The sequence below is a fragment of the Engystomops pustulosus genome, chromosome 8 (assembly GCF_040894005.1).
Source record: "Engystomops pustulosus chromosome 8, aEngPut4.maternal, whole genome shotgun sequence".
NCBI lineage: Eukaryota > Metazoa > Chordata > Amphibia > Anura > Leptodactylidae > Engystomops > Engystomops pustulosus.
This window is the reverse complement of record NC_092418.1, coordinates 18174184-18318362: the sequence shown is the minus strand read 5'-3', so window position 1 is coordinate 18318362 and position 144179 is coordinate 18174184. Positions and strand designations below refer to the sequence as shown.

The 144179-nt window shown below is 46.8% G+C and overlaps 5 protein-coding genes across 8 annotated transcripts; 2 read left to right on the top strand and 3 right to left on the bottom strand.

Moving 5' to 3' along the window:
- Positions 1 to 23960: 23960 nt before the first annotated feature.
- On the top strand, positions 23961 to 56926 carry MSLN (mesothelin). Its single transcript, XM_072119959.1, has 45 exons — positions 23961 to 23980; positions 29922 to 29985; positions 30495 to 30529; positions 30986 to 31007; positions 31297 to 31324; positions 33616 to 33670; positions 33755 to 33916; positions 35616 to 35800; positions 36629 to 36732; positions 36924 to 37039; positions 37208 to 37363; positions 37571 to 37776; positions 37876 to 37970; positions 38165 to 38280; positions 38807 to 38968; positions 39189 to 39394; positions 39477 to 39571; positions 39722 to 39837; positions 40340 to 40501; positions 40592 to 40797; positions 41725 to 41819; positions 42072 to 42187; positions 42334 to 42489; positions 42766 to 42971; positions 43058 to 43152; positions 45503 to 45615; positions 45910 to 46031; positions 46801 to 46954; positions 47357 to 47569; positions 47653 to 47814; positions 48087 to 48233; positions 48344 to 48393; positions 48477 to 48597; positions 48681 to 48766; positions 51128 to 51257; positions 51431 to 51621; positions 52317 to 52407; positions 52528 to 52639; positions 52965 to 53146; positions 53497 to 53643; positions 54094 to 54227; positions 54333 to 54466; positions 54552 to 54646; positions 55644 to 55827; positions 56151 to 56926. The coding sequence occupies exons 2-45, from the start codon at positions 29943 to 29945 to the stop codon at positions 56222 to 56224; spliced, it is 5580 nt and encodes a 1859-aa protein (XP_071976060.1). The 5' UTR covers positions 23961 to 23980; positions 29922 to 29942; the 3' UTR covers positions 56225 to 56926.
- A 1104-nt stretch (positions 56927 to 58030) lies between these two features.
- On the bottom strand, positions 58031 to 67001 carry RPUSD1 (RNA pseudouridine synthase domain containing 1). 3 transcript variants are annotated; one of them, XM_072119954.1, is made up of 6 exons: positions 66840 to 67001; positions 65909 to 66107; positions 65508 to 65631; positions 65330 to 65432; positions 64858 to 64959; positions 58031 to 60374 (listed from the first exon to the last, which is right to left on the bottom strand). In XM_072119954.1, the coding sequence occupies exons 2-6, from the start codon at positions 66088 to 66090 to the stop codon at positions 60007 to 60009; spliced, it is 879 nt and encodes a 292-aa protein (XP_071976055.1). In that variant the 5' UTR covers positions 66091 to 66107; positions 66840 to 67001; the 3' UTR covers positions 58031 to 60006. The 3 variants fall into 3 exon arrangements, with proteins under 3 accessions (XP_071976055.1, XP_071976054.1, XP_071976056.1); XM_072119953.1 differs by having other exon boundaries at positions 66856 to 67001; XM_072119955.1 differs by lacking the exon at positions 66840 to 67001 and adding an exon at positions 66809 to 66831.
- CHTF18 (chromosome transmission fidelity factor 18) lies at positions 66990 to 88502 on the top strand. Its single transcript, XM_072119952.1, has 22 exons — positions 66990 to 67125; positions 67432 to 67638; positions 68195 to 68336; positions 68721 to 68916; positions 69108 to 69206; positions 69480 to 69532; positions 69779 to 69926; positions 70004 to 70216; positions 70610 to 70707; positions 71039 to 71162; positions 71336 to 71478; positions 72667 to 72760; positions 72941 to 73039; positions 73422 to 73552; positions 74260 to 74428; positions 74574 to 74798; positions 78233 to 78382; positions 80769 to 80899; positions 84792 to 84936; positions 87374 to 87511; positions 87667 to 87724; positions 88251 to 88502. The coding sequence occupies exons 1-22, from the start codon at positions 67041 to 67043 to the stop codon at positions 88382 to 88384; spliced, it is 2982 nt and encodes a 993-aa protein (XP_071976053.1). The 5' UTR covers positions 66990 to 67040; the 3' UTR covers positions 88385 to 88502.
- A 1657-nt stretch (positions 88503 to 90159) lies between these two features.
- Positions 90160 to 97784, bottom strand: GNG13 (G protein subunit gamma 13). Of its 2 annotated transcripts, none has more exons than XM_072119950.1 (4): positions 97444 to 97784; positions 94275 to 94399; positions 94088 to 94201; positions 90160 to 90769 (listed from the first exon to the last, which is right to left on the bottom strand). In XM_072119950.1, the coding sequence occupies exons 3-4, from the start codon at positions 94183 to 94185 to the stop codon at positions 90664 to 90666; spliced, it is 204 nt and encodes a 67-aa protein (XP_071976051.1). In that variant the 5' UTR covers positions 94186 to 94201; positions 94275 to 94399; positions 97444 to 97784; the 3' UTR covers positions 90160 to 90663. The 2 variants fall into 2 exon arrangements, with proteins under 2 accessions (XP_071976051.1, XP_071976052.1); XM_072119951.1 differs by lacking the exon at positions 97444 to 97784 and adding an exon at positions 97087 to 97353.
- A 4050-nt stretch (positions 97785 to 101834) lies between these two features.
- On the bottom strand, positions 101835 to 115334 carry LOC140074780 (uncharacterized). The gene is made up of 19 exons (XM_072119949.1): positions 115179 to 115334; positions 113549 to 113672; positions 113374 to 113467; positions 113128 to 113278; positions 112589 to 112775; positions 111595 to 111720; positions 110432 to 110494; positions 109861 to 109983; positions 109234 to 109389; positions 108614 to 108667; positions 108316 to 108533; positions 107829 to 107905; positions 106741 to 106851; positions 106576 to 106656; positions 105727 to 105837; positions 105505 to 105626; positions 105293 to 105415; positions 102794 to 102836; positions 101835 to 102002 (listed from the first exon to the last, which is right to left on the bottom strand). Exons 1-19 carry the CDS (start codon positions 115324 to 115326, stop codon positions 101913 to 101915), a joined length of 2202 nt encoding a protein of 733 aa, XP_071976050.1. The 5' UTR covers positions 115327 to 115334; the 3' UTR covers positions 101835 to 101912.
- Between the last annotated feature and the right edge of the window lie 28845 nt (positions 115335 to 144179).

The following is a 144179-nucleotide window of genomic DNA, read 5'->3' as shown; positions in this document are numbered from 1 at the left end:
TGTCTGCTGCTGCTCTCCTGCTGTGACATGTGCTGTCTGCTGCTGCTCTCCTGCTCTGACATGCGCTGTCTGCTGCTGCTCTCCCGCTCTGACATGCGCTGTCTGCTGCTGCTCTCCCACTCTGACATGCGCTGTCTGCTGCTGCACTCCTGCTCTGACATGTGCTGTCTGCTGCTGCTCTCCCGCTCTGACATGCGCTGTCTGCTGCTGCTCTCCTGCTCTGACATGTGCTGTCTGCTGCTGCTATCCTGCTCTGGCATGTGCTGTCTGCTGCTGCTCTCCCACTCTGACATGCGCTGTCTGCTGCTGCTCTCCCACTCTGACATGCGCTGTCTGCTGCTGCTCTCCCGCTCTGACATGTGCTGTCTGCTGCTGCTCTCCTGCTGTGACATGTGCTGTCTGCTGCTGCTCTCCTGCTCTGACATGCGCTGTCTGCTGCTGCTCTCCCGCTCTGACATGCGCTGTCTGCTGCTGCTCTCCCACTCTGACATGCGCTGTCTGCTGCTGCACTCCTGCTGTGACATGCGCTGTCTGCTGCTGCTCTCCTGCTGTGACATGTGCTGTCTGCTGCTGCTCTCCTGCTCTGACACGCGCTGTCTGCTGCTGCTCTCCCGCTCTGACATGCGCTGTCTGCTGCTGCTATCCTGCTCTGGCATGTGCTGTCTGCTGCTGCTCTCCTGCTCTTACATGCGCTGTCTGCTGCTGTTCTCCTGCTGTGACATGTGCTGTCTGCTGCTGCTCATCCGCTCTGACATGCGCTGTCTGCTGCTGCACTCCTGCTTTGATATGTGCTGTCTGCTGCTGCTCTCCCGCTCTGACATGCGCTGTCTGCTGCTGCACTCCTGCTGTGACATGTGCTGTCTGCTGCTGCTCTCCTGCTCTGACATGCGCTGTCTGCTGCTGCTCTCCCGCTCTGACATGCGCTGTCTGCTGCTGCTCTCCTGCTCTGACATGTGCTGTCTGCTGCTGCTATCCTGCTCTGGCATGTGCTGTCTGCTGCTGCTCTCCCACTCTGACATGCGCTGTCTGCTGCTGCTCTCCCACTCTGACATGCACTGTCTGCTGCTGCTCTCCTGCTCTGACATGCGCTGTCTGCTGCTGCTCTCCCGCTCTGACATGTGCTGTCTGCTGCTGCTCTCCTGCTGTGACATGTGCTGTCTGCTGCTGCTCTCCTGCTCTGACATGTGCTGTCTGCTGCTGCTATCCTGCTCTGGCATGTGCTGTCTGCTGCTGCTCTCCCACTCTGACATGCGCTGTCTGCTGCTGCTCTCCCACTCTGACATGCGCTGTCTGCTGCTGCTCTCCTGCTCTGACATGCGCTGTCTGCTGCTGCTCTCCCGCTCTGACATGTGCTGTCTGCTGCTGCTCTCCTGCTCTGACATGTGCTGTCTGCTGCTGCTCTCCTGCTCTGACATGCGCTGTCTGCTGCTGCTCTCCCACTCTGACATGCGCTGTCTGCTGCTGCTCTCCCACTCTGACATGCGCTGTCTGCTGCTGCTCTCCTGCTGTGACATGTGCTGTCTGCTGCTGCTCTCCTGCTCTGACATGCGCTGTCTGCTGCTGCTCTCCCGCTCTGACATGCGCTGTCTGCTGCTGCTCTCCTGCTCTGACATGTGCTGTCTGCTGCTGCTATCCTGCTCTGGCATGTGCTGTCTGCTGCTGCTCTCCCACTCTGACATGCGCTGTCTGCTGCTGCTCTCCCACTCTGACATGCACTGTCTGCTGCTGCTCTCCTGCTCTGACATGCGCTGTCTGCTGCTGCTCTCCCGCTCTGACATGTGCTGTCTGCTGCTGCTCTCCTGCTGTGACATGTGCTGTCTGCTGCTGCTCTCCTGCTCTGACATGTGCTGTCTGCTGCTGCTATCCTGCTCTGGCATGTGCTGTCTGCTGCTGCTCTCCCACTCTGACATGCGCTGTCTGCTGCTGCTCTCCCACTCTGACATGCGCTGTCTGCTGCTGCTCTCCTGCTCTGACATGCGCTGTCTGCTGCTGCTCTCCCGCTCTGACATGTGCTGTCTGCTGCTGCTCTCCTGCTGTGACATGTGCTGTCTGCTGCTGCTCTCCTGCTCTGACATGCGCTGTCTGCTGCTGCTCTCCCACTCTGACATGCGCTGTCTGCTGCTGCTCTCCCACTCTGACATGCGCTGTCTGCTGCTGCTATCCTGCTCTGACATGTGCTGTCTGCTGCTGCTCTCCTGCTGTGACATGTGCTGTCTGCTGCTGCTCTCCTGCTGTGACATGTGCTGTCTGCTGCTGCTCTCCTGCTCTGACATGCGCTGTCTGCTGCTGCTCTCCCGCTCTGACATGCGCTGTCTGCTGCTGCTCTCCTGCTCTGACATGTGCTGTCTGCTGCTGCTATCCTGCTCTGGCATGTGCTGTCTGCTGCTGCTCTCCCACTCTGACATGTGCTGCCTGCTGCTGCTCTCCTGCTCTGACATGCTCTGTCTGCTGCTGCTCTCCTGCTCTGACATGCGCTGTCTGCTGCTGCTCTCCCGCTCTGACATGCGCTGTCTGCTGCTGCTCTCCTGCTCTGATATGTGCTGTCTGCTGCTGCTATCCTGCTCTGGCATGTGCTGTCTGCTGCTGCTCTCCTGCTCTGACATGCTCTGTCTGCTGCTCCTCTTCCACCCTGACATGTGCTGTCTGCTGCTGCTCTGAGATGCGCTGTCTGCTGCTGCTCTCTTGCTCTGACATGCGCTGTCTGCTGCTGCTCTCCTGCTCTGATATGAGTTGTCTGCTGCTGCTCTCCTGCTCTGACATGCGCTGTCTGCTGCTGCTCTCCTGCTCTGACATGCGCTGTCTGCTGCTGCTATCCTGCTCTGGCATGTGCTGTCTGCTGCTGCTCTCCCACTCTGACATGCGCTGTCTGCTGCTGCACTCCTGCTGTGACATGCGCTGTCTGCTGCTGCTCTCCTGCTGTGACATGTGCTGTCTGCTGCTGCTCTCCTGCTCTGACACGCGCTGTCTGCTGCTGCTCTCCTGCTCTGACATGCGCTGTCTGCTGCTGCTCTCCTGCTCTGGCATGTGCTGTCTGCTGCTGCTCTCCCGCTCTGACATGCACTGTCTGCTGCTGCACTCCTGCTGTGACATGTGCTGTCTGCTGCTGCTCTCCTGCTCTGACACGCGCTGTCTGCTGCTGTTCTCCTGCTGTGACATGTGCTGTCTGCTGCTGCTCTCCCACTCTGACATGTGCTGTCTGCTGCTGTTCTCCTGCTGTGACATGTGCTGTCTGCTGCTGCTCTCCCACTCTGACATGCACTGTCTGCTGCTGCACTCCTGCTGTGACATGTGCTGTCTGCTGCTGCTCTCCTGCTCTGACACGCGCTGTCTGCTGCTGCTCTCCCGCTCTGACATGTGCTGCCTGCTGCTGCTCTCCTGCTCTGACATGCTCTGTCTGCTGCTCCTCTTCCACCCTGACATGTGCTGTCTGCTGCTGCTCTGAGATGTGCTGTCTGCTGCTGCTCTCTTGCTCTGACATGCGCTGTCTGCTGCTGCTCTCCCGCTCTGACATGCGCTGTCTGCTGCTGCTATCCTGCTCTGGCATGCGCTGTCTGCTGCTGCTCTCCTGCTGTGACATGCGCTGTCTGCTGCTGCTCTCCTGCTGTGACATGCGCTGTCTGCTGCTGCTATCCTGCTCTGGCATGCGCTGTCTGCTGCTGCTCTCCTGCTCTGGCATGCGCTGTCTGCTGCTGCTCTCCCGCTCTGACATGCGCTGTCTGCTGCTGCTCTCCTGCTCTGACATGCGCTGTCTGCTGCTGCTCTCCCGCTCTGACATGTGCTGTCTGCTGCTGCTCTCCTGCTCTGACATGTGCTGTATGCTGCTGCTCTCCTGCTCTGACATGCGCTGTCTGCTGCTGCTCTCCTGCTGTGACATGTGCTGTCTGCTGCTCCTCTTCCACCCTGACATGCGCTGTCTGCTGCTGCTCTCCTGCTGTGACATGTGCTGTCTGCTGCTGCTCTCCTGCTCTGACATGTGCTGTCTGCTGCTGCTATCCTGCTCTGGCATGCGCTGTCTGCTGCTGCTCTCCTGCTGTGACATGTGCTGTCTGCTGCTCCTCTTCCACCCTGACATGCGCTGTCTGCTGCTGCTCTCCCGCTCTGACATGCGCTGTCTGCTGCTGCTCTCCTGCTCTGACATGTGCTGTCTGCTGCTGCTATCCTGCTCTGGCATGTGCTGTCTGCTGCTGCTCTCCCACTCTGACATGCGCTGTCTGCTGCTGCTCTCCCGCTCTGACATGCGCTGTCTGCTGCTGCTCTCCCGCTCTGACATGTTCTGTCTGCTGCTGCTCTCCTGCTCTTACATGCGCTGTCTGCTGCTGCTCTCCTGCTGTAACATGTGCTGTCTGCTGCTGCTCTCCCGCTCTGACATGCGCTGTCTGCTGCTGCTCTTCCACCCTGACATGCGCTGTCTGCTACTGCTCTCCTGCTCTGACATGTGCTGTCTGCTGCTGCTCTCCTGCTCTCACCGGCACAATTAATAGGGAGGGAATACTTGGACTGTGGCCCCCTTTATGGATGGGCCCCTGACTGGAGTCCCGCTATCCCCCCTGATGTTGGTTCTGTCCAGGCTTTTACCCACCTGCTCCTGAGGCTAATGTTCCAGCTGTTGTTCAGCTCCAGAGTTTCCCATTTCTTCTGCTTTCATTGAAGTGCTTCAAGTCTTAAAGGTACACTATAGAATATCTGCCATTACATATAAAAGTGCATAACATTGTACAAAATGAGTATAAATTGTACGATACAATCTAGGTGCAATATATCAAAGTCCAAACATAAAATAGAGGGTCCAAAACTTCAGCTTTGGAGATTACAGATGCAGAATGAAGTGATATACTCACATAGTAATAAGAGGTATGAACTCTGTGCAGATAATGGCCCCATTGCTACAGTATGTGCCATAGAGACAGCGCTGCTTCCTGATCTGCCCTGGTGTCTTCTGTAAAACTTTGACCATTCACTTTCCATTGTCTTTTAGGTTTCTTGAAGTGGATTGATGGTCTGGATACAATGTGCTACATCCCCTACCGGGGCCTAGCCTTTTCTTGGGGCCTGGAGACAGCCGGGGCTGGCGGTTGCGGCCTAGGCACGCTAATGTCACGGGGCTTGGTATGGGGGAACCGGAGGGCTGTCCTATAGCCGGGCAGGTCTCCAGCAGGGTGGTGTTGGCAAGAAATGATGAGGGAGAGGCTGCTATAGCGGTTCTCCCTGGGGCAACCCTTTGGGACCTGGAGTATGAGTCCCTGTGTGGTGGATAGGGTGCCTGTGATGGTGACAGCCGTAGTAGCAGGGACCAGACGGAGGCAGACGTTGAACACAAATAACTTACAGTTCTTTATTGGAACCGACAGGAACAGTAGCAACGTGCCTTGACAAATGGTAGAATGCTGGAGATGCAGTTGGAGGGAGCCACAGGAGTAGATCACCAGCCTGGATGCAAAGGGCAGGCTGGGAGGTAGCTGTGTCCAAGTAGGATGCTTCAGCTTGTCCTGGGTTGCTTCAGATATCACCCTTGAAGGTAGGATGACACCCCTTTCCTCTCACTAACTAACTCACTACACTCTTCAGGCAGGGAGCTGAGCTCTCCTGCTCTGGTCTGTCTTCCTGTCTAACTAGACTGGAACTGAGCTGTTCAGACTCCCTGGTCTGACTGAACTCTTCCACAGCTAACTGCACTCTAGAATTTTCCTGACCAGGGGTTTCATTACCCCACTGGTCAGGTGGTGGCTACTCCTCCAATTGCATCCCAGGTTACAGATACAAGGTATAACACATGTGATTGGTTGCTGGAATTGCATCACATAAAACTATTAACTCCTGCCTTACCAGGCAGGCTCTACCGCTGCAGTGTTCATCTGTGTTATGTAGTGACATGCTGTGGGGCTGATCAGACCCTACACAGGCTGCAAGCTACATGGTGGGACGTATTCGCAACAACCCCTCTGCCTTGCATCGGCAGGGGTGTTGCAAATGCAAGACAAGACAGAAAGACACAGGGGTCACATGGCCCTCGGCAACTTACATGAGGAGGCCTGGTGTACAGAGGACCAGCACCAGCAGCAGTCATGTGACTGAAGGTCCTTAGCCTGCTATGTGTGTGTATGGTATTATACCCATCCCTATCAGCATGTTATATGTATGTATGTATGGTGTTATACCCATCCCTATCAGCATGTTATATGTATGTATGTATGGTGTTATACCCATCCCTGTCAGCATGTTATGTGTATGTATGGTGTTATACCCATCCCTGTCAGCATGTTATGTGTGTGTATGGTGTTTTACCCACACCTGTCAGCATGTTATGTGTGTGTATGGTGTTTTACCCACCCCTGTCAGCATGTTATGTGTGTGTATGGTGTTATACCCATCCCTGTCAGCATGTTATGTGTATGTATGGTGTTGTACCCATCCCTGTCAGCATGTTATGTGTGTGTATGGTGTTGTACCCATCCCTGTCAGCATGTTATGTGTATGTATGGTGTTGTACCCATCCCTGTCAGCATGTCATGTGTGTGTATGGTGTTTTACCCACCCCTGTCAGCGTGTTATGTGTGTGTATGGTGTTGTACCCATCCCTCCTGAACTCCCATCATGTTAGCATTGATCGGTCACAGATTCCAGGATATGTAGTCAGAGTGTTATACTTAGCTGTATACAATATGTAAGCCTAAGAGAAATAACTTAAAGGTCACAGACCAGAATATGAGACTTAGGTTTTAACAACAGCTACAAATATTTCTCATCTTCCGTAATCTGCAACTTTTGTTTGTTTTGTGACTTATCCCACAATCATAAGTAGTCAGGTGATGTCACTAGGCTCCGCCTTCCTTAGAGCACGCTCGCCCTTAATACATTGGGCCACATATATGGTGCTGCGTCCTCCATCAACCACCAGATCTATTAGGAGTAGAATTGCGCCCTTTTCTGACCCTGTACGGGCGCGGAGTCTGCTCAAATAATAAACACCTACTAACCCGGAGCCGGATTGGCCCCTTTAATACCCCAAATATAGATAACCACACAGAAACCATTGCTTAACCATTCTCCATTGTGGGGTGACTCGGGGTCGGCCACAGCTTTATTGAAACCATTGAAAATGTAACCATTTCTTTGTTTGAATATATAGACACTTTTAACCATTCCACTTTACATAAGACCAGATAACACCCTGTATGCCTGCCATATGTAAGGGCATGTAGGGCAGTGTTACCCCTAAAAAACCGCCCGCTGTGACAAAAAATACACAGAACGATATATAAAGGGAGGGAGGGAGGGAAAACCGATGAAAAAGAGGCTGGGTCACTGCTACTCAGAGTATTTGAGCATGTGCTCACCTCCTGTACCGCCCACATTACTAGCCACACCCCCAGCACATCCCTCTGATGAATAAAGATGAGAGAGGGTAGAGCAGCCTCCAATTAAAGGGGCCACACATCTTTTATTGTATCCAGACTGTTAGCCACCTTTGAGCAGTCATTAGCCCAATGGCTATGCGCCTAGGGACTATCAACTATAGGCAGTGCACAGACACTGCATCCCTAGCCAGCCCCCTGCTTCGCCAGTTGAATGCAACAGTAAACAGTATGGATAGAAAAGTATACAAGTCATGGAGAAGAAAAGGACAAAATAAATGTAGAAAATTTACAAGAAGGGATTCCTCACACAGCATGGCCACAGTGAGTGCATCTTAAGGGCAGCATGGTGGCTGAGTGAGTAGCACTTCTGCCTTGCAGCACTGAGGTTCTGGGTTCAAATCCCAGGATCATTTAAGTGAAAAAACACAGTGAAGAACACAGTGAAGAATAGATTACAGATGTTCGGCACATCTGCTTACTTGTCGGGAGATACGCGCGGAACGGTGAGAACAAAATAGCATGTGAAGAACAATATATATGTGTGTGAAGAACACATTGCAGATGTTTCCATACATCTGCTTCACACATATATATTGTTCTTCACATACTATTTTGTTCGCACCGTTCCGCGTGTATCTCCCGACAAGTAAGCAGATGTGCCGAACATCTGTAATCTATTCTTCACTGTGTTCTGCACTGTGTTTTTCACTTAAATGATCCTGTGTTCACTGTTTTTATTCTATTCTTCACTGTTCTTCACATCTGATAACTTGTCGGGAGATAATATGCGCGCGGAACAGTGAAGAATAGATTGCAGATGTTTGCATACATCTGATCACTTATCAGAAGACATTCTTTTTCAATTACATAAAACATTTTATTCCCGAACCATGGTCCCTTTGAAAAATGCTCGAGTCTCCCATTGACTTAAAAAAACATGTGAAAAACGCAAAAACGCTAATGACTCCAAGGAAAAATGGAACAAGAACGCAGCCAAAAACGTCAGTTTTTCACGCATTGCACCCTGACGTGAAATGCAACGCTAGTGTGGAAGGGGCCTTAGAGTTCAGCAGTCATCACTGTGTCCAAGCTTTGCTGATCACCAGCTTGTTGACCATTATCCATTTATATGTATATATATATTTGTTTACGATCAATACTTTTATATTTGTAAAGTTTGATATCAATTATATTATTTTTTTTGCTTTGTAAAAGGGAAAAGATGGGAGATTTAAACCTAAACCCTCGGTGGGGTTTGAACCTGTGATCATTGGATCATCATATCTTTCACAAGGTTCCTGGCTGCCATAGGAACATCATAAAGGGATTGTTTATCCATATGCCCTTTTTATACACTAGATAGTTCCAGGATACTGCAGAATAACATCCAAATATAACCGTATAATGCCCAATATAATGTCAGTATACAGTGATGTGAATGCTCAAATAAAGACATCATATTGTCCCATAATACCGCCTTGTAATGCCCAAATAATACTGCAATATGCCATTCCATCATACATCCTATATGCTAATATATTCACTATAATTAGTAAGGACCTGAATGGCATGTTTTAAATTTGGAATAACTGATAAGTATTAGTAGCAATGGATGAGCACAATATACATATGAAAAAGGTGAAGGGGCTATGTTAATACACTTTGTTAATACTCTGTAATGCCTTGTAATTTTGTCTGTGTATCTGCCCTATGATCTGTACAACGCTGCGGAACATGATGACGCTATATACATAAAGATTGATTTATATGGAGCCATGGTGATATGTCAATCACTGATCACTTCCTGTGAACATCTTCAATAAACTTTATTGACACTGTCCAAGAGGATCCCCCTCTAAAACACCAATTATTTTCTCAGGAATCTGATGGATCTCCACTCAGATCTTATACCTCATAGATTTTAAAGCTTCTGATATTTTAGACCTGAAGCTTAGTTTCTACAAGTCAAGAAAATGTTGATTTTCCAGTTCGGATCATAATGCCCAGAACCTGAAATACTAGAAGAGAAATTCTGTTGTCTCTCTCATTACACAAAGACCATAAAGTGTCTTGTGCTGCTGTTTCATAGATACAAGTTCATTACTAGATCGTTGTGGGTGGATTTGGCCAGTCATAAAGTTTGGGATAATGAAAAGGTTTACTGCTTCTCCTCCTTTGATATCCTTAGTGATACCTCCATAACATGCCACTCTAACACTAACAAATGGCATGAGCTGCCAAATATTGGTGGCAACACTTTTCAGAAAATGTGGCCTATTCACCCATAGTGTCTAAAATTGTGTCAGATAGAGATGTTACGAAGAGAGTGCCACTCATGTCAGGGAGAGCCCTCACGCAGAGAGCACCCCTTATGTCAGCAAGAGCCCTCACCCAGAGAGTGCCCTTCATGTCAGGGAGAGCCCTCATCCAGAGAGTGTCCCTTATGTTAGGGAGAGCCCTCACCCGGAGAGTGCCCCTCATGTCAGGGAGAGCCCTCAACCAGAGAGTGCCCCTCATGTCAGCGAGAGACCTCACCCAGAGAGTGTCCTTCATGTCAGGGAGAGCCCTCACCCAGAGAGTGCCCCTCATGTCAGCGAGAGACCTCACCCAGAGAGTGCCCCTCATGTCAGCGAGAGACCTCACCCAGAGAGTGCCCCTCATGTCAGGGAGAGCCCTCACCCAGAGAGTGTCCCTCATGTCAGCAAGAGCCCTCACACAGAGAGTGCCCCTCATGTCAGCGAGAAACCTCACCCAGAGAGTGCCCCTCATGTCAGCGAGACACCTCACCCAGAGAGTGTCCCTCATGTCAGCCAGAGCCCTCACCCAGAGAGTGCCCCTCATGTCAGCAAGACCCCTCACCCAGAGAGTGTCCCTCATGTCAGCAAGACCCCTCACCCAGAGAGCGCCCCTCATGTCAGCAAGAGCCCTCACCCAGAGAGCGCCCCTCATGTCAGCAAGAGCCCTCACCCAGAGAGCACCCCTCATGTCAGCGAGAGACCTCACCCAGAGAGCGCCCCTCATGTCAGCAAGAGCCCTCACCCAGAGAGTGCCCTCATGTCAGGGAGAGCCCTCACCCAGAGAGTGTCCCTCATGTCAGCAAGAGCCCTCACCCAGAGAGTGTCCCTCATGTCAGCAAGACCCCTCACCCAGAGAGCACCCCTCATGTCAGCCAGAGCCCTCACCCAGAGAGTGCCCCTCATGTCAGGGAGAGCCCTCACCCAGAGAGCGCCCCTCATGTCAGTAAGAGCCCTCACCCAGAGAGTGCACCTCATGTCAGCAAGAGACCTCACCCAGAGAGTGCCCCTCATGTCAGCCAGAGCCCTCACCCAGAGAGCGCCCCTCATGTCAGGGAGAGCCCTCACCCAGAGAGTGCCCCTCATGTCAGCCAGAGCCCTCACCCAGAGAGTGTCCCTCATGTCAGGGAGAGCCCTCACCCAGAGAGTGCCCCTCATGTCAGCCAGAGCCCTCACCCAGAGAGTTCCCCTGATGTCACCCAGAGCCCTCACCCAAAGAGTGCCCCTCATGTCAGCCAGAGCCCTCAACCAGAGAATGCCCCTCATGTCAGGGAGAGCCCTCACCCAGAGAGTGCCCCTCATGTCAGCGAGAGACCTCACCCAGAGAGTGCCCCTCATGTCAGGGAGAGCCCTCATCCAGAGAGTGTCCCTCATGTCAGGGAGAGCCCTCACCCAGAGAGTGCCCCTCATGTCAGGGAGAGCCCTCAACCAGAGAGTGTCCCTCATGTCAGCCAGAGCCCTCACCCAGAGAGTGCCCCTCATGTTAGGGAGGGCCCTCACCCAGAGAGTGCCCCTCATGTCAGCAAGAGCCCTCACCCAGAGAGCGCCCCTCATGTCAGGGAGAGCCCTCACCCAGAGAGTGCCCCTCATGTCAGGGAGTGCCCTCACCCAGAGAGTGCCCTTCATGTCAGGGAGAGCCCTCACCCAGAGAGCGCCCCTCATGTCAGCAAGAGCCCTCACCCAGAGAGCGCCCCTCATGTCAGCAAGAGCCCTCACCCAGAGAGTGCCCCTCATGTCAGGGAGAGCCCTCACCCAGAGAGTGCCCCTCATGTCAGCGAGAGACCTCATCCAGAGAGTGCCCCTCATGTCAGCGAGAGACCTCACCCAGAGAGTGTCCCTCATGTCAGGGAGAGCCCTCACCCAGAGAGTGCCCCTCATGTCAGCGAGAGACCTCACCCAGAGAGTGCCCCTCATGTCAGCGAGAGACCTCACCCAGAGAGTGCCCCTCATGTCAGGGAGAGCCCTCACCCAGAGAGTGTCCCTCATGTCAGCAAGAGCCCTCACACAGAGAGTGTCCCTCATGTCAGCAAGAGCCCTCACCCAGAGAGTGCCCCTCATGTCAGGGAGAGCCCTCACCCAGAGAGTGCCCCTCATGTCAGCGAGAGACCTCACCCAGAGAGTGCCCCTCATGTCAGCGAGAGACCTCACCCAGAGAGTGTCCTTCATGTCAGGGAGAGCCCTCACCCAGAAAGTGCCCCTCATGTCAGCGAGAGACCTCACCCAGAGAGTGCCCCTCATGTCAGCGAGAGACCTCACCCAGAGAGTGCCCCTCATGTCAGGGAGAGCCCTCACCCAGAGATTGTCCCTCATGTCAGCAAGAGCCCTCACACAGAGAGTGTCCCTCATGTCAGCAAGAGCCCTCACACAGAGAGTGCCCGTCATGTCAGCGAGAAACCTCACCCAGAGAGTGTCCCTCATGTCAGCCAGAGCCCTCACCCAGAGAGTGCCCCTCATGTCAGCAAGACCCCTCACCCAGAGAGCGCCCCTCATGTCAGGGAGAGCCCTCACCCAGAGAGTGCCCCTCATGTCAGCAAGAGCCCTCACCCAGAGAGCGCCCCTCATGTCAGCAAGAGCCCTCACCCAGAGAGTGTCCCTCATGTCAGCAAGAGACCTCACCCAGAGAGTGTCCCTCATGTCAGGGAGAGCCCTCACCCAGAGAGCAACCCTCATGTCAGCGAGAGACCTCACCCAGAGAGCGCCCCTCATGTCAGAAAGAGCCCTCACCCAGAGAGTGCCCTCATGTCAGGAAGAGCCCTCACCCAGAGAGTGTCCCTCATGTCAGCAAGAGCCCTCACCCAGAGAGTGTCCCTCATGTCAGCAAGACCCCTCACCCAGAGAGCACCCCTCATGTCAGCCAGAGCCCTCACCCAGAGAGTGCCCCTCATGTCAGGGAGAGCCCTCACCCAGAGAGCGCCCCTCATGTCAGGGAGAGCCCTCACCCAGAGAGTGCCCCTCATGTCAGCCAGAGCCCTCACCCAGAGAGTGTCCCTCATGTCAGGGAGAGCCCTCACCCAGAGAGTGCCCCTCATGTCAGCCAGAGCCCTCACCCAGAGAGTGCCCCTCATGTCAGGGAGAGCCCTCACCCAGAGAGCGCCCCTCATGTCAGGGAGAGCCCTTACCCAGAGAGTGCCCCTCATGTCAGCCAGAGCCCTCATCCAGAGAGCGCCCCTCATGTCAGCCAGAGCCCTCAACCAGAGAGTGCCCCTCATGTCAGGGAGAGCCCTCACCCAGAGAGTGCCCCTCATGTCAGCGAGAGACCTCACCCAGAGAGTGCCCCTCATGTCAGGGAGAGCCCTCATCCAGAGAGTGTCCCTCATGTCAGGGAGAGCCCTCACCCAGAGAGTGCCCCTCATGTCAGGGAGAGCCCTCAACCAGAGAGTGTCCCTCATGTCAGCCAGAGCCCTCACCCAGAGAGTGCCCCTCATGTTAGGGAGAGCCCTCACCCAGAGAGTGCCCCTCATGTCAGCAAGAGCCCTCACCCAGAGAGTGCCCCTCATGTCAGGGAGAGCCCTCACCCAGAGAGTGCCCCTCATGTCAGGGAGTGCCCTCACCCAGAGAGTGCCCTTCATGTCAGGGAGAGCCCTCACCCAGAGAGCGCCCCTCATGTCAGCAAGAGCCCTCACCCAGAGAGCGCCCCTCATGTCAGCAAGAGCCCTCACCCAGAGAGTGCCCCTCATGTCAGCGAGAGACCTCATCCAGAGAGTGCCCCTCATGTCAGCGAGAGACCTCACTCAGAGAGTGTCCCTCATGTCAGGGAGAGCCCTCACCCAGAGAGTGCCCCTCATGTCAGCGAGAGACCTCACCCAGAGAGTGCCCCTCATGTCAGCGAGAGACCTCACCCAGAGAGTGCCCCTCATGTCAGGGAGAGCCCTCACCCAGAGAGTGTCCCTCATGTCAGCAAGAGCCCTCACACAGAGAGTGTCCCTCATGTCAGCAAGAGCCCTCACACAGAGAGTGCCCCTCATGTCAGCGAGAGACCTCACCCAGAGAGTGCCCCTCATGTCAGCGAGAGACCTCACCCAGAGAGTGTCCCTCATGTCAGCCAGAGCCCTCACCCAGAGAGCGCCCCTCATTTCAGCAAGAGCCCTCACCCAGAGAGCGCCCCTCATGTCAGCAAGAGCCCTCACCAAGAGAGCACCCCTCATGTCAGCGAGAGACCTCACCCAGAGAGCGCCCCTCATGTCAGCAAGAGCCCTCACCCAGAGAGTGCCCTCATGTCAGGGAGAGCCCTCACCCAGAGAGTGTCCCTCATGTCAGCAAGACCCCTCACCCAGAGAGCACCCCTCATGTCAGCCAGAGCCCTCACCCAGAGAGTGCCCCTCATGTCAGGGAGAGCCCTCACCCAGAGAGCGCCCCTCATGTCAGTAAGAGCCCTCACCCAGAGAGTGCACCTCATGTCAGCAAGAGACCTCACCCAGAGAGCGCCCCTCGTGTCAGGGAGAGCCCTCACCCAGAGAGTGCCCCTCATGTCAGCCAGAGCCCTCACCCAGAGAGTGTCCCTCATGTCAGCCAGAGCCCTCACCCAGAGAGTGCACCTCATGTCAGTAAGAGCCCTCACCCAGAGAGTGCCCCTCATGTCAGCCAGAGCCCTCACCCAGAGAGCGCCCCTCGTGTCAGGGAGAGCCCTCACCCAGAGAGTGCCCCTCATGTCAGCCAGAGCCCTCACCCAGAGAGTGTCCCTCATGTCAGCCAGAGCCCTCACCCAGAGAGTGCACCTCATGTCAGCAAGAGACCTCACCCAGAGAGTGCCCCTCATGTCAGCCAGAGCCCTCACCCAGAGAGCGCCCCTCATGTCAGGGAGAGACCTCACCCAGAGAGTGCCCCTCATGTCAGCGAGAGACCTCACCCAGAGAGCGTCCCTCATGTCAGTAAGAGCCCTCACCCAGAGAGTGCCCCTCATGTCAGCCAGAGCCCTCACCCAGAGAGTGTCCCTCATGTCAGCCAGAGCCCTCACCCAGAGAGTGCCCTCATGTCAGCCAGAGCCCTCACCCAGAGAGTGCCCCTCATGTCAGGGAGAGCCCTCACCCAGAGAGCGTCCCTCATGTCAGTAAGAGCCCTCACCCAGAGAGTGCACCTCATGTCAGCAAGAGACCTCACCCAGAGAGTGACCCTCATGTCAGGGAGAGCCCTCACCCAGAGAGTGACCCTCATGTCAGGGAGAGACCTCACCCAGAGAGTGCCTCTCATGTCAGCCAGAGCCCTCACCCAGAGAGCGCCCCTCTTGTCAGGGAGAGCCCTCACCCAGAGAGTGCCCCTCATGTCAGGGAGAGCCCTCACCCAGAGAGTGCCCCTCATGTCAGCGAGAGCCGTCACCCAGAGAGTATCCCTCATGTCAGCCAGAGCCCTCACCCAGAGAGTGCCCCTCATGTCAGCGAGAGCCCTCACCCAGAGAGTGCCCCTCATGTCAGCAAGAGACCTCACCCAGAGAGTGACCCTCATGTCAGGGAGAGCCCTCACCCAGAGAGTGCCCCTCATGTCAGCCAGAGCCCTCACCCAGAGAGTGCCCCTCATGTCAGGGAGAGCCCTCACCCAGAGAGTGCCCCTCATGTCAGCGAGAGCCGTCACCCAGAGAGTATCCCTCATGTCAGCCAGAGCCCTCACCCAGAGAGTGCCCCTCATGTCAGCGAGAGCCCTCACCCAGAGAGTGCCCCTCATGTCAGCAAGAGCCCTCACCCAGAGAGTGCCCCTCATGTCAGGGAGAGCCCTCACCCAGAGAGTGCCCCTCATGTCAGCGAGAGACCTCACCCAGAGAGTGCCCCTCATGTCAGGGAGAGCCCTCACCCAGTGAGTGCCCCTCATGTCAGGGAGAGCCCTCACCCAGAGAGCGCCCCTCATGTCAGCAAGACCCCTCACCCAGAGAGCGCCCCTCATGTCAGGGAGAGCCCTCGCCCAGAGAGCGCCCCTCATGTCAGCAAGACCCCTCACCCAGAGAGCGCCCCTCATGTCAGGGAGAGCCCTCACCCAGAGAGTGTCCCTCATGTCAGGGAGAGCCCTCACCCAGAGAGTGCCCCTCATGTCAGCGAGAGACCTCACCCAGAGAGTGCCCCTCATGTCAGGGAGAGCCCTCATCCAGAGAGTGCCCCTCATGTCAGCAAGACCCCTCACCCAGAGAGTGTCCCTCATGTCAGAGAGAGCCCTCACCCAGAGAGTGCCCCTCATGTCAGGGAGAGCCCTCACCCAGAGAGTGTCCCTCATGTCAGGGAGAGCCCTCACCCAGAGAGTGTCCCTCATGTCAGGGAGAGCCCTCACCCAGAGAGTGCCCCTCATGTCAGGGAGAGCCCTCACCCAGAGAGTGCCCCTCATGTCAGGGAGAGCCCTCACCCAGAGAGTGCCCCTCATGTCAGCAAGACCCCTCACCCAGAGAGTGCCCCTCATGTCAGCCAGAGCCCTCATCCAGAGAGCGCCCCTCATGTCAGCGAGAGACCTCACCCAGAGAGTACCCCTCATGTCAGCGAGAGACCTCACCCAGAGAGTGCACATCATGTCAGGGAGAGCCCTCACCCAGAGAGCGCCCCTCATGTCAGCAAGACCCCTCACCCAGAGATCGCCCCTCATGTCAGGGAGAGCCCTTACCCAGAGAGTGCCCCTCATGTCAGCCAGAGCCCTCACCCAGAGAGTGCCCCTCATGTCAGCTAGACCCCTCACCCAGAGAGCGCCCCTCATGTCAGGGAGAGCCCTCACCCAGAGAGTGCCCCTCGTGTCAGGGAGAGCCCTCACCCAGAGAGTGCCCCTCATATCAGGGAGAGCCCTCACCCAGAGAGTGCCCCTCATGTCAGGGAGAGCCCTCACCCAGAGAGTGCCCCTCATATCAGGGAGAGCCCTCACCCAGAGAGTGCCCCTCATGTCAGGGAGAGCCCTCACCCAGAGAGCGCCCCTCATGTCAGCAAGACCCCTCACCCAGAGAGTGCCCCTCATGTCAGCCAGAGCCCTCATCCAGAGAGCGCCCCTCATGTCAGCGAGAGACCTCACCCAGAGAGTACCCCTCATGTCAGCGAGAGACCTCACCCAGAGAGTGCACATCATGTCAGGGAGAGCCCTCACCCAGAGAGCGCCCCTCATGTCAGGGAGAGCCCTCACCCAGAGAGTGCCCCTCGTGTCAGCAAGACCCCTCACCCAGAGAGTTCCCCTCATGTCAGGGAGAGCCCTTACCCAGAGAGTGCCCCTCATGTCAGCCAGAGCCCTCACCCAGAGAGTGCCCCTCATGTCAGCAAGACCCCTCACCCAGAGAGCGCCCCTCATGTCAGGGAGAGCCCTCACCCAGAGAGTGCCCCTCGTGTCAGCAAGACCCCTCACCCAGAGAGCGCCCCTCATGTCAGGGAGAGCCCTTACCCAGAGAGTGCCCCTCATGTCAGCCAGAGCCCTCACCCAGAGAGTGCCCCTCATGTCAGCAAGACCCCTCACCCAGAGAGCGCCCCTCATGTCAGCCAGAGCCCTCACCCAGAGAGTGCACCTCATGTCAGCCAGAGCCCTCACCCAGAGAGTGCCCCTCATGTCAGCAAGACCCCTCACCCAGAGAGCGCCCCTCATGTCAGCCAGAGCCCTCACCCAGAGAGTGCACCTCATGTCAGCCAGAGCCCTCACCCATGTCAGCCAGACCCTTTGTGTCCTCTTTGGTGATGGCCTGGGTTCCCACAGAGAGGGCTCTAAGTACCGCCTCTGGCACCCGTGCCATAGGTCCGCCACCACTGAGCTAGAGCCTTATGCTAGAGAGAGCCCCTAATGTTCCTCATGCCAGCTAGAACCTTCATCCAGAGAGTGCCCCTCATGCCAGCTAGAACCTTCATCCAGAGAGTGCCCGTCATGTCCCTCATGCCAGCTAGAACATTCATTCAGAGAGTTCCCTTCATGTCCCTCATGCCAGCTAGAGCCTTCATCCAGAGAGTGCCCCCTAATGTCCCTCATGTCAGCTACAGCCTTCATCCAGAGAGTTCCCGTCATGTCCCTCATGCCAGCTAGAGCCTTCATCCAGAGAGTGCCCCCTAATGTCCCTCATGTCAGCTACAGCCTTCATCCAGAGAGTGCCCGTCATGTCCCTCATGCCAGCTAGAGCCTTCATCCAGAGAGTGCCCCTAATGTCCCTCATGTCAGCTATAGCCTCCATCCAGAGAGTGCCCCCTAATGTCCCTCATCAGATAGAGCCTCCATCCAGAGAGTGCCCGTCATGTCCCTCATGTCAGATAGAGCCTCCATACAGAGAGTGCCCGTAATGTCCCTCATGTCAGCTAGAACATTCATCCAGAGAGTGCCCCCTAATGTCTCTCATGTCAGCTACAGCCTTCATCCAAAGAGTGCCCCCTAATGTCCCTCATCAGATAGAGCCTTCATCCAGAGAGTGCCCGTCATATCCCTCATGCCAACTAGAGCCTTCATCCAGAGAGTTCCCCCTAATGTCCCTCATGTCAGCTAGAGCCTTCATACAGAGAGTGCCCGTCATGTCCCTCATGTCAGCTACAGCCTTCATCCAGAGAGTGCCCCCTAATATCCCTCATGTCAGCTAGAGCCTTCCCCCAGAGAGTGCCCCCTAATGTCCCTCATGTCAGCTAGAGCCTTCACCCAGAGACTGCCCCTAAAGTCCCTCATGTCAGCTAGAGCCTCCATCCAGAGAGTGCCCCCTAATGTCCCTCATGTCAGCTAGAGCCTTCATCCAGAGAGTGCCCCCTAATGTCCCTCATGTCAGCTAGAGCCTTCATCCAGAGAGTGCCCCCTAATGTCCCTCATTTCAGCTAGAGCCTTCATCCAGAGAGTGCCCCCTAATGTCCCTCATTTCAGCTAGAGCCTTCATCCAGAGAGTGCCCCCTATTGTCCCTCATGTCAGCCAGAGCCTTCATACAGAGAGTGCCCCTAATGACCCTCATGTCAGCTAGAGCCTTCATCCAGAGACTGCCCCTAATGTACCTCATGTCAGCTAGAGGCTTCATCCAGAGAGTGCCCGTCATGTCCCTCATGTCACGTAGAGCCTTCATCCAGAGAGTGCCCCCTAATGTCCCTCATGTCACGTAGAGCCCTCATCCAGAGAGTGCCCCCTAATGTCCCTCATGTCAGGTAGAGCCTTCATCCAGAGAGTGCCCCCTAATGTCCCTCATGTCAGGTAGAGCCCTCATCCAGAGAGTGCCCCCTAATGTCCCTCATGTCAGGTAGAGCCTTCATCCAGAGAGTGCCCCTAATGTCCCTTATCAGTTTTAGCCTTCATCCAGAGAGTGCCCCCTCATTTTATCAGCTGCACGCATTGCACATGAGCCCATTGCAAGCGCCTACCAGACCCGGCCTCCATCCATCATAAAAACTGCTCCATGATACAGGAGATGTCATTGTCGGAGCGATTCTGCTTATTTGCACAGACATATTTGGCGCGGTACTTCAGCATTCCTCTATGTCTCCCGCAGGCAGCCTTCTACTTCTCTAAAGAAAATTCACAGCTGGGGGTAAAATACAATTCAGGTAGCGCTAACTAAGTAATTCCCCAAATTAGAGAGAAGGTCAGGATGAAGACTTTAAAAAGATGTACAGCAGGTGCCACCTACTGCACCCAGACAAGAGAGGTAGAAGGATATTAGGAAATGATGGAATATATTTCCCTTAAAGGGATTGTCAACAGAATGATGGAGACTGGGGGAGAGTAAAAGAGAGAGGAACAAATAGCCAACCAAAAATTAAACACGGAACCGGCACCAATTATGTGCCTAAACTGCAGCCTATCCCAACACTAGAACATCTGACCAATCAATGAGTGTAGATGGCTAAATATTGACCAATCTCAAACAGAAGACTGGTTACAATGGGGGTCATTTACTAAGGGCCCGATTCGCGTTTTCCCGACGTGTTACCCGAATATTTCCGATTTGCGCCGATTGTACCTGAATTGCCCCGGGATTTTGGCGCACGCGATCGGATTGTGGCGCATCGGCGCTGGCATGCACGCAACGGAAATCGGGGGGGCGTGGCCGAACGAAAACCCGACGGATTCGGAAAAACCACCGCATTTAAGACAAAAAATGTGTCGCGAAAATTACACTTACCTTCACCAGGTATAGGCCGGTGAATTTCAGGGCATTCCAGCGCGCCTCCGGGGAACTTCAGCGCAGCAGCGCCACCTGGTGGACGGCGGAGGAACTACCTTAGTGAATCCCGGCCGGACCCGAATCCAGCGCAGAGAACGCGCCGCGATTCGGGTCCGGCCGGGATTCATCAAAGCAGTTCCTCCGACGTCCACCAGGTGGCGCTGCTGCGCTGAAGTCCGCTGGAATGCCTCGAAATACACCGGCCTATCCAGGATGAAGGTGAGTGAAATTTTCGCGACACAATTTTTTTTAAATGAGGCGGTTTTTCCAAATACGTCGGGTTTTCGTTCGGCCACGCCCCCCGATTTCCGTCGCGTGCATACCGGCGCCGATGCGCCAAATTCCGATCGCGTGCGCTAAAAACCCGGGGCAATTCAGGTACAATCGGCGCAAATCGGAAATATTCGGGTAACACGTCGGGAAAACGCAAATCGGGCCCTTAGTAAATGACCCCCACTGTGTTTTGTCTAGATAATCTTCTGCCTCCATAAATACAATTGATACAATTGTAGCAAACCATCTATAAGGAGACGACTATTGGTAGTACAAGGTTCCTTTTACCCACTAGTGCTTTTTCTTTCAGGTATCAGCCACTTTTCCTGGTGGAATAGCAGTCAAGCAGCACCTCTGGGAAGGTAGGAATCCCAACATGGTGACCCCTTACATTGCACTGACGAGTTTACAGAAAGTGCCTTGTATATAATGGTGGGAACACCCCTTTAAGGGTAGTCATATCTATTTGGTCACTATTTATGCCCCATATATTAACCTTGTGTCTCTTTAATGTAAACTAATGGCTGGTACATTACATGTACAAGATGGAAACACCTGTAGTTCTACACTTGGACCTTCCTTAGGCTGATGGGTTCTGGCCACGGGAACCACTCTCACATTTCTAACCATTTCTCTCCACAGGACAGGGAAAAATGCACATTAGAGGTGGTCTCACGGCTTGGACCCCATCAATCACAATCACTGAGGTCCCTTTCTCCTTGATGCCTGAAGCAGGAGGTTGAGCATTCGCCCTGCTACTACAATGATAGGAATAAAGCCACAGAGACATGATGCTGCAGTGTTTCTCCGAAAATAAGACAATGCTTAGCTTCAGGTAATATTTTGTTTCTTTCTCCGACCAAAAAAATCATCATTTATTCAAATATAATCCTGTCATTTTCTGGAATATCATCATAACTCTCCAAATCCTCAATTCCTTCCTTTCTTATGGCTCCTTTGCCTTTAGAAGCACTAAACCCAATTTCTCATGTGTAGCAATGGCACTGTTCTTATATGAGCCCCTCTTCTCCATGTAGCTGCTAGTAGCTTATGTGTAAGCTCCCTCTTCCCTGCAGCTCCCTCTTCCTCCTTCCTTCTTCATGATGCCTTCTGCAGGCGGGCTGGAGAGAAGCAGACTTTAACCAGCAATATCTTCTGAATTAGAGGTCATTTCAAAGAATAGAATTCCCTCTTTAATATTGCACAAGGATTTTTTTCTCCAGGTGCCACAGACGATATAAACAGTTAAAGTTACAGTTGGGAGTGGGAGCTGAAAACCTCACTACTGACTCTAACTTTAACAGTGGCTATCTTCAGTTCTATGGCACCTGGCAACACAATCTTCGTGTGATATTAAAGAGGAGATTCTCATCTTTAAAATTACCTCAGAACTGGTTTTTAAGCTATCACTGGTTGAAGTCTGATCCCCCCCCAACCTGTGAGCTGAAGAGATCACTGAGAAGGAAGGAGGAGGAAGAGGGAGCTGGAGGGAAAAGGGATCCTTCTATGATATTAAAAAAGAGATTATCATCTTTAAAATGACACCATAACTGTGTTTCTAGATACAATGTCGTTCGGAAGATATAGTCATTCGAAAATAAGCCCTTATTATAGAGTAGGATTTATATTCCAGCCCTGCTCTGAAAACGCTGACAAATCATGCCAGGGATGAATTTTGGGGTAGGTCTTATTTTGGAGAAACACTGTATATTCATCACAATGATCTGTGGGGATCCTAGAGGTGGCACCACCACCAGTCCGCACATTATTTGTGGATATATGATAATCTTTGTTGAAACCTTGTGAAGTTGCTAACAAAACTTTTTGGTTACGTCATTACCCACAATAAGATGATCTGCAGCAGACTGACATTTTAAGGAGTTGCCTAATTGGACCCTGTAATAAACACCTTCAGAAATGTGAAGAACGCGCAGGGATAATCAGTTACTGGAAATAAGTAGATAACCTGCAAAACCAGAGCCCGGATCCGGCAGTATCTGTCAAGGAGTCAAGGAGTCATTTTTTTGAAGACCACAGGGTTGGTTACAATCCATACAATCTGTTATGTTAAATCTTATGCAGGGTCTGAGGGGCAAGACTTAAAATTCTGGAAACACCAGAATTTTGTCCTCCACCCATAAAATAATGCATGTGGACTTTTCCTTGCCCAGGATGCACCCTATATATTCCCTCAGAGTGGCACCCAAAGAGCCAAGCCTTGTCCTGGACACTATGAGAGTTCTGATGTCTTCTGAAAGAAAGGAATCTCCTCTTTCATATGATACCAGGATGATGTTGCCAGGTGCCATAGCACTGAAGATATTCACAGCTGAAATGAAATTTGGATGTGTGATCTTCCTAGACAGATCCCACTCCTGAATGTCACTTCCACAGTTAATGGGGCTCATTTACTAAGGGTCCGAACGCTGCACTTTCGTCTGGTTTCCCGAATATTTCCGTTTTGCGCCGAATTGCCCCGGGATTGTGGCGCATCGGCAGGGGCTTTCACACGACAGAAATCGGGGGCGTGGCTGTCGGACAACCCGACGGATTCGGAAAAACAGCGGAATTTAAAAAAGGATTTGTGTCGCAAGATCAAGCTCTCACATGCACCAGGAAGAAGAAGGTGAACTCCGGCGGACCTCAGCGCAGCAGCGAAACCTGCAGGAACTCGGATGAACGAGCTTAGTGAATTCCGGCAGACCTGAATCCTCGTCGGACAACGCGCCGCGGGATCGTGACTGGACCGGGTAAGTAAATGTGCCCCAATGTCTTTAGTTGTCTGGCATCTAGTCCTTTGTTGAAATGACCCGTTTACCTATAGAAAAAAAATCTCCTTCAAAGTCATGTGACGCATGTGAGATGAGTCAAGTTTAGGGGCTGCAGGAATGATGCTTCATCTTCACGTCATATTACAGATAAGAATCTCATATTTCAGATTACATCAGAAGTGTGGTTATGTGCCCTACAGAACCAGAGAACACAGGCAGCTAAATAAATGGGTTTATTTTTATCTGCAGCTAATATTTCCATCTAACTCTTTAAATGTAGAGCACAGAACCACAAAGCTGATGAGATTCTCATGACTTATATACCAAAATCATGCATACTACTTAAGGGGCGTCTGAATTGACACCCTCCCACTGCCTCTAAACTTGACTCATCTCAAGTAACATATAACTTTTCTCTGCTCATTGTCACATGACTTTACAGGAGTTTTTTTTTTTAAAGGAAAAAGGGGTGAGATTTCAGATAAAAGAGGAAATTTTAAAAAGGACATTTCATACCTGACCGGAGGGCGCTGGGATTTTAGTAGGGTAAATCCTGGTGACGGGTTCCCTTTAAAGAGGATCAGTTATCAACTTCTCCAAAATCTACTCATGCAAAAAGTTGGAATAAATGGAGGGAACTTGATGAGAGGGGGCAGATGGTTGTTATAATGTGCAGGAGTGTGGTATATTGGAGTAAGAAGGGTGGAAACTCTGTAGAATTGGGTACAGTGGGAATTATAGTATATTGGAGTGAAGCACAAGGGGAATGGGTGTACACGTGGTCATACTCTTTGGGAGTGGGATCTATGGGATCACAGATGGTGAATATCATAGACATAGAGAACATTATAATGTATAGATGGGGCTTCCATGGGGTTGTGTCCAGACTTCTGGGGCAGAAGGAGCTGTAGATACAGCCCTATGTTTCCTTAGGAGCTCCGAAGCGTCTGAGATGTGTGACCATACCCCCCCTAATGGGGGCAGGTAGTCAGGGAATATTGTTTCTGGCCGTCATCTTGTTCGGGTGATGGATCTGTAAGTTTTGGACCCTGAAGAACAACATTCCTGTTCTCGTCTCTAGAAAACAGAGTAATGTATATGACTTCAATATCAGGACAATGACATAGAGCACCTGCAGCTGCTCCTCCCCGTCCTGTCCCTACATATATATATATATACATCTCTGGTGGCAGCCATTGTCACTGAGCCTCTGGCAGCTGCTGGACAAGGTAGGAAACCTGGAAATCCCAACACATAGACACAACCTCTCCTAGGAATTCATGGGAACATCGACGGCTTCCCAATTCTCATTGCTTAGAATTTTTAGAAATTGCTGGTAATAATTTGATTGTGGGCAATGACATCTCCGATGGGAGTTGTAGTCCGCTATAGTCCTATCGCATTGTCTGATGTTCCTGATATTGGGGGAATAGTCGCATATCTCCATGATTTCTTGTTACATTAGTTTATTGTAGACATGCGCCACATAGTTGCTAATAGGTCCCTATAGATAAGGGGTTCAATGATCCTAAATTTAATGGGTGGTGATTACTATTCTTACACGGAACATGATAATAGGATCAGGCACTAGGACCGCCTGGTGCTGGTGTCACACGGCTCCTGAAAGGCATTAATTATAAATGTGCTTCAATGCTTGCAATAACTATGTAGTGGTTATAATGGGAGAATATATATATATATATATATATGTATATGTATATATATATATATATATATGTTGTGTATATGTAATACTGACCAAGATTATGGGTTGTACCTTGCATGCCCATCTCTCTAGGGGAGAGGCATAACACATATTTACAAGTGTCTTATTGGTAAGGAATGGGGTATTTAGAGGGAATCTGTCACCAGGTTTGACTCCATTCAGCTCCCAGCCCCCTCAGGTGGGGGATGAAACATCCTTTCTAGAAGTTCCTGTTTTATGTGAAATCTCACTTGATTACCTATTAAAAAAAATAAACCCCAAAGTCATGTGACGGATGAGATGAGTCAGGTTTAGAGGCCGCAGGGGTAATGTCATTTCAGAGAACGCTATCTTCAGTTCTGTAGCACCTAGAAACATGCTGCTGCAGTCATATTAAAGATAGAAAGAAATCATCTTATAAATCACCTAAGGATTGTGGCTCTGTGAGCAGCGTGCATTCCAGCCTTGTGTTTAACTGTCTCTGTCTTCACTTCTGTAGCTCATATGATTTGAATGATGAGATTTGTATCTTTAATATCACACCAGCATCAGGTTTCTAGTTGCTATAGAGCCAAATATAGAGGAGTCTTAAGTGACACTCCCCCTGCACCCTCTAAACTTGACTAATCTCAGGTAAAATCTGACTCTGCTGCACATTGTCACATGTCTTTGGAGGAGATTTTTAATAGATAAATGGATTTTGAGCTGAGAGCAAGTGCATATAGAGAATGGGCCAAAAAAACACTTGCCCCGTCGATTGTTCCAGCTTTGATAAAGGGTCTCCTAGAGAGGGAGTCAATCATAATAGCTCCCTATATTACCTCACAGAGAATCCCCTTCTATTGTGGACAAGGCTTCTGTTTATTAAGATAGAGCTTTTCCTAAAATTTCAATTTGTTAACATCATTAGTAACAAAAACTGCAAATAAAGGTTAAAAAAAAGTAAGAACATAGCAATCTAAACCACGAAGGTAACAAACCTAGGAACACAGCAATCTAAACCATGAAGGTAACAAACCTAGGAACACAGCAATCTAAACCATGAAAGTAACAAACCTAAGAACACAGCAATCTAAACCATGAAGGTAACAAACCTAGGAACACAGCAATCTAAACCATGAAGGTAACAAACCTAGGAACACAGCAATCTAAACCATGAAGGTAACAAACCTAGGAACACAGCAATCTAAACCATGAAGGTAACAAACCTAGGAACACAGCAATCTAAACCATGAAGGTAACAAACCTAAGAACACAGCAATCTAAACCATGAAGGTAACAAACCTAGGAACACAGCAATCTAAACCATGAAAGTAACAAACCTAAGAACACAGCAATCTAAACCATGAAGGTAACAAACCTAGGAACACAGCAATCTAAACCATGAAGGTAACAAACCTAGGAACACAGCAATCTAAACCATGAAGGTAACAAACCTAGGAACACAGCAATCTAAACCATGAAGGTAACAAACCTAAGAACACAGCAATCTAAACCATGAAGGTAACAAACCTAGGAACACAGCAATCTAAACCATGAAGGTAACAAACCTAAGAACACAGCAATCTAAACCATGAAGGTAACAAACCTAGGAACACAGCAATCTAAACCATGAAGGTAACAAACCTAGGAACACAGCAATCTAAACCATGAAGGTAACAAACCTAAGAACACAGCAATCTAAACCATGAAGGTAACAAACCTAGGAACACAGCAATCTAAACCATGAAAGTAACAAACCTAAGAACACAGCAATCTAAACCATGAAGGTAACAAACCTAGGAACACAGCAATCTAAACCATGAAGGTAACAAACCTAGGAACACAGCAATCTAAACCATGAAGGTAACAAACCTAGGAACACAGCAATCTAAACCATGAAGGTAACAAACCTAAGAACACAGCAATCTAAACCATGAAGGTAACAAACCTAGGAACACAGCAATCTAAACCATGAAGGTAACAAACCTAGGAACACAGCAATCTAAACCATGAAGGTAACAAACCTAGGAACACAGCAATCTAAACCATGAAGGTAACAAACCTAAGAACACAGCAATCTAAACCACGAAGGTAATAAACCTAAGAACACAGCAATCTAAACCATGAAGGTAAAATACCTAAGAACACAGCAATCTAAACCACGAAGGTAACAAACCTAAGAACACAGCAATCTAAACCATGAAAGTAACAAACCTAAGAACACAGCAATCTAAACCACGAAGGTAACAAACCTAGGAACACAGCAATCTAAACCATGAAAGTAACAAACCTAAGAACACAGCAATCTAAACCACGAAGGTAACAAACCTAGGAACACAGCAATCTAAACCATGAAAGTAACAAACCTAAGAACACAGCAATCTAAACCACAAAGGTAACAAACCTAGGAACACAGCAATCTAAACCATGAAGGTAACAAACCTAGGAACACAGCAATCTAAACCATGAAGGTAACAAACCTAAGAACACAGCAATCTAAACCATGAAGGTAACAAACCTAGGAACACAGCAATCTAAACCATGAAGGTAACAAACCTAAGAACACAGCAATCTAAACCATGAAGGTAACAAACCTAGGAACACAGCAATCTAAACCATGAAGGTAACAAACCTAAGAACACAGCAATCTAAACCATGAAAGTAACAAACCTAAGAACACAGCAATCTAAACCATGAAGGTAACAAACCTAGGAACACAGCAATCTAAACCATGAAGGTAACAAACCTAAGAACACAGCAATCTAAACCATGAAGGTAACAAACCTAGGAACACAGCAATCTAAACCATGAAGGTAACAAACCTAGGAACACAGCAATCTAAACCATGAGGTAACAAACCTAAGAACACAGCAATCTAAACCATGAAGGTAACAAACCTAGGAACACAGCAATCTAAACCATGAAGGTAACAAACCTAGGAACACAGCAATCTAAACCATGAAAGTAACAAACCTAAGAACACAGCAATATAAACCATGAAGGTAACAAACCTAGGAACACAGCAATCTAAACCATGAAGGTAACAAACCTAAGAACACAGCAATCTAAACCATGAAGGTAACAAACCTAGGAACACAGCAATCTAAACCATGAAGGTAACAAACCTCAGAACACAGCAATCTAAACCATGAAGGTAACAAACCTAAGAACACAGCAATCTAAACCATGAAGGTAACAAACCTAAGAACACAGCAATCTAAACCATGAAGGTAACAAACCTAAGAACACAGCAATCTAAACCATGAAGGTAACAAACCTAAGAACACAGCAATCTAAACCATGAAGGTAACAAACCTAGGAACACAGGAATCTAAACCATGAAGGTAACAAACCTAAGAACACAGCAATCTAAACCATGAAGGTAACAAACCTAGGAACACAGCAATCTAAACCATGAAGGTAACAAACCTAGGAACACAGCAATCTAAACCATGAAGGTAACAAACCTAGGAACACAGCAATCTAAACCATGAAGGTAACAAACCTAGGAACACAGCAATCTAAACCATGAAGGTAACAAACCTAGGAACACAGCAATCTAAACCATGAAGGTAACAAACCTAGGAACACAGCAATCTAAACCATGAAGGTAACAAACCTAGGAACACAGCAATCTAAACCATGAAGGTAACAAACCTAGGAACACAGCAATCTAAACCATGAAGGTAACAAACCTAGGAACACAGCAATCTAAACCATGAAGGTAACAAACCTAGGAACACAGCAATCTAAACCATGAAGGTAACAAACCTAGGAACACAGCAATCTAAACCATGAAGGTGAATAACGGAGCAATATAAACTACAGCCACATTTGTCCAAAAACTATGTTGAAAGAAAATGTAACGAAAATTGGAACCCAGCTCAATAAAAGAAAGAGCTGTAAATAATTTAAAAATCATACTTCTAAGACAAGGGTCACCCAGCGGTGTAGTACTAGGAAGCTTCCATATGAAAAGGTAATAAAAATCATCCTACAATTTGTATCTATAATATAGAAAAGAACACAAAAACATTCCGCACAAAAAGTTTGGTAGCCCAAGTAAAAAAGCTCCGAGTGTTACACCACCCTGTATGCAAATCTACTACAAAATGTCCAGTCATCTATGACCGAGAAACCCTTGACCTTAAACCCCCCTCCAGTATTGACCATTTCCAGTCAATACTATATGATTGACGTCTCCCCTGTTCTTCCAGTTTTCTCCTGTATCTGCCCCTCTGTGATGCCTTTGGTGGACCTCTGTCACTTTTATAACAGGTTTAGCCAAATCTATTTCAAAATCGCATCTCCTTAGGACAAGTAAATACCTCTCGTAGTTGCCCCTGCAGGACTAGGTCAGAGATACAAGAGAAGTAAAAACAGGTTCTTCTACCCAATTCTCTGAGCTCCACATTGGAGCAGATTTATTTACCCGGTCCATTCGCGATCCAGCAGCACGTTCTCTGCACTGGATTCGGGTCCGGGATTCATTAAGGTAGTTCCTCCGCCGTCCACCAGGTCAAAAGCATCGGAACGCGCTGGAGTTCACCGGGCCGGGCTGAGTGAAGGTAAGTGCAAGCTCCGCAACAGATTTTTTGTTTTAAATGCGGCGCTTTTTCAGAATCCGTCGGGTTTTCGTTCGGCCACGCCCCCCGATTTCCGTCGCGTGCATGCCGGCGCCAATGCGTCAAAATCCGATTGCGTGCGCCAAAATCCCGGGGCAATTCAGGGGAAATCGGCGCAAATCGGAAATATTTGGGTAACGCGTCGGGAAAACGCGAATCAGGCCCTTATTAAATGACCCCCAGTGTCTATGTGGAAGATATGGGATGAAGATAAATGCCAAATCTGGAGGTCCTCCACTATGGAGCCAAATCTTTAAGTCCTAATATCCATGTCAAATGTGTAGTTGTCCTCTCCACTGAATTTTATTAGCATGGAGACATGAAATCCAGTGATTTCAATGAAATTCCCTTGCAGTTACGACCACCTATCACTGGGTCCAGTAAGTACTAAGAAGCAGTAGAGGACGGTCCTAGCAGTCTGTATTTTGGGACCACTTTGGAGCTCCAGGAATGGGCAGATGTAAAAAACCAAAAAGTTTGGCCCCAATAGAGGGCTCCTGGATCTGTTCAACTCCAGGCCAAGGCTTATCAAGAACTGAGGATCGTGCCCATAGATGTAGGCCACACAGTTATTCTTCTCAACCCCCCCCCCCCCCCCCAGCTGATGACAGGTTTCCTTCAAGCTCCGCCCCTGGAATAATCTAACTCACCTAGGAAGGAACATTCTAAAAATTCCAGATTTGTTGAACAAACGGGTATGTAACAGGGTCCAAAGGAACATGTTCTGGCTTTCATAGGGGATCTCCAAGAGCTACTCCCCGAATACTTCCTGTTACCTGTAATACTAACTCTTTATACCTACCATATTTTGTAATATTTTCCATATTTCTGGTTCTCATTATTTTTTATTTCTAACAGGCAGCTTCTACTAACACCAGCATGAAGGACCCATCTCAAGTGTTTGTGGTTCTTCTCTGCTCCGGTAGGTTCTTGCTTCTTCACCACCATAATAACCCTGTACATACTCTGTAGGAAATTTTTGAATATCACTCTTTTTGACCAGGATTGTGTTGTGATTGTGTTTGATGTCATAAAACCTAAAAATGGTGGCCTCTTCCTCTTCATAGGGAGTAGCTATAACATGATCTTCATGTCAGATAAGCCCTCAAGGCCAGACGACTATCTGAACAGTTTCTAAAATTTCCATTGGTTGGATCGGTGCATGTAATCCCGCCCCCGAGGAACAACCTCAGTCTTTGGCAGGGTTTACAGAATCCTCTGCCTTTCTTTGGCCAGGACTGGACAACTTTTCTAAAATTGTTACTGAATGTTTGGGATAATTCTGGCCAATTGGGACTCGAATTAGTCCTTCAGCGACCGTACAATTATTTTGACTATTGAAATGCTAACTCTTCTGCGATGAAATCCGGTTGTACCAGAGCTCGCAAGGACTTGAAAGGTCACTATTTCTAATTCATCTTCTGTTCACAGGACTTTTGGCGACCTTGGCAGCTGCGGACCCAACGGTGAGAATCCATATTTTAATATTTTTCAACATTTGCATTTGTTTTTCTACCTTTGAACTGGTGGCGCTGTTGCATTGCAGTCTATGGCCTAGTTCGGTGGTCATTGGTGGTATTGCAAGTGTCAAAAAAAGTGCAAGAAAGCTTAATCCTGAAAAGTTCACTTCTGTGGAATGAGACGCATGAATGAAAGGCGCGGACCTACATGTCACGCGATTGCATGCGTGATTACATAACGATGTGACTTAGTGACATGGCACATACAGACAATGTCCACCCATGAAGAGGGTTTTTTTTGGCGCCAGCTATTGTAGTGTGTATGAGTCATGAGAAAGTTATTGGGAGTATGCATACATTTACATACCAATCCAGCTCTGCTACATCTGTATGTACAGACTGTGATAACAAACCCAACTACATTATCATTATGTCCTTCTTATCCTGTGTTTCCTCCCATAGTGCTCTGCTGGACCCATAAACGGTAGGTAATCACTTATATGAGTAAGGCTGATGATATATACAGCAGCTGTCCAAATTTTATTTTGGAAGATAAGCGTATACTATAGATATATGGCGCCGCTTATCTAAGACAGACAAGATATGACTTTACCTGGTCGGGGGCACAGATGCACCTCCCAGCACTGTAATATATACATGGACAACTATATATTATCTTCCGGCATATCCAGATAGCAAGGAATGCTGGGAAATGTGGTTTGGAGACCCCGGTATATAACAAATAATTTATTTTTGTGTTTCTTTTTATGCAGAAACCGCACTATGTACAGATATATTCGGGTGAGTACCTAATATACATGAACATATTCATGGAAAGGTTATTCCACAACATAGATTTGAAAATACCTTAAGAGAGATCATTAAAGGGATCCTTTCTAAAGAGATTATCCCCATTAAATGAGCAGCCCCCTCAAGTAGGGCATGAAATGTCCTTTATATGATTCCCTCTTGTATGTGAAATATCCCATTTATCTTTTAAAAAAATCTCCTCCAAAGCCATGTGAAAATGAGCAGAGAAGAGTCAAATTTACCGGAGATGAGTCAAGTTTAGAGGCTGCAGGGGGAGATTCACTTCTGACGCTGTTCTGTAGTACATAGAAACAAGAGAACAATTTTTGGTGTCATATTATAGAGAAGAATGTCATCTTTCAAATCAAATCAGTCATGCTACAGAACCAGATCTACAGGCTGGTTAGAAACAGGCACAAACTGGATCTTTATTCTTTATCTTTCCAACTATGTATTTTGCTGCAGTTATCTCCATTTCTATAAATGATAGAATGTACAAGCCTGATGTGACCCTAAACATAAGATTCTTATCTTTTATATGACACCAGCAGCATATTTATAGGTGCTATAGAACCAAAGCCTCTAACTTGACTAATCTCAGGCAAAATAGGACTTTTCTCTGCTTATTTTCACGTTATTTTGAAGGATTTTTTTCGTGACATTTCACATAAAATAGGGAATTCTACAAATGACATTTCATCCCCTACCAGAGGGGGCTTATAGTTTCATTGGGTAAATTCTAGTGACAGGTTCCCTTTAATATTAGAGTGGTGTGGCCCGAATCCTACCACCCTTACAGATCTCTAGTTGACCTCATTGTCATCTACATAGAGGTGAGGAGGACCTCTAGCCTTTCAGAGTTATGGAGGAGGTTGAGTCAGTGACACAGAGGAAGGACCAAGTCCTCACCAGTATTTGTCTGCATAGGACTAATGATTGACCATTGTTGCCCCTGTTGTCCAGAAGGATTGACCATTGTTGCCCCTCTTGTCCAGAAGGATTGACCATTGTTTCCCCCGTTGTCCAGAAGGATTGATCATTGGTGCCCCTGTTGTCCAGGAGGATTGATCATTGTTGCCCCCCTTGTCCAGAAGGATTGACCATTGTTGCCCCCCTTGTCCAGAAGGATTGGTCATTGTTGCCCCCCTTGTCCAGAAGGATTGACCATTGTTGCCCCCCTTGTCCAGAAGGATTGACCATTGTTGCCCCCCTTGTCCAGAAGGATTGACCATTGTTGCCCCCCTTGTCCAGAAGGATTGATCATTGGTGCCCCTGTTGTCCAGGAGGATTGATCATTGTTGCCCCCCTTGTCCAGAAGGATTGATCATTGTTGCCCCCCTTGCCCAGAAGGATTGATCATTGGTGCCCCTGTTGTCCAGAAGGATTGACCATTGTTGCCCCCCTTGTCCAGAAGGATTGACTGTTGTTGCCCCCCTTGTCCAGAAGGATTGATCATTGTTTCCCCCGTTGTCCAGAAGGATTGATCATTGGTGCCCCTGTTGTCCAGGAGGATTGATCATTGTTGCCCCCCTTGTCCAGAAGGATTGACCATTGTTGCCCCCCTTGTCCAGAAGGATTGATCATTGGTGCCCCTGTTGTCCAGGAGGATTGATCATTGGTGCCCCTGTTGTCCAGAAGGATTGACCATTGTTGCCCCCGTTGTCCAGAAGGATTGACCATTGTTGCCCCCCTTGTCCAGAAGGATTGACTGTTGTTGCCCCCCTTGTCCAGAAGGATTGACCATTGTTGCCCCCATTGTCCAAAAGGATTGACCATCGTTGCCCATGTGGTCCTGAAGGATTAACCATTGTTGCCCCCGTTGTACAAAAGGATTGATCATTGTTGCCCCCATTGTCCAGAAGAATTGATCATTGTTGCCCCCATTGTCCAGAAGAATTGATCATTGTTGCCCCCATTGTCCAGAAGAATTGATCATTGTTCCCCCCATTGTCCAGAAGAATTGATCATTGTTGCCCCCCTTGTCCAGAAGAATTGACCATTGTTGCCCCCGTTGTCCAGAAGCACAACACCTTCTGTACAAGTAGTTCTTCTGACCATCCTCTGATGTTACCTGCTGGATTGATTGGTTGAGCGTTGGAGATCCACCAGGTGCCCATAGTGGGTGAGGTCCTGGAGCACGTGCCCAATGTCCTCCCAATTACCAGGCCTGGTGGCTTGGATCCATCATTTATCACAACATCTTCTTCTCTGGTTTCCTGTATAATAATCTTCCCCGTCCTCTACTGCTCAGACTTTTATAGCCATCTCTCCATTCTTTCCAGGCCAGATCTAGAAAATATTTGCAATAATACCATCAAGGAGTACGCCTGCGTCAATGTAAGTATCCCAGATGCCTCCAACATAGAGGATCATTGGTAACACGGCTCATATTTACTATATACCTGTCCCCTCTCCGTCCAGGCTTCCATCTTGGCATCTCTCCCGAATAATCTTCTGGCTAACCTGTCCTCCTGTCCCAATAACAACAACGTCCAGAATGTCAACCCCATCTACTTCTCCTTGCTTTTCTCAAAACTGGACAACAACAAAACCAATGCGGTGCTGTCCACCCTCAACAGCAAGGTGAGTAGTGATTATGCTGGGGTTAGGCCGTGGGGAAGGAACCACTTTGTTTTTGGGGGGGTTGGATGGGATCAATGTAATAGAAGCACAAGCTAAGTTCAGGCTCAGAAGTCTTCCAGGGACTTCCAAATGATTGGACAATGTTATATAGGTCCTCCTTATTAAGTGGGAGTCGGTAGTAGAAGCTGGACTGTGAAATATGGATATGTATAACAGGTTTGTAGCATCTCCATGTGCACTGGGGCGTGTCCTCACACTGCTGTGCTCTGTGCATTTGACCTTTCCACAGCCCCTTCCCTCTGCAATGTCACTGCTGTAGTACTTAAAGGGATTGTCCAATGGTATAAAAAAAGGTCTGATTTCCATCCCAACTAAGCTCCATTCATCTATATACATGTGAGCTGTAGTACCAGGACAACCCGTGGTCAGGTGTGGAGCTGGTTTTGGAAGAAAGCAGCCATGTTTTTCTACCTCCGGACAATCCCTTTAACCACAAAGAGAAGGAGCCATAGACCATCTCAGCTCAGCTCAGAGCACAGCAGTGTGAGGACATAGGCCCAGTGTAATCAGTACTAGGATCCAGAATATAGGAGCCCTCCATTTGCTCAGAATATCCTAATAGGGTGTATGATTAACATGGGTTTTCTAAACTTAACTTCCCCCTAAAGAATCGCCATGGAGTTTTCCAGATAATCCCTATGACTATTCCCATTATGACTGTGGGATTTTTTTTTAAGGAAGGACAACGCTGGTCTGATCTTTTGGTGTAAATCTAATATATATATATATATATATAAAGAGTGGAATCCCTGCCATTCTTCACGTCACTTAGGGAAGGTCATTGACATTTACACAATGGCTTTCACAAGGTGTATACATCATCCCTCTGCTATATAGAAGACAATGGCCTGCGGCAAAATCCTTTCTCCTTCATGTCTACAAAACATAGAAGCCTGTGTACAGCGGGCTATTAATACCCCGCCGTGAGTCAGGCAGGGAGGAGGCCTCTCTGCTCCCGAATAACAGGCCTTTGTATGTCATTTATGTAAATTGGAAGTAAAAGAAGATTATCATATAGTCTACATCACCAGACTGGATCCTCTTGTAAAATCGTCTGTGCACATGCAGGCAGAAAATGGTGACTGGCCCTTTAAAAGGAACCTGTCAGCAGAAAATGACATAATGAACCACCACCTGGATGTTGTCAAGCACCTAAACACCATCCAGATTGTGTTTCTTACATGACCCTGCGTAGTGGAATCATTGACAAAATCTACTTTGAAGTGAGATGTAAATTGGCTGTATAAAGTCAAGGAGGCGGAGATTTTAACACTGAAGTCAAGCTCTCCCTGCCTCACAAGGTCATGCATCCCTAACCAGATCTCCTGAAGTCCGATGCATGATGTCAATCACAGAGGAGGAGGCACTCAGAGCTTCCCCACCCTGACTTCAGTGTGAAACTCTCCGCCTCCTTGACTTTATACAATCAATTTAGATCTCGCTTTAAAGTTGATTTTCTGGATGATGCCACCACACAGGGCCATGAGAGAAACAAAAACTAGAAGGTGTTACACTGCCTGACAATATTCTGGTGGTGGTTTATTAGGTCAATTGCTGATGACAGGTTCTCTTTAAGTAAACTTTTTGACTTTTTCCAACCGCCCCAAAAATGATCCCTGTTCTTTTCTCTTCTGCCCAGTTTTCTAGTTTGGATTTGGTATGGAGGAAGCAGTTATTGGATGGGATCTGGCCCCGTATCATGCAGCACATCAATGACTCTCAGTGGATCCCCAATGACGCCCAGCCCTTCCTCATCAATATTAACGCCAGCATGATCCAATGTCTGCAGGATAACAATGTGAGCTGTGCAGCTTTCCAGGAACTGTAAGTGGTTACCCTTAAGGTATAAAATTCTCCAGGCATAGAACATAGTAACAAATCATTGTACAGAGATACAGATGTTGGCCTTAGAAATCAGATTTTTGTTGGATCGTTCCATTTTCACTATGTGTGTGGGGCAAGCCGATTACATTTTTAGCAGAACTGCCCATAAGTGGAAGCATCCACTGACAAGTATTGATGCTTTTTTGCTTCAGCCTTAAGGACATTGAGAAATTGATCTAAGTACAGATTAAACCATTTGTAATTTGGTACCCAAACACCCCTGTTATTAGGCATGTGGTTTTATCCTCCACCTATTAAAAGGATTCTCCAATTTTAAAAAGTAAAGTATATTTCTTGTATGGTAAAAAAATGCTAAATATTCCAATATTCTTTCAATATCAGACCCTTGTGATTTTCAAGATAGCTGCTTGACCTGTATACTATCAGTGATAAAAGCTCCGGTCATGAATTTTCCGTAACCATCATGGCAGATTCTGCTGCCCCAGTCTGAAGAGGGGCAGGGCTTATGCCAAAAATAGGTGTTCCTACTAGATTGGAGGCGGAGCTTAATGAAACATTGATGAGACTGTTTTGCTAGTAACAAGACAGAAGGTCACTGAGGTGTCAGATGAGATAGAAGTCTACAGAGAGGGGAGGGGGAGTCACAGCAGCTAAGTCTCTCTACCCAGCAGCATAGAGAGGATAGAAGATTACAGATACAGACTCCGGAGGAGAGATCTTCTAATTTATTTTAAATTAGTCCGAAAAATAAGCAGAAAAAGAAAACAATGTACTACTAAATATGTGCATATGACCTCCTCTTATCAGGGTGAAGAATCTGGACACCTTGTTCCCCAATATGACAGACGTGAACAGACAAGACTTGTACCCCATTTTAACAGCCTTCCTAAGGAGCCGCCAGGGAGTGTCAGGTAATAATACAGCTATTACGCGTCGGTCGGGCAGCACCACTCAGGTATCCGGTATTGAACACTCTAGGTCTGAGGTTTCAATGTTCTGATCTTTGTGTCAGAGATGGTTTTTATAACATGTAGCTGTAAGATGAGATTTAAAGGGACATGCTCTACAAAACCTTCTTACTCCTGCTAATCCATCTCTGTAGGTTCGGCCTGTTCTCAGAATGTCAACAGCAGCGTGTGGATCAAACAGAACTTTGGAAAATTTGTGAAGTTTGCAGATTTCAGCAACTTGATTGCACTAAATGCAAACTTTAGCGCTGTAAGTAACGGAGACAAGTTGCCCTGATAAGGGACAAGATAAGATGCCCTGACAAGGGCAAACCTGACTCTGGAGACTGTGGCTCATATTGGACGCAGCTCTGAAGTATCAATATAAACTCCATGGACGCCCCTTAGTTACTGTTATACCGCATGTATTTCTCTGCAGCTGGATGCTCTGCCTCTCCTCACTCCTCAACAAATCGCATCCTTCAGCGTGGACTTGAACACCAGTAGCTCTGCCATAATCGGTAACATTCTAGGATCGATACAGAGCAGCGACGTGTATGACTTCCTGGGTTATATCAATACCGTGGCCACATTGGTAAGGAATAAATTACCATCTATAATTAAACTCATTAAGTTCCCTTTAGGCAGGGAACATGTTCATGGCCCTTTATTGGTACTTTGCCAATAGGAGTTTGGAATATGATGTTGTAAGAGATGAAGTAAAGTTTTGGGTGGTTTTCTCCTTTAAGTACACCATATTGCTGCTTATCAGTTGATAAAAGGAGTCTTCTTAATTTTTCAGAGGAACGCCACTTCCCTCTCCCCAGTCATGGCACAAGCTTTGCTCAATAAGACTTTTGCGACCATCAAGTCCAATGTCTCTATGTTTACACTGAATGACTGGACCCAACTCTTCCAGAGTAAACTGACTCTTGTCCTTCCTGAAATTTCCCTCGATCAACTGAGCATCGTACCCCAAAATATCAGTTGTGACTCCTACCAAGCCATGTAAGCATTGTAATATAGACACTATAAGATGTTTACACAACCATTAGTTTAAGGAAGATTAGTTATGCTCACTTTTTAATGTTCCATTATCTTCTGTAGATTCACAAGTCTGGACTCATCATCCAAGCAAATGGCTTCTGAAAAACAACAAACTGTTTATAAATCTTTCATCAAGCCTTTTCTCACGCAGTCAGGTAAAGATCAATGGAAAAAGAAAGCTGGAGCTCATGATCCATTATGGAATCATAAAGGACCGCCCATGCTTAGCTCAGCTCCCTCCCACTAGGAACTATAAATGTGCTTACAGCTGGATAACTAAGGGAAATAACCACTTGTTCATGCCTGAATAAATATCCATAGATCATAAATGTTTCCCCCATCTTTTTAGGTCCAACTTGTACTCAGAACTCCAACAGCAGCAGTTTTCTGAAAAATAATATTGGAAAGTTTTCTCAGTTTGCTGACTACAGCGACCTTGTGGCATTCAACAAGAATTTCAGTGGTGTAAGTAACAGACACTGAGCATGAAATAAGGGGTGAAGAATAAAGTGCATGGGCTAATTCTGTGATCCACAGACTTCAAATCCCCTGCATAGCCATCACAGTTAAAGGGGTTTTTAGGAACCCGGGAAAACGCCATAAGAATCATGGCAGGGATTTGCAAAAAAACATGGTTTTCTTAAAGTGTACTTACCCTGCTCCAACTCCTGGTTCCAACATAGCAGTGGTCTTTGGGTGGCCAGCACAGCCGGGTAGGCTGTCACCAGGGACACTTAGGTTACTGTTTAGCTGGAGCTGGTCTGGAGACCCCTGACAGTGGGAGTGCCAGGAACAAACAACCATGGAAGCTGGGACTGGGTAATAAAACCTAAAACTGTTCCCTTTCCCCTGCTTTGTCATCTTAGGGTTTTCCAAGATTTTTTGTAAAACCCTGTTATTTTAAAAGAAAAAAAAATCTGGATTTCTGCGCCACCACTAGGTGGAGCTTCTTCTAGAATACTGAACATGACTTATCTGTGATCTTCTACAGCTGGATGTGCTGTCTGGCCTCACTCTAAAACAGAAGGTGGACCTTAGTTTGCTGCTGAACTCCACTAGTGACCCCACCGTGGCGGCCAGCATTGTCGGCACTCTACAGAACACCAACGATCTATTTGACTTTTTGGGAAATATTAACGCTGGCATTGTCTCGGTAAGTGCCTATGTTTCTGTGCTTGTTTCTGCGGTTGTCACGGCCCCGCCCCCTGGTCTTAAGGTTTAGGCAGGGAACATGTTCATGGCCCTTCATTGGCACTTTGGAGTTTGGAATATGATGTTGTAAGAGATGAAGTAAAGTTTTGGGTGGTTTTCTCCTTTAAGTACACCATATTGCTGCTTAGCAGTTGATAAAAGGAGTCTTCTTAATTTTTCAGAGGAACGCCACTTCCCTCTCTCCAGTCATGGCACAAGCTTTGCTCAATAAGACTTTTGCGACCATCAAGTCCAATGTCTCTATGTTTACACTGAATGACTGGACCCAACTCTTCCAGAGTAAACTGACTCTTGTCCTTCCAGAAATTTCCCTCGATCAACTGAGCATCGTACCCCAAAATATCAGTTGTGACTCCTACCAAGCCATGTAAGCATTGTAATATAGATGCTATGAGAAGCCTACACAAGTTCTGTGCTTACTTTTTTTAATGTTCCATTATCTTCTGTAGATTCACAAGTCTGGACTCATCATCCAACCAAATGTCTTCTGGAAAACAGCAAACGGTTTATAAATCTTTCATCAAGCCTTTTCTCACACAGTCAGGTAATACTCAAAGGACCGCCCATGCTTAGCTTAGCTCCCTCCCACTAGGAACTATAAATGTGCTTACAGCTGGATAACTAAGGGAAATAACTACTTGTTCATACGTGAATAAATATCCATAGATCATAAATGTTTCCCCCATCTTTTTAGGTCCAACTTGTACTCAGAACTCCAACAGCAGCAGTTTTCTGAAAAATAATATTGGAAAGTTTTCTCAGTTTGCTGACTACAGCGACCTTGTGGCATTCAACAAGAATTTCAGAGGCGTAAGTAACAGACACTGAGCATGAAATAAGGGGTGAAGAATGAAGCCACAGACTTCAAATCCCCTACATAGCCATCACGGTTGAAGGGGTTTTTAAGGAAGCTGGAAAAACGCCATAAGGATCATTGCAGGGATTTGCAAAAAAAATGGTTATCTTAAAGTGTACTAACCGTGCTCCAACTCCGGGTTCCAAAATAGCAGTGATCTTTGCTTGGCCAGCACAGCCGGGTAGGCTGTCACCAGGGACACTTAGGTTACTGTTTAGCTGAAGCTGGTCTGGAGACCCCTGACACTGGGAGTGCCAGAAACAAACAACCATGGAAGCTGGGACTGGGTTAGCACACTTAAAAATGTTCCCTTCCCCCTGCTTTGTCATCTTAGAGTTTTCCAAGATTTTTTGTAAAACCCTGTTATTTAAAAAAAAAAAATCTGGATTTCTGCGCCACCACTAGGTGGAGCTTCTTCTAGAATACTGAACATGACTTATCTGTGATCTTCTACAGCTGGATGTGCTGTCTGGCCTCACTCTAAAACAGAAGGTGGACCTTAGCTTGCTGCTGAACTTCACTAGTGACCCCACCGCGGCGGCCAGCATTGTCGGCACTCTACAGAACACCAACGATCTATTTGACTTTTTGGGAAATATTAACGCTGGCATTGTCTCGGTAAGTGCCTATGTTTCTGGGCTTTAGCCAGATATTCATATTCAGTTACCGTTTCCTTAATTATTTATTTGTCTTTCAAAAATCTTTCAGAACAAATTGAGCTCAGTTCCTCCATCGCTGTCCCAGGCTTTGCTAAATAAGACTTTTCAAGCACTAAAAGCCAACATGTCCAGCTACAGTGTCTCAGACTGGAACCAGCTCTTACAAGCCAATCTCAGCAACTTCCTTCCTGAGATCTCCTCCGAACAGCTAAGCCTTATACCCCAAAACATCTCTTGTGACTCCTACCAGGCCATGTAAGTATCAGTAATTCCACAGGATTTGATTTTACATTCATTGCCACAAAAAAAAACCCCTCAAATACACCCACTTTTCCATAAAATGGGCTCCACCTCTTGGAGATGCATTGGAATGGTTAGAAAAAATATACTAATAGGAGACTATTCCACCCATAAATTATTGTCAGAGGGTGTACTATAAGGCTCCTTCCATAGAATATTCAAAAACCCCCAAATAGTCTGACTGGCAATGTAAATATTGAAGTCCTTGCCAAAGAGGTGTCCTACTCTATTGGTCATCTTATGATAGATCGGCCATCCTACTCAGCATCTGATTGGTTGAAAAGGTTCACATGATTAGAATAGTAGACTCCCTCCTTTTGGACTCCACCCTGCTCAACATATGATTGGCTAGATGTTTCCACATGATCAAAACAGTAGACTCCTCCCTACTCAGCATGTGATTGTCTAAAAAGTAGACTCCTCCACCTTATACTTTACATGGAAATCAGGATTTTTTTAAAAACTTTTTTTTTTTAGGTTAAGTTTAATGAAAAGTTCAAAAAGGTAAAAGTAAATATAACACAATTAGAAGATAATTAATATAGAATTTGGTCCTCTGGCCTCAGATACATTATAGATTCACCTTTCTGACAATCAGATGGTGACCACCAGACCCACAGACATGAAGATGATCTACAGACATGGTGTATCCTGGAAGCTTCCTTTTATCTTCTATTAAAATATATTCATTTTATAATATTCTCAAAAGCAGATTTTTTTTGCTTCATTTAAATAATAATCAATGAATCATTAAAATAATATATAATTACTAAATATTACATTATTATAATAATTATATTACAAAATATAAATATATATAAACAAAATAAAAACTAAATATAAATAAAATGATATATATAATTTTTTTTTTTTTTAATTCAGACTCAAGAATTTGGACATTAATTTCCCCAAAATGAATCCCGTAAAACAAGAGCAAGTTTACAATTCTCTGATCAAGCCTTATCTGAAAAACAAAGGTAAAATGAATTATTTTTTTTAAATTTTTTTCTTACTTTACACTTTTTTTTCTTATTTATTTTTGAACATTCCGCATAAAAGTAGAAATGTATCATTTGGGATTTTTTTAAATTTGTTTTTCCATTATGATTTTTTTGAATTTTTTTGCTTACTCTAATCGACATTTTGTTGATTTTTAGCTCGTAAATATAAATTAGATCAAAATTGTAACAATTAAAAAAAAAAACGTATGCATGTTTCTTACGTCTTAGGTCCCACTTGTGCACAGAATGTTAATAGCGGTGCTCTAATTAGCCAAAATTTTGGAAAATTCTCACAATTTGCCAGCTACCAAGACTTTGTGGCTCTCAATGGAAATTTTAGTGGGGTAAGTACCAATCCAGCAAGATGAAGGGGGGTGATTAGCTGGTAATTAGCTAACGAAAGTGCAAAAATTTACCAAATTGGAGAGAAATATATCATTGTTTGGCAAGTCTTATAAAAATAAACTCTTTTTTTGGTGCCAATTTACAGGGGGATGTTTTGCCTTCTCTTACGATACAGCAAGTTATTGAGTTTAGCTTGAACCCCTCCATCAATGCATCACTGGCTGCTAATATTACTGCAAAAATCCAAAATGTGACAGATGCTAATAGCTTCCTGACTGCCCTGTCAGCGTCTGCTCAATTGGTAAGTAGAAACTAGATCCGGTAGGACTGAACAATCAAAAAAGTAAAAAAAAAAAAAAAATCTGCAAGTATTACCTAAATATTACTAATTTTACGTCACCACTAGGTGGAGCCATGGAGCTAAACAAAGACATTTTTTTTTTTAATTGTCTTCTTTGCATTCTCCCTATTGATAAATTCAGGATTCTAGGATTTTAACTATTAGCTTCATAAGGGAAGATTAGGGAAGCTTGAAGTATCATGCAATAAAGATTTCATAACATTTCTCTATCCACAGAATAAGGTCACTTCCTTGAGTGCACCCATGTCCCAGGCTCTCCTATCCAAAACCTTCCAAATGTTGAAGCCAAACATCAACTCTTATTACGATTCGGACTGGACACAACTTTTCCAGAATAAACTAAGTTTGTTATTACCAGAAATCAGCAAAGACCAACTCAGCCTCATCCCCAGCAACATCAACTGCTCCTCATACCAACCCATGTAATTACCCCGGGTATAGGAGGACATGGGCACCCTACACGAGAAAACAGGGCGACTGGGTGATAATCATCTGCTTTATCTCATAGATTCAACAGTCTGCAGTCCAGCTTCTCCAAAATGAAACCTTCAAATCAGGAAGACGTCTACAAATCTTTTATCAAACCTTATCTAAAGATGAAAGGTGATTATCAGCCTCCAATAATCATAAGACAGAGGCTACTTATATAATATATTCTGTCCCCATCTCTTCACTATTCTGCTGCTGGTGCAGTCACTGTGTATATACATGACATTACTTATCCTGTACTGATCCTGAGTTACATCCTGTATTATACCCCAGAGCTGCACTCACTATTCTGCTGCTGGTGCAGTCACTGTGTACATACATGACATTACTTATCCTGTACTGATCCCGAGTTACATCCTGTATTATACTCCAGAGCTGCACTCACTATTCTGCTGCTGGTGCAATCACTGTGTACATACATGACATTACTTATCCTGTACTGATCCCGAGTTACATCCTGTATTATACTCCAGAGCTGCACTCACTATTCTGCTGCTGGTGCAGTCACTGTGTACATACATGACATTACTTATCCTGTACTGATCCTGAGTAACATCCTGTATTATACCCCAGAGCTGCACTCACTATTCTGCTGCTGGTGCAGTCACTGTGTACATACATGACATTACTTATCCTGTACTGATCCTGAGTTACATCCTGTATTATTCTCCAGAGCTGCACTCACTATTCTGCTGCTGGTGCAGTCACTGTGTACATACATGACATTACTTATCCTGTACTAATCCTGAGTTACATCCTGTATTATTCTCCAGAGCTGCACTCACTATTCTGCTGCTGGTGCAGTCACTGTGTACATACATGACATTACTTATCCTGTACTGATCCTGAGTTACATCCTGTATTATACTCCAGAGCTGCACTCACTATTCTGCTGCTGGTGCAGTCACTGTGTACATACATGACATTACTTATCCTGTACTGATCCTGAGTTACATCCTGTATTATACTCCAGAGCTGCACTCACTATTCTGCTGCTGGTGCAGTCACTGTGTACATACATGACATTACTTATCCTTTACTGATCCTGAGTTACATCCAGTATTATACCCCAGAGCTTTACTCACTATTCTGCTGCTGGTGTAGTCACTGTGTACATACATGACATTACTTATCCTGTACTGATCCTGAGTTACATCCTGTATTATACCCCAGAGCTGCACTCACTATTCTGCTGCTGGTGCAGTCACTGTGTACATACATGACATTACTTATCCTGTACTGATCCTGAGTTACATCCTGTATTATTCTCCAGAGCTGCACTCACTATTCTGCTGCTGGTGCAGTCACTGTGTACATACATGACATTACTTATCCTGTACTGATCCTGCGTTACATCCAGTATTATACCCCAGAGCTTTACTCACTATTCTGCTGCTGGTGTAGTCACTGTGTACATACATGACATTACTTATCCTGTACTGATCCTGAGTTACATCCTGTATTATACCCCAGAGCTGCACTCACTATTCTGCTGCTGGTGCAGTCACTGTGTACATACATGACATTACTTATCCTGTACTGATCCTGAGTTACATCCTGTATTATTCTCCAGAGCTGCACTCACTATTCTGCTGCTGGTGCAGTCACTGTGTACATACATGACATTACTTATCCTGTACTGATCCTGAGTTACATCCAGTATTATACCCCAGAGCTTTACTCACTATTCTGCTGCTGGTGTAGTCACTGTGTACATACATGGCATTACTTATCCTGTACTGATCCTGAGTTACATCCTGTATTATACCCCAGAGCTGCACTCACTATTCTGCTGCTGGTGCAGTCACTGTGTACATACATGACATTACTTATCCTGTACTGATCCTGAGTTACATCCTGTATTATACTCCAGAGCTGCACTCACTATTCTGCTGCTCGTGCAGTCACTGTGTACATACATGACATTACTTATCCTGTACTGATCCTGAGTTACATCCTGTATTATACTCCAGAGCTGCACTCACTATTCTGCTGCTGGTGCAGTCACTGTGTACATATATGACATTACTTATCATGTACTGATCCTGAGTTACATCCTGTATTATACCCCAGAGCTGCACTCACTATTCTGCTGCTGGTGTAGTCACTGTGTACATACATGACATTACTTATCCTGTACTGATCCTGAGTAACATCCTGTATTATACTCCAGAGCTGCACTCACTATTCTGCTGCTGGTGCAGTCACTGTGTACATACATGACATTACTTATCCTGTACTGATCCTGAGTTACATCCTGTATTATACTCCAGAGCTGCACTCACTATTCTGCTGCTGGTGCAGTCACTGTGTACATACATGACATTACTTATCCTGTACTGATCCTGAGTTACATCCTGTATTATACCCCAGAGCTGCACTCACTATTCTGCTGGTTTTGTGAATGTGAATACACCCAGTTTTATGTTGTAACTCTTGCTATTATTTTCTTATTCTCCTCCAGGTAACACAGTCACTTGTTATAACCAGTCTAATTCTTGGCTTGTGAACAACTTGGGCTCCTTTATGACTTACACAAGTCAAGAAGATTTGATGCTTTTTGCTAATGATTCCATGGTAAGAATATGAAACTATTGTGTGAATGGTCTCTAACTTGTGGTCCATTAACTATAGAAGACCCATGTGTTTCCATAGTTACACACTACTAGTAATACCTAGTATGCTCCCACAGCCGAATGTGCTGCCACATTCTTTATAACCTAGACAGTAAAATAATAATAAGTTTAAATGCAGCTCGCTCCAGACTACACAGGGCTTGTTTGTAGTCTGCAACCATGGAAACACAAATTGAAATGTTGTTACAAAAATCTACCCTTGTTGATAAGTCTTCACTTGATGTTCCTCTCACAGCTGCAGAACTTCGCCAATGACCCTTCATCTGTGCAACTAGCGAGTCAGCTGAAATTCCCCAAAGACACTGCCCTTTATTTCACCTCATTACTGACCTCAAGTCAATCATTCAACTTATCCAAGTAAGAAATACTGAAATACTGATGTCTATGAGCACAAATCCATTACCTGCAACCGCCACATTGATTCATGTACTTAACTTAATAAAATTGTACAGAGAGCTCCCTCTAGTGGTGGCTTCAGGCAGCTAGAAAATAATGCAATAAGAATAATAGTGTACAGAGAGCTCCCTCTAGTGGTGGCTTCAGGCAGCTAGAAAATGATGCAATAAGAATAAAAGTTTACATAGACCTCCCTCTAGTGGTGGCTTGAGGCAACCAGAAAATAATGCAATAAGAATGAAAGTTTACAGAGAGCTCCCTCTAGTGGTGGCTTGAGGCAACCAGAAAATGATGCAATAAGAATAAAAGTTTACAGAGAGCTCCCTCTAGTGGTGGCTTCAGGCAGCTAGAAAATGATGCAATAAGAATAAAAGTTTACATAGACCTCCCTCTAGTGGTGGCTTGAGGCAACCAGAAAATAATGCAATAAGAATGAAAGTTTACAGAGAGCTCCCTCTAGTGGTGGCTTCAGGCAACCAGAAAATGATGCAATAAGAATAAAAGTTTACAGAGAGCTCCCTCTAGTGGTGGCTTCAGGCAGCTAGAAAATGATAATGATTATGTAGGGGATTTGGAGCTTAGTGTTGGAAAAACAGAGCTTGGATTACTATAACAGTATAAATACTGATGAAATGTTTCAGCATAGAGGTTCTGACATTACAGGGTGGGGAGTGCCTATAGATATGTGTAAAGGTGGTCACTAATCAACCCTCTTTCCCTATTTTTCTAGCCTCCCGGATACATTCCTCTGCTCCTTGTCACCATCAGCCCTGAAGAATCTGAGTGCAGAAGCCGCATTGGACGTAACCAAGAAAATCAATCAGAAATGCTACAATACAACAGGAGGACAACCTGTCTCTGCCCCAACCCCTGAGGATGTGCAGGTAATGGCCATCTTCAAGACAATCAGATCTATCTCTTATCTTTGTATCTATCTCATCTATCTCCTATCTATCTATGCATCTATGTATCTATCTTTCTATCTATCTGTGTATTTATCTCCTATCTATCAATATCTGCATGTATCTATCTTGTATCTCTAATATTCTATCTTTTTATCTATGTATATTTCATTTTATGTATCTATTTATCTAATCTTCTATCTCTCTATGTATATCTCTTCCATATATCTTTCCATCTTTTATAATTGTATCTGATATCTATGTATTTAGCTCTGCTTCCTCTCTCCTCTCCGTGCATGGACCCCTCGCCCTTGTGTGTCTGTTATAAAAATGATAACGATAAAGACATGATTGTATTTCATTTCTACACATATTCGTCCACAGGTTGCGATCTCACTCGTCAGCAAACTGAGCAATTTCACCTCTGAAACTCTCAAGAACCTGGGACAATCAGCAGTGGGTTTGTCCCCATCACAAATCAACAATATGAATGATGGTGACCTCAAGGCGAGTGTTTCCACCCTGGGGAACGTCAGCGGCTGGAACGTCGGGCAGACCAGATCCATCATGAACAAACTCCTGGGCTCCAATTTCACGGTGATACATGAAAAAAGATGAGATCTCGTATAAAATATTCCTTATCTCTACAAAATGTAACCCAGTGCCCTCTGCTTCTTCAGATTAGTAACCTGAGCAGTCTAGGGAGTCTGGTAACGGGGCTGCCAAGTAAGAAGCTGCAAGATCTGGACCCGGCCTCAGTACTTAGTGCGGTGAAGGATACACAGTTCGCTAGCAAACTAAGCAGCGCTCCACCAGCTTTGCAGAATATGTTTGTCAAGCAGGTAAGCAAGAGTGTCCCTCACACTGCTGTGCTCTTTACATTGTTCTGCTCCATGGCCCAATTCCCCAAGTTCAGTTGATCATGAGACGACTCTACTCATTCTCTCCCAGTCTATACAGTAAAGCTCTCATACGAGTTAGGTAAGAGGAGGTGCCAGCCCATCGTGTGGGCTCCAGTGACCAGAATGAATAAAGTTTATTCAGACGACACTTCAGTCATGAAGACCTCTTCCTCATGTACCTTCTCTAGTAAGATGTCCTACTATTTCTCTAGATCTTAGCCGCCAGCTCCACTGCATCCAGTGTTGTCAAAAACGTCCCGTCCAGCCTGGCGAGCTTCATTCCCAAGTCATCCCTGCTCTTCAAATCAGAGAAGCCATCACTGCAGGACGTCAATGGAAAATCATGGACCCCAGACCAGGTATGAGCAAGACGGTGGCTCACAATACCAGGGCCAAGGTCCATGGCTATAACTCCACATATATTCCCATCATGCATGGGGCATGGATTCATCAGGTCTCTTTCCTTCAGGCATCCATGTTCTTCGATGACATTGCAATCAACACCACCGACTTCACACAGTAAGTCCAAATATAACAACGTGTCCCGAGTGACCCCTAATCACACAACATGACCTGCTTTACCCTCATGTCCATATCTTCAGGATATCCTCATCGGTCCTCCAAGGCTTTACCTGCTCCACCCCAAGTAAGCTCTCTACCAGCCAAGTGAAGGGCCTGGGGAAGGCCATGAAGAGCCAGAGCGCCTCCCTCAATGAGGATCAGGTAGGTCACACATAGTTCTACTTACTGCCACATCCCCATACATAAGGAGTATAACTCACATCATCTCTTTCACCTCTCCCCAGCTGAACTGTCTGAGCAGGCAAATCGTCAAGACCGGCTATCCATCCGATCTGGACACCTACCCCAAAGAGGTCTTCTTATTCCTGAAGTAAGGGATAAAAGTCTAAGCATGTAGATAGATATATAGATATAGATAGATAGGAGATAGATAGATAGATATGAGATAGATAGATATGAGATAGATAGATAGGAGATAGATAGATAGATAGATATGAGATAGAGAGATAGATATGAGATAGATATATAGATAGATAGATAGATAGATAGATAGATAGGAGATAGATAGATAGATAGGAGATAGATAGATAGATAGATAGATAGGAGATAGATAGATAGATATGAGATAGATAGATATGAGATAGATAGATAGATAGATAGATAGATAGATAGATAGATATGAGATAGATAGATAGATAGATAGATATGAGATAGATAGATAGATAGATAGATAGATATAGATAAATAGATAGGTAGATAGATAGATATGAGATAGATAGATAGGAGATAGATAGATAGATAGATATGAGATAGAGAGATAGATATGAGATAGATATATAGATAGATAGGAGATAGATAGATAGATAGATAGATAGGAGATAGATAGATAGATAGATAGATAGATAGATAGATAGATATGAGATAGATAGATAGATATGAGATAGATAGATAGATAGATAGATATGAGATAGAGAGATAGATATGAGATAGATACGAGATAGATTAATAGATAGATATGAGATAGATAGATACTGTATATTCCGGCGTATAAGACGACCTGGTGTATAAGACGACCCCCCTACTTTCCTGTTGAAATATAGAGTTTAAGATATATTCGCCGTATAAGACTACCCCTTTTCCAACACATACAAAACACCGGTAAAAATTTTAAAAAAAACTGATTTTAATTTAACATGGTCCGTTTTTTAATTTAAATTCTTATGACATGCAGGTATATAGCAGGAAAACTGTCGCTCATAAACATAAGGCATACAACAACAACATTACCATCGTCCATTTTACTGTAAATGTTACCATACTGTACCTTAAATTTGTATTTTATTAAATATTCCATGCCATGTACTCAGAAGCGGGAAAAAAATTCCAAATGCAATGAAAATGGTGAAAAAACGCATGTGCGCCATTTTCTTGTGGGCTTGGATATTACGTCTTTCACTGAGCGCCCCAAATGACATGTCTACTTTATTCTTTGGGTTGGTACGATTACGTGGATACCAAATTTATAAAGGTTTTATAATGTTTTCATACATTTACAAAAATGAAAACCTCCTGTACAAAAATAATTTTTTTGATTTTGCCAACTTCTGGCACTAATAACTTTTTTATACTTTGGTGTACAGAGCTGTGGGTGGTGTCATTTTTTGTGAAATTTGATAATATTTTCAATGATTTCATTTTTAGGACTGTACGACCTTTTGATCACTTTTTATAGATTTTTTTATATTTTTCAAAATGGCAAAAAAGTGCCATTTTCGACTTTGGGCGCTATTTTCCGTTACGGGGTTAAACGCATTGAAAAACCGTCATCATATTTTGATAGATCGGGCATTTTTGGACGCGTCGATACCTAATGTGTTTATGATTTTCACTGTTTATTTATATTTGTCAGTTCTAGGGAAAGGAGGGTGATTTTAAATTTTAGGTTTTTTTATTATAATTTTTTTTTTTTACTTTTTTAAATTTTTATTTATACTATTTTTCAGACTCCCTAGGGTACTTTAACCCTAGGTTGTCTGATCGATCCTATCATATACTGCCATACTACAGTATGGCAGTATATGGGAATTTTCCTACTCATTCATTACAATGTGCTATCAGCACATTGTAATGAAGGGGTTAAAACGAAATAGCCTCGGGTCTTCGGAAGACCCGAGGCTACTATGGAGACAGATCACCGACCCCAATGACGTCACGGGGAGCGGCGATCCCAGGTAAGATGGCGGCGCCCATGCGCCGCTATCTTTTGAGGCTGCCGGCAGCTTTGCCGGCAGCCATCGCTGTGAAAACACCCGCGATCGGTGCTAGCAATATGCAGCAAAGACTTACCGGCTATGGAGAGGGCTCAGCCCGTGAGCCCTCTCCATGCAGCAGGACCCGACCGCCGCAGTGTATACACGGCGGCCGGTTGGGATTACCGGCGTATAAGACGACCCCAGAGAAGACAGAAGATTTTTCTGTCTTCAAAAGTCATCTTATACGCCGGAATATACGGTAGATATGAGATAGATAGATTAATAGATAGATATGAGATAGATAGATAGATAGATAGATAGATAGATAGATATGAGATAGATAGATATGAGATAAGAGGTAGATAGAAAGATGATGAGAACTTCCATTGTTTGGTACAATACATATCCCATATGTTGCAGTATATATAGATATATGTGATGTGGGTATATAATGGCTGGTGATGTGTTTGTCTCTACAGCTCCACCAGTTATTCCTCCATTGGAAACTGCACAGATTTCTTCACCAACATGGGCAAAGCAAACATCAGCGTCCTGACCAAAGGCTCCAAGCAGCGCAGTAATCTGCTGACCAATTCCTTGTCCTGTATGGTAAGACGCTTCAGACACACAATGAGGAGTCAATCATTTTTTCTGAGCTTCAAATTCCAAACACTGACAAAGATGAACATGACATTGGCTTCCTGTGGTCACCACTAGGGGGAGCTAAACAGCTTCCTGCATACTGTCCTATTACTAATAGTATAATTTTTATGTTTTTGTAGAAAGTATCAGGATCCAGTCTGACATACAGTAATATCCAGGTGCTGGGTCAACTTTCTTGTGATCTGAACGCGACAATGATTGGAGGTTCCTCACCAACTATTCTGACTCAGTTATCTCAGTGTCCGTCCTTCACGACCGAACAACAAGGTGCTATCCAGACACTCCTCAGCAAAGACACCACTGTGTTTGGGTAAGTCATAAGTAGGCTGAAACGGCATGCACATTGTTGTTCCCACCAGACAGGAGTTTTCTGTGTAGTGGTCAGACCAGGTTACTGTAAATCTGTTCCCATTCATTTTAAATCAGAACTAAGCTGCAGTGATTTGGTCCAGCCACTATACTAAGAATGGCGCTTTCCATCTCCTGTTACAATCTCAGTTTATCAGCTGCTAACAACAGTTGATCTGTGAGGACACTGGATAATGGACTTTCACCAATCTGAAACTGAGGACCTACCATTGGATAAGGTCATCAATAAGCACAGAAACCAATTAATCTTCTGTATTTTCTAATTATATCAATATGGGAAAGCTCTATTTCTCAGATACAACACCCCAAATCACCTGCATAGACATACAATTCAATCTTAAAATGGTGTCTTCCTGCAGTCAACACTAGAGGGAGCTCAGGAGAGGCCTGGATCCTGTCCTATGATGTACAATGTCTAAACAGTCTGCAGCAAGGTCCCTCTAGCTCCCTCTAGTGGTGCCTACATTTACTTAGATTCACACAATTCAAGTCCTAAGTGATTTGAAGCTTCAAGAAATTAAGAAATTTATAAGCACCGATTTTCAGATTTTCGGAGACTATAGATTAGGTTTTTAATCACAAATTTTATATATATCTTAACTTTAAGCTTATTTCATCAAATGTGTTAATTTAAAGGGCCCCCTCCACCTGGACTAAGGACACATTGACTTCACTTGGAGGAATCAGTGGATTTTTAACCAAAGACATCCTGACAAATATCTCCAGTGTAAGTATCAGGAGCAGTGATTACATATTAAATCCATCATATCAGATATTATATAAAGAAGAGGGGGGGGGGGCTTTTCCTCTTATTTGTGATTTACAAAACATCTTCCTGTTTTCATAGGTGTCATTAAAGTCCTGGCTGAAAGGAGCGATACAGTCCTCATCCCTGTCCAGGAGTCAGTTTGCTTCCATTGTCCAGAATCTTCAATCTACTAGAGCTCGACGAGCTGCAAGTGAGTGTGATATATGCAATATATATGTGATACATTTGTAGAAACAGGACTGTGAAATATGGATATATAGGGGTGTGTCCTCAAACTGCTGTGCTCTGAGTTCTTTGCAACCAGTGTTATGTATTGTTCCTGGAGTTCTGTGAAATCAGACCTCTGTGTATATTGTTAGTAGCAGCAGGACTGTGAAATATGGTTATATATATGTGTCCTCACCCTGCTGTGCTCTCAAGCTCTGCACTGTATCGGTCCACATCCCCTTCCCATTGCTATAAATCTCCCCTTATAGTTGTATATAAATCTATACTCTGGGATTCTTCCATTGCAGGTTGTACTTCTGGGGCGATCACAGCTGACAATGTGAACGATGACTTACTGCCACTGAGTTACACTGCGACACAATTAGACGCCTGTTTAGACAACAATACTCTGACCAGTTACCTGTCCGTCCTGAGCAGCAAGACCTTCACCACTGATCAGCTGAGCGTCCTGAAGAACAGGCTGGATGCAGTAAGTATATCACTGGATCAAAGGGTTCAATGCATCTGGGTAGGAAGATCATTTAAAGGGGGACTCCAGTCATATGTTATAACAACTCTAAAAATGCAACAATCATCACAAGGTTACAAAAAAAACCTAAATATTTTTTTTTTTAAAAATAGCTTTAGTTATATACTATATTTTTAGCCTAAATGTCTTTCCGATCCGGCACGATCTCTTTACTGTGGGAGGGACTTTCTGCTTTCTGCTCATTGTCTCCCTCTGCTGGGCAATCCTAGTAATAGCAGGCACTGGAGATGGGTTGGATGTATTCAGCTTATACTTTATATACTGATTATAGATTGTATCTTCTTCCCCAGATTTATCCTACAGGTTACCCAGAAAGCATTCTCACTAGCCTGGGATACATCACTCTAGTCTGCACAGATGCTGATGTCAGCAAGTGGACCATCGCTTCAGTGGACACTCTCAGCAGTTTACTGGCTTCCGGACCCTCAAATACCCTGGTAAGAACATACAGGAGTGATCAGTGGGATTGTCAGAGGGGAATATAGGAGGAAGTCTAGTATTCTACATGCTGGGACCCTCAGCACACAGGATGGATGTCCATTGTACCTCCAAATTAATGGAGCAGCTACACATATGCAACCAACCATTCCTGTGAGTCATGTGATCAGTGCAAGAAGACCCAATAATCTTCCCCCCATCAATCAGCAACTGAAGGATAATCAGCAATAATTGGAATTCTTCTGCAATTAATACAATTCTGTGTATTTGGGGCCACCACTAGGGAGAGCTCTATGCATATTACAGAGAAATAGTCTAAGAATAGGACAGATTTTGGGAAGAGAAGGTAAAAAATCCCAAACTCACCTGTCGGGAAGACAAGAAGGGTCTCTCGGAGAGAGAGCATCTAACCCATTGATGTGTTCATTCTTCTTCTATCACCAATCCAGGCTGCGAGTATCATTACCAAATATACAAGTTCGGGGAATCAATTAAATGGCGCCGCGCTAAATGCGATCGGGAGTCAATACATCTGCCAACTGAGCAGCGCACAGCTGGGCCTCATCACCTCCACCGCCATAAGGTAAGTGGTTCACAAACATTCACCTGCAAAGGGACAGGGGGCACCATATGTTCCTGCATGATCCATCCCCTAATCCTCCAAACCCGGCCTCCATGTCTTGTGTAGTGATGCCAAAGCCTTGGACGTATCCGCCTGCTCCCAAACTGTGAAGGATGCCCTGTACAGTAAAGCAAAGGCGGCCTACGCGGCACAGAATAGTGCAGTGTCCACCTACTACAACCTCATTAAGCCGTATCTGGGTGAGTAGGGGAGCGGTGCACACAATACAATCTTATAATATCATGTAGTGACTATAGTAACTCATATATACACCATCAATTACAGGTGGAGCACCTGCGGCCGACATCAAGTCCCTGGCCGCTATGGGCCCCAACATGGACATAGGAACCTTTGTGAAGCTGAACCCCACCTTAGTGCCGGTGAGTGATGCTGTCAGCCACCACTAGGAGGAGCCCGGAGATTACTATATACTGTATATACAGCCACCACTAGAGGGAGCTCAGGAGATTACTACATACTGTATATACAGCCTCCACTAGGAGGAGCCCGGAGATTACTGCATACTGTATATACAGCCACTACTAGGAGGAGCTCAGGAGATTACTACATACTGTATATACAGCCACCACTAGGGGGAGCTCAGGAGATTACTATATACTGTATATAAAGCCACCACTAGAGCAAGCTCAGGAGATTACTATATACTGTATATGCAGGCACAATAGGGGGAGCTCAGGAGATCAGAAAATTACTACATACTGTATATACAGGTACCACTAGGAGGAGTTGGGGAAAATACTACATACTGTATATACAGCCACCACCAGAGGAAGCACAGGAGATTATTACCTACTGTATATACAGCCACCACTAGGAGGAGCTCTGTATATTACTACATACTGTATATACAGCCACCACTAGAGGAAGCACCGAAGATTACTACATACTGTATATACAACCACCACTAGGAGGAGTTGGGGAAAATACTACATACTGCATATACAGCCACCACTAGGGGGAACTCAGAATATTGCTACATACTGTATATACAGCCACTATTAGGGGGAGATCAGGAGATTACTGCATACTGGTCAAGATATATAATGGCTTTTCTGCCAGTTTCCTGGTGGAGAAAGCATATAAATCTCCCCGTCCCCATCAGTTTCAGCCATTCTCCCACCTGCACGCCATTATGGGTGGATTATAGTCTCCACTGAAGTTGCGGCAGAGACTATAGCAAAAAACTGGTCCAGTTCCGACCTGGTCTACAGTTTAATCCCACAAGCAGATAGCACCAGCCGGGGGCGTTCCAGACTTCATATATGCCTCCAACTGTGAATATACTGTCACCAGTAGAGGGCGCTCATGAGGTGCCTGAGGTGTTTGTTGCTTATAGCCAGTCATTTGTCCCTCCAGAGCCTCACAGTCAGTGATGTGAAGAGTTTACTCGGCACCAACGTTGCAGATCTGAAGACCCAGGAAAGCAACAGTGTGGTCAGCAGCTGGATCCAGAGCCAGAAACAGTCCGATCTGGACACCCTGGGCCTGGGCATCCAGGGGGGTATACGGGATTACGCCACAACCGCTCCTCCTACTGCTGGTAAGAACATCTACAATCATACTTAGTGTTCTTTTGAATTAAAGGGGTCCCTTATTTTTGAATGACCTCACCCCAAATAGAGTTACGGCTGAACATCGGGTAACGTGTCCCCTATAAATCTGCCTTTGGTATAATGTACATAGTCCTATTTTGTGGGACTATTTTATGAAAAGGATAAGAAAGGGGGCGGAGCTTTGTATAAAATTTCCCTAGTTTTTGGACCTTCCTAGGCGGGACAGAGGAATGAAGGGGGTCTTTACAACCCCCCCACGATTTTGTAAAACACAGATACCATACCCTAATGTGTTCTCTCCCTCTCACAGGCTCATCCGCGTCCACTCTCACTCACAGCGTCTCAATCCTATTGGCCGTCCTTGGAATATTCCTCCTTCATTAAGGTCTCACACGCCAAAAATAATTAATGTCCGAGTGTCTGATGCCAAAATCTATTTTTTTCTTTGCTACTTAAATTAAAGGGGTTGTCACGGATTAAAGAATGTGTCCACTTTCCTCCACAAACATCTGAATGGACGACCTGTAATACTACATTTCTCCTGAAGTGGCCGCTGTAGATTTGCTGTACTGCAGCAGTAGCCACTCCCCCAACTACACAAATCTGATTACTAATGCAAGGCCTAAAGATCATACGGTATATCAGGCCATGAACGCTGACGGGCTGCCCGTCACTTTCTCTGTGGGTGTGATTAGGACTATTCAACTACAAACATGACCTCTATTAATCAGATTTTTGTGTTTTCTTTTTTTTTTTGGTCACATTTCTGTTGCAGTCTTTGTAGACAGATATTGTGTATACGCCGCCGATATGAAATCATGTTATTTTTGTATGTGCTGATTACTTGATTTTATGCATAAATACATCAGACAGGAAGTAAGCGGTGCGCAGGAAAAGTGCTTCCCCCCTCCACCAGAAAAGCTTCACATGCAGGATGTAAGAGAAGCTGTGGCAGAACAGCACATGACTATGTCTTGTAAGGAAGCCCAAGCTGCTGCAGAACCTCTGGGAGTGGGAGTCATATTGAATCATCCATTTAGTCTCCGATAGACTTTTAAATCATATTTATAATAAAATAAATTAAACCAATAAAAACCCCTTGTATTTGTATTTTATCAGCTTTGATCCCTCATCCTGTCTTATCCGTGATTCAGGATGTGATCCTGAAAAATAAATCTATTTATCACAGTCCTGCTTCTACTAACAACACACAGTGGTAAATACAAAGGTATGATCACACATCTCTTCAGGGACAATACCCAAAACTTGCTACAGAGAGAGAAGAGCACAGCAGTGTGAGGACTCTCCCCCAAGTCACTTGGAGAAGCTACAATCCTGGAATATAAATCCTTTTATCACAGCCCTGCGGCTAATAACAACATAGACAATAGTATGATTACACATCTCTCCAGGGACAATGCCAAACAATGGGGCACATTTACTTACCCGGTCCATTCGCGATCCAGCGGCGCGTTCTCCGGCGCCGATTCGTGTCTTCTGGCGATTCACTAAGGTAGTGCGCCCGATGTCCAACAGGTGTCGCTGCTGCGCTGAAGTCCGCCGAGGCCCGCGGGAGTTCACCAAGCTAGCCTGGGTGCAGGTAAGTGTGTGTCAAGCGACACATTTAATTAAAAAAAAAAAAAAAATACGGGTGTTTTTACGAATCCGCCGGCCACGCCCCCGATTTCCGTCGCGTGCATGCCGGCGCTGATGCGCCACAAACCCGGGGCAATTCGGTGCAAAATTTTAATTTCCCCCCAACCCGACGGAAAACCTCGATTCGGGCCCTTAGTAAATGACCCCCACTGTCTGCAGCGAACAAAGCAGCGTGAGGACAACCCCCACCAAGTTCTACAGTACTGGAATAAAAATCCATATTTCACAGTCCTGCTGCTAATAACACACACAAAGGTCTGATTACACATCACTCCAGGGCCAAAACTGTCTGCAGTGGGCACAGCAGTGTGAGGATACACCCCTAGGACAATTCTGGAAAATAAATCCCTATATTCACAGTCCTGCTTCTACTAAGAACACACACAAAGGTGTGGTTACACAAGTCTCCAGGGACAATACATAACACTGGCTGCTTCGTCCAAACTCCTGACAACACTAATCTATAGTACACGAGGATCAGTTTGGGTTGGGTGTTATGTAAGAAGGAGGGCGGTGGGGGGGTAATAAAAGCCAAGGAGAAGGTTGTGGTGTACGAATCACATTTATTCACATTCCCCACATCGTACAAAAAAATAAACATAAAAACAAAGCAAATGATATAAAACACAAGAATAAAATAGCAGCGACATGAAAGATAAAACCCAGAGAATACCATAAAATAATCCACAATAAATAGAGACATTCTTCATCTTTTACCAAAAATATACACATTTCTGTCATCAGTAGGGGAGGGGGGGCAGGGAAGCCAGGAACAAGAGATTTTTATTTTATTTTTTTTTTGTTATTTATAACAATAAATAACAAAAAAAACAACCAAAAATTCGATGTTTCCTTCTACGATATGTTTTAAGTTGTTTATATTATTGGGATAGTGATTCCTCATTTAACGGCCAATCATATTTGTATCAGACATACATTTTTGGGTAACTATTATAGTAATTTTTTTAATATCGTATGGAGATTGATCCCTGGGAACAACCCCCCCCCACCTTCCTGAATATTCCGGATACCAAAATATCCATACATGTAATTTACACAAATAGCAGCTAGAAGATCAACAGTTCTAAAGTCTGTACATAGGGGGCGCTCTCACGTAGAGGAATGTATAAGGTGTACGACCCCCCTAGACTGAAGTATATATCTGGATGTATATAGTCCAATATAACAAGTGAAAGGCATGCTGGGAATTGTAGTGCTTTACAGAACGCTATAGTATTCATCAACTGGAAGAGAACAACCCCTCCAATTCCTGATTCTAGGTTTTATCTGTTCCCAGGAAAGCTGGGTGACAGATATTATGGCTGCCATTGCAGCTCACTACCTAGTTATGGAGAGATCCAGGAGTGGGATAAGTACCATTAAAGGTGATCTGGGAAAGCTGGGGCTAAATTTTCATTCAAGTATAATTAAAGGGGATGATCGCTGTCTTCTCTTTACTTCTTACCAAAACAGCGCCAATACCTTGTATAGTGGCGGTGCTTGGTATTGCACGCCAAATGTATGTATGTATTCATTGTACCCTCGGGTCATCCCTCCATAAATACTTAGCATTACTCACTGAAGGAAGTCAAAGAGATGAGGCATGGTAACATTTTTTTATATAATTGTATAAAATAAAAAGGGGGGGGGGAGTCCTAAAAGAGTATCCAAAATATGTCACCAGGTCCGACTCTGCAGTACAAAAATCTGAGTATGGCTTTAGCGACTTCATCCTTCTCCGGTTTCTATAGGAGACCATAGGAGTCCCCCCATTTAGAGGCACCTACAGGACCCTCCCTAGGCCGCACATTAAAGGAGACATTCTGCCCCTATAGAAGCATAAAATTGGTTTCAGATCGCTTAAAAAGCAATAACACCAAAAATTTAAAAAGCCCAGTAAGTAATTCCTGGAGCGTCCACATTTTCTAGTTCAAGCTGGAAGCAGACAGTGTTAGGTATTACCTTTGTGTCTGTTGTTAGTAGCAGCAGTACTGTGAAATATTATTTTATATTCCTCACACTGCTGTGCTCTAAGCTCGGGGTATTGAAATCATACACAGCCACCGTTAAGTGATTGCTGCAGTACTGAACCAGAAGCCTGCTACAGCTTTTACTCGGGGAAGGGACTGTGCATCACAGTCCTGCTGCTACTAAGATCATCATACACAGCAGTACGACTACAAATCTCTCAAGGGACAATACCCAACACTGGCTGCAGTCTACAAGGCAACACCTGCTGACAGGTTCCCATTAAAAATTTGAAAGTTTTTACCCCCCTTCCCCCGTGCACTAATATACACAAGCAGCTGTAGATGCAGTTTTGCTGGTGAACTGCTGTGAAGCAGTGCATTGTGGTCCTAGGAGCGGTGATAAAGGGGTAAATTGAGAACTACTGCTACAATGTACCCGGCTGGGATCTTACCCAGGTGAGATGACGGGGGGGGGGGCGCGGGGCACTTATCTTGCCACTGGCGGTGATAGATAGTACAGCAAAGCTTTACCCGGGCTGACTATTCACCGGCCCACTCCGACAACCACTGCCGGCACACTGCCCGCTCCTGCTCCGTCTCCTTCTTCCGCTCCGGGGGCTGCGGCACCTCCTCCTTGACATCTGACTCCACCCCTTTGCTGATAATTTCGACCATGGCTTCATTCAGACAGCGGATGGTATCTGTGGGCGTCCAGTTGGGGTCCAATTCTGGCTGGAAAGGGTCGGGCGCTGTGACTTGGATCTTCTCCCGGTCAGTGGGGATGCGCAGGTAGTAGGCATGAAGCATCATTCTATAGGGGTCTGTGTCCGTCTTGAGGCTATAGGTGAAATCCCCCACGATAGGATAACCCAGAGCGCTGCAGTGCACCCTTAGCTGGTGAGTACGGCCTGTAACACAAAGTAGTGGTATATATATATATATATATATATATATATATATATATATATAGCAGAAGGAGAGGGGTGAGGGCGGCACAGTAAAGCAGTCGGATTAAGATCCAGGTGGGTGCAGGCTCTGTGGGCCCGACTCAAGGCTCAAAGCAGATCCAAAGAAGACAGCGGGAGAGCAGCACTCCGTGGTGATCAGTATTTATTCAAACACCAGTGGTAATAGAGAGCGACGTTTCGGCTAACTCCATGTAGCCATTTTCAAGCAATGTGCAAAGTGATACAAGGCGGGTTTATATCCCCCGCAGGATGTGACATCATCAGAGGTGGAAACAAACAATTCATAAATTGATACATTGTGAAAATATACAAAATATACATTGGTTATACATATGTGTCATATCGTGATGTGCAACAACGTATAAGTCATCTAAAGGAGGAAATCTACCATAGCACGCTGGTAAATACATAATAATATGAGCACATGTCACAGGGTTGCTTAGCAACCACACGCCTATAGGTACTGTCCACGGCAAAGATTGGTCAGGTCCCCTTCATGTTAGGACGGCTTCGGTGGTCCGCATAGGGGGCACTTACCCGATCCAGCGCCATAGATAATAGCAGCCCGATTGCGCTTGAAGGTCCGTGCGACAGGACTCTGAAGTTCAGATTGTGGCGCTTGGCAGGTCATGTGCCCCGGCGGATCTCGCGACATTCTCTCCCGTGACCGGGCGGCCATCTTTGTTGAGGGAAACCTGGTCTAAGCCAATGTGGAGTGAGGGTAACACTCAGGTGAGTATCAAAAAGCGTGTCACGGCAGAATATACATCGGTCACATCGGGGTGAACTGTATCTCCTAAGCCACTAGGAGGAGGCGGAGGAACACTCGACGCGGAGGCAGGCGCCATAGGAAATTCCCCTCTGTTGAACAGCCCCTTGACCAGGAGTGGCAAAATCCAAAAAACGGTGACCCAGAAAAAGTGAATGCTTCAACTAAAGAATTGGTGGTAAATATATCTTCCATCCCTCTTTCTAATACACAATTACAACTGTTAAGTAAGGGACTATCCTTCTGCCCCACTGAGCGGGTAGATTGGTTAAAATTTGAGGCAGAATTAGCCCGTTTTTTTAGACTCATTAAACTTAAGGTCTGGTTTTCCCAACAACCTGACCCTTTGTTGTCTGGTCATGTCAATGTATCTGAATTCTGTTTAAAAAACCTGGGTTTATTTAACAAAAGTGATTTCATGCCCTTTGTCAACTCCTGTGCACTAGAAACTTTCATGGCTGCCATAAAAAAAAGATATAACTCTACTACATACCAATTGGGAATATTTAAATCATCCTAAGGTCCGTAATAACCTTTCCCGCCCCTGTAGACAGGCCCTTACTGAACTGATCCAAGACAGCAGAATAGTGGTAAAACCTGCCGACAAAGGCGGTGCCATTGTTGTCATGGACCACACAAAATACCTGGATGAGATTCACAGCCAACTCATGGACACAGTGGTATATCACAAATTGTCTGAGAATCCTCTGCCTTGGATTCTGAGACGCTTGAGGATTCTGGTAGACAATGCTTTTGCCATGGACATTATCGACAAAGCCACACACAAATTCCTTATCCCAGATAAACCGGTCACCCCGGTTTTGTATTGTCTGCCAAAAATACATAAAAACTTGATGCATCCCCCAGGCAGACCGATTGTGTCTGGGAGGAACTCAGTACTGTCTCCTGCGGCTATATATGTAGACAAGATCCTATGCGGATTTGCTACATCTGCCAGATCATATATCAGAGACACATCTGATTTCCTTAACAAAATACACGACATAGAGATCCCTCCGAATGCCATTTTAGCATCACTTGACGTTGCGAGTCTCTATACGAGCATTAACCATGAGAGAGGCCTTCTGTGTATTAAAAGGGCCCTTGACTCTACCTCGATCTCTATTGATGGTCAGGAATTTATCCTTGGTTTACTTGAAATCATACTAACATGCAACTACTTCTTATTTGGCGACGAGTACTATTTACAATTACGTGGGACGGCAATGGGGGCCAATATGGCCCCCACGTATGCGAATATGTTTATGGCAGACATGGAGGAGTCGTCAATATATTCGTCACCATTCTTTGTACACGTACTCGGATGGTGGCGTTATATTGACGACATCTTCATGGTGTGGACCGACAGTGCAGAGGCATTTAACCTGTTTTGTGACACATTGAACTCCATGGACCCTGACATTAAATTCACCACAACATTCTCTCAGACAAACATCCAATTCCTAGACACCAATGTATACATCGATGGGAACAGACTAAAAACCGACCTGTTTATTAAAACAACTGATCGAAACAATCTTCTCCACTATGACAGTGCACATCCAAAGAGAACTAGAGACTCCCTACCCCTTAGTCAGATGATCAGGGTTAGAAGAATTGTCGATGATCCCTCACATATAGACACAAGACTCAATGAGATGTCCGAAAAGTTTATTTCTAGAGGGTATCCTAAACACCTGGTTTCGAATCATAGGGAGAAAGTCAAAAGTCTGGATAAACAGACATTACTCAACTCAAAAACCAAGGGACAGACTACACATAAGAGGATACCATTCGTATCCACATTTGGTGCACATAGCAATGCAATTGCTTCTGTCATTCGGAAACATTGGCCGATCCTTACACACTACCATCATACCATTGAGGAATTCAAAATGCCTCCACTGTTCTCCTACAATCGGTCTAAGAATCTAAAGGACAAGTTGGTGAAAAGTGACATTGGTTCACTATCATCCAAGCCCAATCTAGCTATGACACTAAAACCAGGGTGTTACCCATGCAGGAATTGCGAAAACTGCAGTCATATGATAAAGGGCGAGATATTTACAAATCCTGTATCAAATGTGTCATATCGTATTAGACATCATCTGACTTGTAGATCCGACCATGTTATATATGTACTCACCTGCCCCTGCCCAAAAATCTATGTAGGTGAGACCACCACAGAATGCCGGCTAAGATTACACAATCATCGCTCATCCATTAACACCTCCAAATTGGACCTTCCCGTCCCACGACATTTTTTTGAAATGGGTCACAAAATACATCAACTAAAATTCAGCATTCTTGACCCCGTCCCTCCCCTTCGGAGAGGAGGTGATCGACAAAAATTATTAAAACAACGTGAGATCGAATGGATCCATAAATTAAATTCATTGCAACCACATGGCTTAAATGTGGAATTCAATGTGAACATTTTGAACTGAGTATGCCCAGATTCTTCTGCCTAAACTTATGCCTTATACCTCTATTACTGCTGGTTTGGTTCTTAACTTTCTTTGTATATAACTAATTGATATTATCTTTGTTTTTAGATCACGACACCCATTGTTCATGGAGTGATAATCACCATCAATACGCCATTATCTTTCTGCATCTGGATTATTTTCAAAACCAAAAAATTTTTTATACTCAGCCATGTCCAGACCTTTACATTTTTCGCCTTATATGAGTACGAGAATTCCGTTGCGATACACTGAATTGGTGGTATCGTGTGCGAAGGCAGCGCTAGTAGTCCGAGCAGGGTGACGAGACTCCATATGTCATCACAATGCACTCGGTTTTCCGAGTGCTAAATAGTGGTGACACTTTAGCCACGAACCTAGTGGCTTAGGAGATACAGTTCACCCCGATGTGACCGATGTATATTCTGCCGTGACACGCTTTTTGATACTCACCTGAGTGTTACCCTCACTCCACATTGGCTTAGACCAGGTTTCCCTCAACAAAGATGGCCGCCCGGTCACGGGAGAGAATGTCGCGAGATCCGCCGGGGCACATGACCTGCCAAGCGCCACAATCTGAACTTCAGAGTCCTGTCGCACGGACCTTCAAGCGCAATCGGGCTGCTATTATCTATGGCGCTGGATCGGGTAAGTGCCCCCTATGCGGACCACCGAAGCCGTCCTAACATGAAGGGGACCTGACCAATCTTTGCCGTGGACAGTACCTATAGGCGTGTGGTTGCTAAGCAACCCTGTGACATGTGCTCATATTATTATGTATTTACCAGCGTGCTATGGTAGATTTCCTCCTTTAGATGACTTATACGTTGTTGCACATCACGATATGACACATATGTATAACCAATGTATATTTTGTATATTTTCACAATGTATCAATTTATGAATTGTTTGTTTCCACCTCTGATGATGTCACATCCTGCGGGGGATATAAACCCGCCTTGTATCACTTTGCACATTGCTTGAAAATGGCTACATGGAGTTAGCCGAAACGTCGCTCTGTATTACCACTGGTGTTTGAATAAATACTGATCACCACGGAGTGCTGCTCTCCCGCTGTCTTTATATATATAAAGACAGCGGGAGAGCAGCACTCCGTGGTGATCAGTATTTATATATATAGTGGTAATAGTAGTATAGTAATAGTCTACACTCCAACGTCACCACCTACCTGTTAGTGGCTGTAACAAGACTTTGGTGACCGGGTCGCCTTTATATGATCCATGCTGCAGGACGAGGAGGTCGGTCTGACAAGGTTTGGGATTTTCACATCCTGGGGAAGGATATGATGGAAGTTATAAAATGTATTGACATGTTGTGTAATATCAGCAGCTACGTGGCTCTCTCTAGGACCCAGGGGTGCCCATTCATTAGGAAACCCCGGCTAGTGACATCACAGGAATTCCCTGCCAGTGATGTCATACTATCCCAAATCAAGAATCTGACAAGTTAGTTCTGTGTAATAACCCCTCAGATGCCGTGGTCAGTAAAGCTGCAGCATCTAAGGATTTAAAGGGCCAGATCATTGCTATCATAAGCCATTGGCTGGTGTAGGCTTTAAGTCATCGATGATGTAACACTACCTGGTAGGGTGTGCCCCTAGATGTCACATCACCTCATCCAGGAGATTGGGTGGTACTCACCCTCCGTCCCTTCTACGCACATCATGTGTGTGCGCCCGTCCTGCGTGTTCTTGCCTATGGCCAGGGTGATTGTCATGAGGCTCTCGGTGACGATGCCCCGGACCTGCAGAGAGGAAGAGGTGTCAGCGGGCGTGAACACATAAGTAATGGGTGATTATATCACAGACTCCCTAGTTACCAGTGCCAGGTACGCCTTGGTGACGGTGCGCTCCTTGAAGCACTTGTATGCCCGTCCTGCCGCCTCCTTGTTGAGGGCAACACAAAGAGCCCCGCTGGTGGAAAAGTCCAGCTGATGGCAGAACCTGAGAAGAAGAGATGCGCGTGTGTGAACACGTAGTACAGTATAGCTAACTGGAAAGCTGGGCAACTACCCCTAGTTGCCTATTACAGCCCTCACAGGAATGGTTACCCAGCTTTCCTAGAGTCCTGAATGACTAATTAGTGTATTTATGGCACTATCTGGTCACTGGGAGTGTAGGGGATAATAATCCCTCTGAAAGGTAACAGTAGACACATTAATAGCAACCCAGCTTTCCCAGGGAGAGATATAACTAATACAGGCTCAGGACAGTAACTCACCTGAACCCGTAGTAAGTGTCCGGGTCAGCGAGCTCGGGGAAGCGGTGCTTGAGCTGCCTCTGGACTGTCAGCTTCTCGTACCACATCTTACTGTCTATCCGGATGTCCCAGTGCTTGTTCACCACCAGGAAGTCCGGGCTGTGGTACAGCAGGCACAGGTTCTCTATACTGCCCGGCTCCATGGGCGCGTATGGACCAGCTGGGGGGATGGGCATTAGGAGACATTTCATGTGAGCAAAGAGACTATATATTCAGCCCTCACCAGTATACACATATAAATACCCTACACAAGAGCCGTATACACTTACACACACACGGTACACAAATATATACCACTTATAAACTATAAAGCTGTACACATACACACCAACATATATACACCGCTACACAAGAGCTGTAAACACATATAAACACTGTGAATACAGCGCATACACAAAACTGTACAACCATATACACATAAATACACCCTATAAAACAAGCCATACACACCCTACACCTATATATATATACACACACACCATAAATTCAGCCTGTACATACATACACGCATATATATATATATATATATATATATATATATATATATATATATATATATATCTCCTACACAAGCGGTACACCCGTATACACAGACATAACAAATCATTAATATGATAAACCTTCAGCTCATTCAAAGAAACGTAAGTGATGTAGGCCATATACAGTATATACCCCAGCATACACAGGATATAGATATGCACATACATCTTACATGGTGCACCTGTATACACACATTTTGTACAAGATACATGATACAAGGGAACTAACGTAGAGCGTCTGTATACACCGTATAACATACACTACAGCCCTGTACACACCACATGCGTTACCTGCAGCCCCTGTACACACCACATGCGTTACCTGCAGCCCCCGTACACACCACATGCGTTACCTGCGCCGGTGTTTACCTCTTGTCTCTCTCCGGCCTCTCTCTGCGCTCTGCTCCACGCTGGACGCGTCCTAACCAATCCCGGAGCCGCTCTCCCGCCCTCGGCCAATCACAAGCCGGGAGCTGGCGGGGCACGTGACCGCAGAAAATGCCCTCACCCGGAAGTGGACGTTTGGCGGGAATGTCGGATCCTGTGTGAGGGACATGGACGAGTACGACCTGTACGGCATAGAGGACGACTATGAGGAGCAATTCGCCTCCGAGCTGGAGGTTCTGGCCGAGCTGGAAGGTGAGGGAGCATGGCGCCGCTGCAGGCCGTCATGTATGTGCGGTGTTATATCAATAAAGCTGGCTGTGATCTCTGCTGCCTGTCAGTGAATGGGAAGTGTCATGGTGTGTAGTCCTAGGCTGCTAACCTGCTCCTGGTCACACTTCTGTAGTCTCATGAGTGTTCCCTTCACTGACACATTGTAACAAACAGCAGTAATGTGCTGAGACACAGGGGCATGCTGGGAGTTGTAGTTCTGGGATAGTTAGATTAGTTGCATTGGACACTTTGTTTTGGATCTAATTGGTTTCTTTGTGTCATTGACAGATGATCCGCCGCCCCGTTCTGCGCCAAAACCCTCCCAGTATCGCCAGAAGTTGTCATTTGAAGAGGCGATCACCTCGGGCGACAAAATCAGCCAGAGCAGCAATGGCGTCCGCACAGGGGAGAAGCCCAGGAAGAGGGACGCGGCCTTCCTGCACCTCTCCGAGGAGGAGGACGATCTGTCCGCCAGCTTCTCCCAGCCCCCGCTCAGTACGTCAGCAAAATCTACACAGATCTCTGCCGATTCCCCTGCGGGATCTGACGTTTTCTACAAATCTAACTTTGTTCTGGAAGTTGAAGAACTTCTCATTAGTCGTTGAGCAGAGAGTCAGATCCTGGACCCCGGGAGTCCTGCACACAAGGCTTGTAAAAAGTCCATTTGCGCCCAAAAAAGCAGTTTTTTTTTTCAAGCCTTATGTGTCAGAGCCTCTAAGTTTTTTTTTTTTTTTTTTTTTAAATTACATTTCCCCAGCATCAGGCTGATGCCCGGTGTGTACAGACCTGGGCCTTGGTTTCCGCTCAGTCTCATTCCAATACCGAGTGCGGCCACTATAGAGTGTACGGCGCCGTGTGTAGTCTCTTCACTATTTGCCTCATACCATTACTTGGGATTGTGTTCTATATGATATAACGTCAACCTTAGATCTGCAACGCTTCATCCAGCTGAGACAACTCCGAAACTGACTGTCTCCAGTTCTCCATCGCATTTTCATCCTAAAAATAAATCGTCATTATTATTTTTTTTCTTTTTCTTCCCCTTTCCTAGCACCCAAAGCCAAGCGCCCAAAAATGGAGGCGGTAAAGAAGCTAGACTTTGGAGCTACTGAGCGTTCAGCCTCCAGCCCGGTACTAAGTGATGACATCACTCCCCCACCATCACCCGATCCTGCGCCAAAGATAAAGGACAGGTACGAAGTGTATGTGGGGACTGAACGTATGACTGAGAGAGACGGCAGCTACCTGGGCATGCTGGAACTTGTAGTATAATGGTGGCTGGTGAGACATGGGTTGCACATAACTTAATTCCGGGAAGTAGGAGCTCTCCTTACAGAGACTTTGCCATCTATGGCCGCCTTGTAGGTGTGTAGAGACTTGCAGCCATTGATGTTTCATTGGGCGATTCTGGGGTTTGAGGTAGCCATCCAGGAAAATATTTGCTTCCTTTCAGACAGATTTCTCTGTATGTCCATGTATCCCGTCTATAGGGGACGTCTATATGATGATAAAGCTAGCAGCGGTGCTTGAACGCCTCTACTAGACATTAGTGATGCTTATCTTACACCTTTTTACAGAAATCTGAAGCTCCTAAACTGCGATGCTCTTGATGTTAGTGATATGGCTCCTCTGCAAGTCACCCCGACAGAAAATGAGCAGAAACGTGTACTAAAACGGCCGCCTATACTGGAGGACTACATCAATGTCACTTCCAGTGATGGCGCTAGGGTTTACATGACCCTGAGAGATGATTCGGACGGGACTGGAGTTCAGGTGATTTATCCTTCCTGTTAAAGAAGTGTTCAGGGGTTATTATTAAAGCCGTAAAGGCCCTTGAGAGCGTGGACAACCCCTTTTAGAACTGCATGGTATGGAAAGTGATGGAATATCCTATTGGAATAGTATATATCCTATACTTCTTTAGGATGGAATTGTCCCCTTAATGAGTTTGTGTCTTGTTTTAGGAAGCTTCTAAGATCACAGGCCTTAGCTGGAGAGGTGACCAGCAGCTGCATCTTCTGGGAGTCCCCATTTCCTACCTCAAAGAGCAAGTGGCTGATGAGGTAATAACTAAGGTCTATGATCGTGTATTTATCTTAGAAGCTAATAGAGTAACTTAGGATCAGTACACCAGACTCCACCAGCAGCAGAATAGTGAGTGCAGCTCTGGAGTATAATACAGCATAAATAATGCATGCATACATATAACAGTGTATCTATATTAGATGGAGTTTGTCCTTTCATATGCTCGGTCTATACCACACACTGTAAGATAAATGCAGGGCATCCTGTGATACAGCTTTCATATGGTTATGGCAACGCTTCTTGTCTTTCAGCGCCGCAGGCAGGTGTTAGAGGAATCACAGCGCCTCACAGAAATGTTGAACAGGTAATGACACCTGACTCCCGATGAACCAACCATCTTTTCCTTATACTCTGCCATTATCTAGACATAATGGGGGAATTAAGACTATCCATCCTCTCACCCGCCAGACCCAGTGAGAAGTTCTTTGTGCCTATCATATGATGTTGAATATGTCACCACTTGTGGTCCAAAGAGTCCGTGTTGCAACCCAGGGACTTCTGCACTACCTCTTATTGTGTTTATTTCCTATTCTAATTTTTGTCTTTACAGTCAAATGAATGAATTTGAAGAGGCTGAAAATGAAAGTTTAGAGCTGGTCCCTGCAGAGACGGAAGAGGGAGGTGACGATGCGGCCTCACACAGCCTCTGGGTGGATAAATACACCCCCAGACATTATACAGAGCTGCTGAGTGATGATGTAAGTGTTCAGTCACTATTTCCTCATCTAAATAAAAATCCCGTCTGCATCCTATTAATGTTTCTCTCCTCCCTCAGTATACGAATCGCTGCCTCCTGAAGTGGCTGAAGTTATGGGACACTGTAGTGTTTGGTAAGGAAAAGACTGTGAAGAAGCCCAAGGTGATCCCAGACCAGAAAGCAAACAACAAGTTCCAGAAGGAAACGGCTGCAAAGTGGAAGAGCAAAGCCCAAATCACAGAAGAGATTCTCGAGGCAGAACTAGATCAGTACAATAGACCCAAGAATAAGGTAACTGAAGGCTTGTGTAGGGGCACGTCACAGCTAATAATAACTAAACATATTATAAATCTCAAATCTTAGTCCTTTCTTTTTATGATATTGAGGCTAAAGTGTTTGGATCTATCATAGTGCAGCCCCCAGCTAGCAGAGGCATCATGGGATTGTTAACTTGGCAGAGCAGAAGAGAAAATGGGGATAATCCTACAACAAAGACTGAGTCTTTGTGGAAGCGGGGAAGAAAACTATTGCAGTATTTGTATTCGCTAATAGTGTGAAATGTAATGCACAGCTTGCAGGGGGTGCAGGGAAGAAATGTGGTGTTTACAATAAAGGACTCCTTAACTAAATTCACTAAAATATCCTGAGTTATAATTCAAAATGTAACACTGTAGTCCATTCCAGGTTGCTTTGCTTTGTGGTCCTCCTGGCCTGGGTAAAACTACACTGGCCCATATCATAGCGAGACACGCTGGATACAATGTGGTGGAAATGAATGCCAGGTGAGTCACATCTGCAGGTAATGATAATTACTCCTTAAGGCTACATTCACACGAACGTATGGGGGGCGGACATGCGGCCGACTTATACACGGTGTATGTACGTCCCCCATACATCGCAATGGCCTCACGGCGCCATACGGGAGTGGTACGGTGCGGCACTGTACCGCTTTGTGGCCCGTAGAAAGATAGGACATGTCCTATCTTTCTACAGAATACGGCGCTGTGTATTTCAGTGGAGAGGGGCGGGGGATACATTGTGTGCATGTAGCCTTAGTTTTTGAAGAAACAACTTACAACACAAAGATTGTTAATCGCCTGCTTAATTTTGCAGTGATGACCGTAGTCCAGAGGTTTTCAGAACTCGTATTGAAGCTGCGACGCAAATGAAATCTGTGCTGGGATTAGACGAGCGACCGAACTGTTTAGTGATTGATGAAATTGATGGTGCGCCTACAGTAAGTGAGAGATTCAAAGGTATAACCATTTTTAGGTGATCACTAAATACTACCTCACTATACTGTGGTCACATATGAGGTCAAGAACTCACTGGTCTGAAGAATATACATGGCTGGGTGGTTTGTGCTGCTGAACATTGTAGATGTTTATGGGCATCTTCTATTCCCTCTAGGTCTCTATAAATATGCTGCTTAGTTTAATCAACCGAAAGGATGGCAAGGATACAGAAGGGGGCAACGAGCCGGCTGCAACCAAGAAGAAAAAGAAAGAAGGGGGCCTGATGCTCCGACCCATCATCTGTATTTGCAATGACCAGTTAGTATATTTTGTAATTGTTAGTTTGAGTGTACCGAAATTGCATTGAGCTTCATCTATTCTGGACCTATCCTTAAAGGGAACCTGCTCATTTTCACTAAAGACTGGTTGCAGAAGCCCATCACACCTGCATTGCAAAGTTTCATTACAATATAATTGTGTATTTCAATGTACGTTGGCTCCAAGCCAAAATCCTTTGTTTGCTTTGGTTTGAATGCATTAAAAAAACAAAACATGTGACTTGTCTGTGCTCTCAGTCCCCAATCTTTGTGCTCCTGTGCAGCTCCTCATTCCCGCACTGGTGTCAGTTCACCAGGCTGTGAGCTCTGTGAAGGAGCAGCAGGGAGGACCTGTACAGGAGCACAAAGGTGGAGGCTGAGAGCTGAAGAGTGAGCAGCACAGACAAGTCACACATTTATTTTATTAAATGCATCCAAACAAAAGCAAACCCAGGGACTTAACACAGGATTCTCTCAGTGAACCAAGTTTGCTCTGAAAAACACACAAAGGCATCTTTGCAATGCAGGTGTAACGGGCCTCTGCATCCTGTCTTTGGTGAAACTGAGGTCCCTGATGAGGTTCCCTTGAATACTTGATGATTGTTCAGGTGGTGACAACTGGCAAAAGAGATGGTGTTAACTCTTGTGCAGTCAATTTTACTCATTTAAAAAAAAGCCCAGCGCAGATAAAATCTCACTAGAGATTTCTCCCTTTTGTCTAGCCACAAGCTGTTGACTCTGTCCTTTACTGCTCCAGCTTGTGGCCCGATGTGAGGGCATGTGACTGCAAGACAGTCATTTATTCACGTGAACTTGCACAGCGGCCGGAAACTTTAGCAGTGAGTGTACCAATGACACTGTGTGCACTCGCCATTTGCATTACTGGGCTGTGCCGTGGCGGTCCGATCCTTTCCTGTGACGGGGCCGATGAACACATGAACCTGTCACTCTCGGTTCATCAGAGGGGATGCAGATACATTTTGTATTTACATTGAGTCAAACAGGCAGACTATCTCTGCCACATTTGAGCTCTTACTTTCTCTACGATTCAGTATTACATCCTCTGTAATGAAGACTAGACGGTACCAGACATATTGTGTTGGATTGTGGCATAGCTAAGACATTTGTGCTGAGCCTTTCCTCCATGCTTCCCTATAGCTATCTGTCCTTCTTCTTCTCCGCTGTGCAGGTATGTGCCGTCTCTGCGGCAGCTCAGGCAGCAAGCGTTCATGCTGAATTTTCCTCAGACGTTGCCCTCCAGGCTGGTACAAAGGTTGTACGAGGTTGGTGAAAATGTTTCTTACTCTAAATCCCCTGTTTGGTTTCCCTTGGTTAACATTCGCAGTGTGGATAAAAGACTCCTTTGATTTTTTTTTACCTTTTAAGGAGTTTCATGTTCTGCTTCTACAGAACATAAAAGTGTTGAAAAATATTCTTATGCCAAGGTTTGGTTGGTTTTCCAGATCACACTTAAACAGAACATGAAAGCCGACACGGGGGCCCTGATGGCGTTATGTGAGAAGACAGATAATGATATCCGCTCCTGTATTAACACACTGCAGGTAAGTGTCCTAACGTCCTGACTGAGGACCACAGCACATCAGTTTCCTTTGAGGCTGATTAATGCTAATATAAATTAAAAGGGTTTATGTATCATGGCTCATCGTACTCCAGTTTTGCATGCAAAACAAAAAATTAGTGGGCCATGGCTAGGAAGTTGTGACTTTTTTTTTCTCCCCTCTCGCTACCCTCATTCCACTTCTTACTTTTTGGAAAAGTGGGCGGGGACACTCCAACTTGATAAATGTTACTATATAAACCTCTTAGTAATTATTGGTGCACTTTTGCAGAGGAACTCCACCACAATACATGAGACTTCTTTTAGAGAAATCAACCTACCACACAACAGACCATTTTAATAACCTGATGGTTTTCGTTTCTCAGTTTCTACATGGCAAAGGAAAGAAAGAACTGAACATGCGCACAGTCCAGACCATGAAGATCGGGCTGAAGGATCAGAACAAGGGCTTGTTCTCTGTATGGCAGGAAATCTTCCAGCTCCCTAAACTTCAAAGGTAGAATACTGCAGCACGCAAATGTCCATAACAGGGGGAGCTATATTACATGATCACATGTTGTTTGGAAATGTCATCATGGGAGGTCTGATCTGGGGGACCCCCCTACCCATCCTGAAACTGAAAGGGTCACAGTGTTAATGTAGTGCTGTGTTCTCTAATCAATATGCTCAGAGAGAGGCAAGGTGCCCCAGTGCAGGAAGAGGGGACTATGATGTACAGATATTCTGCAGGGAAGAAGGGGTTCTTCTATATCGCTATGATGCTCGCCCTGCACTGCGGGTGGTCCGTGATGCATGGATGACTACAGTCATGTGCCGCTGCTTTCCATTCCACTTCATGGGGGAGCTGAAAACAGCCCAGACTGTTTGTTCACTTCCAACTCCTCCATAAACTTGAATGGGGAGCCCTGCTCTTGCCCTACCCCCTCTCCAGGGACATGGATCATGGGACCCCCTTTCTCTTTATAGATGCAGGTTACAGAGGTGGGAACTGCATCTGTAGGACACCTCTTGTGCATATGCCGTGAATACCCCTGTAAGCCATTGCTGTTGCCACTGTATTCAGAATAGCTGTAGTTCCCAAAGGCCGGAGGGAAGACTTTCCGTAACACACAATCACTTTATAAGGACATATAGTTACTTTTATTTAGCTCTTCAGTTATATTGTTTTTTTTTTTTGTTTTTTTTTCCCTTTTCTGTACCAAGAAAGCGCATCGGTCAAGATGTCACCACCCCGGATCTGCAGCTGCTTCTTAGAAACGACAACGATCCTCTCAATTTATTGGGCAGAACTCCATTAAGTGCCTTGGCCCAAAGATTTCACCATATATTACACCTGACCACATCTACGGGGGAGTATGAGAAGCTGACGATGGTGAGTGGAGCACTGCAGGGGGTAGATGACATTCACTGCTCTCCCCTAACATGGACATGTATAGGAGAAACAGATACTTCTATAGGGAGTGAATGTGAAGCGTCTGCTGTATACAATTTCTTGTAACTCCTTCTCCTCCCTACAGGGATTATATGATAACTTCTTAAACATGAAGGTGAAGGAGTCTAATTTCAGCACAGTGGTCTCGGCTCTGGATTGGTTGGGATTCACAGACGTGGTAAACACCATGATAATGCACGGGCAGAACTTCCAGCTGATGAGATACCTGCCCTTCCTCCCGGTGGCTTTTCATCTCTTCTTTGCAGCCTCAAATGTCCCTCGGATTGCTTATCCTAATAGCCACTATGAGGTGAGTCCGAAAGTGTTACCTCCCGCATATAGCGGCATTACTCCCACTGAGCTGTAGATGGCGCTGAACTGCTACAAGTCTATGCAGGTTTGCTGACAATGGTTTTAAAGCATTTCTACTATTTTTATCTTCAGGGCATAAATTTCATGTAATTCTGTAGACGTGAGCTGCTGCACATATCTGCTGCCCAGGCCATCACATGGACAACCACTGATTGTAGTATGTGATGGTAATATATAATAATTATCTTTATGTAGCGCCATCAATATACAATCCTATGAGGGGTGACACAAGAGCTTACAGTCTATGAGGATGAGGGGGGGACACAGGAGCTTACAGTCTATGAGGATGAGGGGGTGACACAAGAGCTTACAGTCTATGAGGATGAGGGGGTGACACAAGAGCTTACAGTCTATGAGGATGAGGGGGTGACAAAAGAGCTTACAGTCTATGAGGATGAGGGGGTGACACAAGAGCTTACAGTCTATGAGGATGAGGGGGTGACACAAGAGCTTACAGTCTATGAGGATGAGGGGGTGACACAAGAGCTTACAGTCTATGAGGAGGAGGGGATGACACAAGAGCTTACAGTCTATGAGGATAAGGGGATGACACAAGAGCTTACAGTCTATGAGGATGAGGGGGTGACACGAGAGCTTACAGTCTATGAGGATGAGGGGGGGACACAAGAGCTTACAGTCTATGAGGATGAGGGAATGACACAAGAGCTTACAGTCTATGAGGATGAAGGGGTGACACGAGAGCTTACAGTCTATGAGGATGAGGGGGTGACACAGGAGCTTACAGTCTATGAGGATGAGGGGGTGACACAAGAGCTTACAATCTATGAGGAGGAGGGGATGACACAAGAGCTTACAGTCTATGAGGATGAGGGGGTGACACGAGAGCTTACAGTCTATGAGGATGAGGGAATGACACGAGAGCTTACAGTCTATGAGGATGAGGGGGTGACACGAGAGCTTACAGTCTATGAGGATGAGGGGGTGACACAGGAGCTTACAGTCTATGAGGATGAGGGGGTGACACAAGAGCTTACAGTCTATGAGGATGAGGGGGTAACACAGGAGCTTACAGTCTATAAGGATGAGGGGGTGACACGAGAGCTTACAGTCTATGAGGATGAGGGGGTGACACGAGAGCTTACAGTCTATGAGGATGAGGGGGGACACAAGAGCTTACAGTCTATGAGGATGAGGGAATGACACAAGAGCTTACAGTCTATGAGGATGAGGGGGTGACACAAGAGCTTACAGTCTATGAGGATGAGGGGGTAACACAGGAGCTTACAGTCTATGAGGATGAGGGGGTGACACGAGAGCTTACAGTCTATGAGGATGAGGGGGTGACACAAGAGCTTACAGTCTGAGGATGAGGGGGGGACACAAGAGGTATAGGAGCTTTTTTTTTTTTTTTTTTTTTTTTTTTTTTTTTTTTTAATAAGCAAATGGAATAAAGTTATTGAGTTGATAAACATTCTGCTACTTGAACCAGTCATCAGCCGTATGTTATATACAATGTACAAGGTGAATGGGACCTCAGAGAAGTCTGGAGCTTGGTATTTGGTGTATGCTGGATAACACTGATGGGAGGACACAGGGCGGGTTAGAGAGGTGAAGTTTCATGCAGTTAGCAATTGTGATAAGCTGCCTAAAAAGATGGGTTTTAAGATCAGGTTTGAGGCTCTGGAGGGAGGGTATTAGTCTGATAGTCCAGGGAAAGTCATTCCAGGGAATTGGCACAGCTCAGGAGAAGTACTGCAGAAGGGAAGAGAATAATAAAAGATTACTGTCAGAGCACAGTTTGGGCAATAGACTGAAACGAGGGATGGGGAGGTGCAGCATTGTGCCGAGCTTTGTGGATGAGGGTTATTAGTTTTAACTGTATTCAGAAGGAGCAGGCAGCCAGTGCAGTGACTGGCACAAACAGAAAACATCATTGCACATGGCCCGAGTGTCAACAATAAGATATAGCGAAGACTGGAATCACAAATGCCGAAATATCGTGAGACGCGATCACGTGACCGAAGTCACATGACCGGAGCCGCGACACGCAAGTATACAACGGTCATGTGATCGCGTCTCGCGATATTTCGGCATTTGTGATTCCAGTCTACGCTTATCTGCAGACGCTGTCATCATCTCCACGTGTGGACAGGCTCAATGATTGGTTAGGGTTCAGTTGAATAGCTCTCTGCTCCTCTTTACCGGCACTCCCCCAGAAGAAGCAAGTGTTTGGCGAAACACGTGTCGGGGCTCCCTTTGTCTTGGTCCGTGGTTTGAATGTGTAATGACATTGTGTGTTCCTTGCTGGGTTGGGCTGTAGGTATTGTGCTTCCTTGGGTATTATTTGGCTTTTTAGCCCATCCCCCTTTTATACTTTGCACTGGACACAGCCTCATTTGCTTGAGATAGTTTATTACTACTTCCCTACTGTACATATGCTGGATACACTAGTGATGATATCTTATTGTTGACACTCGGGCCATGTGCAATGATGTTTTCTGGTTGTTGCTCCAATATCTGTTCTTTGTCTATTTTAATATATTCATGGTAAAGAAATTTGAATAAATAAAACTTGCAATTTATGTGGTATTGTATATGCATTACTTTCCTTTCTTTTTGGGTAATATTGGTTTGTAGATGGTGGAAAGACCAGAAGTTTCTGATAGGTGGGGCTCTCCATGGTGGGACCACCACGGATATACAGGACGCGGTCCATTGTACCCCTGTAGCGATTGAGAAGTATATAGTTGGGTATCATCACTGTAGAGATGCTTCTGAAAGCAGTACCTGATGGTTTGTCCCATGGGGGCAGCATAGAGGGAGAGGAGAACCTAGGACCGGGCCCTGAGGACCCCAACACTGAGAGGAAGAGGAGAAGAGAGAGATCCAGGGAATGGGAAGAAAACCGCACCTGGTTATGGCACAGTCCAGCACTCGCATGCCCGGCCTTAGTTATGTCACTGCTGCCATAAGTCTTACAAGGGGATTTCACTCCGGGGATCTGCACTTTACAAAATGAGGACCCCAGAGATCAATTGCAGTCTAGAGAGGAATCTGGTAGTTGGGCTTAATGAATGTCTCTTGTATCTATCTTCCAATATGATGAGCTGTCACCACACAGAACGGTGTTTCTCAGGGTAATTAAAATTTGTCAGGCAGCTTGGAATCCTAAAACATGAAATTACCCTGTTATGCAGCAGTGATGTCACAGCCATCAACCTGACGTCACTGCTGCAGCCCATGTTTGCAAATGGAGACTGACAGACGATGCTGTGCTGCACCACTGAACACGAATCACTAAGGCCCAGTTCCCTAATTCTGAGTGCACCAATACATTTTGTGAAAATTTTGGTTTCCAATTATTTCAACCATTATTATTGTAATTTTTGATATCTCATTCTCTATATACAGGCCCAATCCAGACTAAACCAGATGCAGAATCTTCTGACCGCTATGGTGGCCGAAATTGTCCCTGCCATCCGGTCACGTGTTGGGCCTCAGTCCTTGGTTTTGGATGCTCTGTGTCTGCTGCTGGATATCATCTCTCCCAAGCTGCGACCGGTGAGTAGTAACCGGTCCCCCCCTGTAGGTGGCGCTGCTGTTTGTTTTGTCAGTTTAGAACCTTCAAGTTTGTTTGTTTTAGAAATTCCAAACCAAAGATACAATTTAGCAGAGATTGTTACATTCATATTTTATACATTTTTAAGCCAAATTTTGTGTAATGTGACTGCTTGGTTACTACAATACATCCAAATGTTAGCCGATTATAATTGGTCTCGATAAAAATTGTGCTACAGCTTTGTGTACGCAGCTCAAGTGCGGAGCAATGTCATCATCGCTGGTCACAGACACTAAACCAGCCGGGTGCAATGTGATTGCTGATCCGTAAGAAGCGCTCACGCTCGGGTGATTATGTGCGCTGGGCCTGAGCGGGGCTCCCGTCTGTATGAGGCCCGTGCGCTCCACCACATCATCAGGTTTAGTTTTGTCCCTTTCTTCTCCTCCTGCCGGGTTGATCCATCCTGACAGCGTTCTCCACGTCGTCTTGACTCTGGAGGTGTCGTACAAGGTCATTGTCTCCCCCTGGGTCTGAGGTTATTTTCTTTCTCTTTTTATAGAGCTGTAAGCCCCAGGCTCATATCCTTTTAATTTAATTGTGATTGAAGTGAATAAAAAGCAATTTAATCTGTGTCTCCGGGTGAGCCAAGGGCCGAGGCAATTACACGGAAAACTCATATTTTCTGGCTTAAAGCAGCCGACCTTGTATTCTGCGTCCAAGGGATCAGAGTCTTCTGTGCTATTGGTACTCGCTCAGGTTGTTCTGTACCTGAGAAGCTAAGTGCACAATGATGGGGCAGTGTCCTAAGGTAAGTCAGTGCAGAGTTATAGAAATCTTGAGTGGAATAGAACAGTCTAGTCTGTGTCTGGTGCTGGATGATAAATCTGTCCTAGTATAAGTTGTAGGTCTAGTTGTACTTTGCCCCAGAAAACTAGGACAAAACTACGTCGGGTCAGTAGTATTTTTATGCACACTTTTTTTTATTTTTTGTGAGGCCGTTTCATATACCACGCTCCTTTTTGGCGAACTATTTGCACCAGTAGTGCCAGAAAAGTGTCTACAGGCAGTCCCCGGGTTACATACAAGATAGGGTCTGGAGGTTTGTTCTTAAGTTGAATTTGTATGTAAGTCGAAACTGTATATTTTATAATGGAAGTTCTAGACAATTTTTTTTCTTTTGCCCCAGTGACAATTGGAGTTTCAAAATATTTGGTGTAATGGGACCATGGATTATCAATAAAGCTGCATTACAGACATCTTACAGCTGATCATTGCAGTCTGGGACTATAGTAAAGCATCCAGAGAGCTTCACCAGAGGTCACAGTGGGCAGAGGGGTCCGTCTGTAACTATGGGTTGTCTGTAAGTCGGGTGTCCTTAAGTAGGGGACCGCCTGTATAACCATTTATAAATGTGGTGCATATAGTGTTAGTGCAGATCACTACAGAATTCTGATTAATTGACAATTACCCCTGTTATATCCTGTGTTATTTCTTTGTATTTAAAGGGATTTGTGCAGAGAACCCCAGTATGAGGAACATGTGGGGGCATGAAGGAAACTTACACTTCCAGTCCTGATGCCACATAACACATGTGACTTTCTAGTTAATCCCTGGTAGGGGTGTCTGACCACTGGGACCCCACAAAAATTCTAATCCCATTCCCCCGTCTTCATTTGTTCTCTATGGGGATCTCAACCTGCGGCACCCTGGAGATGGAGTAACGGGGTCCCAGCAGTCAGTATATGATCTGTATATGATTACACATGTCCATATCCTGCAGCGGTGTCTAATGTTCTGCCCACGTCTCCTAATCTCCGGCCTCTACGTCCCTGTGCACACACCCGGTCAGGATCAATATGTTTCCTTTAAAAAAAAAAAAAATAATAATGTTAGCAGCTCATCTGTGATCGATGTTTGGAAGCCGCTCTTGTGTCTGCTCGCTTTCCTGGATGAATAATTGATGGCCGATAAGTGTTTGTAAACAGGAAATTTATATACCTACCCCCCGCCCCCCAGCATCACCCCAGCCGCCTGTTCAGACCTGTGCAGTTTCTCTGATCTCCTCTTTCTGCAGAAAGAATTATCTTTGGAAGACTAGACTGCCCCCTTGTGGCTTACTAGAGAGAAGAATAGCGCCACCCTTGATTACAGGCTGTGGTTGGTACTGCAGTTAGTAGGAAACGATATAACTGCTAACTGCAATACCAACCATAGCCTGTAGGCAATGGTGGCGCTATTCTTAATGAAAATAATTTTTTTGCTGATAATCTCTTGCCAACACTTCATCTGGGGTTTGACTGTGGAAGAGGCGTTGTGCCCCCTAGTGGTCAGGTGTGCCCCCTGCATACATTGCACCTATAGTGACGTGTGTTTGCGCTTCTCCCGCAGGTGAACACTCAGCTGTACAGTATGAAGGAGAAGCAGCAGCTGGCTGACCTGATCAGCACCATGCTGGCCTATAACCTGACCTACCACCAGGAGCGCACCATGGACGGCCAGTATGTCTACAAGCTGGACCCGTGAGTATCTCCATCATCCTCATCCTCCACCCGGATCAATAGTGTCCTACTTCTTGAGAAAAATGACTCGTCTTTTTACTCTATTCCCTCCAAAACCTAATAAGAGCTGCAATACTCTGCACACACTATTGATTGAGAGGCAAAATGTGACATTGATGTCCTTTCATTTATATATCAACTACACCACCGGGTCTCCAACCTGTGGCTCTCAAGCTATTGCAGGACTACAACTCCCAGTATTGCCTTAAATCCAAAGTCCTGAAGCCACAGGAAAGGTTTATAGTGACACATGGGAAAGCTGCCAAGTGGACCGCTCCTCGTGGGCGGGGCTATGTTGTTTCCTTAGAGGTGGGGGCTGTACAATTTCTAATTGACGGGAAAAAATCTGATTAAATTGTGATGGTTTTCATTGAGTGAGGACCCCCCCATTAGTGTGGAGGGAGGTGGGTTACAGCTTACAGGCATATATCCTGGTATATAAAACGCCTTTAACTCCTTCATAACCGATCCTACACTGCTGCAATGTATGTTTGTTTTCCTGCTGTAATTTCTTGAGAATCAATTATGTCATTACTATAATTACCAGTTTGTGCAGCGCTGTATATAGAAGGGAGAATGTGTAACACGGGATGTAGAATAAGCAGCGCCTGGAGGATATAATAATAGTGATAATAATAATAATAAGCTGCTCATTCATGAAAATATAAGTGACCAGTCACATGGTGAATTAATGTTACATCCTGTATTATACCCCAGAGCTGCACTCACTATTCTGCTGCTGGTGCAGTCACTGTGTACATACATGACATTACTTATCCTGTACTGATCCTGAGTTACATCTTGTATTATACCCCAGAGCTGCACTCACTATTCTGCTGCTGGTGCAGTCACTGTGTACATACATGACATTACTTATCCTGTACTGATCCTGAGTTACATCCTGTATTATACTCCAGAGCTGCACTCACTATTCTGCTGCTGGTGCAGTCACTGTGTACATACATGACATTACTTATCCTGTACTGATCCTGAGTTACATCTTGTATTATACCCCAGAGCTGCACTCACTATTCTGCTGCTGGTGCAGTCACTGTGTACATACATGACATTACTTATCCTGTACTGATCCTGAGTTACATCCTGTATTATACTCCAGAGCTGCACTCACTATTCTGCTGCTGGTGCAGTCACTGTGTACATACATGACATTACTTATCCTGTACTGATCCTGAGTTACATCCTGTATTATACCCCAGAGCTGCACTCACTATTCTGCTGCTGGTGCAGTCACTGTGTACATACATGACATTACTTATCCTGTACTGATCCTGAGTTACATCCTGTATTATACTCCAGAGCTGCACTCACTATCCTGCTGGTGGTGCAGTCACTGTGTACATACATGACATAACTTATCCTGTACTGATCCTGAGTTACATCCTGTATTATACCCCAGAGCTGCACTCACTATTCTGCTGCTGGTGCAGTCACTGTGTACATACATGACATTACTTATCCTGTACTGATCCTGAGTTACATCCTGTATTATACCCCAGAGCTGCCCTCACTATTCTGCTGCCGGTGCAGTCACTGTGTACATACATGACATTACTTATCCTGTACTGATCCTGAGTTACATCCTGTATTATACCCCAGAGCTGCCCTCACTATTCTGCTGCCGGTGCAGTCACTGTGTACATACATGACATTACTTATCCTGTACTGACCCTGAGTTACATCCTGTATTATACTCCAGAGCTGCACTCACTATTCTGCTGCTGGTGCAGTCACTGTGTACATACATGACATTACTTATCCTGTACTAATCCTGAGTTACATCCTGTATTATACCCCAGAGCTGCACTCACTATTCTGCTGCTGGTGCAGTCACTGTGTACATACATGACATTACTTATCCTATACTGACCCTGAGTTACATCCTGTATTATACCCCAGAGCTGCACTCACTATTCTGCTGCTGGTGCAGTCACTGTGTACATACATGACATTACTTATCCTGTACTGATCCTGAGTTACATCCTGTATTATACCCCAGAGCTGCCCTCACTATTCTGCTGCTGGTGCAGTCACTGTGTACAAACATGACATTACTTGTCCTGTACTGATCCTGAGTTACATCCTGTATTATACTCCAGAGCTGCACTCACTATTCTGCTGCTGGTGAGGTCACTGTGTACATACATGACATTACTTATCCTGTACTGATCCTGAGTTACATCCTGTATTATACTCCAGAGCTGCACTCACTATTCTGCTGCTGGTGCAGTCACTGTGTACATACATGACATTACTTATCCTGTACTGATCCTGAGTTACATCCTGTATTATACCCCAGAGCTGCACTCACTATTCTGCTGCTGGTGCAGTCACTGTGTACATATATGACATTACTTATCCTGTACTGATCCTGAGTTACATCCTGTATTATACTCCAGAGCTGCACTCACTATTCTGCTGCTGGTGCAGTCACTGTGTACATACATGACATTACTTATCCTGTACTGATCCTGAGTTACATCCTGTATTATTCTCCAGAGCTGCACTCACTATTCTGCTGGTGGTGCAGTCACTGTGTACATACATGACATTACTTATCCTGTACTGATCCTGAGTTACATCCTGTATTATTCTCCAGAGCTGCACTCACTATTCTGCTGGTGGTGCAGTCACTGTGTACATTACTTATCCTGTACTGATCCTGAGTTACATCCTGTATTATACTCCAGAGCTGCACTCACTATTCTGCTGCTGGTGCAGTCACTGTGTACATACATGACATTACTTATCCTGTACTGATCCTGAGTTACATCCTGTATTATTCTCCAGAGCTGCACTCACTATTCTGCTGGTGGTGCAGTCATTGTGTACATACATGACACTACTTCTCCTATGGATTATCTATAGTGTGTGTGTTGGGGGGCGGGGGGGGGGGGGGGGGTATAATTCTCTAACATTGGGATTAGAGGTTTTTGGAGGAGACATTTGACCACTTGTACATAATCCGGTAATGCAGGGTCTTTGCTTTCCCCCTCTTACATTTGGGATGTTTGGGTCCTGGCAGGGGGAGAGGCGCGGAGCTGTCACTAATCCTGTACGTTACATAATCTCCCGGGTGACTTCTCCTGGAGACCAGATTACTGGTGGCTCTTTTCTCTTTCTCTTGTTATCAGCTTGTGTCGGGTATTACATTAGCAGAGCATTTGTTTGCAGCAGATGGCCCTCATCTCTACAATAGATACCTTCCTCTGCCATTAACCCATTGCGCTGATTATACAGCGGACAAACCTCAGCTAAGTAGACATGTAGCAGAGCTGACTCTGCTACATCTGTCATTAGTAGTATTACACATCACCCCCTCTGCTTCTATACAGCATATACCCCTCTCCTGTCCATACACGCCTTGTGTATATCTCCAGGTGATATCCGGGGGTGATGCCTTCATCTGTGCCTTTTGTCATTTTTAAAAAAACTAAACTTTGTATCTATTCAAATCTAATATTTGTAACATACGAGGAGTAATCAATAACGTTTGGAATTTCTAATTCGTTATTTGTATGTGGTTTGGCGTTCATCTCTAAAAAAAAAAAAAAATGTAATTTTTTTTGAGGCACTATAGGATATTTATAGTTTTGGTCATTCACCCAGGTGTGAATAATGTTGTGTGGTGACGCCATGTGATAATCTTTAGGTTCTATCCTGTTGTTATAGAATTGTGCTGGCCTTATAGATGTAGAATCTTCCATCAAATTTCAGTTTTGTATTTGCTTGGCAGAAAAAGGATCTGCAATACCGGGCACAGCCACTGGACAGGAATGGCGCTGTCATTTTTTTAAACAACTTCTTTTAATTGTGACAATATCCTATTTTGCAGCAATGTGGAGGATGTCTGCAGGTTCCCAGAGCTCCCGATCCGGAAGCCGCTCACATACCAGGCCAAGCAGCTCATAGCCCGGGAGATAGAACTGGAGAAAATGAGGAGATCCGAGGCTTTTCAGCAAGCGAGGAACATGGGAAAGGTGAGAGACGCTCAATGATTGTCACTTGTTTTTTGTTTTTGCAATCTGTACTGGGTCCAAGAGACAGAACAATATGGTTACATCCTGTATTATACTTCAGAGCTGCACCAGCAGCAGAATAGTGAGTGCAGCTCTGGGGTATAATACAGGATGTAACACAGGATCAGTACAGGATAAGTAATGTCATGTATGTACACAGTGACTGCACCAGCAGCAGAATAGTGAGTGCAGCTCTGGGGTATAATACAGGATGTAACTCAGGATCAGTACAGGATAAGTAATGTCATGTATGTACACAGTGACTGCACCAGCAGCAGAATAGTGAGTGCAGCTCTGGGGTATAATACAGGATGTAACTCAGGATCAGTACAGGATAAGTAATGTCATGTATGTACACAGTGACTGCACCAGCAGAATAGTGAGTGCAGCTCTGGAGTATAATACAGGATGTAACTCAGGATCAGTACAGGATAAGTAATGTCATGTATGTACACAGTGACTGCACCAGCAGCAGAATAGTGAGTGCAGCTCTGGGGTATAATACAGGATGTAACTCAGGATCAGTACAGGGTAAGTAATGTCATGTATGTACACAGTGACTGCACCAGCAGCAGAATAGTGAGTGCAGCTCTGGGGTATAATACAGGATGTAACTCAGGATCAGTACAGGATAAGTAATGTCATGTATGTACACAGTGACTGCACCAGCAGCAGAATAGTGAGTGCAGCTCTGGGGTATAATACAGGATGTAACTCAGGATCAGTACAGGATAAGTAATGTCATGTATGTGCACAGTGACTGCACCAGCAGCAGAATAGTGAGTGCAGCTCTGGAGTATAATACAGGATGTAACTAAGGATGAGTACAGGATAAGTAATGTCATGTATGTACACAGTGACTGCACCAGCAGCAGAATAGTGAGTGCAGCTCTGGGGTATAATACAGGATGTAACTCAGGATCAGTACAGGATAAGTAATGTCATGTATGTGCACAGTGACTGCACCAGCAGCAGAATAGTGAGTGCAGCTCTGGGGTATAATACAGGATGTAACTCAGGATCAGTACAGGATAAGTAATGTCATGTATGTGCACAGTGACTGCACCAGCAGCAGAATAGTGAGTGCAGCTCTGGGGTATAATCCAGGATGGATTATACCCCAGAGCTGCACTCAGTATTCTGCTGCTGGTGCAGTCTCTCCTTCCTCATTATTATAGGAGTTCAGCTCTGCAGCCCCTTGTAGTTGTGTGTCACCTGCTGCTCCCTTGCGGTGTCTCCGCTCTCAGCAGATGACTCAGCGGTTCTCGTCTCCTCTGAGCTGACATTCTAATTCCCAGGAATACGTAAACGCTGTCACACAAGGACCAATGACCGGATCTGTATATTTTTAAACACAAGGATGGAAAAACTTCCTGTTGTGTTGTGTGACTTGTGTACACACAGGAGGCAGCGATTGCTGGTACTGCACCTATAGGGGGCAGCAGTCTCCGCTGTATGATGTGCTGCTGGTATGAGGCTTGCTTATTGCTATGTGGGGATATTCTCATTTACCTGTCTGGTATCTCTTTATACTTGTGCGGTGACGCTGTTACCTCCCTCATTACTTGTTGTGCTGGTGATGAGGTCCCCGGGGTCTTGGGTCATTATCCTTCTGATTCCTCTGTGACCTGACAAAGCTCCCAGAAGACCCGGAGTGGAGTAACATGGCGTCTCCGGAGTCTTTCTGTTTACATTGTATCCCAGAGACCCGCAGGCAGCGAAGACGCCAGAGGGGGAAGGGGTAGAGCCGCCTGTGTCCTGAGCGGTGGTGGATGATGAAATCACTGGGGGCTGCAGATGCCTTCAGAACCAGCAATCACTGGATTGGGGTGACAATAAGGGTCACATAGATTGGACCTAAACCTGTGGCTAGTGAGGACGACCTCCTGGCCATGTCCATCTCTAACCTCCTCCTCCAGAGGAACAGAAAACTTGTGAAATGAATCGGATTACATTTAGTAAAGAGTGCGCACAACCTCCCCTGGCTGGGGCGCCCCCGCGCTGCCCTCTCCCCTGGCTGGGGCGCCCCCGCGCTGCCCTCTCCCCTGGCTGGGGCGCCCCCGCGCTGCCCTCTCCCCTGGCTGGGGCGCCCCCGCGCTGCCCTCTCCCCTGGCTGGGGCGCCCCCGCGCTGCCCTCTCCCCTGGCTGGGGCGCCCCCGCGCTGCCCTCTCCCCTGGCTGGGGCGCCCCCGCGCTGCCCTCTCCCCTGGCTGGGGCGCCCCCGCGCTGCCCTCTCCCCTGGCTGGGGCGCCCCCGCGCTGCCCTCTCCCCTGGCTGGGGCGCCCCCGCGCTGCCCTCTCCCCTGGCTGGGGCGCCCGCGCTGCCCTCTCCCCTGGCTGGGGCGCCCGCGCGGCCCTCTGGCTGGGGCTAACCCTTTTTTTTTTCTACATGTCTTGTAGCCAGATAACACCCACAAATCGGAGGAGAAGCCCGGTAAAGAGTCCACTGCCAAACCTGCTGCCAAACCCACAACCCTAAACCACGAGCAGCGGCTGGAGAATATCATGAAGAAGACGACCACCACGTTTGAGGAGAAGGTAGGAAGAGCCCGGACCAGCGCTCTGTGTACACCCTATTCCTGGCAGTGGGGTAACTCCTTAGCACTGCAGGTCCTGGGTGTCACTGAGTGGGTGACTACCACGTCTGCACTGGGATTTATTGTACCGCTAAACGCCCTCGTCTTATATTACAGCCTGAAAAAGATTTCTTTGGACGTCAAGTTGTGAAGAAGGTGATCTCCACAGTCACAGGTACAACGCCTGCCATAAAATCCTGGCCTGCTGCTGCTGGTAGTAGATGCCCCTTCTATGGGGCAGTACGGACCATGCTGTGGGGTATTGTCCCGGCTCGGTTCCCTTTAAGCCTCCTCTTCCTCTATGACTTATTAATATTGCAGGCGGCCGTTCTCCACAGCGCTCACGTTTATTCTTAGGATCGCGATCTATCAAATTTTTATGATGAGGCCAATAAAGTGACTAAAACATTTACCGAGGAGACGTCCGCTCAGACGATGCATCCCATCACTTAGATCTTCATGTACATATTTTATACACATTGACCCGGGGTCTGGATGTATAGTGAGCCTCTGTGGAGTCCCCCCCCCCTGCACATTATCCCTAACATATAGGAGGATGATGCTCGGGCCGCCTCATCCATTTTGGGCTTTGTCTTGCGATGAGGCTTTAGCTGCCTCTGTGGTGCTGGGGTGACATCACATCTCATTGATAATGTGGGTGTCGGGCGTCTCTGATATTGGGTGTTTTCCGTTCTCCGCAGCGAGCTCCAACCAGGAGGAAAGTGTAGAGAAGAAGATCGGGACGGCGGTGGGGAACAGCCATGTCTGGTTCCGGTTTAATGAAGGAGTTTCCAACGCTGTGAGGAGGAACGTGTACATCAAGGATCTACTATGATGGCGGCAGTAATGTATAAAGGGGACAGGGGCGAGGAACAAACGGATCCTTGCATCATTCCAAGACTTGTTCATAATGTTTATAAAGTGTTTTGTATTAAAATAAGAATTATGTGAAATTCAAGGAAAGTTCTTAATGAGGATAAAGACGCAGTAATAAGAGAAATGGGGACAATAAGGGGAAGTGCAAAGGTTGTAGCAGTTACCGCAGAGCCATTCCACAAGGAGCCGAGGAAAAGATTGTCAGCTTCTCATGCAGCGATTTGCATTGTTAGGCTACATTCACACTAACATATGGAGGACGTATATACAGCCGATATACGTCCTCCATACACGTCAATGGGCGCACGGCACCCTACGGGAGCGGTACGGTGCAGCACACGTGCGCTCACCTCCTCCTCCTCCTCCTCTCCCCGTGCACTGCCGTTGCCCGCTATGGTACGGTACGGGGCGGGCAACGGCAGTGTGAATGTAGCCTAAAGGTTTATTTCCACACCCGGATCATGTGCCAAGGGGAGGAGCAGAGGTTTCATGATGTGTGATCAGGATTATGATGCTGTATTGTGCTGTGCCAAAGGTGCACTTACACTAATGCTCCTATCACATGACCCAGGCCTAGAGTTGCAGAGGAGAGTGCTGCACACCACTCTCCATAGGAAGAACTTACAGGGGAAGATGGAGCACGGTGCGGCATATGGCCACCTAAATACTTGAGGATGTATGCAGGCTGTATCCTCACTTTGAGTGTTGAACTACAAGTAACTACAAAGATAATTTAACACTCAACGTGAGGAGATATATATATATACTACAATGCCTATAATACCGCCCCTATGTACAAGAATATAACTACTATAATACTGCCCCCTATGTACAAGAATATAACTGCTATAATACTGCCCCCTATGTACAAGAATATAACTGCTATAATACTGCCTCCTATGTACAAGAATATAACTACTATAATACTGCCCCCTATGTACAGGAATATAACTACTATAATACTGCCCCCTATGTACAGGAATATAACTACTATAATACTGCCCCCTATGTACAGGAATATAACTACTATAATACTGCCCCCTATGTACAGGAATATAACTACTATAATACTGCCCCCTATGTACAAGAATATAACTACTATAATACTGCCCCCTATGTACAGGAATATAACTACTATAATACTGCCCCCTATGTACAAGAATATAACTACTATAATACTGCCCCTATGTACAAGAATATAACTGCTATAATACTGCCCCCTATGTACAAGAATATAACTACTATAATACTGCCCCCTATGTACAAGAATATAACTACTATAATACTGCCCCCTATGTACAAGAATATAACTGCTATAATACTGCCCCCTATGTACAAGAATATAACTGCTATAATACTGCCTCCTATGTACAAGAATATAACTACTATAATACTGCCCCCTATGTACAAGAATATAACTACTATAATACTGCCCCCTATGTACAGGAATATAACTACTATAATACTGCCCCCTATGTACAAGAATATAACTACTATAATACTGCCCCCTATGTACAAGAATATAACTACTATAATACTGCCCCCTATGTACAAGAATATAACTACTATAATACTGCCCCCTATGTACAGGAATATAACTACTATAATACTGCCCCCTATGTACAAGAATATAACTACTATAATACTGTCCCCTATGTACAGGAATATAACTACTATAATACATATTTATACGAAATTGGGGAAACTGGCGAAATAACACCAGTGACAGTGATGGAAAAATTGCACCAAGTTTTTATTAGATATGTAGAATTTTCTATTCAGTTTTAGAATTTCTTTGCATTTAACTCTTTGGACAGAACAATACAAAGGGGCGGAGTCTTCGGGGTCTCCCTGGGATTTCTATAAATTAATTACAGTTATCAACCTGAAAGCATAGCCTGTCTTATATATAGTGCATAACCTGGGGCCGCTGTCAGGTTCTCCCATGCGCTCAGGCCCTGTGTTATTGCTGTCGGACATAGCGCCCCCTAGCTGAGGACAGCAGAGCCTCTCCCTAATCTAAAGCAAAGGCGTTCTCCAGCTTCGTGTAAACCTAAACATGGTGTAAAATGTGATGCGTCCTCGTCGTCTCCCTTCTATCTACTGGTCATGGGGGGAAGTGCAGGAATCTAGGGGCCCCTCAGCGCAGTGTGAACAGCTTCCTATCTGCACCCGATCATCAGTATTGGTTACATTCAGAGTAGATGAGGAGACTGGGTGGGAGCCGCTGCCCGAGGCTCACAGGATGCTGCACTTTCCTCTCTCCACCCATGGGTTATTCTTCATCAGTTCGGGGTTCAGGAACGGGTCATTGGGCACCCCCTCTTCTATCCACTTCAGCAACCTGAGACACAACACAGGAAGAGACGTTACTATGGGGGATATGAGACACACAGCTGCCAATCTCAACAAGAATACAACATGGCGACCAACAGAAGACTGGACAACACTCGCCCTTAGGATATTTAAAGGGCTTGTCCAATCAGGGAGAAGGTAAGATTGTTCACGTGGGCAGGAGATGAACCTTGATGTCAGGGAGTAATACAATTCATGTAACTTGTAGTCTCCATTGTTTTGCCCTCTGCAGGTTCTCTCTCTCGGAGCTGGTGCCTGGAGACCTGCGGCCACCGCTGCTGCTATGTCGTCTCCAACACACAGAGAACATCCTGCTCTGCTCTGTCCCTGCAGATCACTACTCATGTCACAGAGCACTGAATAAACCACTTAGGGTGAGATAGAAACTTATCACATGCTGCTCTATACAGGAGATGTATCACAAGTGTCAGAGCAAAACCTTCAAGTTCTCATGGCAACCAATCAGAGCTCTAAAGAGCAACTACAACACTTCTGATAAATCTCACCCCTGTCCCTCCCCCCCCCCCCCTCTCCATAGACTTCTCTACAAAAAGAAACTGCCTTTCAAATTAACCTGCTCAGAATAAATACTTAAAGGGGTATTCCTACAAAGACAAGATTCTTAAAGGGAACCTGTCACGAGGAAACCCATTTTTAGCACTCCCCCTGTCCCCACAGAGCATAGTACGTACACTGCCAAAGTGTTTTTGTATTAAAAATAGGTTTTACAGAAAAAAAAATGTTATATTGTACCTTTCATTAGCATCTGCTGTGTGACTAGGCAGGTGCCAATTGGGAGGGGCTGGAAAGGAGCAGGCCCCCCCCACCCTTGGGAAACTGCTTCTCCATGTGTCCTTTTCAAATCTATGAATAACTCCCCTCACTCGGGATTGGCTGTAGAGGAGCAGGGGGCGTCGCTAAGCCAAGTGATGGGTGTTTTCATATATTTGAAAAGGTCACATGGAGAAGCAGTTTCCCCAAGGGTGGGGGGGGACTGCTCCTTTCCAGACCCTCCCAATAGGCAACTGCCTTGTCACACAGCAGATGCTAATGAAAGGTACAATATAACATATCTTTTTTTCTATAAACCCTAATGTTATATTGTACCTTTCATTAGCATCTGCTGTGTGACTAGGCAGTTGCCTATTGGGAGGGCTGGAAAGGAGCAGTCCCCCCCCCCCCTTGGGAAACTGCTTCTCCATGTGACCTTTTCAAATATATGAAAACACCCATCACTGGGCTTAGCGACACCCCCTGCTCCTCTACAGCCAATCCCGAGTGAGGGGAGTTATTCATAGATTTGAAAAGGTCACATGGAGAAGCAGTTTCCCAAGGGTGGGGGGGGACTGCTCCTTTCCAGCTCCTCCCAATTGGCACCTGCCTAGTCACACATCAGATGCTAATGAAAGGTACAATATAACAGATCTTTTTTTTCTGTAAAACCTATTTTTAATACAAAAACACTTTGGCAGTGTATGTACTATGCTCTGTGGGGACTGGGGAGTGCTAAAAATGGGTCTCCTGGTGACAGGTTCCCTTTAAAGGGCATCTACCACCAGGATAAAGGACTGTATGCAAATGTGCATGATGACTCATTTGCATACAGTCTTTCTTCCTGGTGGTAGAAGTCCTGAGTATATTTAAAGGACAACAAAATATCACATTCTCTAATTCAATGTTGTGCTGTTGCACTTCACAGATATACACCAGGACTGATGGGCACAGGGATTATATCATTTTGGATGCCACTGTAAATTTTTTGACTTGGGGAAGAGCAGATTCTCATTAATATCTTCTCCTATCTGCTTGCTGTGTGTCTTGGAATGTTGTGGGGAGGGTCCTTACAGAGACAAGCTCAGACACAGGCACTTCCTGCAGGCAAGCAGCAGCGTGAGGAGACTAAATCTACAAGCTAAGGTCAGATAGCAGAGCTGATAGAAAAAGAGAGAGGAGGCAGATCAGTCTGTGTGTCAGATACTAGTGAATGATCAGAAGCTAAATGAAAGTGTACATAACCCTTTGCCCTGATAATCTAAGCACATTGTCAGCACACAGCATCTCATAGCAAAGAGGAATCATGAAGTGTCTGCTCAGAGTCCCCGCTCACACTCTGGAATCTTACACTGACCATCATTGAATGATAAAACAGCAATAACACTGAGCAACAATGTAATGTAAGGGGTTAAAATGATCTTTACTGTGTAACCATCTACAGGGGGCTAAAATGTAAGTACTTTCTTTCAAGGGAAAACTCCATTTTGCCCTTATAACTAAATGGTTCCTCTCCATGGCAATGATATAACTGGAGTCCTGCCTGTGCAGCGCTCCCTGCTCTGCCTGATGGACAGGTCTCGCTGCCCGGACACGCTGCTGTATGGAGTGTCTGTCAGTATTCATCTACAGACACATCTGTGACTGTTACTTATCATCAGGGGTAGAAGCAGCTCTGGCACGTCCATGATGTGGTCACATGTTCAGCTTCTATGTCCAAACCAGAAGTGGAGTGAAACAAAGAGGAGCAGCAGCAGCTTCTCTCAATGATGCATCCTCGCCCATTATCATCCACACCTGGTTTTGGCTTTGAAAACTGCATCTGAAAAACTGAGTGTGTGAGCGCAGCCAGAGAGCGCTTCATGTCACCAGGATGACATCGCCTAAGGTCCCGTTACATCTATCTCATGTATGTATCTGATCCCATGAAATCACAGCTGTCTCCATGGAAGATGGGGAGGAGTAGAAGTCCATGGAGACAGCTGTGATTTCATGGGATCAGATACATACACTAGGTAGATGTTACAGATGTTAAAAAACATTCTTAGTAAATCAAATTACAGTTTTCTGTCAAAGATCCTGATAATTTTTATTATAAACTTTCCTATGGTGGAACACGTTTGGCCAATCCTTTTGGACTATTATTTTATAAATGATCACACACAGCGACTCCAGGGAAACCAAATTGTGTCATCACATAAATCATTACATGTCTATAAGGAGGAGGTCACACCTGTGGTCACAGACACCTGACCCTGGTGTGACCTGCACAAGATACAACATGTGGATGACCTCTAACCCCCATACAGAATGGTTTAACTCTTTGCTGACCATGAGGACTGTCACTACCTGCAGAGTCTTATTTGTCCCTTCTATTGGGACCTGACACAATAACCCCCCCCCCCCTCCTTACATCCTCTGTGCTGCTGGGTGACTCGGCTACCAACCTCATTGTAACTTTAATGCTCTGTGCTAGGAACAGACATTGCTTACATTTACAAGACCTCTGCTTGCTGTCACCCTGTGCTGTACTCACTCGGGGATGGACTTGGAAGACATCTCCCTCTTGTAGGCCAGCTGGTACTTGAGGCTTTCCACCTCCTTCTTCATCTGGGGGGCGTCCATCTCATCCATGGCTGCGGATTATGATCTGGGAGAGAGCAGGGTAGGTGGGTTATGCTGCCCCCTCTGTGTGTAGCGCCCTCTAGTGCCCCCGCTCTTACCTGCGGCTCTGGACACTTGTGCTGCACGAGTCTCCTCTTCTCTCACCTTCTGCTTTGCATGTGCGGCCGCGCACCGGATCAGTGCCGCGACAATTTGAATGGGATTTGAATGTCCCAGCGCGAGTCTGATGGAGAGAGGAAGGTCTTATAGCAGCAGCTGAAGGCGGCACCTGGTGCCATGCAGGGCAGGGGCTTCTCTATAGCCCCCAGGAGGGGCCGGGGGAGGAAAGTAGGACAAGGAGAACCATCATCCTCACCATATACAGGGCACTGCACAAGACATTCCTATTACACTTTTTACAAAGAGCACTACAACTCCCAGCATAATACAACTCTATTACACTAAGGCACTACAACTCCCAGCATGACCTGAATACTGGACATGACACAATACAATCCTGCTGAACGCTATATAAAGAGCACTACAACTCCCAGCATGTTACAAACACTGCACATGATATAGTACAATTCTGTTACACTTTTTATACAGAACACTACAACTCCCATCATGACCTGAACACTATACATATAGTGAACATAATACAACTCGATAAGGCACTACAACTCCCAACATGACGACACAACATTCTACTATGCTATAGCGTTTCATGCCCCGTGTGATGATGGGGGTGGTAGTGTCTCTTAGCTGCTGCTGGGGGTTGTGGCTCCTGGGATTATTATTCACTTGGTGAAAAGGTCACAAATTGGAGGGGGAGGGGGGGTAGTACCTACCTCTCTTCCAAACAGCAGAGGAGAGGTAGGTGTAAGCAGGCAACACATGACTGAGGGTCTGACTACACACAGGGATTGTTTGTAGTCTGTAACTATGGAGACAGCTCCGCAGGGAGAAAGTTATATAACAATCTAGGTGTAAGATGTAAGTGTCAGCGCTTCTTAAAGGGGCTGCACACGATGGACCCCCGAGGACTCATGGGAGGAGGATCATTCAGGGGAATAGAAGGTTAGTACTGTAGGTAAGTGGCTGCTTGATTTAAAGAAATTATTCAAGTTATTATAAAGAATTAATTCTCCTGCTGCCACCACCGGGGGGCGTCCTGCACCCTGTGTTACCCAATGAGAGTCATATCCATCTGTATACAGAGAGCTCCCCCTAGAGGCGGCTGCAGGAAGGTATAAAGCTGGGGCTGTGGTTACTCCCTCACACACACAGCGCCATGTAATGTGCAGTGGTGGGGCTTGGTATTGCAGCTCAGCCTGAATGACTGGAAGCGCCATTATACAAGCCTGGGGGGGAGGCAGCATCCCTCCGTATCACTGCTGAGGATTTGGAGCTGTGTATCAGGAAAAACAGAAGTCTGTAACCGAAGAAAGAAACCAGAGGGTAACAGAGGGGGGCCTCGAAAACTGTATGACCCCCAGAATTGGGACATATGGGAGCGGCCAATCACACGTCTCCGGCCTTGTCTGTTTATCGGCTGATGCATCACATTAACCCAATGCAAATTCCTAAAAGGCTCCATCTGCCGCCCCTCCCCCTCCATGTACACATTGTCCCTGCAAACACTGGCAGCCACAGGCAGGTGCTATTAACCCCGGCACTGCCAGCACTCACATTACACCAGCACCCAGCTTTCCTGGAATCCTGCATGGCAATGAACAATGTATCCGCACATCCATCCAGCTGCCATCTTCCAGGAACAGCGCCCCCACATGGGGTATTGAAGGTGTTGTAGCCACATAGAAAAGCATGGAGACAGCGCCGCACCTGTCCACAGGCCGTGTCTGGCACTGCATCTCTACTCTGTAATACCTGTGGATAGGGGGCGCTGTCTCATATACACAACTCATCAGATATGACATGAAACTTGCACTGATACATTGTGACAAACCCTCAGATTACAGAAGTGCCCATTCCCCATTCACAGACAGCAAACAGATGTCCTGAAAATGGACGAGTTGCAGAACTTTTCATAATACAAATGTGAAGGGGCCCTTTAATTACCCACAATGCACCTCAGCGAGGCTCCTGTCTCTGCCTGTAAATTGTTACAATTTTCTTCTCGGAGACTGTGAAATGAGATGAGATTATAGCGCGAGGCGTCATGGCGGACACTGCGCCGACTTACAGGGAGAGGCAGGTACCTGGCAGGACCTGGAGCCCAGATACTGACCGGACCCAAAACTTGTCAAAGGAAGTGACCCCCTGGAAACAAGGGGCGGCCCTGGATGGGGGTGGTAGATGTGCCCCTGCCGCCTCATGCTGCACCCAGTTATACACCCGATTCACACAAGTCATAGGGAACCTGTCAGCAGGTGTGACCAGACTGCAGCTATCCCTGAAGAGATGTCATCAAACCTGTGCATGGTTAGTAGCAGCAGGACTGTGATAGAATGATCTATATTCCAGGACTAGTTTAAGAGGCGTCTTCTCACACTGCTGGGCTCTTAGCTCTCTGCATTGACCTGTTGGTGACCTTTCACTTTGAATGACAGCTGAAGTATTCAACCTGAAGCCTGCTATAGCTTTTACACAGAGCTAAAGGGCTGTAGAGAGCTATGAGCACAGCAGTGTGAGGACACACCCTGAGTGCACTACATGGAATATAAATCCATAGATCACAGTCCTGCTGCTACTAACAACATTTACAGAGGTCTGATAACACATCTCTCCAGGGACAATACATAACACTGGCTGCACAGAGCACAGCAGTGTGAGGACACACTCCAAATACAACACTGGAATATAAATCCACATATCACAGTCCTGCTGCTACTAACAACATACACAAAGGTCTGATTCCACATCTCTCCAGGGGCAGTACCTAACCCTGGCTGCAGGCTGTATGGTCACCTGTTAGTGGGTCTCCACCCTGCAGGATCTGTGGCAGTGGAAGGACCTTATAATGTGGCTCCGGTAGGTTCCCTCTGAACCGCAGCAGAAGTTCTGAGCCTCTCCCCAGTGTGACCAGGGCCTTAGGTTGTACCGCAGCGGTAAGATACATTTGGTCCCAGAGCTAACAATCTAGACTGAGCTGACGGTGTGATGGTGCCCGGCAGTGACAGGGAAATGCTGCAGTGCATCAGTCAGGAAGTTCAGGCGGAGACTGAGGCTCCAGATACAATGTATCCGCTACACCCGCATCGCCCGCAGTGCACACACATCCAGCCCCGCACACCCGCCGCCCCCTGTCACACACCCGCTCCTTACCTGATGCTGCGGATTGCGGGGGAGGCTCCCGTCTCCGGCCCTTTATACGGATCCTGATGGATCTGCCCAGACTGTAATCTGTTAATGTCGGGACAATCCAGCTGCGGCCCGGGGGAGGGGGGATAATCCCAGCGATGGCCTCGTATTCCGGGGATGGAGAAGATCTGCAGCTACAACAAGGATCCGGGACGTCTCGTCATCACCTCATTACACAGCGCCCACTAATGACACCCAGCGCTGCCATAGATACCTGCCCGGAGCCACCTAATCACCTCCCGGGGGAAGCCGCCCCGTGTGCACAGCAGCTACAGGAGCACAAGCGTTACATCACACAGGAATACAACTACTATAATACTGCCCCCTGTGTACAGGAATACAACTACTATAATACTGCCCCCTATGTACAGGAATATAACTACTATAATACTGCCCCCTGTGTACAAGAATATAACTACTATAATACTGCCCCCTATGTACAAGAATATAACTACTATAATACTGCCCCCTATGTACAAGAATATAACTACTATAATACTGCCCCCTATGTACAAGAATATAACCACTATAATACTGCCCCCTATGTACAAGAATATAACTACTATAATACTGCCCCCTATGTACAAGAATATAACTACTATAATACTGCCTCCTATGTAGAAGACTATAACTACTATAATACTGCCCCCTATGTACAAGAATATAACTACTATAATACTGCCCCCCTATGTACAAGAATATAACTACTATAATACTGCTCCCTATGTACAGGAATATAACTACTATAATACTGCCCCCCTATGTAGAAGACTATAACTACTATAATACTGCCCCCTATGTACAAGACTATAACTACTATAATACTGCTCCCTATGTACAAGAGCATAACTACTATAATACTGCCCCCTATGTACAAGAGTATAACTACTATTATACTGCCCCCTATGTACAAGAATATAACTACTATAATACTGCCCCCTATGTACAGGAATACAACTACTATAATACTGCCCCCTGTGTACAGGAATACAACTACTATAATACGGCCCCCTATGTACAGGAATATAACTACTATAATACTGCCCCCTATGTACAGGAATATAACTACTATAATACTGCCCCCTATGTACAAGAATATAACTACTATAATACTGCCCCCTATGTACAAGAATATAACTACTATAATACTGCCCCCTATGTACAAGAATATAACTACTATAATACTGCCCCCTATGTACAAGAATATAACTACTATAATACTGCCCCCTATGTACAGGAATCTAACTACTATAATACTGCCCCCTATGTACAGGAATATAACTACTATAATACTGCCCCCTATGTACAAGAATATAACTACTATAATACTGCCCCCTATGTACAAGAATATAACTACTATAATACTGCCCCCTATGTACAAGAATATAACTACTATAATACTGCCCCCTATGTACAAGAATATAACTACTATAATACTGCCCCCTATGTACAGGAATATAACTACTATAATACTGTCCCGTATGTATAAGAATATAACTGCTATAATACTACCCCCTATGTACAAGAATATAACTACTATAATACTGCCCCCTATGTACAAGAATATAACTACTATAATACTGCCCCCTATGTACAGGAATATAACTACTATAATACTGTCCCGTATGTATAAGAATATAACTACTATAATACTGCCCCCTATGTACAAGAATATAACTACTATAATACTGCCCCCTATGTACAAGAATATAACTACTATAATACTGCCCCCTATGTACAAGAATATAACTACTATAATACTGCCCCCTATGTACAAGAATATAACTACTATAATACTGCCCCCTATGTACAGGAATATAACTACTATAATACTGCCCCCTATGTACAAGAATATAACTACTATAATACTGCCCCCTATGTACAAGAATATAACTACTATAATACTGCCCCCTATGTACAAGAATATAACTAGTAAATATTACATTACATAGACTGTCTCCCCTATGACATACATGTAGCGGGTGTGGGGTAACATTTGGAGGCTGCAGATGTCGGTATAATGGGGGGAGGGGGGTGTAATCCGGGTTAGATATGGAGATTTATGATCTCTCTAGTATAAGCTGATTACTTTATGTTTTTGCCAAATATTAATGCATTAGTGACATCTGCCGATCAGGAAAGACACGATGCAGTGGGGGAGGCCCTGGCGCTGGACACCAGGAGCGGGAGGTAGGTAGGTAAGTGGGTAGGTGGGCGGGTGGGTGCAGGGCAGTCACAACGTCTTCCTCACATTTTTGTAGGTTGCAGCCAAAATCTAGAAGGTTTTTCTCATCATTCTGCTCCCTGTAATGAGAACAATGAGGAGAGAATGGTCTCTTCAGCCAGTGTTATGTATTGTTCTTGGAGAGATGTGTAACCAGACCTCCTTGTGTTGTTAGTAGCAGCAGGACTGTGATATATGGATCGATATTGCAGGAGTGTGCCTGGGCATGTCCTCACACTGCTGTGCTCTGTGCATTGAACAGCTCAAAGGCCACTTACCTTTGGTAAAGTTGGAGAAGGTGATTGGCTGAATATCATTGACAGCAGTCATTATTATAGCACATGAGCCTGTGGTTCTGTGTAATGCAGAGAGGCAAGAGCACAGCAGTGTGAGGACACACTACCAGTGCTATGATTAATCACAATCCAGCTGACACCATCATACAGAGGATCATACCATAGGCTGCACAGAGCACAGAGCACAGCAGTGTGAGGTCTGATTACACATCTCTCCAGGGACAATACATAACACTGGCTGCAGAGAGCACAGAGCACAGCAGTGTGAGGTCTGATTACACATCTCTCCAGGGACAATACATAACACTGGCTGCAGAGAGCACAGAGCACAGCAGTGTGAGGTCTGATTACACATCTCTCCAGGGACAATACATAACACTGGCTGCAGAGAGCACAGAGCACAGCAGTGTAAGGTCTGATTATACATCTCTCCAGGGACAATACATAACACCGTCTGCAGAGGGCACAGAGCACAGCAGTGTGAGGTCTGATTACACATCTTTCCAGGGAGAGTACATAACACTGGCTGCAGAGAGCACAGAGCACAGCAGTGTGAGGTCTGATTACACATCTTTCCAGGGACAGTACATAACACTGGCTGCAGAGAGCACAGAGCACAGCAGGGAGAGGTCTGATTACACATCTTTCCAGGGAGAGTACATAACACTGGCTGCAGAGAGCACAGAGCACAGCAGGGAGAGGTCTGATTACACAACTCTCCAGGGACAATACATAACACTGGCTGCAGAGAGCACAGAGCACAGCAGGGAGAGGTCTGATTACACATCTTTCCAGGGAGAGTACATTGGCTGCAGTCTGTATGGTCACTTGGATGTGACCCCCCCCCCTCTCCCCTCCAGGATTTGGACAGAACCGTCTCCTCCTCTTAGGAATCTGATAACTGGATCTTCCACATGTGATACCAGAGTCCAATATAAACCAACATGGAACCCAGCAGAGCAGAAGAACAGGATGAAGACCCTGGTGCACGCAGAAGAGGGAGAGACTGGTCCCCCCGACCCTCCTGATTCCCCAAGATCCACAATGAAACAAGTTGTTTTTTTTTGTTTTTGTAAGAAGTTTTGTGTAAACTTAACTTTATTTTATACAGATTTAGAGGGATATAAATATATACAGTAAAGACAACTGCAAAAACTGAAAGGCACGAGCAGCCAGAAGTGAGTAATAAAAAGGGGCTCATTCACACTCTGCTCCACCTCCTGCCGTATACTCCAATCACACCGAGAGCAGCCTTCACATTCACAACAGTCATTACCAGACCTGCGCCCCTACACACTGAGCCTGCAGTGCACTCTGAATGCAGCTCTGGGAGTGACTAGAGTAGACGGAGGTCTCCGCTGCAGTAATTACCTGCGTCCATCTCTTCTTTGTGACGTTTCTCTGTTATTCCTCTTGGAAACGTTACAGATCGGTAACCGGCTGCGTCCTTATACAAGCTGACACTGTCCAATCAGTGCAGAGATTGCCTGGACACACCCCTTTGACAAAATGGAAAGGCGACACCTGGTTACTTGTTCATACGTTTCCAGGAGGAATAACAGATTGTAAAGTGCTTTTACACCGCCCACATGTCTCCAGAACCAGCCCTGCCCCCGACTGCCGCAGCACATCGCACAGTATCTGTCCCGCAATACAGTAAATGTGACACACGATGCTGAAAGTCGTGACAGTGTGCCAGCTCCTGCCAGACGCGCACTTACATACTGAATGTTCTGATTAATTCCCCCTCCTTATCGCCGGTGTCCAGGAGCTGCCACTAGAGGGCAGGATGACAGGAGGGGGCAACAACCAACACAACAAGAGGAGACGACAACTCGGAGCACAGGCAGCGTTTCTTTGGTGTCACAACAGTCACATTCCCCTCCCGCCCCCGGAGGAGCCCGAGCCGCAGGCTACGACCTGGACGTCAGTCTTCCAATATTTGTCATCAGTTTCTGGTGTTCTACGGAAGAGACCATGTAAGTGCGGATGAAGGGGACGACCTGCAGGGAGAAGCAAATCAGTGTACAGCAAGGGGACACCAACACACAAGAGCTGCACTCACTATTCTGCTACTCACTGTGTACATACATGACATTACTTATCCTGTACTGATCCTGAGTTACATCCTGTATTATACCCCAGAGCTGCACTCACTATTCTGCTGCTGGTGCAGTCACTGTGTACATACATGACATTACTTATCCTGTACTGATCCTGAGTTACTTCCTGTGTTATATACTCCAGAGCTGCTCTCACTATTCTGCTGCTGGTGTAGTCACTGTGTACATACATGACATTACTTATCCTGTACTGATCCTGAGTTATATCCTGTATTATACTCCAGAGCTGCACTCACTATTCTGCTGCTGGTGCAGTCACTGTGTACATACATGACATTACTTATCCTGCACTGATCCTGAGTTACATCCTGTATTATACCCCAGAGCTGCACTCACTATTCTGCTGCTGGTGTAGTCACTGTGTACATACATGACATTACTTATCCTGTACTGATCCTGAGTTACATTCTGTATTATACCCCAGAGCTGCACTCACTATTCTGCTGCTGGTGCAGTCACTGTGTACATACATAACATTACTTATCCTGTACTGATCCTGAGTTACATCCTGTATTATACTCCGGAGCTGCACTCACTATTCTGCTGGTGGAGAGCAGGCCATACACTGAATGTCATATAGATAATGATTTTTTAGTGCATTATAATTTTAGAATATCCCCCTGTAAACTTCAGCATGCAGCGCCCTCTGCTGACTATTGGTACTCACTTACTTTCGTTTGCAGGGAGTTGCCAACAGCTCCAGACCAAGGAAACCTGGGGAGATATAGAGGAGGTCAAATTTGCGGACTCTACTCACGTCCTGTCCCCATCTATACCGCTATACACCTACACGTCCTGTCCCCATCTATACCGCTATACACCTACACGTCCTGTCCCCATCTATACCGCTATACACCTACACGTCCTGTCCCCATCTATACCGCTATACACCTACACGTCCTGTCCCCATCTATACCGCTATACACCTACACGTCCTGTCCCCATCTATACCGCTATACACCTACACGTCCTGTCCCCATCTATACCGCTATACACCTACACGTCCTGTCCCCATCTATACCGCTATACACCTACACGTCCTATCCACATCTATACCGCTATACACCTACACGTCCTGTCCACATCTATACCGCTATACACCTACACGTCCTGTCCACATCTATACCGCTATACACCTACACGTCCTGTCCACATCTATACCGCTATACACCTACACGTCCTGTCCACATCTATACCGCTATACACCTACACGTCCTGTCCACATCTATACCGCTATACACCTACACGTCCTGTCCACATCTATACCGCTATACACCTACACGTCCTGTCCACATCTATACCGCTATACACCTACACGTCCTGTCCACATCTATACCGCTATACACCTACACGTCCTGTCCACATCTATACCGCTATACACCTACACGTCCTGTCCACATCTATACCGCTATACACCTACACGTCCTGTCCACATCTATACCGCTATACACCTACACGTCCTGTCCACATCTATACCGCTATACACCTACACGTCCTGTCCACATCTATACCGCTATACACCTACACGTCCTATCCACATCTATACCGCTATACACCTACACGTCCTGTCCACATCTATACCGCTATACACCTACACGTCCTCTCCACATCTATACCGCTATACACCTACACGTCCTCTCCACATCTATACCGCTATACACCTACACGTCCTGTCCACATCTATACCGCTATACACCTACACGTCCTGTCCACATCTATACCGCTATACACCTACACGTCCTATCCACATCTATACCGCTATACACCTACACGTCCTATCCACATCTATACCTCTATACACCTACACGTCCTATCCACATCTATACCGCTATACACCTACACGTCCTGTCCACATCTATACCGCTATACACCTACACGTCCTATCCACATCTATACCGCTATACACCTACACGTCCTGTCCACATCTATACCGCTATACACCTACACGTCCTGTCCACATCTATACCGCTATACACCTACACGTCCTGTCCACATCTATACCGCTATACACCTACACGTCCTGTCCACATCTATACCGCTATACACCTACACGTCCTGTCCACATCTATACCGCTATACACCTACACGTCCTGTCCACATCTATACCGCTATACACCTACACGTCCTGTCCACATCTATACCGCTATACACCTACACGTCCTGTCCACATCTATACCGCTATACACCTACACGTCCTGTCCACATCTATACCGCTATACACCTACACGTCCTATCCACATCTATACCGCTATACACCTACACGTCCTGTCCACATCTATACCGCTATACACCTACACGTCCTATCCACATCTATACCGCTATACACCTACACGTCCTGTCCACATCTATACCGCTATACACCTACACGTCCTATCCACATCTATACCGCTATACACCTACACGTCCTATCCACATCTATACCGCTATACACCTACACGTCCTATCCACATCTATACCGCTATACACCTACACGTCCTCTCCACATCTATACCGCTATACACCTACACGTCCTCTCCACATCTATACCGCTATACACCTACACGTCCTCTCCACATCTATACCGCTATACACCTACACGTCCTCTCCACATCTATGCCGCTATACACCTACACGTCCTCTCCACATCTATGCCGCTATACACCTACACGTCCTATCCACATCTATACCTCTATACACCTACACGTCCTATCCACATCTATACCTCTATACACCTACACGTCCTATCCACATCTATGCCGCTATACACCTACACGTCCTGTCCACATCTATACCGCTATACACCTACACGTCCTATCCACATCTATGCCGCTATACACCTACACGTCCTGTCCACATCTATACCGCTATACACCTACACGTCCTCTCCACATCTATACCGCTATACACCTACACGTCCTCTCCACATCTATACCGCTATACACCTACACGTCCTCTCCACATCTATACCGCTATACACCTACACGTCCTCTCCACATCTATACCGCTATACACCTACACGTCCTCTCCACATCTATACCGCTATACACCTACACGTCCTCTCCACATCTATACCGCTATACACCTACACGTCCTATCCACATCTATACCGCTATACACCTACACGTCCTGTCCACATCTATACCGCTATACACCTACACGTCCTATCCACATCTATACCGCTATACACTTACTTTGTGATGTTCCTCAATAAGATTTCAACTAAATCAAAGCCAACTGACCGCACACCTTCTCGTGGATGTAAGAGAAACACAGGAATGAGGTGCGACACATAATTGGGTCCTCTGTTAATAAATCTAAAAATAAATAAATCATCAGAGAGGAACATTACATACGGGTCATCGCAGGGGTATCACCCAACCAACTAACAGAGATGGAGACTCACAAGGCCAGCACCCGCGGCTCGTCCTCGTACATCTCCTTCTTGATGCTGGACATAACCTGGAAGAGCAGCTCGGTCATGGGACTGATCCCCTCTAGGAGAAGGGACAGGGCCCAGTGGTTCATCTGTTACAGAAAATAAACCAAAATAAGTTCAATAGAAGCACAAAGTCCATCGTCTTCTGCTGATCCAACGTCAAATGCACGGATACCACAGGACACTTACCCCAAATGCGGCCACCAGCTCCATCATGCCCCTCAGAGGGCGTTTGGTGGTCATCAAGTAGCGGACGATGGCCTGCACGATGAGGACCAGCTCTGCGGTGCCATTAAGGGACTGCAAGGACAATGAATTCTATCAAGGGCAGAGAAGGCAGACGGGTGCTTCAGGGGGCAAGTATAGCCAGAGACCTTGGTGACAGCCCCCAAAGCACGTGTGATTTATTTTATAATTAGACTTTTTAGGTGCCACAGATATTCACTGTTATACTCAGGAGTGGGATCTGTATTTAATAGTCACATTTCTCACCGCAACTTTAAAATTACCCCAGAACGGTGTAACTAGGTGCCAAGGATCAGAAGATAACGCCATATCCTCGAGATATTCTTGGGGTATGTGCAATCAGCCGGGAACTGATTGAAACGCATACAAGTCCGAGGAGATAGACTCCAGGATCTAGTCAGTATGGCTGTGCTGGAAAGCCCTTATAGAAGGGAACCAGTCAGCAGTGTGGAGCCATACTGCTCGAGTTCCCATCTTATAGGTGCAGATAAAGACAGAGACACCGCAAGTTATAGGATACATTCTCTACAAATGGAAAGAATGTACAGTTCTACATAGTAGCAGCCAAGGCTCAGCATTGCCCATAATACACCAGTCACGAGAGTTCCTCTGTGCTGCTGCCGGGTGCTCCCTGCTTCTCCATTGATATATATTAAATACTCTTTATATTCTTATCCTTGTCCTTTTGGATAGTGGGTTTGAGTTCACCCTGTGGGTCCTGCCGGTGTTGTGTTTGGTGGGGAGGCTGTGGGGATAGGGGCCGTTGTCTGTATGTGTGAGGAGAGGACGTACCTTTTGGAAAGGCTCAGGTAGATGCACGTTGGTCTGCCGCTGCAGCTCGTCCAGGATTGTACAGGACATGTTCATCATTGCCTGGTGAGAGGCACTTACAGTCAGACAGTGGTGACAGTATAATTGAGCACGGGATAACACATGATAAGTTACATTGTGACTTACCTGCAGCGTGACCTGGTCGGGCTCGTGCACACACAGGGCCATGAGTTTTCCATCTCTGGACAGCGTTTCACTGGTACACCAGACTCTGACAAGAGCACTCCAGCACTTGGACTAAATACAGAGAACATTTCTTATTGGAGCTGAGAGGAGCTTTAACCCCTTCCCACCAAGGCCCTTTTGCGATTTTGCATTTTTTACACTTCCCCACCTTCAAAAATCTATAACTTTTTTTATTTTTCCACGTACAGAGCTGTGTGGCAGCTTGTTTTCATCATAACAAATTGCACCTCATAGTGATGGTGTTTAATATTCCCTGCCGTGGACTGGAAAGCGGGAAAAAAAAATTCAAATGCAGTGAAATTGGTGGAAAAACGCATTTGCGCCATTTTCTTGAGGGCTTGGATTTTACGGCTTTCACTGTGCGCCAAAAATGACCAATGTCTACTTTATTCTTTGGGTCACTGTGAACAGAGATACCAAATTTGTATAGGTTTTATAATGTTTTCATACATTTACAAAAATTAAAACTTATTTTATTTGATTTTGCCGTCTTCTTGCGCTAATAACTTTTTAATACTTTGGTGTACGGAGAGGTGGGTGTTGTCAATTTTTGCGATTTCTGATATTTTCAGTGCTTTCATTTTTTGGACTGTACAACCTTTTGATCACTTTTTATTGAATTTTTTAATATTTTTTCAAAATGGCACAAAAGTGGGAAAAAAAATTTATTATGTTTTGAAAAAAAATTCTTTAAAATGGATGGTTTGGGCTGTCCACTCATTCTTACATACTCATGGCCCTAGGATAGGTCACTAATAAGATCTGTGCCGACCCCTGGTCCCTACAGTGTACAGAGCGGGAGGTACAAGGCCTTGCACACTATAAGGGCTGAGCTTAGGAAGTGCAGCTCATACCATACCAGTCATTGTTACCATTATACTATGGATGGAGCTCCCATCAATGTTTTTAATTGATTGTCATCCGTGCAGGAGGCTCCGGCCAGGAAACTTCACCGGCGCACCACGATCAGTACACAACCCCGGAGAAGGTAACACCAGTTTTCATCACATCACTTTTCTCTCACTTACGTCGTGAAATAGGACGTTGTTACAGATAAGTATTCTGAGCGCGGTCCGAAGCAAAAGCCCCCTCTTCAGCGCCACACCTGACATAGGATCAAAGAGACAGAGGTTTAAAAGGGAACAAGGACACAGGCCAATATATACAACATGCAATATTCACAAGTTCCTTCCTTGCTCAAGAAACAGGGACTAAAATGGTCAGGGAGGCAGCGCCAAACACAGGACCGCCCACCTGCCAGTCATAGTAGCATATTGGGAACAGATTTCTTGGGAGCAGCCTATTAAAGGATATGAAGGATTTTGTTCTGTAAGAGTAGTGCACATGTGAAACGCATCTGTATCAGATATCCGGGGATACAAGGAAATTAAAAGATGGATATCTTGTATAATGAAGACTACAATAAAATCCTGAAATACTGCAGGTTAGGGGCGCCCCATCCACACGCAGCTCCCTGGTGCATCCCCTGGTACTGCCCGCAGCGTCGTCACTCACCTTCCTGAGGCTCCCAAACCTCCGTCCACTTCAGCTCATTCCCTGGTGGACAGCTCCTTGTCCGTAGCATGGCAAGATGGAGCTCGAAGAAGATGGGAGTGAAGAACTGGGATATGCTGCCTTGCATGCCCTTGGTTTGCAGGAGACAATTGGCGGCCGCTGAGAAGTCTCCATATTTGCACATATAAAGACACAATTTCTGCTTCAGGATGTTCAAGCTGCAATATATATATAGTGGCGGCAATATAACAACAAAGCACAAAGACCACCCGGAGGGGAAGAGCTCAGCGACACTCACCTGGAATGCTCCGAACACCGCACGGCATTCAGATAGCGCACCAATTGTCTGTAACTAGAAGAGAGAAGCCGGGGTCATACTTCAAGGGACGTCACCAAGGACCTGGAATCTGAAATGTTCCGGTATGCAGAGCAGTCACCTTTAATTTCACTGAAGGATGAAGCAGATCAGGGGACAGAGGCCGCCCCTTCGCTACCCATTTAGTCAGAGTCTCAATTCACTAGGGATTGAGGAAGCCGAGAGGGTGGAGCAGTCGCACATTTCAATAAGCCCTTTAAAAGCGATAGATAAGTCTATGGACTGCTCATAGCCCCCCAGCTACAGACATCTCACTGGACGAGGGGTTCGGCATCTGTTAGGACCCCTACCTGTCATCAGCACACACTGGCACCCTGTGATTACATAATGGGGTAAGGATGCCTATTACTGTAGGTGTCTGTAAAGTCATCTCACCCTTTAGATGCTGCGCTTGTTTCTGAACAGGGCATCATAGAGATTAGGAGAACAGTCTAGATAACATCTGTACGAGTCTCTGCTGCCTTATACCCCGGTGATTAAGACCACCACAGAGCTGAGACAAGAACTACACATCCCAGAGTGAAGCAGCCCTCAGTACCTACCTCTTCTCCTCTTCCAGCCTCTGCACCCTGCACTGGACCACAGTGAGGGCTTCCCACAGACATTCTTTCTTGCCTTTGTTTGTACGGGTCCCAGTAAGGTTCTGGCCGGCCAACACTGATGTCAATAAGCAGTGGTCCCATCTGATGACATTCAGGCTGGTGAACAAGACATTGCCATGTCAGCAGCAGACACAAACCGTACAAGGCAGCTGGCAAACATGCAGCCGAAAATCACATTGCAAGAAAAATCACCCAACTATTTACTGCCCTACAAACAATACACAAAAAAACAGATGGTTTGAGGATACACATGATGTGGGACATTTATCAAGGATTTATCAGCCAATTACTGGCACATCACCAAGAACGGCAACAATTTCCCCCTTTTTGCACCTCCATGCCAAGTGATGTGGTGCGGTGTGAATGGGGCATGTCCAGCGGTTAAGAGGGCCTAAAGCCAGGCTGCAGCAGAACCCAACCTCAGGGACCCGGGGCATCTTGATGTACATGGTGGAGTGGTGGGGCATCACCCCTCAAGTCTGTGTATGCCCGGCTGGTTTCTAAGAAGCCCCCCACCCATGTTACTGCAGATACAGGTAAGAGCATCATACAGAGAGGCCGCCTCACCTGGACGTGAACGAGTAGAAGTGCGGTGGGAGAGAAAAGGTCTGAAAGAAGCCGACAAACTTGTCATAAATGGTCTTCGGATATTCTTTCAAGACCAGGAGTCTTTGTAGAGAGCGCACAATTCTGAAAACAGAAAAAGTACAGATAACATTGTAAAGGCTTCCTACCTCCTCCTGATACAAGTTCTGCAGCAGCTGCAGTAGTGGCTACATGCCTATGCCCACCAGTGAACTTAACCACGTATGTACAAACGCAGCGATGGGCTGGCCGAAGAGATTTAGGGCGCCCACATACATAGTGCTTTGACTCTGTTCAGAGACAGGATCAAAGCACACGGGGGCGCGCCGCAGCCAATCACATACGATCACAACCGGCACCCACTGACTTGTATTGTCTAAATGTGCTGCTCACCGATCACATGCGTTTGCATAGAAACGCGTATACGAATAGCCGTGGCGCCCCCGTGCACTTTGATTCCGATTCTTAAGCCCTAGAGAACCCCTTGTATAAAATTAGTTCAAGTCCATAAAGAAAAATCGAAAGAAGCGACGCGCACTAGGATATGACTTACTTTGTCATCAAGATGACGCACGACTCTCGCATGTTGGCAGTTCGATCTTTCAAGGTGAAGGGGCTAAAAGTCAGGAAGGGAAAAATAAAATCCACATAACTGGCAGCGGGACAAGAAAACAGAGAGCGACTCAGTATTGGCTTTTTGTGTTCTGGTACCATATTATGTGTAATGGTGCAGTCACACGTGGCGTTTACCACATGCATTTCAAAACGCAATGCAAGAGCTGAGCGGAGAATTAAATTGCTGTTAACATTTATGTTTACAGTTAACACGTGCAGCCTTTGCATTAACAAACGCATTCACCGTTTTGTAAACGCAAATGTCAATAGCTGTTTAATTAGGCAAATCTCTCTCCAGCTGGTGGAAATGCATGCTTTAGACGCGATGTGTGACTGCACTGTTAGGGTGCGCCCACACATTCAGTTTCTCAGAGGCATTTTTGATGCCCAAACTAGGAATGGAGTAAAAGTAGGAGCAGCACCTTTCAATTATTTGTCTCAACCCATTATCATGCACCCCTGCATTTGGCTTCAAGAACTGCATCTGAAAAACCGAATGTGTGGGCGCACCCTAAGGATACAGTCACACGTCGTGTCCAAGGCCGGTGGCACACGTGGCGTTTTGAACTCGTTTTGGGCTGTTTTTAAGCATTCCGTTAAAAAACGCATGCTTTTTTCCCTGTTTTTGTCCAATTTCCCCCAATTATAATAATTGGGAAAAACCGAATGCGGTTTTTAAACGGACTACTTAAAAACGACCCAAAAACAGGTTCAAAATGCCACATGTTGCCGTCGGCCTAAGGCATTAGTTTCAAAATGCATTCCACCGGCTGGAGAGAGATTTGCCTAATTAAACAGCATTGGCATTTATAAAACAGTAAAGGCGATTTTAACGCAAGCATTAACATTCGGGTTTTGTAAAAGCATTTAGTAAACAGCTGTGTGATGCGACATGTGACCGCACCCCAAGTACAAAAGGAATCAAAACGCATGTTTCTGCAAGTGTTGCACTCATAACACAATGCTAGCTCACGGGAGGGGGGGGGGGGATATCAGTTCCCCATCACCACATCGGGTGCAGAGGACATTGTTCTGCCATTGGGATACTGATCCACTCTCACACGGTCAGGCCTCACGGTAACTCACACAGGCAGCACTTACTTGGGCAGAGGGTTATGAGACACCAATTCTTTGGCCGCACCGAGCAACATCACCGCTGCAGCCTTAGGACAATCCTCATCTATTTGGTTTAAATAAGCGATCACCTTCTTATAGACCTCAGCGTAACTGCAAGACAGACAGACAGACAAGTCAGCAGTGACATCCATGATAGACCACAGGAACAAATACATGGAAATTACTCCACAGCATCACAGATACTTAAAGGGGCTGGCCACTTTACCGCATGTTTTTTTTTTTTTGTGTTGTGTTAAAGTGGGGGAGGGGCAGGATATTAATTTATAAATATAAATCTAATAATAGTTCTGCTCTGCCTCCTGGATATTTAAAGTGAAGCCTCCTGTCTGTTACCTCATCAGCCAAAGATTCCTGACCACAAAGTGGCCACAGATGGAAGGTCATGTCATCTCTACCTGTCCATAACCAATCACCCTGCCAGGACCTTATGTATGATAGCATTTATGAATACAAGATCAAGGTCCTGGCAGGGCGATTGTTCATGAACAGCGATCACCTGACCCTCCAATGTGCAGCCATTGTATGGACAGGAATCTCTGGCTGATGAGGTAAAAGAACAGGAGATGTCACTTAATATATGTATAAATTACCTCATATCCTGCCCCCTACCCACATCACAAAACATGAGGTAAAGTGCCAACACCTTTAAGCAACATCATACCCGGTGTATACTGACTACAGAATAGCAGCTACACAACTCCAGGGACTGACAATGTGACAAAGCTTTTTACCCATATTTTTTTTTATATATCATTCCAAAGGGCCAAAACTTGCAATTTCCATTAATTCTCAGGCATGAAGCTTTGCCTCCAGGCCTGGGTACATACAGAAGGACAATCTGTGCCCCACCTTCCCCATGATGTAACAGTATGTCAGTCCATACTACCACATTACACAATGGTAATGGAAAGGCTAAGCCCCTCCACATAAAGGCCTACAGACACGTAGCTGTTATTACTTGTGAAATGTGACGGGCGTGTGGTTGGAGTTGCAGTTGTTGCACTTGTTGTTCGTCTTGTTCCCCTTCTTATCTTTATGGCAGGTGCAGACACAGGGCGTCACGCTGTCGCGCTTCATCAGCGTGCCCTCCAGGTACTTGTGGTACGCCGGCGACAACTCCGACAAGAAGAGCTGCAACTTGTTTCCTATAAAGAGGAAGAAAACTGAGTTAGTGGAGGCTCCACGGGGAGGAAATGACAGATGCATAACCCTTATCCACTGCCTAAGGGAAAATAGTTAGATGTGGGTGGGATAGTGAGATGTCCGCTGGAGACCCCATTCTCCTGAGATTTACATGTAAAACAAATACAGACGCACATGCATGACGCTGCTCCATTTACTTCTAAGGGGCTAATGTAGCAGCATTTCATTTGGGGGTCATGATGGACTCAATTCGCCCATTTTCCTGGACGTTGCAGGTAAAGGATAAGACTTTATGATGATACATCCACATTTCACATATAAAGGAATCACCAATGAAGCAGAACACACACTCACCGCCCTCCTTAAGCTCGTTGTCTATCTCTGTAAGGTCCAGGTCAAACATGGTGAGCACTCCCACCAGAGCCGTGTCCCTCTGATCCTTCCAGTGCTTGCTCTTGTTGTGGGCATTGCAGTGGCAATGTCCTGCCGTGGTCCAGTCTGAACACTATTGGGAAATAACAGGTTGATAAAATATAACACAGCAATAAACAACAGGAGTAGATAAGATATCGCACTGGGGAGGCGCCATGGTGCACTTACCTCAGAGGCAGGCTTGTCACACAGGTAGCAGTAGCACTCGTCACAGAAGCTAGCATTCTTCTCTACAGGGACCTGAGTCTCCTGCTCTATCCGGCTGAATGGGAGGAATCCAAGATACAGTTATACACAGCAGGGGATGCGTCACAGTGTACTCTACTGATCACATCCTGCATACCTAAACGGGTGCGTCGAGCAGTCGTATCTGGCGTGGGGCATCACGTGAGCCTTTCTGCTGAAGGTTATGGCAAGTTCTTCATCCAGAACCTCCAGCGTTTTCTTCTCCCTTACAAATGACTCTTCTAATAAACAAAAACAAATAGGAAAGCTCCAGTAGCGCACATCCACACTACTCTGGGGGTACTGGGGTCACGGTGGGATGCATGTCTTTATTAAGGCGTGGTCACCTTTATTCCTCCCATACCATTCAGCCCAGCTGTGGAAAGGGGGCAGCAGACCCTGGTACCTCAGTTAGTAGTAGTATCCCTCATTCATCCCTTACCAAAGGTGTATGAAAGGAGGAGATGTCTAAACTTGGCTCCTTATACGACTGACAAGATCCCGCTTTGTGACGTGATGTCCTATTTGGTAACTTCTCTGTAAACTCCGACCCCACATGAAGAAACAGGAGTCAGAGAAGAGAAGCGGCAAGCACCTCTGTACTTGTCATGTGACCACACACAGGGACCTTCATGCTTTTCTCCTGTTATCTGTACCCCACAAGGCAGAGAGGGCAGGGCCAGCAGGTAAATAATGTTATCTACAGACAGTAGGTAATGCCACTGCAAGAAGCAGCACAGTCCTGATATGTAAACCAAGAGTACCACGACTACATAAATTATCGCTTACCTGAGCAGATCGTCTGTCCACAATGTGCGAGGTCCACTCATGCACCAACAATCGTTATAAAGACAAAACACGGGCAGGAATATGACCTGCTCAGGTCACACACAGGCCTGTGGATACCATGACTGTGTGTATGAGCTTATAGAACATGTAGGTAGCCCCTTTAAAGTGGATTTCCCAACAAAGAAACGTATTCCTTATCTACAGGAGACAAGCGTCCACAGCAGAGGCGTGCTGATAGTCCTATGTCGTGCCCCCACTAGGAATGTAGCTCCATTCACTTCTACTAAAGGAAATTTACAAAATACAAAACCCATCCTGATAATTAGGACTCATAGATCCAGGCACCGGGACTGTGGTATCTTCTTATATGTGTTATCCATGGCCTCCTGCCTTGTAACATCATGAATGCCTCTGTGGGGGTGTTACCAGAGCTTCTCCATACTGCAGCTTCACAGAGAAGAACCCCCCCCCCCCCCCCACTGTGTGAGATTACAGCAGGCAGAGGGTGGGGGAAGTGCTGAAGAAACAGCCGGGTAGACAGTGTAACAGCCTGTAAAGTTACAGCACAGAGGGTCTCTGGTAACGCCCTTCTGGCTAAATAGTATAATTATAAAAGTTGATGAGAGAAGGGATGAGGCCATGGATAACACGTATAAGATGATCACCACAGTCACGTTGCCGGGATGTATGGGTGATGCCTCTGGTTTATCAGGTACACTTCCTCTGAGCTGCCGGCAGGTCCCTGAGGGAGACCTTGGGTCCTGTACGCTGGGAGCAGCGGTCTGACCACTGAGTGATCGGATACTTATCCCCTGTCCTGAGGACGGCCTCTTAGAAGTGATCGCAGCTCAGGTCATTAGTGCGTGAGACTTTTGCCTTTGGTACCACAACAGCTGCACAACTACAACTCCCATCCTCCGCTAAGCATCTGCCGACTTTATCAGGGATGGGCCGCTCACCGCCATCGTCCTCTATGAGCAGCACTGAGTTCCCCAGGCCGATGGACACGTCCCCTTCATCATCGCTGATGACTATGACGCTCTCCTCCGGGATGGCGGCCTCCTGCGACCCGTCGTCCTCACACGGAGCTTCTCCTCCGGACCTCATGGCGACGGCTGCGGAATAACACACACAATGTTATCATGTTGTGTCCGGCTGTACAGGACGCCCTGTGCCGGGCATGCACGGACTTGTAGTGCGCCGGGACACCCGGGAGACCGTTGGGATTTACTGGTGATGGAAAAACTGAAAAAACGGACGGCCGCGCAGCAGGCGCCGGACACACAGACACCGGGAGGAGCTGGACAAGGATTTTATGGTCACAAAATGTATTATTGGCACAGACAGCGGTCATCAAGGGGTTAATGACACAGGTCCCAATTATTCTACGAGGAACTACAACCCCCAGCATGCTGTGTGACACATAACAACCCCATGGACTGGCTGGGACTTGTAGTGCGGCTGTATGGCCCGGGCATGTGCTCACCTACCGGCCCCGGCGCTGCCTGCGCTACTCACATCACTTTCCCTCTCACGTCACAGATGAAATTTCGCGGTCCACCGGTCTTCCGGTTCCGAGCTGTGACGCACTTCCGGTTGTCTTGACAGCGGAGAGAGGGCGCCCTCTGCTGTGCGCCGCCTGCAATGACACATAATATACTACTCGCAGCTTGTCCTGTGTATAGTGGGGGTTGTAGTAGCTGCATCATACAGGATGATTGTTGGAAATAGGAAAGGAGGAGGGAAGGAAGAAGACAGAAAAAAGTTCTGTGTCCCCAGACCCAGAAACTAATATGGACCCCAGATCAGAGCCCCCCTCATCTAATACAGACCCCAGACCAGAGCCCCCTCATCTTATACAGACCCCAGACCAGAGCCCCCCTCATCTTATACAGACCCCAGACCAGAGCCCCCTCATCTTATACAGACCCCAGACCAGAGCCCCCCTCATCTTATACAGACCCCAGACCAGAGCCCCCCTCATCTTATACAGATCCCAGACCAGAGCCCCCTCATCTTATACAGACCCCAGACCAGAGCCCCCTCATCTTATACAGACCCCAGACCAGAGCCCCCCTCATCTTATACAGACCCCAGACCAGAGCCCCCCTCATCTTATACAGATCCCAGACCAGAGCCCCCTCATCTTATACAGACCCCAGACCAGAGCCCCCTAATCTTATACAGACCCCAGACCAGAGCCCCCATCATCTTATACAGACCCCAGACCAGAGCCCCCTCATCTTATACAGACCACCGACCAGAGCCCCCTCATCTTATACAGACCCCAGACCAGAGCCCCCCTCATCTTATACAGACCCCAGACCAGAGCCCCCCTCATCTTATACAGACCCCAGATCAGAGCCCCCTCATCTTATACAGACCCCACACCAGAGCCCCCCTCATCTTATACAGACCCCAGACCAGAGCCCCCCTCATCTTATACAGATCCCAGACCAGAGCCCCCCTCATCTTATACAAACCCCAGACCAGAGCCCCCCTCATCTTATACAGACCCCAGACCAGAGCCCCCTCATCTTATACAGACCCCAGACCAGAGCCCTCCTCATCTTATACAGACCCCAGATCAGAGCCCCCTCATCTTATACAGACCCCAGACCAGAGCCCCCTCATCTTATACAGACCCCAGACCAGAGCCCCCTAATCTTATACAGACCCCAGACCAGAGCCCCCTAATCTTATACAGACCCCAGACCATAGCCCCCCTCATCTTATACAGACCCCAGACCAGAGCCCCCTAATCTTATACAGACCCCAGACCAGAGCCCCCTCATCTTATACAGACCCCAGACCATAGCCCCCCTCATCTTATACAGACCCCAGACCAGAGCCCCCTCATCTTATACAGACCCCAGACCAGAGCCCCCTCATCTTATACAGACCCCAGACCAGAGCCCCCTCATCTTATACAGACCCCAGACCAGAGCCCCCTAATCTTATACAGACCCCAGACCAGAGCCCCCCTCATCTTATACAGACCCCAGACCAGAGCCCCCCTCATCTTATACAGACCCCAGACCAGAGCCCCCCTCATCTTATACAGACCCCAGACCAGAGCCCCCCTCATCTTATACAGACCCCAGACCAGAGCCCCCTCATCTTATACAGACCCCAGACCAGAGCCCCCCTCATCTTATACAGACCCCAGACCAGAGCCCCCCTCATCTTATACAGACCCCAGACCAGAGCCCCCTCATCTTATACAGACCCCAGACCACAGCCCCCCTCATCTTATACAGACCCCAGACCATAGCCCCCTAATCTTATACAGACCCCAGACCAGAGCCCCCCTCATCTTATACAGACCCCAGACCAGAGCCCCCTCATCTTATACAGACCCCAGACCAGAGCCCCCCTCATCTTATACAGACCCCAGACCAGAGCCCCCTCATCTTATACAGACCCCACACCAGAGCCCCCCCCCCATATCTTATACAGACCCCAGACCAGAGCCCCCCCTCATCTTATACAGATCCCAGATCAGAGCCCCCCTCATCTTATACAGACCCCAGACCAGAGCCCCCTCATCTTATACAGACCCCAGACCAGAGCCCCCTCATCTTATACAGACCCCAGACCAGAGCCCCCCCTAATCTTATACAGACCCCAGACCAGAGCCCCCCCTCATCTTATACAGACCCCAGACCATAGCCCCCCTCATCTTATACAGACCCCAGACCAGAGCCCCCCTCATCTTATACAGACCCCACACCAGAGCCCCCCCTCATCTTATACAGACCCCAGACCAGAGCCCCCCTCATCTTATACAGACCCCAGACCAGAGCCCCCTCATCTTATACAGACCCCAGACCAGAGCCCCCCTCATCTTATACAGACCCCAGACCAGAGCCCCCCCTAATCTTATACAGACCCCAGACCAGAGCCCCCCCTCATCTTATACAGACCCCAGACCAGAGCCCCCCTCATCTTATACAGACCCCAGACCAGAGCCCTCCTCATCTTATACAGACCCCAGACCATAGCCCCCCTCATCTTATACAGACCCCAGACTAGAGCCCCCTAATCTTATACAGACCAGAGCCCCCCTCATCTTATACAGACCCCAGACCAGAGCCCCCCTCATCTTATACAGACCCCAGACCAGAGCCCCCTAATCTTATGCAGACCAGAGCCCCCCTCATCTTATACAGACCCCAGACCAGAGCCCCCTCATCTTATACAGACCCCAGACCAGAGCCCCCCCTCATCTTATACAGACCCCAGACCAGAGCCTCCTAATCTTATACAGACCCCAGACCAGAGCCCCCTCATCTTATACAGACCCCAGACCAGAGCCCCCCCCTCATCTAATACAGACCCCAGACCAGAGCCCCCCTCATGTTATACAGACCCCAGACCAGAGCACCCCCCCTCATCTAATACAGACCCCAGACCAAAGCCCCCCCTCATCTTATACAGACCCCAGACCAGAGCCCCCCCCTCATCTTATACAGACCCCAGACCATAGCCCCCTAATCTTATACAGACCCCAGACCAAAGCCCCCCCTCATCTTATACAGACCCCAGACCAAAGCCCCCCCTCATCTTATACAGACCCCAGACCAGAGCCCCCCTCATCTTATACAGACCCCAGACCAGAGCCCCCTCATCTTATACAGACCCCAGACCAGAGCCCCCTCATCTTATACAGACCCCAGACCAGAGCCCCCTCATCTTATACAGACCCCAGACCAGAGCCCCCTAATCTTATACAGACCCCAGACCAGAGCCCCCTCATCTTATACAGACCCCAGACCAGAGCCCCCTCATCTTATACAGACCCCAGACCAGAGCCCCCTCATCTTATACAGACCCCAGACCAGAGCCCCCCTCATCTTATACAGACCCCAGACCAGAGCCCCCCTCATCTTATACAGACCACCGACCAGAGCCCCCTCTTCTTATACAGACCACCAACCAGAGCCCCCTCATCTTATACAGACCCCAGACCAGAGCCCCCTCATCTTATACAGACCCCAGACCAGAGCCCCCTCATCTTATACAGACCCCAGACCAGAGCCCCCTAATCTTATACAGACCCCAGACCAGAGACCCCTCATCTTATACAGACCCCAGACCAGAGCCCCCTCATCTTATACAGACCCCAGACCAGAGCCCCCCTCATCTTATACAGACCCCAGACCAGAGCCCCCCTCATCTTATACAGACCCCAAACCAGAGCCCCCTCATCTTATACAGACCCCAGACCAGAGCCCCCCTCATCTTATACAGACCCCAGACCATAGCCCCCTAATCTTATACAGACCCCAGACCAGAGCCCCCCTCATCTTATACAGACCACCGACCAGAGCCCCCTCTTCTTATACAGACCACCAACCAGAGCCCCCTCATCTTATACAGACCCCACACCAGAGCCCCCTCATCTTATACAGACCCCAGACCAGAGCCCCCCCCCCATATCTTATACAGACCCCAGACCAGAGCCCCCCCTCATCTTATACAGATCCCAGATCAGAGCCCCCCTCATCTTATACAGACCCCAGACCAGAGCCCCCCTCATCTTATACAGACCCCAGACCAGAGCCCCCTCATCTTATACAGACCCCAGACCAGAGCCCCCTCATCTTATACAGACCCCAGACCAGAGCCCCCTCATCTTATACAGACCCCAGACCAGAGCCCCCTCATCTTATACAGACCCCAGACCAGAGCCCCCTCATCTTATACAGACCCCAGACCAGAGCCCCCTCATCTTATACAGACCCCAGATCATCTGGGTCCTCCAGAGCTTATAGAGAGGCGCAGATGAATGATCGGCACTGCGTTGCTCTGTATATCAATTGCATCTGTGTCTTAAAGACACAGGTGCATCTGATGTTTCTGCTGGGCAGCCTGAATTGCAGACATTACAGTTGGAAGGAGAGAGACATAGGAATGTATCCAGCACTCGACCAAAGCCACAAAATGTTGAAAGTTTAAAAACAAAAACTTTTATTCCAAAGTATTAAAAACAGGGCATGACAAAAGATCTAGAAAAACTGACGCGTTTCAGGTCAGAGCGATCCTTAGTCGTAGTAATTGTGCATTATGGTTGGAATTCTGCTGGAAAAAAACGTAATTCTAATGCATTGTGTGAACGCTGCCTGAAGCAGTTTCAGTGGGTGATTGGGGGGTCCGGCGCTGATCTCTAGTAACCTGCTGGGGGTTATGGGCAGAGAGGTGTTGGTGCCACCAGTAGGGGGCGTAAGCATCAACGCTACATACGGCCCTATCTGAATGTGTGTCTCTTGTATCATTGAATGTCTGTGTTCTGCTGCCGTTCAGTGTCCCGGGAAAGTGTTGTGTATCCCTATGCTGACAGCGGCGGTGGCGATGTTGGCGCCTGGTTACATCAGGCGTTAGGTATGGTAACCGGAGCCGCACTGGTCTGGACTCTCATCTGCTGGAGTCATTTGCCGGGATAAGAAGCCGCTGTCTGTCAGCAACTTGCTGCACATTCCTCCCTGCGTCTCGGGGAGCAGCGCAGAGCGGACAACGCGCGGGCACAGAGGTTACAGGGTGCCGGGCGCTGCAGCTGTTGCCAGGGGATTTGGGGCACATTGTCAGCTGTCCTGCCTTGTAAGTCACTGCTGGGCGGCCGCCGAGGGTGACACATCACAGCTTGTTATGAAATATGAGGGCGAGGGTCAGCGCCGCTGCAAGGGACATGACTCCTACATAGTCACTAAGGGGGAGGGACAACCACAGCCCCCATTATACTGACACTTACACCCCCATAACACTGACAGCTACAGGGACCCCATAACACTGACAGCTACAGGGACCCCATAACACTGACAGCCACAGGGACCCCATAACACTGACAACCACAGGGACCCCATAATACTGACAGCTACAGGGACCCCATAACACTGACAGCCACAGGGACCCCATAACACTGACAGCCACAGGGACCCCATAATACTGACAGCCACAGGGACCCCATAACACTGACAGCCACAGGGACCCCATAACACTGACAGCCACAGGGACCCCATAACACTGACAGCCACAGGGACCCCATAACACTGACAACCACAGGGACCCCATAATACTGACAGCTACAGGGACCCCATAACACTGACAGCCACAGGGACCCCATAACACTGACAGCCACAGGGACCCCATAATACTGACAGCCACAGGGACCCCATAATACTGACAGCCACAGGGACCCCATAATACTGACAGCCACAGGGACCCATAACACTGCCAGCTATAGGGACCCCATAACACTGACAGCTACAGGGACCCCATAACACTGACAGCCACAGGGACCCCATAACACTGATAGCCACAGGGACCCCATAATACTGACAGCCACAGGGACCCCATAATACTGACAGCCACAGGGACCCCATAATACTGACAGCTACAGGGACCCCATAATACTGACAGCCACAGGGACCCCATAACACTGACAGCCACAGGGACCCCATAACACTGACAGCTACAGGGACCCCATAACACTGACAGCCACAGGGACCCCATAATACTGACAGCCACAGGGACCCCATAATACTGACAGCTACAGGGACCCCATAACACTGACAGCCACAGGGACCCCATAATACTGACAGCTACAGGGACCCCATAACACTGACAGCCACAGGGACCCCATAACACTGATAGCCACAGGGACCCCATAATACTGACAGCCACAGGGACCCCATAACACTGACAGCCACAGGGACCCCATAACACTGACAGCTACAGGGACCCCATAACACTGACAGCCACAGGGACCCCATAACACTGACAGCCACAGGGACCCCATAACACTGACAGCCACAGGGACCCCATAACACTGACAGCCACAGGGACCCCATAACACTGACAGCTACAGGGACCCCATAACACTGACAGCCACAGGGACCCCATAACACTGACAGCCACAGGGACCCCATAACACTGACAGCCACAGCCCCCATAATACTGACAGCCACAGGGACCCCATAACACTGACAGCCACAGGGACCCCATAATACTGACAGCTACAGGGACCATATAACACTGACAGCCACAGGGACCCCATAACACTGACAGCTACAGGGACCCCATAACACTGACAGCCACAGGGACCCCATAACACTGACAGCCACAGTGCCCCCATAACACTGACAGCCACAGTGACCCCATAATACTGACAGCCACAGGGACCCCATAACACTGACAGCTACAGGGACCCCATAACACTGACAGCCACAGGGACCCCATAACACTGACAGCCACAGGGACCCCATAACACTGACAGCTACAGGGACCCCATAACACTGACAGCCACAGGGACCCCATAACACTGACAGCTACAGGGACCCCATAACACTGACAGCCACAGGGACCCCATAATACTGACAGCTACAGTGCCCCCATAACACTGACAGCCACAGACCCCATAATACTGACAGCTACAGGGACCCCATAACACTGACAGCTACAGGGACCCCATAACACTGACAGCTACAGGGACCCCATAACACTGACAGCTACAGCCCCCATAACACTGACAGCCACAGGGACCCCATAATACTGACAGCTACAGTGCCCCCATAACACTGACAGCTACAGGGACCCCATAACACTGACAGCCACAGGAACCCCATAATACTGACAGCCACAGGGACCCCATAACACTGACAGCCACAGGAACCCCATAATACTGACAGCCACAGGGACCCCATAACACTGACAGCCACAGGGACCCCATAACACTGACAGCCACAGGGACCCCATAACACTGACAGCCACAGGGACCCCATAACACTGACAGCCACAGGGACCCCATAACACTGACAGCCACAGGGACCCCATAACACTGACAGCCACAGGGACCCCATAACACTGACAGCTACAGGGACCCCATAACACTGACAGCTACAGGGACCCCATAATACTGACAGCTACAGGGACCCCATAACACTGACAGCCACAGGGACCCCATAACACTGACAGCCACAGGGACCCCATAACACTGACAGCCACAGGGACCCCATAACACTGACAGCTACAGGGACCCCATAATACTGACAGCCACAGGGACCCCATAACACTGACAGCTACAGGGACCCCATAACACTGACAGCTACAGGGACCCCATAACACTGACAGCCACAGGGACCCCATAACACTGACAGCCACAGGGACCCCATAACACTGACAGCTACAGGGACCCCATAATACTGACAGCCACAGGGACCCCATAACACTGACAGCTACAGGGACCCCATAACACTGACAGCTACAGGGACCCCATAACACTGACAGCCACAGGGACCCCATAACACTGACAGCTACAGGGACCCCATAAAACTGACAGCCACAGGGACCCCATAACACTGACAGCCACAGGGACCCCATAACACTGACAGCCACAGGGACCCCATAACACTGACAGCTACAGGGACCCCATAACACTGACAGCCACAGGGACCCCATAACACTGACAGCCACAGACCCCATAACACTGACAGCCACAGGGACCCCATAACACTGTCAGCCACAGGGACCCCATAACACTGACAGCCACAGGGACCCCATAACACTGACAGCCACAGGGACCCCATAACACTGACAGCCACAGGGACCACATAACACTGACAGCTACAGGGACCCCATAACACTGACAGCCACAGGGACCTCATAATACTGACAGCTACAGGGACCCCATAATACTGACAGCTACAGAGACCCCATAACACTGACAGCCACAGGGACCCCATAACACTGACAGCCACAGGGACCCCATAACACTGACAGCTACAGGGACCCCATAACACTGACAGCTACAGGGACCCCATAACACTGACAGCCACAGGGACCCCATAACACTGACAGCTACAGGGACCCCATAAAACTGACAGCCACAGGGACCCCATAACACTGACAGCTACAGGGACCCCATAAAACTGACAGCCACAGGGACCCCATAACACTGACAGCTACAGGGACCCCATAACACTGACAGCCACAGGGACCCCATAACACTGACAGCTACAGGGACCCCATAACACTGACAGCCACAGGGACCCCATAACACTGACAGCCACAGGGACCCCATAACACTGACAGCCACAGACCCCATAATACTGACAGCCACAGGGACCCCATAACACTGACAGCCACAGGGACCCCATAACACTGTCAGCCACAGGGACCCCATAACACTGACAGCCACAGGGACCCCATAACACTGACAGCCACAGGGACCCCATAACACTGACAGCCACAGGGACCCCAGGGATAATACACACAGTGATGTCACAGTACAGGGATAATACACGCAGTGATGTCACAGTACAGGGATAATACACGCAGTGATGTCACAGTACAGGGATAATACACGCAGTGATGTCACAGTACAGGGATAATACACGCAGTGATGTCACAGTACAGGGATAATACACACAGTGATGTTCAAATACAGGATAATACACACAGTGATGTCACAGTACAGGGATAATACACACAGCGATGTCACAGTACAGGGACAATACACGTAGTGATGTCACAGTACAGGACTAATACACACAGTGATGTCACAGTACAGGGATAATACACACAGTGATGTCACAGTACAGAGATAATACACACAGTGATGTCACAGTACAGGGATAATACACACAGTGATGTCACAGTACAGAGATAATACACACAGTGATGTCACAGTACAGGGATAATACACACGGTTATGTCACAGTACAGGGGATAATACACACAGTGATGTCACAGTACAGGGATAATACACACAGTGATGTCACAGTACAGGGATAATACACACAATGATGTCACAGTACAGGGATAACACACACAGTGATGTCACAGTACAGGGATAATACACACAGTGATGTCACAGTACAGAGATAATACACACAGCGATGTCACAGTACAGGGATAATACACAGTGATGTCACAGTATAGGGGTAATACACACAGCGATGTCACAGTACAGGATAATACACAGTGATGTCACAGTATAGGGGTAATAAACACAGTGATGTCACAGTACAGGGATAATACACAGTGATGTCACAGTATAGGGGTAATAAACACAGTGATGTCACAGTACAGGGATAATACACAGTGATGTCACAGTATAGGGGTAATAAACACAGTGATGTCACAGTACAGGGATAATACACACAGCGATGTCACAGTACAGAGATAATACACACAGTGATGTCACAGTACAGAGATAATACACACAGTGATGTCACAGTACAGGGATAATACACACAGTGATGTCACAGTACAGGGATAATACACACGGTGATGTCACAGTACAGGGGATAATACATACAGTGATGTCACAGTACAGGGATAATACACACAGTGATGTCACAGTACAGAGATAATACACACAGTGATGTCACAGTACAGGGATAATACACACAGTGATGTCACAGTACAGGGATAATACACACAGTGATGTCACAGTACAGAGATAATACACACAGTGATGTCACAGTACAGGGATAATACACACAGTGATGTCACAGTACAGAGATAATACACACCTGGATGTCACAGTACAGGGATAATACACATTGATGTCACAGTACAGGGATAATACACACAGTGATGTCACAGTACAGAGATAATACACACAGTGAGGTCACAGTACAGGCGTAATACACACAGTGATGTCACAGTACAGGGATAATACACACAGTGATGTCACAGTACACGGATAATACACACAGGGATGTCACAGTACAGGGATAATACACAGTGATGTCACAGTATAGGGGTAATACACACAGTGATGTCACAGTACAGGGATAATACACACAGTGATGTCACAGTACAGGGATAATACACACAGCGATGTCACAGTACAGAGATAATACACACAGCGATGTCACAGTACAGGGATAATACACACAGCGATGTCACAGTACAGGGATAATACACACAGCGATGTCACAGTACAGGGATAATACACACAGTGATGTCACAGTACAGAGATAATACACACAGCGATGTCACAGTACAGGATAATACACAGTGATGTCACAGTATAGGGGTAATAAACACAGTGATGTCACAGTACAGGGATAATACACGTAGTGATGTCACAGTACAGGGACAATACACGTAGTGATGTCACAGTACAGGAATAATACACACAGTGATGTCACAGTACAGGGATAATACACACAGTGATGTCACAGTACAGAGATAATACACACAGTGATGTCACAGTACAGGGATAACACACACAGTGATGTCACAGTACAGGGATAATACGCACAGTGATGTCACAGTACAGGGATAATACACACAGTGATGTCACAGTACAGGTATAATACACACAGCGATGTCACAGTACAGGGACAATACACGTAGTGATGTCACAGTACAGGAATAATACACACAGTGATGTCACAGTACAGGGATAATACACACAGTGATGTCACAGTACAGAGATAATACACACAGTGATGTCACAGTACAGGGATAATACACACAGTGATGTCACAGTACAGGGATAATACACACGGTGATGTCACAGTACAGGGGATAATACATACAGTGATGTCACAGTACAGGGATAATACACACAGTGATGTCACAGTAAAGGGATAATACACACAGTGATGTCACAGTACAGGGATAATACACACAGTGATGTCACAGTACAGGGATAATACACACAGTGATGTCACAGTACAGGGATAATACACACAGTGATGTCACAGTACAGAGATAATACACACAGTGATGTCACAGTACAGGAATAATACACACAGTGATGTCACAGTACAGAGATAATACACACAGTGATGTCACAGTACAGGGGTAATACACACAGTGATGTCACAGTACAGGGATAATACACACAGTGATGTCACAGTACACGGATAATACACACAGGGATGTCACAGTACAGGGATAATACACAGTGATGTCACAGTATAGGGGTAATACACACAGTGATGTCACAGTACAGGGATAATACACACAGTGATGTCACAGTACAGGGATCATACACACAGTGATGTCACAGTACAGGATAATACACACAGTGATGTCACAGTACAGGGATAATACACACAATGATGTCACAGTACAGGGATAACACACACAGTGATGTCACAGTACAGGGATAATACACACAGTGATGTCACAGTACAGAGATAATACACACAGCGATGTCACAGTACAGGGATAATACACAGTGATGTCACAGTATAGGGGTAATACACACAGCGATGTCACAGTACAGGATAATACACAGTGATGTCACAGTATAGGGGTAATAAACACAGTGATGTCACAGTACAGGGATAATACACAGTGATGTCACAGTATAGGGGTAATAAACACAGTGATGTCACAGTACAGGGATAATACACAGTGATGTCACAGTATAGGGGTAATAAACACAGTGATGTCACAGTACAGGGATAATACACACAGCGATGTCACAGTACAGAGATAATACACACAGTGATGTCACAGTACAGAGATAATACACACAGTGATGTCACAGTACAGGGATAATACACACAGTGATGTCACAGTACAGGGATAATACACACGGTGATGTCACAGTACAGGGGATAATACATACAGTGATGTCACAGTACAGGGATAATACACACAGTGATGTCACAGTACAGAGATAATACACACAGTGATGTCACAGTACAGGGATAATACACACAGTGATGTCACAGTACAGGGATAATACACACAGTGATGTCACAGTACAAAGATAATACACACAGTGATGTCACAGTACAGGGATAATACACACAGTGATGTCACAGTACAGAGATAATACACACCTGGATGTCACAGTACAGGGATAATACACATTGATGTCACAGTACAGGGATAATACACACAGTGATGTCACAGTACAGAGATAATACACACAGTGATGTCACAGTACAGGCGTAATACACACAGTGATGTCACAGTACAGGGATAATACACACAGTGATGTCACAGTACACGGATAATACACACAGGGATGTCACAGTACAGGGATAATACACAGTGATGTCACAGTATAGGGGTAATACACACAGTGATGTCACAGTACAGGGATAATACACACAGTGATGTCACAGTACAGGGATAATACACACAGCGATGTCACAGTACAGAGATAATACACACAGCGATGTCACAGTACAGGGATAATACACACAGCGATGTCACAGTACAGGGATAATACACACAGCGATGTCACAGTACAGGGATAATACACACAGTGATGTCACAGTACAGAGATAATACACACAGCGATGTCACAGTACAGGATAATACACAGTGATGTCACAGTATAGGGGTAATAAACACAGTGATGTCACAGTACAGGGATAATACACGTAGTGATGTCACAGTACAGGGACAATACACGTAGTGATGTCACAGTACAGGAATAATACACACAGTGATGTCACAGTACAGGGATAATACACACAGTGATGTCACAGTACAGAGATAATACACACAGTGATGTCACAGTACAGGGATAACACACACAGTGATGTCACAGTACAGGGATAATACACACAGTGATGTCACAGTACAGGGATACTACACACAGTGATGTCACAGTACAGGGATAATACACACAGTGATGTCACAGTACAGGTATAATACACACAGCGATGTCACAGTACAGGGACAATACACGTAGTGATGTCACAGTACAGGAATAATACACACAGTGATGTCACAGTACAGGGATAATACACACAGTGATGTCACAGTACAGAGATAATATACACAGTGATGTCACAGTACAGGGATAATACACACAGTGATGTCACAGTACAGGGATAATACACACGGTGATGTCACAGTACAGGGGATAATACATACAGTGATGTCACAGTACAGGGATAATACACACAGTGATGTCACAGTACAGGGATAATACACACAGTGATGTCACAGTAAAGGGATAATACACACAGTGATGTCACAGTACAGAGATAATACACACAGTGATGTCACAGTACAGGGATAATACACACAGTGATGTCACAGTACAGAGATAATACACACCTGGATGTCACAGTACAGGGATAATACACATTGATGTCACAGTACAGGGATAATACACACAGTGATGTCACAGTACAGAGATAATACACACAGTGATGTCACAGTACAGGGATAATACACACAGTGATGTCACAGTACAGGGATAACACACACAGTGATGTCACAGTACAGGGATAATACACACAGTGATGTCACAGTACAGGGATAATACACACAGTGATGTCACAGTACAGGGATAATACACACAGTGATGTCACAGTACAGGGATAATACACACAGTGATGTCACAGTACAGGGATAATACACACAGTGATGTCACAGTACAGGATAATACACACAGTGATGTCACAGTACAGGGATAATACACACAGTGAAGTCACAGTACAGGGATAATACACACAGTGATGTCACAGTACAGAGATAATACACACAGTGATGTCACAGTACAGGGGTAATACACACAGTGATGTCACAGTACAGGGATAATACATACAGTGATGTCACAGTACACGGATAATACACACAGTGGTGTCACAGTACAGGGATAATACACAGTGATGTCACAGTACAGGGATAATACACACAGTGATGTCACAGTACACGGATAATACACACAGTGGTGTCACAGTACAGGGATAATACACAGTGATGTCACAGTACAGGGGTAATACACACAGTGATGTCACAGTACAGGGATAATACATACAGTGATGTCACAGTACACGGATAATACACACAGTGGTGTCACAGTACAGGGATAATACACAGTGATGTCACAGTACAGGTATAATACACACAGAGATCTAACAGTACAGGGATAATACACACAGTGATGTCACAGTACAGGGATAATACACAGTGATGTCACAGTACAGGGATAATACACACAGTGATGTCACAGTACAGGGATAATACACACAGTGGTGTCACAGTACAGGGATAATACACAGTGATGTCACAGTACAGGGATAATACACACAGTGATGTCACAGTACAGGGATAATACACAGTGATGTCACAGTATAGGGGTAATACACACAGTGATGCCTTAGTGTAACTCTGTATAATAAGGCAGTTATATATATGATGTTCGGGAGCCTGGTAAAGCTGGGTGCCGTCTTCTATGTGTTCCTGGGGCACAGCTGGGATGTTGGGTGTCCTCCTGCTCTCCTCACACCTCTGTATATCCCAGTGTTAGAGATGATGGGGGGAGGTGCAGGGCCGGGACGTATTACAAATTGAGTGAATTTCTGGTAAATGGTCCCCAAGTGTCTTCACTGCTGTAAATCTCCCGGATTGAGCCGCCATCACATCCAGGTGACGCCTTCATAGTCACTTTCCTAGGTTCCTGCATGGCCTTCTGTATACAGGGTATAAGGCTCCAGTGGCAGCCACATTGGTTGTCACCCAACTCTCCTAGAATCCTGTATGGTAAATTGTGTAATCAATGCAGTGATATAACGGGATATAATGGTTGTCACCCAGCTTAAAGGGATTCTTTACAAGACGACTGTCTATTTTCCTAATCTTAGTGGGAACGGGGTCTTCAGGAATGTAACAGGGGGCAAAGATCAGGAATAAGGGGGGAGAGATTAAACCCGGGAAGGATCTGTGGATATTGGATTTTATTCTTCAGGGGATCTCCCTGGTGAAGCCGCGTCCCTTTAAGCCTCCGTAAATCCTGGGAGAAGACGTGCTGCGTTAATAAAGAGCTAATCCGCATCAGCTGCTGGTGCCGGGGGTCGCCCCCTGGTCCCACAACCCCTCACGTGCGCCGACGTTTAATAACCTCCGCCTAATTTATGGGATATAAGGGAGTCCTCAGCGCTCCGCCAGGATTATCCCGGTGTCACAGGTGGATGGGGGCTGCCGAGTGTCTCCTAAATTGTATCCGATTTATTCATGAGGATCCATAGGGGAACACTACACTGGTCTACACTCACCGGCCACTTTATTAGGTACACCATGCTAGTAACGGGTTGGACCCCCTTTTGCCTTCAGAACTGCATCAATTCTTCGTGGCATAGATACAACAAGGTGCTGGAAGCTCCTCAGAGATTTTGCTCCATAGTGACATGATGGCATCACACAGTTGCCGCAGATTTGTCGGCTGCACATCCATGATGCGAATCTCCCGTTCCACCACATCCCAAAGATGCTCTATTGGATTGAGATCTGGTGACTGTGGAGGCCATTTGTGTCCAGTGACCTCATTGTCATGTTCAAGAAACCAGTCTGAGATGATTCCAGCTTTATGACCTGGCGCATTATCCTGCTGAAAGTAGCCATCAGATGTTACAGGGTACATTGTGGTCATAAAGGGATGGACATGGTCAGCAACAATACTCAGGTAGGCTGTGGCGTTGTACCAAGGGGCCCAAAGACACCATGACACCACCACCACCAGCCTGAGCCGCTGATACAAGGCAGGATGGATCCATGACACCACCACCACCAGCCTGAGCCGCTGATACAAGGCAGGATGGATCCATGACACCACCACCACCAGCCTGACCCGCTGATACAAGGCAGGATGGATCCATGACACCACCACCACCAGCCTGACCCGCTGATACAAGGCAGGATGGATCCATGACACCACCACCACCAGCCTGAGCCGCTGATACAAGGCAGGATGGATCCATGACACCACCACCACCAGCCTGACCCGTTGATACAAGGCAGGATGGATCCATGACACCAGCACCACCAGCCTGAGCCGCTGATACAAGGCAGGATGGATCCATGACACCACCACCACCAGCCTGACCCGTTGATACAAGGCAGGATGGATCCATGCTTTCATGTTGTTGACGCCAAATTCTGACCCTACCATCCGAATGTCACAGCAGAAATCGAGACTCATCAGACCAGGCAACGTTTTTCCAATCTTCTACTGTCCAATTTCGATGAGCTTGTGCAAATTGTAGCCTCAGTTTCCTGTTCTCAGCTGAAAGGAGTGGCACCCGGTGTGGTCTTCTGCTGCTGTAGCCCATCTGCCTCAAAGTTCGACGTACTGTGCGTTCAGAGATGCTCTTCTGCCTACTTTGGTTGTAACGGGTGGCGATTTGAGTCACTGTTGCCTTTCTATCAGCTCGAACCAGTCTACCCATTCTCCTCTGACCTCTGGCATCAACAAGGCATTTCCGCCCACAGAACTGCCGCTCACTGGATGTTTTTTCTTTTTCGGACCATTCTCTGTAAATCCTAGAGATGGTTGTGCGTGAAAATCCCAGTAGATCAGCAGTTTCTGAAATACTCAGACCAGCCCTTCTGGCACCAACAACCATGCCACGTTCACAGGCCTCAAATCACCTTTCTTCCCCATACTGATGCTCGGGAGAACTGCAGGAGATTGGGGCAGATTTACTTACCCGGCCCATTCGCGATCCAGCGGCGTGTTCTCTGCACAGGATTCGGGTCCGGCTGGGATTTAAGAAGGTAGTTCCTCCGCCGTCCACCAGGTGGCGCTGCTGCGCCGAAAATAATATTAACGCCCCGGAATGCACCATCCCATAGCAGGTGAAGGTGAGCGCTTCCCAAGCGACACATTTCGGTTTTTAAATGCGGCGGTTTTTCCGAATACGTCGGGTTTTCGTTCGGCCACGCCCCCCGATTTCTGTCGCGCGCATGCCGGCCCCGATGCGCCACAATCCGATCGCGTGCGCCAAAAACCCGGGGCAATTCATGTACAAGCGGCGCAAATCGGAAATATTCGGGTAACACGTCGGGAAAACACGAATCGGGCCGTTAGTAAATGACCCCCATTGTCTTGACCATGTCTGCATGCCTAAATGCACTGAGTTGCCGCCATGTGATTGGCTGATTAGAAATGAAGTGTTATAGGGCGGCACGGTGGCTGAGTGAGTAGCACATCTGCCTTGCAGCACTGGGGTCCGGGGTTCAAATCCCACTCAGGTCAACATCTGCAAAGAGTTTGTATGTTCTCTCCGTGTTTGCGTGGGTTTCCTCCGGTTTCCTCCCACACTCCAAAACATGCTGTTTAGATTGTGAGCCCCATGGGGACAGGGACCAATTTGACATGCTTGTGAAGCGCTGCGTAATCTGTGTGCGCTATATAAATAAAGAATTATTATTATTATTATTAATGAGCAAGTGGCCGGTGAGTGTATGGTGGGACTACAACTCCCAGCCGGCAGTGGTCAGGCCATGCCGGGTGTTGTAGTTGTGCAAACACAGAGGTTGCAGATTGTTGGTACATGAAAAGTTGGGTTATAGAAGTTTGGATTTGTTTTTTAATCGCTGCTTGCTGTCAGTGAATGGGAACTTCTTGTTAAAGGGGTATTCCACTTGCTTCCATATCGGATAAGTTTGCTGATTGATGGGACCACCATAACGATGGGGGCAGAGGATGACTTACTGAATGCATGGGATGAGAATGGGGGTCCCGCTCACACCTGAATGAATTTGGGCAGTCAAAGATTAAAGGGATACTCATTCGACTCCCGACCATTCAGCACGTTATCCTCTATGTTGTATTGCCCCTTTAATATAAAGAGATTAAAGAGCTGTACAGACCTGGTAGTTTTCACAGCTGAGAATTTGCTACAGTTGTAACCAGTTTGCCAAGAGTTCACCACTATCTAAAATTTGATGTCAGGGAGATGTAATAATTAGCAAATTCAATATTGCCAGTAGGGAACCCTCATAGTGACAGAGCCACTTCTACAGTTGACTGACAAATTATTGACTTCCTTTAGGCACCACTAGAGGGAGCTAACTGGATGCATATGTATACACATGAAGATAGCTCCACCTAGTGGTAGCTGACATCTACATCCCCCAGTGTTAGATCAACCCTCTATCAAGGGGGCATTATACTGGCATTTACCCCTATACAGGTCATTGTGCATATGGAAGCGCTAAAGTTTAAAAGTTTACTGTGGTGCAGCTGTAAATGTTGGGTGATGTGAGTGCGGGGTGTCCAGTGGTGGCGCTGCATTACCCTCCGTGTCCAGCAGGTGTCAGGCGTGAGGCAGCAGCATCTGCAGGCAGCTGTACGGGGCTCCGCTGGGAGCACATTACATTGCTGTGTGCACTCGCTCATTAACATTGCAGTCATTCATTCCTCGGGGCTGTCACACACTTGTCACGGATGTCACTTCTGACAGGCGGCTGCATTTTATACCACATTCTTCTAGTTGTAGGGACAGTAAAGTTGGTGCAAACATCTTCCCCATCTGATGAAACTTGAAACTGCAAATTTTAATATAGTACAGATCCAAAGCGCCTCACGTCTGAGGGTTTGTTACAATGTATCCAGCTCATTCCCCCTGTTAGGTTCTATTAGACTGGAAACAAACCCTCAGCTGTGAGATCTCCACTAATCCCAATCACAATGGACAGTGGGACCCCTGATGATGTACCTACCACCTAGTACCTCCGGGGGGCCCCGTCTCATGCGCTGTTACTATGTACATTTATGGTGGGATTTCTATAGCTGGTTGTTACATGCGTTCCCCCTCACACTGGACATCTGGTGGTGAAAAACGGAGGGAAAGTGGCCCCCCTCGGGCGGCAGCAGGTGAGGCGGCCGCTGGGGAGCACTTGTGTCACACACACATGGCGCTGCCCGTTACTCGCCCGATTTCATGCTGCTAAATGGGCCCCGTCTGCACATTCCACATAACACAGCACATGGCATGTGGCGCCCCCTGTACCCCCCATTTACATTCCTCCACTCACTTCAGCATCCAGAGGGTTAACAGGTGGCCCCTGGATTTTTGGCGCTGTATATTTTTGCGGTGCATTACACAACGTCGAGGGTCCATACGGCGACTCTACTAGATAAAACTGATAATCAATCGTATTCACTTTGATGAAACAGAGCTGCAGTACCGGACTAGGCCTACGGACAGGGGTGGCGCTGCAGTCCAGGTATTTTATTGATGCGGCAGAGACGTTACAATGTATCACTTTCTGTGTTAGTCTGTAAAGATGTTGTGTGGACACCAGGGGGCGCTGTTGGCCTCTGGATGTATTACACCCCAGGACTAAGGACCATGATGCAGCCAGCGCTGGGGGTCAGGGGTTATGGGGTGACTCCTGTTCCCCGTCCATATAACACAAAGCGGAGATATAGGGGCCGTCCAGTAATATGGATTAACTCTTTAGTGGCTGTGCTCAGCCTCCAGGTACTGGCCCCCCCACATCAGGCAGAGCCCCCCAGCAGTTGCTGATGAGTTCATCCCCTGGTGCAGCTGTCGCCATTTCTGTAAGAGCGTTAACCCCGGGGCTGCTGGCCAGACTACAAGAAGGGGCTTTACACGGCGGCCCCGGGATCAGGTGCCTGGCGCTCCATCAGCTCCTCTTTGTCTGATGCCTCGTGGTGTTTCGGGTCAAGCTGCCAAGTGGAACCGGAGACCTGGAACCAGCAATGGCGAGCCCGGAGCGGTGCTGCGAGCCCGGGCAACACTGGATAATAGACTAGGATACTGCTTGTGGGGCCACGGGGCCACTACATGTGTCCTGAGATGACATAGCCCTGGTGTCCCAGAGGCTGGAGGAGACTCAGCTTCACCAGCTGCAGGCCATGCGTCCGGACCCCTCCCCTCTCCATCCACATGCACGGCGTACGGGCCGTAACACGGGGATAGAAAGGACAGGTCAGCTCTATGTATGCATTAGGAAAGCACACAGGTGCACGGCTCATTATATCCCTGGTCATGTGATGTCACACAGGTGCACGGCTCATTATATCCCTGGTCATGTGATGTCACACAGGTGCACGGCTCGTTATATCCCTGGTCATGTGATGTCACACAGGTGCACGGCTCGTTATATCCCAGGTCATGTGATGTCACACAGGTGCACGGCTCATTATATCCCTGGTCATGTGATGTCACACAGGTGCACGGCTCATTATATCCCTGGTCATGTGATGTCACACAGGTGCACGGCTCGTTATATCCCTGGTCATGTGATGTCACACAGGTGCAGGGCTCGTTATATCCCTGGTTATGTGAATTCACACAGGTGCATGGCTTGTTATATCCCTGGTCATGTGATGTCACACAGGTGCACGGCTCGTTATATCCCTGGTTATGTGAATTCACACAGGTGCACGGCTTGTTATATCCCTGGTCATGTGATGTCACACAGGTGCACGGCTTGTTATATCCCTGGTCATGTGATGTCACGCAGGTGCACGGCTCGTTATATCCCTGGTCATGTGACATCACACAGGTGCACTACTCATTATACCCCTGGTCATGTGATGTCACACAGGTGCACGGGTCATTATATATATCCCTGGTCATGTGATGTCACACAGGTGCACAGCTTGTTATATCCCTGGTCATGTGAGGTCACACAGGTGCACTACTCATTATACCCCTGGTCATGTGATGTCACACAGGTGCACGGGTCATTATATATATCCCTGGTCATGTGATGTCACACAGGTGCACAGCTTGTTATATCCCTGGTCAAGTGAGGTCACACAGGTGCACGGCTCATTATACCCCTGGACATGTGATGTCACACAGCTGCACGGCTCATTATATTCCTGGTCATGTGATGTCACACAGGTGCACGGGTCATTATATATATCCCTGGTCATGTGATGTCACACAGGTGCACAGCTTGTTATATCCCTGGTCATGTGAGGTCACACAGGTGCACGGCTCATTATACCCCTGGACATGTGATGTCATACAGGTGCACGGCTCATTATATTCCTGGTCATGTGATGTCACACAGGTGCACGGGTCATTATATATATCCCTGGTCATGTGATGTCACACAGGTGCACAGCTTGTTATATCCCTGGTCATGTGAGGTCACACAGGTGCACGGCTCATTATACCCCTGGACATGTGATGTCACACAGGTGCACGGCTCATTATATCCCTGGTCATGTGATGTCACACAGGTGCACGGCTCATTATACCCCTGGACATGTGATGTCACACAGGTGCACAGCTCATTATATCCCTGGTCATGTGATGTCACACAGGTGCACGGCTCGTTATATCCCTGGTCATGTGATGTCACACAGGTGCACGGCTCATTATACCCCTGGACATGTGATGTCACACAGGTGCACGGCTCATTATATCCCTGGTCATGTGATGTCACACAGGTTCACGGCTCATTATATCCCTGGTCATGTGAACTTATAAAGGTGCGCAGCCTATTATATCCCTGGTCATGTGATGTCACACAGGTGCAAAGCCCATTATATCCCTGGCCACGTGATGTCACACAAGTGTAGGACTTGCCAAATCTATATATATTTAATGTGCCATGCCCCTGTATAAACATCACATAACCAGGGATATAACGAGCTGTGCACCTGTGTGACATCACATGACCAGGGATATAACAAGCAATGCACCTGTGTGACATCATATGACAAGGGATATAATGAGATGTGCACCTGTGTGATATCATGTGACTAGGTATATGATGAGCCGTGCACCTGTGTGACATCATATAACCAGGGATATATAACAAGCAGTGCACCTGTGTGACTTCACATGACCAGGTATATGATGAGCCGTGCACCTGTGTGACATCATATAACCAGGGATATATAACAAGCAGTACACCTGTGTGACATCACATGACCAGGTATATAATGAGTCATGCACCTGTGTGACATCACATGACCAGGGATATATAACAAGCAGTACACCTGTGTGACATCACATGACCAGGGATATATAACAAGCAGTACACCTGTGTGACATCACATGACCAGGGATATATAACAAGCAGTACACCTGTGTGACTTCACATGACCAGGTATATGATGAGCCGTGCACCTGTGTGACATCATATAACCAGGGATATATAACAAGCAGTACACCTGTGTGACATCACATGACCAGGTATATAAAGAGTCATGCACCTGTGTGACATCACATGACCAGGGATATATAACAAGCAGTACACCTGTGTGACATCACATGACCAGGGATATATAACAAGCAGTACACCTGTGTGACATCACATGACCAGGGATATATAACAAGCAGTACACCTGTGTGACATCACATGACCAGGGATATATAACAAGCAGTGCACCTGTGTGACATCACATGACCAGGGATCAGTGTCCTATAGGATGATATACACAATATCAATTATTTGCTAGACAAGTAGACAAGCCTTTAACTCATCAGACCCCAGACCGGCCGTGTAATTATTACATGGCTGGCCCCAGGATGTCAGAGGGACTCAACCATTTCCCTAGTTTTGGGCTGCAGACCCCTCTAGTTATAAGACGTGAGGGTGTACAATTTACCTTTCACTTTCCTGAGAAAGCTGGGTGATAAAAGCATGCTTGTCACTGATGAAGAGAAGGCTCCAGGAGGTTGTATGCAGGGAGGGCTCCCTCCACATCTGGCAGGACTGGAGGGACAACTCCTATCATCCTGTGATTGTGCTGCGGAGTTATCTTATCACCCACTGCCGGGCCCCATTCTCTGAGGTTTCCTCCTGTCTTATCAGGCCTCACCTTGTACCATGTCAGGACACAATCATCTCATACAACTCTGATACCCAGCTTTCCCAAATTCTGGAATGGCAACATTTACTGTACAGCTTTTACCCAAACCCACTCCAGTCCTACAGATTACCTTATAACAAATTCATCTGTCCCCCCTGTGTCCCAAACTCAGCAGTGGTCCTGTGCTGCAGGTTACAGGCAGTGACCACATCACAACGCTCCAAATCTCTGCAACCACATGTCACCTACAGGATAGGGGTAGTAGTACTGTGTCCATATATACAGGATAGGAGTAGTAGTACTGAGCTGTGTCCATATATACAGGATAGGGGTAGTAGTACTGTGTCCATATATACAGGATAGGAGTAGTAGTACTGAGCTGTGTCCATATATACAGGATAGGGGTAGTAGTACTGTGTCCATATATACATGATAGGAGTAGTAGTACTGAGCTGTGTCCATATATACAGGATAGGAGTAGTAGTGATGTGTCCATATATACAGGATAGGAGTAGTAGCACTGTGCTGTGTCCATATATACAGGATAGGGGTAGTAGTACTGTGTCCATATATACAGGATAGGAGTAGTAGTACTGAGCTGTGTCCATATATACAGGATAGGAGTAGTAGTACTGAGCTGTGTCCATATATACAGGATAGGAGTAGTAGTACTGTGCTGTGTCCATATATACAGGATAGGAGTAGTTGTACTGTTCTGTGCACATATATACAGGATAGGAGTAGTAGTACTGTGCTGTGTCCATATATACCAGAGAGGAGTAGTAGTACTGTGATGTGCCCATATATACAGGATAGGAGTAGTAGTACTGTGCTGTGTCCATATATACAGGATAGGAGTAGTAGTACTGTGCTGTGCCCATATATACAGGATAGGAGTAGTAGTACTGTGCTGTGCCCATATATACAGGATAGGAGTAGTAGTACTGTGCTGTGTCCATATATACAGGATAGGAGTAGTAGTACTGTTCTGTGTCCATATATACAGGATAGGAGTAGTAGTACTGTGCTGTGCCCATATATACAGGATAGGAGTAGTAGTACTGTGCTGTGCCCATATATACAGGATAGAAGTAGTAGTACTGTGCTGTGTCCATATATACAGGATAGGAGTAGTAGTACTGTGCTGTGCCCATATATACAGGATAGGAGTAGTAGTACTGTGCTGTGCCCATATATACAGGATAGGAGTAGTAGTACTGTGCTGTGCCCATATATACAGGATAGGAGTAGTAGTACTGTGCTATGCTCATATATACAGGATAGGAGTATTAGTACTGTTCTGTGTCCATATATACAGGATAGGAGTAGTAGTACTGTGCTGTGCCCGTATATACAGGATAGAAGTAGTAGTACTGTGCTGTGTCCGTATATACAGGATAGGAGTAGTAGTACTGTGCTGTTCCCATATATACAGGATAGGATTAGTAGTACTGTGCTGTGCCCATATATATAGGATAGGAGTAGTAGTACTGTGCTGTGCCCATATATACAGGATAGGAGTAGTAGTATTGTGCTGTGTCCATATATACAGGATAGGAGTAGTTGTACTGTGCTGTGTCCATATATACAGGATAGGAGTAGTAGTACTGTGCTGTGCCCATATATACAGGATAGGAGTAGTAGTACAGTGCTGTACCCATAGATACAGGATAGGAGTAGTAGTACTGTGCTATGCTCATATATACAGGATAGGAGTAGTAGTACTGTTCTGTGTCCATATATACAGGATAGGAGTAGTAGTACTGTTCTGTGTCCATATATACAGGATAGGAGTAGTAGTACTGTGCTGTTCCCATATATACAGGATAGGAGTAGTAGTACTGTGCTGTGTCCATATATACAGGATAGGAGTAGTAGTACTGTTCTGTGTCCATATATACAGGATAGGAGTAGTAGTACTGTGCTGTGCCCATATATACAGGATAGGAGTAGTAGTACTGTGCTGTGCCCATATATACAGGATAGAAGTAGTAGTACTGTGCTGTGTCCATATATACAGGATAGAAGTAGTAGTACTGTGCTGTGCCCATATATACAGGATAGGAGTAGTAGTACTGTGCTGTGCCCATATATACAGGATAGGAGTAGTAGTACTGTGCTGTGCCCATATATACAGGATAGGAGTAGTAGTACTGTGCTATGCTCATATATACAGGATAGGAGTAGTAGTACTGTTCTGTGTCCATATATACAGGATAGGAGTAGTAGTACTGTGCTGTGCCCATATATACAGGATAGAAGTAGTAGTACTGTGCTGTGTCCATATATACAGGATAGAAGTAGTAGTACTGTGCTGTGCCCATATATACAGGATAGGAGTAGAACTACAGTGCTGTACCCATAGATACAGGATAGGAGTAGTAGTACAGTGCTGTGTCCATATATACAGGATAGGAGTAGTAGTACTGTGCTGTGTCCATATATACAGGATAGGAGTAGTAGTACTGTGCTGTGTCCATATATACAGGATAGGAGTAGTAGTACTGTGCTGTGCCCGTATATACAGGATAGGAGTAGTAGTACTGTGCTGTGCCCATATATACAGGATAGGAGTAGTAGTACAGTGCTGTACCCATAGATACAGGATAGGAGTAGTAGTACAGTGCTGTGTCCATATATACAGGATAGGAGTAGTAGTACTGTGCTGTGTCCATATATACAGGATAGGAGTAGTAGTACTGTGCTGTGTCCATATATACAGGATAGGAGTAGTAGTACTGTGCTGTGCCCGTATATACAGGATAGGAGTAGTAGTACTCTGCTGTGCCTATATATACAGGATAGGAGTAGTAGTACTGTGCTGTGCCCATATATACAGGATAGGAGTAGTAGTACTGTGCAGGTTCCATATACAGTATAGGGGTAGTAGTACTGTGCTGTGCTCATATATACAGGATAGGAGTAGTAGTACTGTGCAGCTTCCATATACAGTATAGGGGTAGTAGTACTGTGCTGTGCTCATATATACAGGATAGGAGTAGTAGTACTGTGCAGCTTCCATATACAGTATAGGGGTAGTAGTACAGTGCTGTACCCATAGATACAGGATAGAAGTAGTAGTACTGTGCTGTGTCCATATATACAGGATAGGAGTAGTAGTACTGTGCTGTGTCCATATATACAGGATAGGAGTAGTAGTACTGTGCTGTGTCCATATATACAGGATAGGAGTAGTAGTACTGTGCTGTGTCCATATATACAGGATAGGAGTAGTAGTACTGTGCTGTGCCCATATATACAGGATAGGAGTAGTAGTACTGTGCTGTGCCCGTATATACAGGATAGGAGTAGTAGTACTGTGCCCATATATACAGGATAGGAGTAGTAGTACAGTGCTGTACCCATAGATACAGGATAGGAGTAGTAGTACTCTGCTGTGCCTATATATACAGGATAGGAGTAGTAGTACTCTGCTGTGTCCATATATACAGGATAGGAGTGGACATACGTCTTATGGTTAGAATGACACTGAGAAAACTACAACTCTCAGTGATTTTTCCCATACTTACGCTCTGCCCCATATTGTAAGGATTCGAACCTGCACTCTGGTGCCTGGTCCTGTGTCTCCTTGTTTGCTGAGCCACTCGGCTACTTGAAAAGTTCTCTGCTGGACTATGGTGCTGAACCTACTTGTAAAACCCGCCACCTGCTTCTCCTGATTAGTACCGCCCTGAGTTTACCTTGATTGGTCTGCCTATATATACATGTCTCTGACACTGTTTGCGTTAGTATTGTTTCAGTTACTGCGTACAGCCTGTACACCCAGGAGACCTCCTTGCTGGAGATCTTCTTCTAGTTCCTCGGAACATTACCTTTGCTGACTGCAAGTTATCTATACTGCACCTTCAGCTCCTGAGATATACCGGATTATTACTCTGGTCTCTACACTCCTGTTCAAGTCTGCTACTGCAGCCCCCTGCGGGGTATCCGTGTCCTGCCTCCTGTGCCTTACCTGACTACTGGGCTCCTGCTCCCATCCCACTAGTATCGTGACACATATCTAAAGGAGATCTGTGGGTTACAACACGTGAGGTTGTAGTGTCTGTCCCTGCCTCTCCTGTGTATGTGATGCTGTGCAGCGGGCAGTGGTGTAGTGTCTGTCCCTGCCTCTCCTGTGTATGTGATGCTGTGCAGCGGGCAGTGTTTTAGTGACTGTCCCTGCCTCTCCTGTGTATGTGGTGCTGTGCAGCGGGCAGTGTTGTAGTGTCTGTCCCTGCCTCTCCTGTGTATGTGATGCTGTGCAGCGGGCAGTGTTGTAGTGTCTGTCCCTGCCTCTCCTGTGTATGTGATGCTGTGCAGCGGGCAGTGTTGTAGTGTCTGTCCCTGCCTCTCCTGTGTATGTGGTGCTGTGCAGCGGGCAGTGTTGTAGTGACTGTCCCTGCCTCTCCTGTGTATGTGATGCTGTGTAGCAGGCAGTGTTGTAGTGACTGTCCCTGCCTCTCCTGTGTATGTGATGCTGTGCAGCGGGCAGTGGTGTAGCGTCTGTCCCTGCCTCTCCTGTGTGTGTGGTGCTGTGCAGCGGGCAGTGTTGTAGTGTCTGTCCCTGCCTCTCCTGTGTATGTGATGCTGTGCAGCGGGCAGTGGTGTAGTGTCTGTCCCTGCCTCTCCTGTGTGTGTGATGCTGTGCAGCGGGCAGTGGTGTAGTGTCTGTCTCTGCCTCTCCTGTGTATGTGATGCTGTGCAGCGGGCAGTGGTGTAGGGTCTGTCTCTGCCTCTCCTGTGTATGTGATGCTGTGCAGCGGGCAGTGTTGTGGGGTCTGTCCCTGCCTCTCCTGTGTATGTGATGCTGTGCAGCGGGCAGTGGTGTAGCGTCTGTCCCTGCCTCTCCTGTGTATGTGATGCTGTGCAGCGGGCAGTGGTGTAGCGTCTGTCCCTGCCTCTCCTGTGTATGTGATGCTGTGCAGCGGGCAGTGTTGTAGTGTCTGTCCCTGCCTCTCCTGTGTATGTGATGCTGTGCAGCGGGCAGTGTTGTAGTGACTGTCCCTGCCTCTCCTGTGTATGTGATGCTGTGTAGCAGGCAGTGTTGTAGTGACTGTCCCTGCCTCTCCTGTGTATGTGATGCTGTGCAGCGGGCAGTGGTGTAGTGTCTGTCCCTGCCTCTCCTGTGTATGTGATGCTGTGCAGCGGGCAGTGTTGTAGTGACTGTCCCTACCTCTCCTGTGTAAGTGATGCTGTGCAGCGGGCAGTGGTGTAGTGACTGTCCATGCCTCTCCTGTATATGTGATGCTGTGCAGCGGGCAGTTTTGTAGTGTCTGTCCCTGCCTCTCCTGTGTATGTGATGCTGTGCAGCGGGCAGTGGTGTAGTGTCTGTCCCTGCCTCTCCTGTGTATGTGATGCTGTGCAGCGGGCAGTGTTGTAGTGTCTGTCCCTGCCACTCCTGTGTATGTGATGCTGTGCAGCGGGCAGTGTTGTAGTGTCT

What these genes read in the sequence shown, in the direction of transcription:
- CHTF18 (XM_072119952.1), top strand. Translation starts at nt 67,041, where the DNA reads ATGGACGAGTACGACCTGTACGGCATAGAGGACGACTATGAGGAGCAA. An exon ending in CGGACGGGACTGGAGTTCAG is followed by an intron (nt 68,917 to 69,107) that starts GTGATTTATCCT and finishes GTCTTGTTTTAG; the next exon opens with GAAGCTTCTAAGATCACAGG. An exon ending in AAATTGATGGTGCGCCTACA is followed by an intron (nt 71,163 to 71,335) that starts GTAAGTGAGAGA and finishes TATTCCCTCTAG; the next exon opens with GTCTCTATAAATATGCTGCT.
- LOC140074780 (XM_072119949.1), bottom strand. Translation starts at nt 115,326, where the DNA reads ATGAGGTCCGGAGGAGAAGCTCCGTGTGAGGACGACGGGTCGCAGGAG. An exon ending in TCTCATAACCCTCTGCCCAA is followed by an intron (nt 110,495 to 111,594) that starts GTAAGTGCTGCC and finishes CCTGACTTTTAG; the next exon opens with CCCCTTCACCTTGAAAGATC. An exon ending in TTCTACTCGTTCACGTCCAG is followed by an intron (nt 109,390 to 109,860) that starts GTGAGGCGGCCT and finishes CTTGTTCACCAG; the next exon opens with CCTGAATGTCATCAGATGGG.
- MSLN (XM_072119959.1), top strand. Translation starts at nt 29,943, where the DNA reads ATGAAGGACCCATCTCAAGTGTTTGTGGTTCTTCTCTGCTCCG. An exon ending in AAAGACACCACTGTGTTTGG is followed by an intron (nt 51,622 to 52,316) that starts GTAAGTCATAAG and finishes GTTAATTTAAAG; the next exon opens with GGCCCCCTCCACCTGGACTA. An exon ending in TAGAGCTCGACGAGCTGCAA is followed by an intron (nt 52,640 to 52,964) that starts GTGAGTGTGATA and finishes CTTCCATTGCAG; the next exon opens with GTTGTACTTCTGGGGCGATC.
- GNG13 (XM_072119950.1), bottom strand. Translation starts at nt 94,185, where the DNA reads ATGGATGAGATGGACGCCCCCCAGATGAAGAAGGAGGTGGAAAGCCTC. An exon ending in TCTTCCAAGTCCATCCCCGA is followed by an intron (nt 90,770 to 94,087) that starts GTGAGTACAGCA and finishes GTTGTGTCTCAG; the next exon opens with GTTGCTGAAGTGGATAGAAG.
- RPUSD1 (XM_072119954.1), bottom strand. Translation starts at nt 66,090, where the DNA reads ATGGAGCCGGGCAGTATAGAGAACCTGTGCCTGCTGTACCACAGCCCG. An exon ending in GTGCGTAGAAGGGACGGAGG is followed by an intron (nt 64,960 to 65,329) that starts GTGAGTACCACC and finishes ATCCTTCCCCAG; the next exon opens with GATGTGAAAATCCCAAACCT. An exon ending in CTTGTTACAGCCACTAACAG is followed by an intron (nt 60,375 to 64,857) that starts GTAGGTGGTGAC and finishes TTTGTGTTACAG; the next exon opens with GCCGTACTCACCAGCTAAGG.